Genomic DNA, 142620 nt, shown 5'->3' on the forward strand with positions numbered 1-142620 from the left:
AAGAATACACTTCAGTCCTGGCTCCTGTCAATTAGGCCTCCTGGGCAGCTGAACAAAGGGTGCCTGCTGCAACAGCAAGCACCCACACTGCAAGGCTCCAAGTTGCATTTCTGTTCTATGCTGCCTTTTGCTGCCTGTTTAAATGCATGAGCCTCTCTGACTTCACTTGCTTATCAGTACGTAGCACTAACTTCAACAGTTCAGGCATATTCTTCACCACCAACAGAGTCCAGAGGGCCTAGGGATGTTGTAAAAGGTTTTGAGGGCCATAAACGTGGACCTCAACAAAGCTAACCGTTGAGGGAATCTTGAGCCATCTCACTTCTTTCTTGTGTTTTCTTGTGCCCTCACATTCCTTGCATTTCCCCTCTCCTCACCAATTTTAGATCCATGACAATACTGTTTCCAATCGTGTAACTTTGGGGATTTGCTCTAGAGGAAAATTAGTCCTCTACTCACACACCAAGAATTCTCACAATTGAGATATTACAGAGACTGTGCCCATGAAACTTGCAATCTTCAATTTACTATTACCAATTGATGGTTATCTGTTTTAACAACAACCACAAAGAACTCTGGCACACTGATTCCAAGGGAAATTGCTTTGCCATATTAACAACATAACTGCAGTTAAAATAAATCCATTTTAAAACATACAACAGCTTTTGTTTTATTTTTTCAGGAGAAAACCAGTATTCTGTAGGAAGAAAGAAACAAAGAAGCCTGTAGGTCTTGTCTCTCTTCCAACATAGACAAGAGTTTGCTTGGTTTGGAGCACTGTGTTTTCTGGGGCATTCTGTTCAGTGTAATGAATCCTGAAGACAAGTAGCATGTCTTCTCTCCCTTCAGGTAATGTAATTAAGAAAAACAAAACAGGAAAATAGCAAAATGTTGGTTATTACTAAAAAATCCCCAACCAATAAACAAAAAAAACCTGCCAAAAACCAGTTCTCTTTCTAATAAATTCTTGAATCCAGAAGCACCTTACCCTTTTTCTCTCATCTTTCATGAAGATTTTCCTACTCCATTTCCTTTCCCCAGATGAATTTTTCTCCTTTCAACTTAAGCACAAAAATATTTTTCAATTGTTTAAAATGAGAGAGCAGCAGAAACGCCCCCGGTGCTCCACTGACACAACCCAAAATGGTGCTTCCACTACCGCAGCTGAGTCAGTGGTAATGTACAGGAAGGTCTCCTTCAAAGTTCCTTAGTTCTGACTCCACTGGTGAACTTACTTGCTGGTTTACACGAATCAAAGCTATTGGTGTTTTCTGTTTGTTTGGGGTTTTTTTTTTTTTTTTTTTTTTTTTTTTTTTTTTTTTTTTGGTTGGTTGGTTGGTTGGTTTGGTTTTTTTGGGGTGGGGTGTTGGGGAGTGTTTTGTTTTGTTTTTAACCAGGCAACTCCTTTAGAAGGCAGTTTCCCTGTAATGCTGCATTAATTGTAATTAGTTTATGGAACTGATAGACAGCAGCAGAGCTGTTGATGTCATCTACCAGGACTTGTGCAAAGTATTTGACACTGTCCCACACGACATCCTTGTCTCTAAATTGGAGAGACATCAATTTGATGGATGGATCACTCGGTGGATAAAGAACTGGCTGGATGGCCGCACGCAAAGGGTTGCGGTCAATGGCTCAATGTCCGGCTGGAGACCAGTAACGAGTGGTGTCCCTCAGGGATCGGTGTTGCGACTGGTCTTGTTCAACATCTTTGTCGCTGACATGGACAGTGGGATTGAGTGCGCCCTCAGCAAGTTTGCCGATGACACCAAGCTGTGTGGCTCAGTTGATATGCTGGAGGGAAGGAATGCCATCCAGAGGGACCTCGACACGCTTGTGAGGTGGGCTGATGCCAACCTCATGAAGTTTAACCATGCCAAGTGCAAGGTCCTACACCTGAGTTGGGGCAATCCCAGGCACAGCTACAGGCTGGGCAGAGAAGAGATTCAGAGCAGCCCCATGAAGAAAGACTTAGGGGTGTTGGTTGATGAGAAACTGAACATGAGCCGGCTTCAGTGCGCGCTCACAGCCCAGAAAGCCAACCGTATCCTGGGCTGCATCAAAAGGAGCATGACCAGCAGGTTGAAGGAGGTGATCCCACCCCTCTATTCTGCTCTCGTGAGACCTCACTTGGAGTATTGTGTGCAGTGCTGGTGTCCTCAACATGAAAAGGACATGGAACTGTTGGAACAAGTGCAGAGGAGGGCCACAAGGATGATCAGGGGACTGGAGCACCTCCTGTATGAAGACAGGCTGAGAAAGTTGGGGCTGTTCAGCCTGGAGAAGAGAAGGCTGCAGGGAGACCTCGTAGCAGCCTTCCAGTATCTGAAGGGGGCGTGTAAGGATGCTGGTGAGGGACTCTTCATTAGGGACTGTAGTGACAGGACAAGGGGTAACAGGTTCAAACTTAAACAGGGGAAGTTTAGATTGGATATAAGGAAGAAATTCTTTACTGTAAGGGTGGTGAGGCACTGGAATGGGTTGCCCAGGGAAGCTGTGAATGCTCCATCCCTGGCAGTGTTCAAGGCCAGGTTGGGCAGAGCCTTGGGTGGCACTGTTTAGTGTGAGGTGTCTCTGCCCATGGCAGGGGGCTTGAACGAGATGATCTTAAGGCCCTTTCCAACCCTAACTATTCTACGATTTTCTTTGATTCTATGACTTTTTAAAAAAATACAACTTTGTGCAGAACTTGTAGGACTTTAGCCAGAGCTTGTAGTTAAAATAAGCATAAATCCCTGGAACCTTCTCTGTGATGAAACTAATGCAATGAATGCCTTTATTAGTTGGGCCTTCTATTGAAGTTATGATTGTACTTTGTTAGTGATCTTATTTTTACGAAGTCCACAATGTGCTTCTGGCATCTTTTTATTGCCCCTCCCCTGCCCTAGAAAGTTCCTGTATTATTGCATATCATTATTTTGCTCCTGTGAGACCTTAGGAGAAAAGTCTTTGAATCATACTAGGAGATTGCCTTCTCTTTTGCTGGGAGGGAGGAAGAGAATGTGTTTTTTTCAATACACAACTACTTCAGTGAGCTTCACGGCATTACAATGCACATCAGTTTGCAACCATCCCGACAAAAACACCATTGCCAACTGGAACTACAAAGAACTCCCTAATAGGTCTACTAAGTACAGCACTGAGTATTTCTGCTAATGACTTTTGGAGGTGCCCTTGCATCCTCAGATATTTGCATCAGCCAGGGAGATAAAGTTACAGAAAGTCTTCGGTTAACACACTCTCAACTAAATCCCCAAGCCTTAATTACCATGGAAACTACTTATCCTTAAGGCACCCAGGAGAGCTGAAATATTTTCTCTTGACAAAAGTGGGAGTGAAGCCAGAAAAACGGGGGATTGTGCATAATGAGGCTTTTGATCTTTCATTTACATCTATGTTAAGTAGAAATAACCTGTAGGTAGAGAAGCAACCTACAGAGTTAAATTTGTTTATAGGACAGCAGTAGGTTTCAGACATTGTTTAAGACAATGTCTCAAGTTCTAGATCTTTTTCCACTATCTTCACGCGTTTATATTAACAGAGTTCTTTTTCACTTGTCTGGTAAGAGAAACTTAGTAATACAAAATAGTATTTGTATATAAAATTAGATGTTTTCCAAGCTTTAAGACAATCCTTGGGACACATGGAACTAGTCAATCTCACTCAGGCTCAGAATTTTGCAGTCTGGGATTAAAAATGCCTCTAACAACACAGCTTCCATCACTCTCCCAATCACTGAGTACTCAATTTCTATACACCAGAGTAGCCTTTACTGTGCAGCAACACCTGCACACCTCTAAGCTGGAACATCAGATCAGGAACAGAAAAACTAATTTCTAGCTTTTCTTCAATTAAATCTCTTTCATTAGCTGTAGGGGTTCTTGTATTTTCACCTGAGTTTTAACAGGCTTTAATGGAATAAAAATGATTTTCAGGAGCATCACCACAAACCCCCCCTGGGGTTCCTTTCAAACAGATGCTTCCCACAGCTTAACCCACTGTGAAATGCGAAACGTATGCTCATGGGAAAACACTGCTGGGTCATGATGCTTTTACTATCATTAATGTAAATCCGCCGGTGTGTCATGTTTGTTCAAAGCTTAGTATTGTTACCCCTGATTATAAGTTACACTTTAGTAGTAATTTCTTTTCAATCCCCTCATCTTATCTCCAGGTTTGCTCCCTGCTGAGCAACCAGCTCAGCCATTTAGGGTACCGCAGCGAAGCAACAGGCTGCGCAAGTACCTCAGCCCGCCGCCCCGCGTCGCAGCAGCAAGGGACTGGGCCGGGCCCTTCTCTGACTCGCTGTACGACCGCCGCCGAGGCCCAGCCACACCTCCTGGACGCACCGAGGCCGAAACATGACGGCAATGGGGTAAAAAGGAGCAGTTTCCAAACAGCGTTAAAAGCTCCAGCCCGGCGGCGCCAAAACACCTTCCCCCCGGGCAAAACCACCGCCCCGCCCCTGCTACGCCCACCGGCAGCCAGGTTGTCCCCTCCGCGCGTGCGCAGAAGCAGAAGCGCCCTTTCTGCCAGCGGCCTCAACGCAGGCGCAGATGTGCTCTCCTAGCGGGCGGGGCAGAGGTCAGGGGTGAGAGGTCAACGCCTTTCCGGCGGCAGCATGGCGGGTGATGGCAGCGGCGCGGTGCCCGAGGATGCCGGGTCATCGGCCCCGGCGCGGGTTCTCTTCCCGCCGACCTTCAGCGTGTCCGAGATCAAGAACAAGCAGCGGCGGCACTTCATGTTCCTTCGATGGAAGCAGCAGCAAAGGAAGGTGGGGAGAGGAGGGCCCCTCGCGGCGGCCTGGCGGGAGGGCGGGGGGTGCCCGGCCCTGTCTGGCTAACGGACCGCTCTCCCTCTCTCGGTAGGAGAAACTCGCCGCCAAGAAGAAGCGGAGAAAAGAGCGAGAAGCCCTCGGAGACAAAGTAAGGTCTCCGGGTCCCGCGTCGTGGTGAGGCCGCCCCGCCGCGGGGACGTGGTACTCCGCGCCGGCGGGGGGGCAGCTCGCCTCTGTGATAATTCTTCATCTCAGTCTTGTGCTGGGGTTCTTCAGTGTCGAGTCAGACGGGGCCTGCAGTGGAGAAGTGGTCTCAGTGCCTGCTGGCTGTGGTAGCCTTCAGCGGCACTGTGCTGTGTAGTGGAGGTATCAAACAGCTGAGCTTGGGAATGTCGTTGGTACTGAGCTAAATGATGCTGTGGGCGGGCAGGGTGAGTTTCAGGCTAATGAGGGCATAAAAGCAGGCCCTTCCTGAAAAGTAATTTCTGGCCAATGTAATTGCTATTGTACTGTGTTGATGTTGTTAAGAATTACCCTCTAGTAAGTAATTTTTATCTAAATTAAAACAGTCAGATCTGGCCAAAACCCTGCCCAGACCAGTTGTTGAGTTGTTTCCAAGCCTAGCCACTAACAAGGTGTTTGCTTCTTTTCCTTTCCTTCCAAAAAGTGTTTTGACAGTTGACAGCTGTAAGTTCCTGTATTATCATAATCTCCCAAGAGCAGTGCAAGTAAATGGGGTAAACATAGGCTACTAGTTGTTCAGGTGTAGATGTCAAGGCTAAAATGCATTGCTGTTGAAAAGTAGAGCTTTTTCTTCCACAGAAGTGGATAGAAAGTTCCCCTCTTTTTGTTTTGGAAGCCTGTTTCTTAATAAGACTGAAATCAAGCAGTGTTACTGTGGTAGCAGTACTTCTCTTTGTGATGCTCCCTGGTGTCCCAGTACTAGTGCCTGTTTTTAACCAAGGTGATATTGTAACTTGTTTTTTAAGAGCTGACATGTAACAAATAATACTTCTAGTTCTGTGTAGAAGTGTACACTGTATCATGGCAGTATGGATGTGGTTTTGCAATACACTTAAAAATCACATGGATGTAATAAGTTAATGAACTTACTTATTTTAGGCCCCTCCAAAAGCCATACCAAAGACTATTGAAAATCAGAGAGTGTACGATGAAACAACTGTAGATCCCAATGATGAAGAGGTAACTGCTTAATTTCTGCATGTGCTGTTACGTTAAACGTTGTTTGGGGTGGTGATTTTTTTTTTTTTTTTTTCTCCTTTGTTTTCCAAGAAGTGTCATTAAATAGACTGATGAAACTTAACGTTCACCGCTCTCCCGTTAAGGTTTTCATTACTTTTTACATGTGCTGGGTTCACTTAAGAGGTGATGTCATTCTTTCATTATCTTATGAGATAATTTTAATTTACTGTTATTGATAGTATAACCTGCCAGTGTTCATCACATTAGGTTCTTACAAATGCAAACCCTACATGCCTTGTGATGATTAATTATAGAGTAAATTTCAAGAATTGAAATTTTTCTTAACTAAATCAGAATTTAGATCGTATCAAACAATTGCTCTTCAATTATTTCACATACGGTATATTAATGAGACTTCTGTTCTTCCAGGTTGCTTTTGATGAAGCAACTGATGAATTTGCACCATACTTCAACAGACAGACAGTTCCCAAAATTCTTATTACAACATCAGACAGACCTCGTGGGGTATGTATCTTTTACTTCTATCATTCGAAGCAGTCAGCTGGTTGTAAGATGTCAAGGTTTTCGTCCTATGATTGGGAAATGAAAGTTTTAAAATACTAGCTTTCACATGGACTTTTTTGTGCTGTTTTATGTAGTGACCATCAATAACCTTGTATATGTAGGTAATCTATTAGTTTCTCTAGAACTGCTTGTGCCATCATAACAGAATCCAAACCTCATGCATATGTTTTTGTATGCAAATTACCTGCAATAACTACTTTGGAAGATTACTGACTTTTGTAAGAACCATAAAAGAAGTGGTTTTAAAAATAGGGAAAGTACACCTCAAATAGTTTATCTGGAAAGTCATACAATACTACCTGATGTAATAGTATTTTCAAAATTGTATTTTGAAATGTGAACTTTTTGCTTTTGGGATTTTCCTGGTTTACTGTGATGAAGGGAGGGGAAAAAAAGTCCTTTAAAAATAACCAAAATATCCTTGGTGTGCTGCAGTCTTTATTGCGAGTAATTTTCTTTTCCACTGACTGAACAAAGTAATTTAATAGCTTGTCTTCATATGTTTATAGAGAAGCTGGTAACATACCATCAGCAGCCAGTTGGAACAAGCAACCCTCCATTCTCCTAATACTTGAATTTGTTGCTCTAATTACCACATTGCAATTTAACTCACCTGTTTTGCAGAGAACAGTGAGATTCTGTGAACAACTGTCTACTGTTATACCTAACTCACATGTCTACTATCGAAGAGGACTGGCTTTGAAAAGAATTATTCCACAGTGTATTGCAAGGGACTTCACGGATTTAATAGTCATTAATGAAGATCGCAAAATACCAAGTATCCTTTTGTGCATTTATTAGAATAGATATACTAGCCCTGGGCCTGTTAGGGAAGGAAAGTAATTCTGTGGTGTGCATCAAAGATCTACTTTATTCTGGCTTTTTTTCTCTTCACTGTGCAGCTTACAGTGTAACTACTGTTATAAATCACTGTGCCAACTTGTGTATCTGATGGCTAATGGAATGTGAAATTATTAAAGTGTATTGGCTTTTTTAGTTTAGTTTGTAATGCATGGATAAATTTAACAGCTTAATTAACAAGTTTTTCTGACCAGGAAATTCCCTTTAGTTTTGCTGACTAGATAAAACATTACTAATTGATAAATGAAGAAGCGATAAATGGTAACTGGTTAGCTACAAACAATATTTAATGGACATCCTTCAGAACACCAGCTAGTTTATGAAACTATGTTCAAAAATATAATGAAACCTTGTAAATCAGGCATGGATTATGGATGTACTTTAATACTGCATTTTGCAGTTAATGTTCTTCTATAAACTACATGTTGAATTTTACCAGCCTTCTTTTTTTTTTAACTCGGTGAACAGATGGTCTTGTTTTAAGTCATCTGCCTGATGGCCCAACTGCTCATTTTAGAATGAGTAGTGTCCGGTTGCGTAAAGAAATAAAGGTGAGACTCCAATAAAACTTAAAAAAACCCCAAGGGGTAGTCAGTTGTTTATTAATAAATATGTTCAGTCTATTTGAACTGTCAAACCTGCACTGTTGTACCATTTAGCTGATCTTGTAAACGTTGTTTTTCGTAAGCTGACAGGAGGCCAAGGACTAGTATAGTCTACTTCCATAAGCAAAACACTTCCATTTGCATAGTTATTTGCTGAATTTCTTTAACTGGCTGACAAGTGTTCCTACAGTCATGCAAATAAATAGCAGCTGATAACCTTACATCAATAGGGAGTACCCAATGTATAGTATACACACAAATAGGGGGGGTGTATAAAAGTGTACTAGAAGTATACAAGTACACGCACAATAGGATGTGTATAAAAGTATACAAAGGGATAAAAGATTTCAATAGATGTAGTTCCTAAAGTAAACCTAGTTTTTCTTACTCTTACAGCCTTGTTACCTCTTCTGTAGTAAGTATTGCTTACTTAGCCCTAAATAATTTGCAGTAAAATTTTTTTTTTTTTTTCTCATTTGAAATAAGTAATTTTTAAACTTCACTGTTCTTCTTTAATAAGAATCCTATACACTCTTAGTTGGCGTTAATATAGAGAAGAGTCCTGTGGCAGGTAGAGGACATTATTTGCTGTAACAGATGCTGCCATGAGTGTAAATAGATGCAGGAGAGAGGAAATGTAAGATTATTTGTCATTTTTCATTCAATTTACATTGTTGAACCAAAGATCCTGATGTTACTAGTTGCTCCTTTACTTGTATATGAACTTAAGTTTGTTTGAGGCATATAAAAACATGCCTTAATAATACTAGCCCTGTTGTGAGAGGCTGGCCATGGTTGTCTTCCCCCTTTTATTTCAGATTCCTTTTTGATAATATATTAAAATCCTTTTGTATTAAATCTGTTCTTTGCATTCTTACCTGTTACTTTCATTTCAGCGAAAAGGGAAAGAGCCCACAGAACACGTACCTGAAGTAATCCTGAATAATTTCACAACACGGCTTGGCCATTCTATTGGTCGCATGTTTGCCTCTCTCTTCCCACATGATCCTCAGTTCATTGGAAGACAAGTAGCTACATTTCACAACCAGCGAGACTACATCTTTTTCAGATTCCACAGGTGATGCTTTCCACAAAACTCACAAATGAGAATGTTTGTAGACAGATTCACAGAATGGTTTGGGTTGGAAGGGACCTTAGAGCTTATCCAGTTCCAACAGCCTGCCACAGGCAGGGACACCTTCTACTAGACCAGGTTTGTCCAAGCCCTGTCCAACCTGGCCTTGAACACTGCCAGGGATGGGGCAGCCACAGCTCCTCTGGGCAAATGTTCTTGTAAATTGCTTCTTAAGTTTTTTTTTTTATTTTTTATTTCCCCAAGATATATCTTCAAGAGTGAGAAGAAAGTAGGAATTCAAGAACTTGGGCCACGTTTTACATTAAAGCTGAGGTCTCTTCAAAAAGGAACCTTTGATTCCAAATTTGGTGAATATGAATGGATTCATAAGGTATGTCTAGTGAAGTAGTCCTGCTTGGGGAGGGAGGCTAAATCTGACATGAAGTGTAACCACAAATCTGAGCCTAAAAAAGCAGTATAAATGCAGTTCTCAGTACATGTTTAACTGAAGTATTTAGAGGTATATTTTGAGAAATACGCAAAGTAGAAGCAATATAGCGAGTAAAAAATAAAAATAGCAAAGATGATGAATATCAATGTAGCATGACTACTTACTTGCAGAGTGCAGTTTTTTTAACATACACCATATAAGCAAATGTGAAAAATGCTCTCCTGGTATAAGCTATTACTGGAAGCCTGGTAAACTTGACTAGACCTGGTTTTGTTCAAGGTTGAGTACAAGGATCATAATGTAAAAATGATTAAGCTACTTAGTAAGTATCACTTCTTAATAGTGAGTGGAAATTAACACTGACATCAGTACATCTTCAAAAATGGAAGTATTACTCTAGGCAGTGATAAATTACTTTTCCACTAATTTCTACCATGGCATTACAGTTCATGGGCAAAACTTAGAAGTGAGTGTCCAAGCTATTCCAGAAGTTAATCCTCCTGGTGTAGTCCCTGAAATGGATAAGCTTGTTTGTTTTAAAGACACTTTGTCTACTGTAATGGACAGAGAACTGCTGCATGTTTGTTAGTTCTAAACTATTAATCTCTTAATTCTTTTCCCTTGTTAGTCTTGAAAAGGTGACTATTAAGGATTCGATGAACTATAGTATAGTTGTGACAGATTTCACTGCCTACCCCACTATAAACTGGTCATCCTTGTTTGTATCCTGTTGCATGAATTTGCTCGTTGGTAACTTTTCTTTTGAATTTCAGCGACGAGAAATGGACACAAATAGAAGAAAATTTCACTTGTAAGGGACAGCTATCTGCCAATTGCTGGTGGCCAGAAATACAACAACTGCTTCGAACTACGGATTATCTGAGACTCCTAATGAATGATAATGATACTGAACAGTATCTGTCTGCGGATACAAACATTAAAACTCTACAGGAGCACATCAAGTAGGATGCATCTTTCTTCCTATGTTTGTAGCTAATCCAACATGAGGAGGACAGTGACTGTTTTCCAGTTTAGCAGGAAAAACTATGGCAGTGCCAAAGCAGCCTGTAATTTAGCTATCACTGAAGATGTGCCGTGACTGCTGCTGTGCTGTAGATAGATTACACTTTGTAACATCAGACAGTAAATATTTTGTTTAAAGATATTCTCAAAATAAAATATTTGTTATACAGCTTTTTTTTTTCTCTTCAGCAGCTAAACCCTGATGTCTTTCATTTATGAGGTAAGACAGAAATATTTTAAACCTCTTTCTGACTTACAGTATGGTGATAGGTTTCCAAAAATAGTCTCCTATCTGGAGAACACTGAGAAGGTTGTATGCAATCCAGTATTGACCAAGGAAGTCTTGTGGTATTTTATTTCATGAACATCTTGCATAAGACAGCTGTGTTGCTGAAGTTACAAAAATGCATTCGACTCTTAAAGGTATCTCTTCTGTACATGTCCTGTTTAGAAGAGGTGTATACCCAAAGCAATTGAAAAGAAGTAACACTGGGAAAGAATTCATAAGGCCATAAAGCAGTCTCATCTAAAAATGCTGCTCAGCTGAACAGTCAGGTCTCTGAGCAGGGTTTTCCCCACTAAAACTTTAAATATGGTTCTTCAGCCTCACAGCTATACTTGAGTGGGTATTATCTGCAGAATATTGTTCTGCCTTAGGTTTTACACATTCACTGGCAGCTAAAGATGTTTTCTTTGAATTGCTTTTTCATATGCAGCTATAGTAAGAGCTTTTTCATACTCATCTAAAAGAGTCAGATGGCTGATAGAGTCATCTATTAGGGTAGAACAAGATAAAATTACTCTGTCCCATCTATGATATGGGACAGGCTGTATAGTTGAATTATTTTTTATTTTTCTTTTATGCTTCTGAATATAGTACTGATGAATATTCATTGTTCTGTAAGACCCCAGGAAAACTTGCAGCAGCATGGAATATGTAAGGACAGACTCCTCTGTATACTCCCTAGCTGCTGTAGTGATGCAGTAACTGGTGAGGTGTCAACGTAGCCAGGTGTTAATCAACTTTTTACAGTAATTTCAAGACCAGACTAAGTCAAGACACTTTTATTTTTTGCTTGGCATATAAAACTGATTCCCTTATGAAACAGAAGTATTTTACTAGCATACAGTTCATTTGGAGAGGTAGATGGTAAGAAGTTTGACGACAGTAGCAATTTTACAGTTAGATTTGGCACATGAAAGCTAAGCTTTTGTACAGACTTCAAACCAGGCCACTCCTTGAGGCACTCTGCCCATACACACATCAGCAGCTAGGAAAAGATGCTAAAAGATCTGAAAATAAAAAACAAAATATAGTTAGAAAAGTATCAGTTCTAAATAAAGCAACTCTAAGAACAGGCACCTTCAGAGTATGCCATGTACTGCTATTTAGAAAAAACAAAATCCTCTTTTTTTTCCACAGCTGTCTTAGGAAACTACTATTGGCTTATAGAATAAACTTTTCAAACCATGAAGCCCAAGGGCACAAAACGATAATCAAAGCTGTTGGAAAAGAACTGAAAAGTGGAAGGACAGAAAAAGTTGTTCCAAATCACTTGGCACCTATAGAAATGCCAGGTATCTACTTTGCCTTTGAAAAGCAGGGGAAGTCTGTAACTAACAAGTTACACTTTTCACTCTACAGAGGTGGTACTAACTGTAAACATGAATTCCATGGGTTCATTGTGAAAACACCAGGATTACAACTAAGAAATTGCCTATTTTGAGGATGTGCTTGCAAGAGATAAAAGTCAAAGACATTTTCCGTATAGGTAGTGTAACTTAAGCTGCTGTTACGACTTCTGCCTGTAACTTCAGCAGAAGTAAGTGCTCCGCTCCAAATTCAGAAAGATGGAAGATAAGGCTTGTAGTTGAGAAAGAAAATAATAAGCCTTTTATGCCCTGCGTGTGCAAGATAGAGGATAGTTATTTCCTGACATCCACACCCAGGAATTACTAGACCTTGGCAAACCTCAGTGGGCAAGTATGCGTCACTGATAAAAGTAGAGTTTGTCTTTTTATAGGTTAGCAGTTTATAATGCTTACACATGATCTGATTTCCTTGAATTACTGCTTGGTGTTGATGCTACAGTAGTGTGAACACAAGTTAGTGCCCAAGAATAAAATCTTTTAAATAAGAATAGTTGATAAAATTCACAATAAAAATAACTTTAAAAGCTGCAAGAACTCTAAATCAGACTTCAGTTCACTGCTGTAATTCAATGCTCAAAACAATGGGGGAAGTGTATATAGTTAAGCATCAATCTCTATACTGTTATTATTACTAGCACAAACCACGTTGTTTATACACAAACTTTTTAGAAGTTTTCTACAGTCTGCTTGAGGGGATAACAGTTTTAAAGAACAATTCTAACAACCCAGTCTGACTGTGGTCACTTTTCTATAAAGCTGCCTAAATATCACAATGCAAATCTAGCAAATTACAATTATTTGGGTGATGTAAGTCAGCTACAAAACCAGGATTCTTTAAGGTTAAGGCTCACTACAAGATGTGTAAGGATTGTGCACTATGGTTCACTGCGTATCTGATGCTTTGAAATAATGTATATGCCCTCACCACCAACAGATCCCAATCAAAGGGCAGTGGGGAGGAGGGGACATGGTAAAATTATCATGCGTTTACTGAGGGCAAAATAGCAAACTATTTTGAGTTTCAGTGAGACTACTGTCGATCTACAACTCACCTTTCTAAAAGGTTAGTCTACAATCTAATCAGAATTTCCAAGGAATACCAGGTGAGTAGTCTTCATAGTCATAGCAGTATTGCTACTGAAGTTATAAAAGTTATGGAATGAAAAGTCAAATGAGCATTCAAGTGTTTCCATTTAACTTAAACTTGCTAGCCATGTAGTAGCTTGTGTGAGTGGAGTATGGGCTTTCACAAAATTCTTTTTTCCTTGTGGCTTAGAGGGCATGCCCTGTAAGGGGACAGTGCTCTTGGAGGCTACCACTCATCTTTGATAGTGCTCTTTAAAAGTTTAAGAATGAAAGTTTGCTTTATCTGTCACAGTCAGGATTCACCATGTATGCTGTCAGGCAAGTAATTCTACATGCAAAAAGGGAAGTAACACCCTTACACAGAAGGAAAATACAGCACAACCAGGTTGGTCCTAACAGTAGTAGCTGGCTCCACTACTACTTTGCTGCAGCAACAGACAGATAGAAGGAAGGCCTGCAACATAAATACTGCTCATAATACTTATGAACAGCATGTGTCCAGCACAGAGCTATGACCAGAACAGGGGGGGAGGAGGAGCTCAAAATGGGGATCTAGACCAATACCAGCTGCAGAAGTCAGATGTCTCTTCTGAATACTTTTAATACAGGCAGTCTCATTCAGTTAAAGCCAGCTGTTTTTAATGACAGAACCATTTTTGAATAGTAATTCAATAACTTACCACTGAAAAATACCGAAGTAGTTCATGTAATTACAAAAATGAACAAACTTTCTGGGGTCTGAAGGGGTTTGTACTCGATGATACTCCTGTCAGTAGGGGATCATGCTGTGCATTTTGCAGGCAGAATTGCTTCAAGTCTGCTGCAGCCTGGGAAACCTAGTCATAATAAAAGTTGGCATTAGAATTCACTGACCACTCGTTACTGAGGATGTAACTACATCAAAAGTATAAAGAATACTGCTAATCATTCTGCAGTACAGCTTGTTTAGATTTTATACAGTGCTTCCATTGTCATTTTTTTGGTTTAAGAATTTGCGCAGTAATAGAGTGACAATTTGGAAAATGTTCACATTAATCTTTCAAGCCTGAAGAGTGAAAGATGAGCAACATCTTGGAGATGGGTTTGTTAAATATATGAAGAACCTTGTACTAACATAAATTGTGTAAAAATACAGCTTACAGTGTAAGATGCTCTACTTGACTGAACTGCTAGTTTATCTTCCATTGGAAACCTATACTAATGATGAGAGAGTGGTTTTGGTAGGTAGTACCTAAAGACAAGGCAGTAAGAGCTCTTTGTCATTCTTTTCTCTATTGTAACTCTGAACTTGTAAAAAATACGGATCAAAGTTTCAGAAAGTAGCATCTTCACTGGTATCTTGTACTTGCGGTTTGCCCAGAGTTTCCCTTAATTTGGCAGGGCCCCATCTCAACCCCAAACCGCACGAGTTAAATGTACTCGGTACGTCTTGCAGCAAAGTCTCCATTTTACAGTGCCAGGCTAGCCGGGGCAACCTGTTGTGAACCCTACTCTAGCGGCCCTTTCCCAAGAGAACGATGGAAGAAGACGCTTCTCAGAAAAAGGAAATTAAAGGGAAGGGCACAGCCACCATCCCGGGGAGCGTTTCGGCTGCACACCGGCCTCCGGGTACCCGGGAGGCTGCAGGAAGCGAGGGGGCGACGCGGGCCTCGCACGGGCCGAGCTCCGGGGCGGCGGCAGCGGTAGAAGAGGCGGCTGCGCAGCCACCCCGAACCTCTGCTCGGCCCGACGGAGCCGTGGGCTATAACCTGTGATGGGGTGAGGTAGGTCGGAGCAGGCGGTCCCGACCCTGCCCAGCCCCATCCCCGCCGGGCAGCCTCCGAGGAGCGCCGTGGGGCGCGCCCCAGGGGCGGTGTAATGGCGGCACGTCCGCCCCGTCCCAGCTCCGCTTCTCACCTTAACGCGAGTCACGCTGGCCTCCAGGCGCAGCTGCTGCACCACTTTCTTCATGGCCGCCACGTTGGAGGAACCCGACATGGTGGGAGCTGGAGCGGGAGCGGCAGCGCCTGCACACCCAGCACAACTTCCCGGCGCGTCCCAAACTCTCCGACCAGGCGGCGCCTGCGCAACGGCCGCCGCGCCCAGGGCCGGGGGTGCCGGTGCCGCGGGGGGCGCTGCGGGACCGCTGGCGGGCGGGTGTGATGCCCTGTGGGCAGTGGGTGTTCGGTGCGAGCTCGGTGTGCCCGGGAGGGGGCACCGCCTGGAAGCACAGAAACGAAACGCCTCCTTCCCCATGCGTCTATAAAGTGGGTTTAAAATAAGACTGGTAGGACCAAGGTGGGGAATCTTGGAGAGTTACTAGTTTGGAGCTTATTTTGAGATGCAATGGAGTTACCAACTTTGCTCCTGTCAGCATGTTCGGGTCTTGACAGCAGCCTAGAGGTGAAGGGTGTTCACCACAAAATGTGCCCAGGAGTGACGGTGAAGCCTTGGCTAATGGCATGGGGCAAAGCATGTTGTCATGCAAAGTGCAGTAACCTGCATGTGTACAGGGACTAACGGGAGGAACCTGTGCTGAAACCTGCTGTGTCTTTGGTTGGGAATAACTGGGGAAAAGATGGGATGTTACAGTGAGGTTGGTTGTGAGAGCTTGTGTGGTGTACTTGTGAAGGGGCAAGTAAAGACCTTTGTAAGCAGGTGCTTTCTGCTGACATGGGGAAATCTTATTTCCACCTCATGGAGCCAGAGTGAGACTTGGAAGGTTGTCTGGAAGGTCTGGTCACATGTGCCCAAGAAAAAGTGAATTGGAAATAGCAGGAGTATGAGGGAGAGCTGCAAGATGATCAGGACAACAGTGAGGCATTGAGCAGACTGAAAATCAGGTGGTTTGTAACCTCTGAGGTGCTGGAAGAGCCTCCAAAGAGAGGAAACTCATAAAAAGGTTAAGGCAAAACCATGGTTTATGGAAGGATTTTTCTGGCATGGTCACCCAGAACAGTCAGGTTTGCTTGGAATACTGTGTTTGGCCAGCACAATATGCTGTACATGTGGCTTGGCTGCAGTTCACAATAATTGTCCCTTTATCAGAGATAAACACAGATCCTGCAAGAATCCCATTTTGTGGGGATTTAGGTCTTTGTTTTTAGGAAAGCAGTACAATGTGTAGAAAACCACATGCAATCAAAGAGTCTTTATGAAAGGGGAGAAAATGGTAAGAGAAAATACTCCAGCGCAGATCTGCGGGAGCTTCAGGGCTGTGATTAGCAGTTCCCCGGTTACTTAGGTGATACTCATTGTGTAGAAGGTGTGGTTGAGTCTTGTTTGTCTGCAGTTAGCTGGAACTTTCCGTTTCAGCACAGAAACTACTTTCCCATTTTCATAAATGGAAAGAAGAACAGTAAGTGAAAATAAAGGATATTAATGGAGTAACTGCTCTTGTAACATCATCAATCATGAAACTCATTCTTAAAGACTGATTAACTCAAAAAGAAAATTATAAAGCCCACCTGTCATTTGCTGTGATCAAGTACAGGGAGCAACATGTTGTTCAGTCAAAGGAGACCTCAGACATCCCAGGTGAGAGTTCTTGTACTTTTCCATGAAGTGTTTTTTGATTTCACATTTAAAAATATAAAATATTACGAGAAGCGACACTGCACCATTTCTAGGAGACATGAGAGGGGAAAAAAGTGCTTTTAACATAGCATATATAGAAATTATTGTTTTCTAGTACATTTAGTAACATTTTCTAATTTTCTAGTTAAGTTTAATAACACAACAATTGCTGGAATATGTAATACAGCTTATTTCCATGGCTTCTAGTTATGGGAAATGTTTCATCCTTATCAATACCATCTAATTTTCAGTAAAAGTATCAAGATCTGGACATTAACAGTCCCACACCCGCCACAGGTTTGAACGCAGTCTAAGTGAACCTTGTTCAGAGCGTGCTTAGTTACTGTTTTTGCAGCCATTACCAGGAGCATTTCTGTGCTTCCAAGGTAACTAATATTATTAAGAACTGCCAGAAATATTTTGAATTCTTTTTCTTCTGGCAAGGTCAAGTTATGGTGCTATTTGGATACAGCTTTCAGGACTTTGCATTATTTATAAGAAGAACAAAGGCAGGATTTCAGCTGAAGTATTTATGTAACCAGGACATGCTCCAGAGTATCAAGTGTTTTTGGTAAACTGTCCGTTGCTGTCATAGTGACATAGAGCCGTAGCCCAGGCTCTCTTTTCTCTGATTTCCACTGAGAGCATTTCTAATGTGACTTAGTTTGATGTTGTCAGCTATCATTCAGTCACAAACTGCTCTACTCATTGCTGTTCTCACTATTTAGTCATCACTGTCAGATGGGTGCTCACTCTTCTAGTCCATCGAAGAAACCATTCCTGCCTCCAGAATTTGAAAGTCCACCTAAGCAAAATAAGGGAAAATAAGAGGGTTATAATATATCTACAGTTATGATTATATGTTCTTTATTTAGTTGGTGGAGTTTCATGTTTTTTATGTCCCAGAAGAAGTGTGGAACTTCAAGCTGAATACAGTTCCTGTAGCTCTTACTAGCAAATTCATCTCAGCCGGATTTATAAGGTGGGTATAGTCTTAGGGTTCATGTACATGGTAGGTCCTTTACATTGTCCTTTAATAATTTAGTTGAACTGTTGCTCTGTGAAGCACAATTACATCTGTCAGAAGAGACCTGTTCTTCAATAATTTCTGGAGAGTAAGTGATGCCCATGACTAGTGTTAGGTTTATTTGGATTTGTATCAGGCTTAGCTCCATTGCAGCCCTTGGTGTAAACCACTGAAACATACTTCCAGAGCAATGCTAGTATTTCTGCAGAATAATTCATGTTCTTAAATCACAGTCTTACATTCTTTCTGTCTACTTGAGCCTACTTATCAAAGTCTTGAGTTCTTTTTGCATATGGACCAGCCTGAAGACAGAGTGGCTTGATGAAGATAGGATAGCCTGTTAGTTCCCAGGAACAGGGATATGATGATCTGAGTTCTCTCAGTCCAAATAAAAAGCTTGAACCATGTTTCTCAAGGCAAAGCATCACATCCCGTACAACTACCAGCACATCTTCTTTCTTCTTCAGTAGTATTTCTGAAAGATTGCACACAACACCATGTGCCATGTGTGCTTTCAAGTAGCTGTTTAGAGGAATTAGTGAAAGAATATCCCATGTCCTAGGCCCAAACCTCGTGCAATGAGCTGCAGTTATAATCTTTCACAGCTTTGAAAGTTTTTTTTGTACCCCTAAACACTTTACTCACAAATTCTGTGTGTATCTAGTGTGATAACAAGTTGTAGAAAAATCAAATAACGTAAAGATGAGTGGAGCTTTTACATGCACCTTGTCTGCTTCTGAGCAAAACCTGACAATTTAGCTTAAACTACGGGGAATATGGGTTTTAACTACTTTAAAATAGGGTTGTATTTTCTACTTAATACACTGTGTAGCTGAAAAGATTGACAGCAGTCAGGTATGAGCATGTGGGGCAGAATGTATTCATTCTCACAGCTTCTTTTGTTGAAAGGCTGCTCAAAACCAGAGGAAATAAGTGTATGTATCTGTTTTGTTTGCTGTTCTAGTCTCCAGCAGAGGTGCAAAATGCCTACAGCTGGAGTGGTAACTTCAGATCATTTCATATGATTGCACATCTGTCACTGCCCTCTGTTCTCTAGTGTAAATTTATTTCCCTGAGGCTCAGTTCTGAGGCATCAACTTAGGTGGGTTTATATCTGATGGGGTATTTGTTGCTTTCTAATGAGTTTTAAATAATTGCTAATTAATTATTCTATGGATACTCAGCAATGCTGCAGTACATTGCATTAGCAATAACTAGCACCTGGCCATTGTATCACTGTCTTTAAAAACAAAATTATTTTAAAAAAGCTTACTATGGAGAGGGGGAGAGAACAGCCTTGCTGGTACAAATGCTGTTTGGACATTGTTGATAGCACTGTCCAGTCGGCTTGACAATCCTAGTACTGTCTGAGTCAGTTTAACAAAGGATTCCTAGGACTAAGTACAGGCCACTTCCATTAACTATGAAATTAGAGGAAAGTATTAAGTGTGTAATTGTCTGTGGCCCTGAGCTCTTGTTCCCATGAACTTGATTTCTCAGCCTCTGTGATCTTTTATTTATTCCTCATTCCTCGCCACAGAAGCCATATGTTTGCTGTTTCCAGATGAGATAGCTGCAATGAACTCTAGTTTGCATTATCTTTAAAGGAACACCCTGAAGCAAAGGACTAGTCTTCTGCTAGCCAGTGGCAGAGAATAAGAAATATATCATAATATGCTCCTAGGCATTGCGCAGGCAAATAATTTGCAGATAAATTGCTGTCCTATATCTGAGGTTCTACCTAGATAGTTTTCTCACAGGGTACATTGTAGTTACTTAGATGTTTTCCCTGCTGTTCATAAAAACATAGATAAAGATTTCTAGGCTGTTTTGGACAGGCATTACCAATGAAGGATGTGCCATGATAGAATTTCCTCTGAAAGAGCTTGCATTTATTGGGTTTTGGAAGACAATTGAAGGAGTATGTCTTCTCTGAGACATCAGCTTGAAGAAAGGATAGTGCATGAGAGATACCTGAATTACAGATCATATGTGGTCTCACATAAGACCCTGGAAGGGTGTGTATTGAGTTATGTATCTATCACATATTTCTTTATACATTTGAAATAATTGACATTAGGGCTAATATCTGCAGCAAGTGTGGGCAAATAATGGCTGGGGAAGAAATAAACAGGAGCTAAATGTAAGAGGGAGGCACCAAGCAGTGTGGCCTCAGTGTCTCCTCTCTGCAAACTTTGGTCTCCTCTGCTGCATGCCTGTGCTACAAGGCAGATTTATCCCCTTGGGGAGATGCTCTAAGTCCAAGGTGTTTTAAATCATGCAAGGGAATCATTGTAGCCCATTGAAGTACTGTGTTTATGATATGAAACTGGCGGTGGTTTTACATACATAGGGTGTGAAATGAAAGCAAATAGGTCTGTCTGAAAGTGGAAACAAACCCTAACAGGTTAAAGTTGAAGACCGAAGTTGAAGGGATGGCATGTTCTTGTCCATACTGTTTAGTGAGAATGGCATGTGCTATCCCCCAAGCTATGTCTGTGCATTGCTTGAAGAGAGATAGCTGCCTGAGCCAAAATCATGCCTAGGTATTATACTAACAATCAGCATGGGTGATTGGCAGTCTCAGGCCTGAATTTGTTCCCCAGTTTATGACAAGAGCAATTAGAATTGCTTCTGATATCCTGGAGAGCTTTTGCGTGCCTCTTGCACATTTGGTTTTATTCTGTGGAGCTTTTTATTCTACAGTGACTTTTATACTGAACTCATTACTTTAATATTTGCATGGTTTCCAGTAGTACATTAAATGATGCAATTCATATTTGCATCAGCTCTTTCATCCTCAAATTAGGGTGGAAATGTTCACACTGCAGTGTTTGGTTTTGATTTAAAATGCATTTGCATGTACACATGCACACACCCAACTGTCAATTTGTGTTGGAGAAGACAAAATGAAAGAACTGTGCCTGCTATTTAAAGTGGACAGTAATGTAGTCTTCTCTAGCCCTTAGTGCTTGAAGGGGTATGTTCTACAGTCCTAGACTGGCCCCATGAAACATCATCACCTATATGGAAACACATGATTGTAGTTTCTAATGTTTCTGTTACCCATCTGCAGATGAGCAAGAGCATTCTGAAGGAGCAGTTTTCAAATTTCAGCTATTTCCATATTATCCCTTTTTATGGGGTTCCTAAAATATGAATGTTGCTAGTTAATGTCATGACAGCCTTTGTAATACAGTCTACCATAACCTGATACGATGTTCTGACTCTAGCACACAAGGACTTTCTGGCCTGTATGTAGTTGGACAGTAGTCATTTCCAGGACATAGTTCCCATTTTTGGTCATTCTGTCCATGCAAGCCAGTATGTATATAGCATTATCTTCCCCCTCTTACTAACTAGCCATCATTATTTGATCTTACAGATGTATTAATGAATAACAACATTCTAGGGTATCTCCTCACATCACATTAAGAGTGCTACGGGAGAAGCTTGGAGAGTACCTGGGTGGAGTTTCAGCTGCAGATAAATTCAGATTTTTAAAATGCGTTGGGAAAAGACTAGCAGTGGTAAGTTAATACTTGTTTTCTTTAATGCTCTTTTGTTTTACAATGTCAACCACGTTCCTGCAGATTAGATTAGATAAACAAAATACATAAAAAGGAGATAACCTCAGGAGCACTGTTACCATTTCGGTTTTTTAAACATGCCGGAGCGTAAGTTCCTGTAAGAACACATCTCCAAATACAAAGGCACAGCTGGACAGGTATATTAGAAACGCCCTTTAAACCATCATATGTAATTAGTTGCCATCCAGTGAAAACATGTTAGTTTTGATAAGTCAGTGGATTAAATATGACAAATCTTGTTGCATTAAAAAAAATCCCCTTAAGGTCATTATTACCAGTACATGTTTGGGAAGATGGAAGTTGAAGAATTTACAAGGGTAGCTGAGTAAGTCAGAGTTCCTCTAATGGTTCTTGCTGTGACCTGCCCAAAAGCCTTTAAAAGATGAGTCTCTGGATGTACATGTGTTCCACTAATTAGTCCAGTAGTACAGCCTGAAATGCATGTAATCAACCCCCTAAATTTCTGAATCATAGCTATTCCTCATGTTGATTCTTTGTATATTTATACCTTAGAAACTATAGCTAAAGATTAAATACCCTTGAAAATCAGTCCAACTGAAAGTTTCTTCTTGTAACACGCACAGACTTAAGTCGTATGTGCAAGTATAGAATACTTCTTTCTCCTCTCATTTCACCTGTCTCTCGTGGACCTGTAAATTAATTCCAGGCTGGAAATTTGGTGTCATTCTTTTAGTTACCACTAAAATTACTCACACAGAAGACTAGAGTAGATATAGAGTAATATGCAAAAAAACAGGTGGAAAAACTTAAAGACTGGGACACAATCTGAATCTGAAAATGTGCATATGTCTTCAAAGAATTCAGGTCTTTTAAACTGGATGACCATAAGTAAGATGGTGTATTTTCTTTCCCACTGATAGTTCTGAGATAAATGGAGAAATTTTCCAGCTTCTTTTAGAATGTCAGCGAATTAATAAAATATTTTACTTTAATAGAGAATTAAAGATATTGGTAGATACAAATAAAGATTTTTAGTGATGAGTTAGACATATAATTTTAAGTTGGCGTATTTACTGTTGCTCGATGTTTAACATTATAACAAAGTGGAAAGCAATAAACCAACTAACTGGTTTATTTGTTATTTAGGGTCATGGTAACCTCATTGAATCATATCTCCATGATCAAATATTTGTTGACTGGTTTCTTACCCCCCAGTCTTCTGTTTCACAACAGTAACAATGTAAGCAATGCTAACAGCTGTACCCAACTTGCAAGTAAGGGTCTTTAAGTGGAAAAGAAATGTAAACCAACATAATGTTCATTTGCTCTTATTTTTCTTGCATATAGCCCATGTCTCTAATAGTAGCATTGCCTGGCCATTACTGAGAATAAAATTAGGCACCATGTTTAGTTCAATTTCATTATTTAAATGTAAACACAGATTTTATTTATTGGTTGTTTTTTTTTTTTTTGTTTTTGTTTTCATCTCATCTTACAAATTTACATTGATTATCTTAGACTTTGGTTTTAGGACAAAATTTGTTGAAATCTAAAAGGATGTTTGTATCATATGAAGAGTATAAATAGATAGTATAGATATTTTTTTCTACATACATTAAATATTTTGCACTATTAGGTAAATAGAGAAAATTATGTGAGAGTCAGCATTTCTAGTCAGATTCATCTTGAAGCAACTACTGGTAAAGAAAGTCAGTGACTTTCTTCTGCTGTGACTGTTGGATCAGCTTCCTTGAACCATAAGAGAAAGTGCAAAATATATTGAGTACATCCATGCACTCTTGTGGGTCTGAGATTTTGAAAAACAAACAAAATAAAGTTTCAGTGCTATGTCAGAAAATACAATAGTAGTCTGTGTTCCTTCCTCCCCATGAGGCCATTACAGAAGACAAATAGTGCTGGTTCTGAAAAAATGTACTATGTAAAGAGGATGATAGAATAAAGAAATTAAGTGATATGCAACATTGTTGATAAAAAAGTATTTTATTGGTTACACTTCCATACTTTACCTTCCAAGGTGAAAGCAAAACAAGAAACAGAGCTGGAACTGAAGTCGTTTGCTCCACCTTATGTATGTATTGAATGGCTTTTAAGGTATCATTTTCAGAAATTTTTTACATTGTACATGTCATCTCATGTCTGATGAATATACTGCATATTTTAGGCACTTTATCCTGAATTATATTTATTACCTGAAGTGGAATACTTTGAAGGTGTTTATGCATTATCAGCATCAACTCAACAAAGCCATCACTTTAATGGAGAAGCTAACAGGCCTGATCATAAATCAGGATTATCCAGTCTTCCCCAACAAAAACCTGAAACAAGCAAACAATTTTTAGAAAGCATACAAAGCAGTAATCAGCTAGAAAATAAAGAAGTGCATGGTCCTGTGGAATGGGGAGAGAAAGAACCTGTTCCAGTTTTGCACACAAATAATAAGCAAGACCATAACAACAGGATTCAAGAAAATCATATACAGCTTAGAGAAGAAGGTAAGTTTAACCAATGTAGTGAAGGAGGACGATGAAGGAGAAGCATAAATACTATGGTTAACATTTACAGTAAAATAACATTTCTGTTTTCTAATATCAATTATTATGCAGATCAAAATGGATCCAATGGATCTTTCATCACACCAAATCAGTCAAATCCTGCAGATGATTTGGAGTCTGGAAAGAGTGATATGGTATTACAGACCTCTCAGCAAAATCATCTTAGCCAAGATCAAAAAGAGCATAACACTCCTAAGTGGAATGATGAAGCCAAAGGAACCACTCTTATTCTTCATGTAAACCACAGTGATGAACAATGCCAGAATAATCAAACACCCCAAAATCACATCAAGTACCAAAAGGGTACAACTGTTTATTGTCATCCTTCTGCTAAAGCATGTATTTAGAAAGTGGGCAGAGTAAAGCTTTGTTTTAAGAAATCTATAATTAAAGCATGGGTTGTAATACTGCTATCAGAACAATATTCTGATTTTTAAAATAATAATAATGTCTTTCAAAGAGCTATAGTTTTAAATTGGGTAAGTCATAGAATCATAGAGAAGTTAGGGTTGGAAAGGACCTTAAGATCTTTAAGTTCCAACCCCCCTGCCATGGGCAGGGACACCTCCCACTAAACCAGGTCACCCAAGGCTCTGTCCAACCTGGCCTTGAACACCGCCAGGGATGGAGCATTTACAGCTTCCTTGGGCAACCCATTCCAGTGCCTCACCACCCTAACAGGAAAAAACTACTTCCTTATATCCAATCTAATCTAATCTTCCTCTGTTGAAATTTTAACCTGTTACCCCTTGTCCTGTCACTACAGTCCTTCTTTATCACTGTGTACTGATATAGGGAAACACCACAATAATTGATACATTTGCCTAATTATATTAATATAATATAATAAGTAATATAATAATATTACTTAAATGACATATTCTTTGTGGTGTGTGTGGAGAGTTTATTAGAAAATGTTTTTATGGATGAATTATTAGTAATTTCAGTTTCCAATCATAACCTGTTAAAAATAGCTCTATCCCTTCATCATCATGTTAACTCGTATTATGTATGAAACCACTTAATACACAAATCTATATATGTAAAGGTATAACTGAAAAGTTTTCCATAACTTTATTTTGAATGGTGAAGGATATAGGATTTTGTAGTAGTAAAGGTAAAGTCTGTCAGCAATTTTATTTTGAAATACTTATTGTATATATTTTGAAGCAAAAACCATTTATTCGTTAACATTTAAATTCAAAACATTTTGCTCTCCCTTTCTATGCTGCTCCCTCCTCTGTAGGGGATCTTCAGTCTCTAAAAGGCAGAAAGCATTAGATAAGGAATTAGTGTAGGGAGGGTGAAATAACTGAGTGGTTTCCTTATCTGTCAGAATGTTTCTTGTACTGGTTACCACAACTAATTACATACAAATTCTCCAAATAAAACCACCTTGGTTTTTATTTTTTTTCTTCCCTTTATTTCTTTCTTCTGTTATTCACTCATTTCCAAACCCCAGAGATAACATTATTTATTGGATCAGTTCACTAAATTTCTAATACAGGTTGGAAAGCCCAGGCATTAACAGTCAAAACATCTTGAATTTTATGAGTGTAATCTATATATTTTGATCATCACTATCCTGTCACAGAACTAACAAACATGGGTAGTAATCACCACTTAAAAGATACCAAACTAAGAAAAGACAGAACACAGGATGCTGGAATTCTTAAAATAATGGAAGACCAAGCCACAGAATATGCATGCAAAAAACAAAGGTTAGTAAATAATGATTCTACTAAAACATTTGGATAATATTAATTCATAACCAGACTTCAGATAAATGAAGGAAAATGGGGGGGTGGGGGTGGTGGAATTAATTACACAAATTTTCACTTGCTGCTTTGATTTAATTTTAGCTTGTTGCAGTACAGAACTAGCAAGTCTATAGCTAATCCTGGTAAAAAACTGGATAATCAGGTATGTTTTTCAAGGTAACATATTCTCAGTAATATTGAGCAATAAACATAGTTCTCCACCTAGACATATTTTATAAGAGAGGTAAGTCACTAGAGAGATTAAATTCTCAAATGTAGATTTGAGAGTAATTGAGAAAAGTCAATTCATGCGCTGCTACTTTTTGGTAAAGAAAAATCAACTATATTTCTCAACAATGAAATCATCAGAAGTTATAACTCTAGTCATAATTTAACAGGAACTACATATATAATAACTATCTCAGTCTTATTAATGTTAGCCTGTTATTCCTCGTCTTGCAGAGAGTGTCAATGACTTGTGGGGCTGTAGACATGGACAAGAACAATTAGCCATAGTCTATGCTTTTGTCCACATGTTCTCTGTGATGCAAGTGTTCAGTGTTCTGGTTTTATTTGCAGAGGTCCATCTGTTTGTAATTTAGTAATCATTTGTACTGGTAACAGAATAAAAAAGCTTATATGCAGAATTCAAATTCATCCCTGACATCCCTCATGTTCAGTGAGACCACTTTCAGAGCATATGTCTAATGGAGCTATTCAGGATTATGGGTTATGTACTTACAGTTGTGTCTTTTGACTCTAGGCTGGTGAAAACAAGCAAAATCCTCTTAGTTGTCCAAAAGAATATATTTCACCTCCTAATCTACCTTTCCTGACATTTTCTGTAAATCCAGATCAAGTTCCTGCAATTCAGACAGCAAGTGAGTATATGATTCCAAGAAATTGCATGAAGTGAAAACAGGCTGAGCGAATTGGGGATGTTCAGCCTAAAGAAGAGAAGGACCCAGGGAAACCCTTTCAGGAAACCCTGCTGCCTTTCAGTACCTAAAGGGGTTGACAAGAAAGCTGAAGAGGGACTTTTTACAAGGGCACATAGTAATAGGGAAAGGGGGAATGGCTTTAAACTGATATAAGGTAGATTTATATTAGCTGTTAGGACAAAATTCTTTCCTGTGAGGGTGCTGAGGCACTGGTACAAGTTGTGTAGAAGCTGTGGCTGCCCCATCCCTGGCAGTGTTCAAGGCCAGGTTGGACAGGGCTTGGAGCAACCTGGTCTAGTGGAAGGTGTCTCTGCCCGTGGCCGGGGTTGGAACTGGATGAGCTTTAAGGTCCCTTCTAACCCAAACTGTGCTATGATTCTATGATAACAATCAAGACTGAATAGTTAATGAAGACAGAAATACCTGGTTTGTGAAAGAATTTGTACATTCATTCATTCATAGTGTTGTTACAAATTTTAGTTTGTGGTGGGAAAGTTCCAGCTGTTTTGGGCTGTTCATAAAGCATGGCAGGTTCCCAGCACTACAAAACCCAGTTTGTGGACTTGGGGATGAAAGGAGAAAAGTGGGGAGATCAAATGAAATACTGCTCACTTAAGTGAGAATATAGCTAAGAAAAAACAATAGCAGTATTGCTGAGGATTCTCCACTGTGGTGGTGAAGTAGGAGGATAGTGAGAAGGTAAGTTACTGACCTGTTGTGACTAGTGGAAGTCTGTTCTGCTTATGACAACCTGGAGTTCAAGGCAAGATTTCACTGCAGTTTCTATCACAACATATTTTGAGCAGGTAATAGTCTTTTGGAGGCTTTTTTGGCTTCATATGGTTATGATTGATGCATTACAAAAATCTTCATTGATAGTATCCTGGTGCTTACTAAATATATCTTTAGAAAACAAGATGGTAGAACAATTGCAACAAATGAAGAAAGACAGAATGCACATGGAAAAAAATAGAGAAGAACTGATCAGAAAAGTTAAAGAGCTACTGGAACAACATAAGCTGAAAAGATACCATGGTATGCTTTAATTTATTTTGTAATTTGGAATGATAGAGAAATGACACTGAAACCAATATGAAAATATTTGTCTCCTTATCAGTGAGCTTAATTGCAGAGAGAGTAGTTCGCTAACCAATAGCTCCAACAAGGCTCACTTGTGTAATAGCGTGTTGAAAAGATTGAAGGTTGCAATGTTTCCTTCCACTTTTGTGATAGTCTTATAAACCTAAAAATATCCTGCTTTTATCCCAGGTCATACAGTGACCGGAAAGTTACTGCAGACCCCTTCACTCTTTGAAGCCCAGGGAAGCTGACATACTCTAAACCTGCCTGTAGCTGGTGCTTACAGAGGTTTTTACTGTGCTGATAGAGCTTCTAGTTAAATGGCCAGCATAATACTTTTTGTTCCTCCTATCTCATAGTATTCAGCTTATGGCATGGAAGTTACAAACCTGTCATGGCAAGCTTGACAAACCTTGTTTTTTTTTAATAAGTTAAAATCTCATTTAAATCCCACTCAAATTTTCTTTGTAAAATTATTTTCAAGTTTATACTTAAGTTATCCTCCCTAAGTCACATTCCAGTTAACCAGAAATGAGGTTTAATCACTTGGATGTTTGAGAGCATTCTCTTTGTATTTAAGTACAGCTAAATCACTAGGAGTCTCAGCTATTATTTGTAGTTTTGTTGAAACGAGAAGACAATTCTTCTAGTTATTTTCCAAGGGCATGGTTTTACACTGCACTCTCCAGCATGGTGAGGTTGGAAAAAAAACACAACAAAAACTTGAGTACTTGAAGCAGTGAATCTGTAGTAGCATGGAGCTTCAAGGCAAGGTAATTTACCCCACTGAGGTAAGCCCTAAGTTGCTCCTGTGTTGTCTTAAATTATGTTATACAGTTAGGTAAAATAAAGGTTATTTCACATGCATTCAAACAGCTTCTGCAGGTTTTTTAAGAAATGTCTTTACCTCTGAAATATTTTTATCAGACCTGTAGAGTTTCGTGAGTAAGTGCATTTGCAAACATGCCTCTTCACAAGGTATGAAGAGAAGGGCATGTTCTGTAGGAACAGCTGTCTTGTCTATATTTAATACCCTCCTAAGGCTGCCATGCTGCCATGCCTAGTTACATACTGTATAGTCCTCCAGGAGCTGGGTTCTTTTAGGTAAGTTTCTGAGCAGCAGTTGTCCTGATTTCCTAAACTATGTTTTGAAAGAAGGAATCACTTAAGACACTGCAGACTAGTAGATGTATGCGGCTGTAAGACAACCACACTAAATACAGGGGAAATTGTGTGCCAGCTGTAGACATCACATTATCAACATAGGAGGAATCATAGTGTCCTGGGTTACAGGTTACCTGACTGGGTTTAAACCACGACACATAGTTAAGTGTACAGGTAAATAACTGTTTCCCATAATCTTGGGGCTTTTGTACTGTTCAAATTCTCTGGCCCTGCAGAGCTCAAATTTTGTGTAAGTCTACAGTGATAAATATCCTGCTACAGTAAAGGCATGAACTTCAGGCTGTGGTGGGCATCAGGTCCTCACAGGTCAGGAGCACCTACTGTGCAGCTGAAACCTGCAGAACACCACCCAAGCTGAAATTTTGGGGTTGGACCTTGTGTGGTATCTTGGTGGACAGAGAGAGCCTTTTGTTGCAGGTGATTGTGCAGAAAATCAGTTGCATTTACAGTGAATGTAATTTCAATGAAGATTTTTCACTAAATGCTTTTTTAAAAAGAAACCTACTGCCATCTTTTAATGTGTGCATTGGCCAACTGCATCTTTTTAGGTCAGTTGGTCATTACTGTCTTCAGCAAACCTTATGATAAGATGAACAAGACCAAAAAGTATTACTGTTTTCCTGTGTAGTTTGTGAGGAATGGAAAAAGCAGTATTTTGAAACTAAGAAAGCTACGGTTCCCCTGGAGGATGCTTTAAACAAACTGCAGCAAGATTTAGAGCTTTACCACCAGAAATTACTCTTGCAACAGGAAGCCAGAGATAGCCGAAAACGACCAAATAATATGACAAACTCCAAGGTATTTGCTTGTGTTATTTTAATCTCTCTTTTTACACAGCCTATTTGTTTTTTTTTTTCTATAAAGTAAGAAGTTAATCACCAAACAATGTAAACTAGCTTTAACAGCCAAATATAGTATATAGAATTCCTTCAGCCCACACTTCTTAAAAAGAAGTTCTTGAGTCTGAGCATTTGATTCTTTATGCTTTGTGCTTCCACAATACCTTCTTGTAACTAAATGCATTTCATTCAGTATGATTAATGAATTGTTCAGTTCTATATTGTTTTCATCCCAGATTTCACTTACAGAGGTAGTGAATTCTGTTTGGGAGGACGAGATGTGTCTGAGGCTTGTAGGGTGGTTGCACCTAACTATTGTGCAATCGAGTCTCACATTATCTGGGTGCCAAATCACAGGATGTTCAGAGAGGAATTAAAAAAAGATGAGAGGGGGAAACGCACTTCACAACAGTTGTATCTGTAAATGTGTTAATGAAATCAGGTCTGTTGGCGAATCTGAAGCTAGACTAGGAAAAACCAGTGTCCCTTTCTTGTATCTGAAAAGTTGGAGAGTGTGTATACAATCTAAGAGTATATATTATATACAAATGTGTATTATTTGACCTATGTGAATATAAATACCTACAATATAAAAATATTATTAGGGTTGGTATTACATTATATAATCAGGTATGTTCAGATATTTTATTGCTCCTTTTGGGGGGAGATACCAGGGGTTTTTTTAGGTCTCTCTGGCTAGGCACAAAGAGTCCTTACGCGGAAGATATGCACAGGTTAACATGCCTATAGTGGTTATTTGTTGGCTGGCACACAGAAGATAGATAGCAAGGATTTAATTAGCTATTAGGCTAAGCACAAGTATGCTCTCCACCCCTTGTAAGCTACGTGCTGGGCAGGCATCAGTCAGGTGGGAAGAGTTGGGCTCTGGGGAACAGATCCCACTGTTGCTGGTTTCCCCTCTTCCACCAGCTTTGTCTTCACTGGTGACTCAACCCAACACCACAGTGATTCCTCAGTAGCCCCCAACTAATCTGACAGCCCTGCCTGGTTTCCTCCTGCATGACAGTGTACCTTTCATGCTTTCCTAGTGGTCTGGGCCAGGGTTACACAGCCATGCAGTGTCAGAGCTGGGACTTGGACCCTTGCACTCAGGCAGCTACACCTCTGGGTGGGAAGAAGCTTCCAGCAGGAGCTCACAGATGAGAGGCTGCAGATACCACTTAATGATTCCTTGTATGGCAACTTGATTGCATTATTTGCTTCAGGTGGCACTTTAATAGAATTTTTAATGGCTTGGAACATCAAGAGATTACCACATGCACATCCACACCCACCACTGTGTTACTGACATCAAGGGACCATGGCTGACTTCAGAACCCACATTTGAAAACATGAATTTCAGTTTTACAGGTTAATTCAGTGATAGGCCCACCCACACCTACTGCTGAAATTATGTGCTGTATAAACTGGAGATCACCTGCACTAAACATTACATGAGTGTAGTAATTCCATCAATAAATGTACAGTGACAGAGTGATGCTAAGCCTGAGAAAGAAATTATTTGATGTATGCCTTTTTATTATAAATGGGGAGTAGCCATAAAAGATAATTGCAAAACAGTGTGCTGTTACTCAGGAGAACTGATCTGGATCTTAACTTCCTAAAGCAAAAGGGAGTGGAAAAAACTCTGTACCCAGGTGAAAGGCTGACAGCAGAAGGGAGCTGCCCCCTCTTGGAGAGCTGACTGCTTACAGACCAGAGGCAGCCCAGTACACTTTGACAACTGGAGGAAAGTAGGGGAGCTGGAATGAGTTTAGAGAATTGTTTCTGAGTGGTCAAATGCACTAATGCTGTACTTTTACCTTTTGTTATTTCTGTTCTTTTCAATACAGAATTATACAATCATCCAGATTACTACAGTGCAGCCTGAACTCGTTCTACTGAGGAGGAAGCTGGATGATACAAAAATGAAACTTGTAATAGTAATTAAGGTGCTCTGCCTTTTAATTAAAACAGTCAAAATGTTACTATGTATAAAAAAACCCTTAGATCTTCCCAAACATAAAATGATTTCCTAAAGAGTTTTTGTTTTATGTGTTAGCTTTATGGTGTTAGTTGCCATTGTAACTTTATCACTTGAGCCAAATTTCTCCAGAACACCAGGTTATTAAATGATTTTGAATGTCTAGCATTCAACCAACTTAGACTTTCGAGTTACTATGTAGGCTAAGCTTCACAGTCTTTCATAAAATGCCATTTCACTTAAGAGGTAACTGAAGGAACATATTGATGAGGCACTGGTCAGTATTAAGACTGTGGCTAAGAATAAAAAAGTAAAAAATTAAAAAAGAGAATCTCTCTCAAAGCAGACAGCAGTCCTCTTCATCTGCTTTATTCCATACCAGTGCTGCCTATGGCTCCCTTTGGAAGGAAGATAATGGTATAGACCTTCATACTGGACAGCTTTTCAGCTTTGAGTGCTTGAAATAGGAGGCCTCTACATCACAGGAACTGCCCATGCCCCTGTTTACTGTGTAATGGAGGCTGGATGTACTCATTATGCCTCCTCCATTGTATAACAAGGAGTGGAAAGAACAATGAATTGCACAGTTGTCTCTTAAAAACACCAGACCACTACAGAAGAAAGTATTGCTAGAACTAGGCTACCTAATTAGACATGTAATTTTAAGAATGAAAGATGTATCCTGTATTCAGCCATCCTGTGTAAAATTCAGTCTTAGTTATATAAACCCATATGCATGTCAACTCCAAAAATTTCCTTAAATTGCAATTCCTTAAACTACTGGTTCTTCTGCAGATGAGAAAGCAGGCAGCATCTGATTTACGAGTGCTGAGAGCAGAACTGACACAGAAGAAGATTCATTCAGCTTTAATTCGCCGGTCCAGAAAATGAGGGATTTAAGAGGATGGCATGCTTTAACAGCCATAAAGTCCCCAGAAGCTCTGTAATGTTTATAGAAGATCAGAATTACAGAACATTTGCTTGTATGTTCTTGAAATTATCTTGTAAAAAGACACCAACTATATAAATGTTGTGGAATTTGTATAATAGGGTACTGAGGTACTGCGGCTCACTTTTTACATCTCACTTTTAATATAACATTAGTCAGCTACTTAAATATACAGTTTAACCTAGTAACATGTCTAAAACAAAGTGATTTTAAAAGTGCCAATTAGTGAATTGTGTAACATCACATTGGTATGCTGATGTTCTTTCATTAACAAAATACCTACCAAGAAAATAAACCTATAATCTATAACTTCCTGTTCCTATTTTCAGGCACACACATTTTTGGAAAATGATTAAAATCAATCTTCTGTAGAACTACACCATCAAGAATCCTTTATTTAGCTATTTATTGAAATACATTTTTGTCACTATAAGTATGCTTATCTATAAATTGCCATATTATGAACAAAATCTCAGATGCTCTTACTTTATTTCATATCTAACCATTTTTGTTCCCTAATTAAGAAAGCCACATGGACATTAACCATCTTATGTAGTTAATAGAGGCAGCAAGCTATGTCTTGTACAAGCTATGATGATGATCCTGGTCCAACTTACAGTATTGCATATTCTGCCTTTCTTTAAATTCAAGCTCATGAATGTGCTTAGATAACAATTCTCTTTTTCTAGCTCTCATCTTTGCCTCTTTGCAGTACCCAATGTTATTATCTTAAGCAGAACAAATAATATGCTAGGAATTAATGTCACATAAAAGGCTGTATTTATTGGTGGAAGTGAAACACTAATGGGAAATCAGTAATAAACCAAGAAAATTATGCAACTCTCAAAAGGACTAATTTCAAACATCTTAGACAAACCACCCTTTTTCCAATTTATTTTCTTCAAGATAGGATTTACCAAATATTTTAGTGGGAAAGTATTAAATCTCTAAAGTTATTTGGCCTTCAGTTAGGAATCTGTAGGTCAGATGATCCACTCCAGAAGACCTCTCAGTTTCAAAAGTATCTCTCTCTCAGTATGTTACCATATGAATATAAATAGTAATACAAATTCTGAAGTGTCTGTATGTCAGGTAAATTTAACAGTTTCTCCTAACTAGTTCTAGCAGAGAGCCCTCTGATTTTCCAAGAGATTGCTTTTCCTTATATGAGAGCAGTATGCTTCCTGGTCTGCTTTCCATTTTCAGTAATATCAACTGGTCAGACACTCATATGAAGTCTTCTAGTCTTCTCCTCAGTAGCCATTATGGTAATGCTGCTATTCTGTGGTGTAAATATTCACCAAGGGGAAAAAGCTGAACCCAACCAACCAAAAAAAACCCCAAACCAACCCACAACTGACAACATATATCTAATTAAATAAAATGTTTAATTAATGGAGTCAACTTAAGCAGGGCACTTTAATCTGGTTGTGAAAGAGGCCTGAGAAGCAGAGAAGCAGTGTGGGCTGTAAGCTGTGGAACAAGTAAATCATAAACAGCCAATGCTGTTTACCAATCTTAATGAAGAAAGCATTTTATTTAGCAAAAAAAAATCCTGTAAACACCAATCTTTCTACCACTACATATATTTTAAAAAGTTAGCCAATTTCTCTAGGTTAATTATTTTAAGAAAAATATGAACTAGAAAGAAAATACATCTCATCTCAAAGGCAATACTGCACAAAAAACAAGTAACAACAGGCTACTGAATAAAGTTTAAAGTGTGTGGAAATTAGCAGCTCATTAAATAAGCTTCCGAGTTCTAGTTTTCAGGAAGTAAAGAAGTTTGCAATGGAAGAAGACATCATCCAAGTCCTCTCCCTGTTAATGCTCCTTCTTCATGATAAGGTCCAAGATTTTTGGCTTTTGAAACTAAGGAATTTACTGATACATAAACATGGTGAAACTGGAGTTTACTGAGCATTCTTTTCCAGCAGCAAGCCTGATAGAAACCTTAATGGCAACTACTTCATGTTATATAATTTCTTCAGTCCATAAAATATTTTCATCTCTAGAAAAGCAACCAAGTACAAGCACAAATTTCACCAAGCTGCATATAAGCAACAGCCTGTGTCTCCAGTATTCTGAGTTTAATCTGATCTGCAAGTGACTTACTTATGTAAAATACAAGTTGGGTGGGAAGTCGGAAAGCTGCACCATGCGACCCCAGAATCAATACTTGCTGCACCAGGCAGCCTTAGCAAAGGATCTTTAGGAGATTGCCCCTGTAAATCCACCGCTTGGATTTACTTGTTACCAGGTACACGCTGGGTTCAAGCTTCAACCAACTTACTGTAGTTGTGAAAAATGAAAATGATGAGCAGGCTTTAAAAAAAACACACCGCTAAAGGAACACTGGAACTTTTGGAAGCATGAAAATAAGGCTTTGCTTACAAAATAACAAGATGAACTGGGCTGGTTCTCAATTTTTTTTTTAATCATGGTATTTTTATATAAAGCCAAAATTATGATAGTATAAGCCATAATAAAAAATTACCAATTTTCACCATTTTAAATCAAGGGTTCAAATAGTTCTTATGGTGTCAGGGCCTGCCACATGGCTTCAGTTTGTTGTTCTGCTACAGCTTCCCTGGAATAGTCAAGACTATTTCCGTTCCACATGCCAATGCCTCTTAAACCTTGATTCTTTGCGTATGCTGCTTTTAGAGAGATGCTGCGAGGGTCATCATACCATACTTGGTGGAAGTGACCAAGAGAATCCTAGGAAATATTTAAACACTCGTGTCAGTATCTACTTATCTATATAAACATGATAAATTAAAGTTCATTGAGTTTTGACTGCATTTTCTGTTGAATGCAGTAAAAAGTACAAGTAAAAACAGAGATACACAAGCTGTGTAGATTTCCATAATGACGCTTTCCTGATTTACAAATGATTTTTTACACACAATTTAAAATTTAAAGTCAAATATGTGGCTATTTTTTTTACTTGTAGAATCTAACTTATAAAACAGTGTCACATCTTACTGAATAAATACTTAAATAAAAAGACTGTGCTAATTTGTATTTTAATATGATTTTGAATCAGCTAAAATCCCAGACGCACTATCTAACCTAACAGGTGAATTTAGTTAAGAGATTCAGTGCTTTTTTTCCAGCAATAAGCAGTTTTAGAGAAGGTTATAGAATTTTGTAAAAGTAATGTTGCTTTGACGTGGTCATTGCTTACAACACCTTTTAATCATCTACATGTGAAACTTCAAATTATGTCTACAGACACAAGATGAAATGCATACATTGTGTAGTTCATGTAAGCATAATCATTCGAGAACATGCATTCAAGCCACTGCGTTGGAAAAACTTAAGAGCACCTCAGAATCTGTTCTGAAGTCATCAACTTAATAAAAGTAGCTGTAGCAGTGAAGAACGGAGCTATAGGATTTCTTTATGCCAAAACGTCTTTTTTGACATGATAGAATCTCTTGAGAAAACTGCATGGTAATAAAGATTTTTATTACTCCTGTAGTCTTCAGTCACTGCACCCCTCTTTCAGAACAGAAATTTAAGAGACAGAAATCCAGATAACTTTTACTACACACAAAAAATGTAGAAAACAAACAGGAGAACCTAACCCTTCATAATCAAAGAACTATGGTTCATGAACATTTACTCCACAACATGGTGTCTTACAAAAAGACTCTTACCTTGTATTCATAAAATGGAGACTTCTGTACCTCATTCCATAGGATCCCTGAAAGGGAACTGTTCACCTGCTTCATGATTGCTCTGTAGGGGACCTGACTCCCTGCAGCATCACTGCAAGGAGCCCCACGGAAAGGTACTTTGGAAAGGGAGCAAACATGATCCTGAAAAAAAAGCAGAAGGTATGAGTTTCACCTTACACAGATTTACTGAACTCCAAAATAGCAGTACAGCCAAAAACGAAATCACAAACGGGTCTAAAAAATCCAAACTCTTCAAAAATACCTGTATGTATGGACAGATTTAATTAAAACAGATTTTGTTTATTGTGTAGTAATAGAAGATAGGATGGACATAACTCAGCTTACACAGTTGTCTTATCTTTTCCCCTTTAATACTCTGTTACGTTTGTCCCACATACAATGTTTGAGACTGCATAATTTATCCCTAAACTGCCATACTTTTAACAGTCATATGGTTTTAGCACTCTCTGGTTCGTTGCACCTAGTCTTTAAGCAGTGAGCTTAGTGATTCTGTTGAGAAGGCAGACAGATACAAGCATTGTGGTGCCTTTGGACATCATCTCTTCTACAGATAATGTCTACAGCTCCTTAGTCAAACACGGTGCTTGGGTATCATGGGGTTGAGGTTGCCTACGGAGAGATAAAACGCCTTGTTTGGTACCACACTGCTTATCAGTTACCAGCCCATCAAAAGCCTCTGTCCTGAGCCCCAGCTTTATACTCTCTATTCATCAGACCACAGTTATTTCTTAGTCCAAAAACCGTATCACCAAATTCTAGGCATCTCTTTCCAAAAAAAAGGTAACAGTATGATTGCAAATAAATAATCTTCATCTTACCTTAGATAGGTTTTGGCAGACATAGTCATAGCCATACCAGGGGACACCCATCACAAGCTTCTTAGGATCAATGCCCATAGTAATGTACTCTTCATATCCTAGTTTTGAAGGAAATACAAATTCAGATGCACTATTGCATTTCCACGTTTTTTATTCCTAAAACTAATCTAAAGCCAGAGTCAAGACAGGACTTGGATGCTCCCAGACAGAGGCTGAGGTGCAAGCTCTGCTGTACCTCCCACCTGCATATTCCTAGACCTGTTCGGTTCAGATTTTAGTTACTGCTCTAGCTGTTCACACTTAAAACCAGCTGCCCATAGTAGCAGTTCACAAGGTTGAGAGACATGTTTCCAGTTCTTTGCAAGCCCAGGTAGACACCATTGCTTGGGCTGCCGTTTGTCATTCTAAATGTGTTCCTAACAATTAAAGACCTAGACAATTACAAGTGACAACACACAACTACTAAAGGTCTACCTGTAGTGTCATAAGGGTCTGAGATACTATTTCACATTAGAACAACACATATTTGAGCACACTTGAGAAAGCCTTACACAACCAAAAAAGAAAAGGCAGTCTTTGCCATCTATTCATGTGAACAAATGGAAATGTCCTGACTCCCGGCGAGGTGTTTTGTCCTCACCAGCCAAAGTCTGCAGGTAAGGAGCATTGGCTTTTGCAATACAGTCTGTCCAGATCTGGCTCTGTTCATCATATGACATCACAAATAAAAAGTCACACGCATCTGCAATCCCAGTATAGTTGTAACACCTTCTATCTATGCATGCAGGAGACCAAGCCACATCAAATGTTACCTGCAGGAAAAAGGCACAAGTCAGTACCATGCATGGCACTTGGGTGCTCTTGTTTTCTCTTTAAAAAAACCTGGAACTTCTAAAGGCAGTGTTTCTGCAATGTTGCTAAGTGTTTAACACACCATGATACTAATGAACTACAGAACCAGCTGCTCAGGTGATAAAAAAATAGATCATAAACAGTGAGTGCCCCATCAGTGACTCACAACAGCAAAGAAATTATAACATGAAAACCATCTGATCAAAAATCTGAAGCATGATGCAAATCCTTAAAACTTCAGTGATGGGTTTACCAAAAGATTGTCAAGCTTTCGGACCAGAAGGCTGTACGTGCCCTACTTTCAAAAGATTCATTAAGCCACACTAATAACTGCCAGCTCCACAGGGCAATAACATTCTTATCTACCAATCTCAGTGAAATCCTTACTCAATTTAAATTCATACAGGTCAAAAAGAGCGATTCTTATGACAGAGTATCACAGCTAATTTTCTAATTGAACATTCTTGAGAATATCACACTTTAGATCTGCACAAAATTTTTCATATTCATATACTAAACAGCACTCTAAAACTGCTCACATTTCATGAAGTCAATGCTTGTGGAAAGTAGATTATTATTACCTGTGATCCTGGTATTTCTCTGTGAAAAGCATCTGTAGTTTCTTTAACAAGGTCTGTTAATGCATAATACTCAGGAGAGGTTTCGTTAACTTCTTGCTCTATATCTATGTTAATCCCATCCATATACTGTTTTTTTGCAAGGTCCACCTGTTGGGATATCCATGCTGCTCTTTTAGCAGGATCAACAATTTCCTGAAGAGGTACATCACCTAGACAAGTGACCTTCAAGAGTTAACACGTATTTGCACACAGTAACAGTAAGGAGGAAAGGTTTATCTTTACTAAACCAACAACCAATCACAATTAAAAAAACCCCACACCCATACTGGCAAAATGCAGAGGACTTAACTTCTTTTCCCAAGCATAATTTTGACAATGGTTTGTTACCACTGTTGCAGAAGCCACAGGCCGGTTTTCTTTTTAATACCCTGCATACCAGCACACGCAAAATGTATTATAGCCCTTTGTACATCATGTTCTTATTCATGTATCACATAAAACGTCCACATTTTCACAGCGTAACCAACCTTTCAGCACAATCCTGGAGCCTTTAGAGTGAGCATAGCACATGAGCTCAGGATCATACTTTCCAAACGCTGCCACAGTTGTAATTTTTGACCAGTCATAGGATTTCCAGGTTTCCTTTCCCACATCGAACACGAAGACCTGGAAACGGGTAGAAAGCACCTTCATCGGCTCCTTACACTTCTCAGCAGGACGATTAAACGCCTACTAAAAAGGTACATGACTTGTGTTTCTGGAGACCAGCTTGCCGGAACCGCTTCCCAGGCCAGGGAGCAGTGGCCTAGCAGCCGGGCTGGGAACGGTAAGGGCTCGCAGCCGCTGGATGCAACATTTTACCCTTCAGAGCCAAACCCTGACGCTTCCCTGTGAACCACATGCACCCACCCTTTTAAAACCTCTTCCGCTCTAACGCAGACGATCAAGATCAGGCGGCGCAGCGCGGTGCGTTCAACACGCCGCTAACCGCGCCTCTCCCGGGCCGCCCTCCCCAGCCTCACCGCGACGCGGGGGGGGCAGAGCTGCCGGGGACGCGCACCTCGAAGCCGCCGGTGCCCGTGACGGGGCGGCAGAGCCGCGTGTCCTGGCAGGGGCACGCACCGGCGGCGAGGCGGCCCAGCAGCCGCAGGAGGCCGAGCGCCAGCAGCCACCGACCCCACCGCCCCCCCATGGCTAGGCTCCCGCCTCGGGCCCGCAGCGCCGGCGGGCGGGGCGCGCCAGTACCGCCCGGCCTCGGAGCTCCGCCCCGCGGGGGAGAGCTCAGGGAAGCCCCGCCGAGGGGCGGGGTAAGCCCGCGGCGGCTCCCGGAGTGAGGGGCGGGCAGGAAGCTTCACGCGGGGGTGGTCATGGGTGGGCCAACGTCCTCCGGCAGGGCGCTGGGAGGCGCAGTCCGGGGGAGGTGCTGGTATAGAGAGGAGGCGTCTTGGCGGACCCATTTGTGAGATCAACGTTTTATTAAAGGATGAAGCCCCGCGAAGGGTGTCCAGGTGTACTGTCACGGTCTCTAGAAGAACTAGAGAAGAACGGTCTCCTGAAGAGGACAGGGCCTTGTTCTCGCTGCCCAAACCAGCCGTGCCGCAGGGCCACGGGCGGTTCGGGCTGACACCGACACCCGGAAGCGAGCGGAGCCTGTGGCGCGGAGCCTCACGGCGGGCAGGACTGCTGCTGGCAGGAGCACGCTGTGTGAGCTGGAACCGTGCTCACGGCGTCCTCGGATTTCTGGTCTAGCCTCTTCTGCCCTTCCAGGCTGAGAACGGAGTCTGTAAACGAGAAAAGAAGAAAAAAGAAGTAGTGTGAGGGGAGGGTTGTCCATTGAGGTACTTGTGTGTGGTCAGCCTTCAGGCTTCTTACAGTCGGTCACAGTAGCTGTGCTGTGCACTAGTACCCGTTCTGCACTCACCAGCTGGCACGCAGTGGAAGCCCACGGAGACGGGAAGAGTCTTGGTTGCTGAACAGCCTTCTACGCAGTGTAGAACGGGCTCCATGGAGAAGCATTTTGCTGCCGCCTTCTCAAATGCGACGGGCTTGTCAATTTTGACAAATCTGCGCTGCAGCTTGCAAGCTATAAAACATGAATTCTCTTAAAGCACCTACATAATTTGTATAAGTTTATATAAATTACATTATGGACTTAATCTGTAGAGTTAGCAACAGCCAGGACCAAGGGATGAACCAGCTTGAAAGTAACATGATTGAAGTGAGTCAATTTTCTGTCAGTGGCTTAGGCTGTGAGAAAATCGTGCATATGGGGCACAGTCCCAAGGACAGAGGATTGCCAAATAAGATTTAGGTAGGACACAGGTGTCCGAATCCAACAAGATACATGTGAAAACTTTGTCCAGCTGACACTCAACTTTACCCAAACTGTGACAACACTTCATCTGGGGGCAGTAGTGGCTCCCGGACATCTGTATATCCACTTCTGTGCTGTACCTAGCATCACACCTTTGCCATGGCTGAGTAGCTTAGTCCTTAAGCTTCTGTGATCCAGGCTTTCCTGAACCAGTCCCCCCCGGGAGCTTTATCCAAGAGTATAGGATATATTCCAAAAAGGCCACCACATACCCAGAGGGTTGGGTTCCACATAAAATGCTGTGGACCCTAATGTTACCAAAATGGTCATGTTAGTTTTATATAGGAGCTGGAAGAACAACCATTTGTGGGCTGAAGGTTTCAGATTAAGTTCATCTTCAGACTAAGGAAATAAATCAGGTATTTCCCACCTCAAACGCCCTCAAGTTTGATAGCCAGGGCCAGATACTTGTATTTTTTATTTTTCTGAGAAACTAAAAGTCTGGAAATAGCAGAACGGAAATAAAGTATGAAACTATTAAGGGTGTCACAAAACATCTTTTGTCAAGTCAAACTGTCTGCTTTTTGTACTAATTTATCATTTTAAGGAGTTCTAAGTTTATAATTTTATCTGGAACACACAAACTTCAGGTAACTACGTAGTGCAGAGAAAGTTGATATAAAAATGCAACAAAAGCAGAACTTGCAGTGAACTACCAAACTCGGGAAGAACAGATTTTTGGTCTATGGCCACTAATTACAAAAACAGTAAAACAAAAGATGATTGTGCTACAATTAAGATAAATCATCTATTCATGTGACTAATTAATTAGTCAAAGGCAATGACATTAATATATGTTAGTACCTCCAGCACAGGGGTCTTCTGAGATGATCCAGGACTGACCAAAACTCACTGCATCTTTAGCTAAATATCCACTGGGCATTTGATATTCCCTTTCCTTCTCAGCATCATATTTTCCACAGATACCACATGTTTTTCCAGCCATCCAGAAAGCAACCTGAATCTTTGTGGAAATAAAGAAAAGCTGCATTTAATTGGTTTTCTTCTGAAAATAAACCTACTGAAATTAATAATAATATAAAAAATACCTCAAGTCTATGGCCATCATAATATATTTTATCTATGCCATAATCCGGAGCTGTTAGTGACAGGCCTTCCTTTTCACTGCTAATCAGCATGTTTGCATCTGCAGCGAAAAGCAAAAAGGGATTTCTTTTAAAAGGAAGTTACTGGTTTAGGGTCCAACCTGAACCACTCGTTAAATTCCTGGGAACTTAATGCATGTCTAATGTATCATGAAAGAGATAGGTGAAATGAGAAGGACTGTACTTACTGCCCTTGCCCTGAAGCCCTGTGACAAGAGTGGCCACGGCCAGGGCATGTCTAGGTACTTGTTCTGTGGTTTTTGTGACCAGCACAAGGTACTGTGTATGACCCTGCATGGTTTGGCTTGTGCAGAGATGCACAGGATCAGCATCTTCTTTGCTCACCTTTCTGGCCACCCCTTATGAAAGCTAGCATGAAGGTATATTAAAATCACCTATTTGTTTCTCAAAGTAGGGCAATCTTTATCTTGAGAAGTGTTTGCAGGATCCTGTGCTCTCCTTCAAAAGCTCAGAAAAGATGAAGTGAAATATAAGGATGGGTCTCTTACCAGAATTAGATGTGTATGGAATGTCTGTTGGGGCTTGAACACCATTAATCTTCAGCTGGATGAGTCCATTGGAAACATACATGTCAATCTCACTTTAAGTAAAAGAAATGAATATAAACAAATGCTTCTCCTTTGCCCTACTCAGCTCACAATTTCTAGTTCTGATAGAACCAACACTGAAGGATGCTCATATCATTCTGGCATGAATCACCTGCTACCTATTGGGAGGAAGATGGAGAGAGCCCAGGAAAGCATGCCAAGAATGCTCACAATACACCTTTACTCATCTCTGAGTGTCTGCTTGTGGCCATGGTTCAGGCAGGCCACAGGGACCCTTGCTGTGGAACAGTGTAATTGCTGTTACATTCGCATTAATTGAAGGTGCTTTACATTTCAAAGGAAGATTGGATACCCTACGGCAGTTTTCTTACAGCTTGAATAGTCTGTGCATTATAGTATTTTCTTCAGAGCAGTGTTTGATCTAATGAAGAAATACAAAGCTCAGGCATACCGAAAGCACATCCATAGGGTTGTATGAAACAGTCAGGAATGATGCAGTGACAAGGATAGCGTGAAAGATAGTCTATGAAACAAGCATCCTTCATTCTTCCACAAAACAGGTGCAGAGTATACTAGTTTCTCTCTGTTTCTCCAACATGATGGCACAGTTAGTCACGCAATTTACAGAAATAAATAATTATTTGTAATGAAACCTTACAGATCAAAGCCTATTTATGTGCTTTGAAGAACACTCACTACAATGATTTTGGTATGCATAATCCCATGCAATTTACAGTATCAGATTATAAAGAAGCTATGATGGCAGAGGTGATGGCTCTTAAATTAATTTCAAATAGATTAGAACATTTTGCACCAGCTAAGGGATGACCTAAGAGAGTGCCTCTAATCTGGAATAAGTAATTTCCTTTTTAGGCATGTCCACTTCTCAACATCTCTGCTGACATGATTGTGGGTGCTAATTAGTTCTAATAATTATATTAGTGTAGGAGGCCAGACTAAATGATTACAATAGTCCCTTTTGAATTTATAGTTTGTATGTCTACATAATTACAAAGAACTGAAATGAGATGGTTAAATGCTAGCAAATTAATGATGAATTTTGGGCAGTAAAAACTTCAGATTACTGGTCAATCTCAGATACATTTTAGAAGCACTTTTGAAAGGCAAAGTCCCAGATCCCAGTGGCACTCCTAGAAATCATTCCATTGACATTAGTAGTTTTTGCATGAGTCTTAAGCTAGCACCAATCTGCTCTGACAATCTGGTCTTCACATTTATAGGGTATTCAGCTTGACATCTATTTGTCATTAAGTTTGCAATTACTTACTGGCTGGCAAGCCTGACATTTATTGCTGTAAGGTCAGCAGACTCTTCAGGTCTTTTCATCATCACCAGGAATCTCAGTTCTGGACTACAGTCCTGCGCCAACACATGGTAGCAATTTGCAGGCATTGAATAGTTGAATTTAACACCATTGAAGGTTGTGATGACATTTTGGAAAACTGAACAACGAGCTGAAAAAAAAAAAACCCAACCAGTCAAAAGCAAGCCTTTTATAATTCATATAAGACAGTTATTCTGAGTTGTAATTTAAATAATATTAATAAAAAAGACCCGTTTTCTGGTTTTACCTATTCCCACATAAAAACAGTTTGATTCTTTCAGAAGAAATACTGTATTTGCAGTAATGCAAAAGTAGAACTTTGCTAGCCCCAGACAGCCAGGCAGTCCACTCCTGATTCAAGCATTGCGTGAGATGAGTTGTGCTCACAGCTGGTGCTGGTGCAACTCTCTTTGGGCTTTTGGCTTTTGTAACTTTGTTGTAGTCAAAAGAATTTCTCAAATGTTAACAACTCACGTGTCATTCTTCACTGAGAGGGTGAAGGTGCTGAGGCCCTGGCACAGGTTGCCCAGAGAAGCTGCGGCTGCCCCATCCCTGGAAGTGTTCAAGGCCAGGTTGGATGGGGCTTGGAGCAACCTGGTCTAGAGAAAGATGTCCCTGCTTGTGGCAGGGGGTTGGAACTGGATGAGCTTTAAGGTCCTTTCCAACCCAAAACATTCTGTGATTCTGTGACTAACACTAGAGGAAATTTACTAAAATGCTGCCACCTTTATTGAGTCCTAATAAGGATTAGAAGTAGTTAGAAGATGGGAAAAAAAAAAAAAAGCCACACTAGAGTAAACTTCTCCCTTTTTCGCTGTATGGTATTTTGCTAGAAATCCTACCATCTCTGTTTGGAAATTATTTTACATCAATTTTGATTAATATGAATTTAATTTTGGTGTTTATCAAATAAATATGCATAGGCATGACATTAGCCCACTGATTTCAAGCAAAATGTGACTCCTTATCCCAGGATTACATAAAGCTTTTCCCTAAAGTAAGTATAAAGTAATTAGCTCTTAATACAGCATTAATAAAACAGTAATCCCTTCAAAATCAAGTGCAGGAGGTGAAATTAATGTGTATACTATTGAAGCATCTGCACTATCAGCACTAAGCAAGCAGAGCATCCCAAATCTGGGGTCACTCAGATGTCTCTCTCACAAATTTTGTAACGTTTATTCCTCACAAGCAATCTCTGCCGTGCAGATGAAATGGATGCATTTGGGAATGGATGCATTGGAATCACTGTTAGGCAGGCAAGTGAATATTTAATCTTACTAGTAAAAATTTCCTTTTCCATCTTTGCAGCCTCACAGATTTTCATACAGATTTGTTTATTTCTATCTGAAGTCCAACTCATTTTTCAAGTGAATGTAAAATAATTTCAAGCTATGTCAAAGTATAAATCATGTTTACAAAATGTGCAAAGTCAATCAATGCTTGTGCAGATAGTTAATTGCTGACCTTTAAGGTTTTCAGTGATTAAAAGTGTTGCTTGGATAAAGACATTCTGGTCAGGGGATGGTACTGTTGTAAGCAGTGTACCTGGACTTGAAGGGAATGGCAGGGGAAGCCTGATGGCTCTGTCATAGATTGTGAGCTGAAAATCAGTTAGAAAACAAACATCAATGTAAATGCAAAATATGGTGTAGAGATAAGATAGCATTTTTCTATAATGGTCAAAGAAGACTGTACTGACTGAGATCTAAATTAGAATCTAGATTTAGGTGAGAGCTAAAATTAAATCAAATCAAATCCTCTGTGTACAGCATGAAACAGCAGTTTGACACATCTGTAATCTATAGAATAGCAGTGCTATAAATTACGTTTGATATTCACTATTTTGTTGCTTTCTGTGGAGTTGTGCATCACATTTGCTCACAGTCTGAACAATTTCCTTTCCTTACCTGAGATGCACACCCTCTCCTTGCCTGTACATTGAGGGCTGCTATTTGGCCATCATGCTTCTCTGCAGCCTGGTCTTAATATCTTTTCCAGGACACAGGAAAACCTATCATCTTCCTGAAGATTTGGGGAGAGGTGGTCTTTTTAATAAGTTATTGTTAACATGCTATCAATCGTGATGGTTGTTTTGTAACCTGTTTCTTATTTCATGTGTTTGCATGCTACAAGAGAAAGGGGAATATGTTGTAAGGTATTTTCACAATGGAACCAACTGTGTGAATGTAATATCCTTGTGATGGCACATCTTTATAGCTTAATAAATTAAAAAAAACCAAACAAACAGTGAGTTAAAGAAACTGTTAACCTTTGATTTCGTAACACCTGGATGCCCTGGGAAAGAAGACAGCAGAAATATTTACCTCAGGTAGCTTGAGGATCACACTGCAGGTTCTGGGAGATGTCAGAGCCATAACCAGGGTTGCCTGGTAAGAGGGACTGTACTGTTGCCTTTGAGAGTAACCAAGCAGATATGCAGCTTCTGGAAGAAATGAGTAGAACCTAGAAAAGGAAATAAAGTCATTAAAATGATCTGTCTTTGAAAAAAATTGGTTATTATTTCTTCAGACTAAAATACCCCCGTAAAGCAGTGGTATCTTTAGCAAGGATCCTTTGCCTACTAAGATTGTCAATGAGTTTACAGAGGGATCTCTATAACTGGGTTCCTTTACGTGCATGGACTCAAATAGAGAAATACAGAAAATACTCCTTTAAGAAAAGGCATAGTCTCAGAGCTGAAAAAAAGCTGAGTTCTGTGGCTTCGCTCCAGGATAGTCAGTTGGATGGTTTAATAAGGGCAGATAATAGCACTTCAGGTAATTCAATCTAATATAAAAAATTACCCCTTTGGTAGACATTTGTTAACAAAATCACCTGTATGTCTTTAATGGGAAAGCTTTTCTTGCATGCATATTTAGATAGCCGAGTTGTTGCATCTGTTCGTATTTTGGCAGCGATATGAAAAAAGACCATGCTTTGATATGGATCTATATATTATTGTGGGCAAACGCATCTATGAATACAATGAATGAACGAATACAATTGATACATGCATATGGATAGACAGAACTGAATCCAGCAGTTACAGCTTCCTTATACTACGAGTCACACAATATTTGCTATTTAGTGGGCAGTAAACCTTATGGGAAGTATTTGTATCACCTTCTTCAGAAGCTGAGATAAGGTGCCTACATTAGGAAATTGCTTTTCCTGTACAGTCAGTAAGAGACAGACTCCTTCACAGAACCAAGGTTAGGCTTCTGCTTTGACCCCCCATTAAATAGGAAGCATCAGGAGACCAATTTCCTAATTCAGGCACTTTAAGAGTCTACAATAGATTAGGTGAACCCCATTTTCCCCTTTGTTTCTTGTGGTTTTCTGCAAGCAGAAATGTGTATGCTTTGAGAGAATGAATACACAGAAATCATACTGATTAAGGGGAATTTTTCCAGAACTGAATCTGTAATTATCCAGAGCATTGACACAGGTGATTATTTCAAAAATTAAAGTAAAATCTCACCATCTTGCTGTTGTTCGGACTGTTGAAGGTACTTTAGGCCACTCCAGCTTCATCTGCATAGCTGGGTAAGTAGCAAGTTGTCCTGTTGCAATATGAGTAGCAATCCAGTAGTCCTGGCAATCTTTACCCCATTTAAGAAAACCCTAGTAGAGGAGAATATATATGTACTAGTATAAAAGATAGGAAGATCATTTTATTTCATTTACATTTGAGCTGATTGTTATTTTAAACTTACCAATACTTTATGGGCATTTATTACTGAAGCATCAGCACAGACTTTCCATCTGTTTGATATTGTGATGCTTGAAACGAACATCTGTACCCTCCATCTCCTGCGTTGTGTGTCAGTGTACAGTACAAGCTGTAATCCCGTTGGCTGCTTGTTTCTGTGGATGGCACGAAGGACTGCAGCCAGTATTGGTGGCTTACTGTCTCCCAGGAATTTAGGCTTACGTCAATAGAGAGAAGGTAGAGACCAACGACATAAAGCATTAAAATTACTATATTAAAACCACAGACAAAAAAGTATTTATAAAGGAAAAGTTTCATTCAGAAAGTCATTTTATGTGAAGTATGGGACAGCATCTTAGATCATCACTTGATCTATTCAGTTCATATATAGATTTGCCACAGTCTTTCAAGGGAGAGCTGTCATGACCTGCGTAAGTAAAGCAGTAGTGTTGGGAAGAGTTCAGGAAAATAGTGATGTGGTGAAAAGATGGACAAGAGAGGTGAATTCAAGTTACGTGGAAATGGGACAGGGAGACGAAGGAGGAAAAGGTAGATCTGTTTGCTTTTATTCTGCAAGCTACTTGCACTAACAGCTGTGAGCTGCTGGTGCAAAAGGGGTGCCTCTGCAAAGTAATGCTTACTATTTTGTAGACATGTAGGTCCCTGTCTGAAGTGTGTGAAAATTTTGTTTGATGAAATTTGCTGCAGATTCCATCTGTTCTTACAAAAGTTCTCAAAGAAGGACTAGGTACCGTTAACTTTGTGCCATGCAGTCATTCCTGAATAAATACCTGGATTGCTCTAAAGTCAGAGCCTTACTGCAAAATCAGGGTCTTTTCAAAAGCCTTGTATGGTCCTAGTATCACGCACAGAAGTGCTTGGCAGTGAAAACCTAAAAGAGTGGCAAAGCCAATTCCTGAGCTTTTACAGAGAGATATGCAAAAAAAAAAAGTACATCTGAAAACAGCTTCTGATAAGCAGGTCAGGGCACCTGATGTGTTCTAATTGTTGTAGAGAATTGCTGGCTAACACAGATTTCAACATAAATGGTAATATTTTCCAGTTTTATTAGAAAACGTAGCCTGTTTTGGATGAATATTAAAAAAACATTCCATGGCTATCCAATGTGCTCATCTTTACAAAATAGGAAACAATTTAATTTCTATATATTATCTAATATGCTAAATCATCATATTTTCCCTATTCTGTTATAAACATAGAATAACTGGAAATCCAAAGTAAACATTTTTGTTGTTGTTGTAGGCTAAGACACTCACCTGAGCTCTAAAGATGCTTTCATCACTAGCTGAAGAAGAAGAGGAGCCCATGCTGTTGTTCAGGGCTTCCCTTCCTGGCTCCTACAAAAACAGGGAATCACCTTGAAGCAAGTTGCTTACCATTAGAAGTTGTTGCAGAATTAATTTCTTGTACTTTTATTCTCAGAGAAGTAAGTTCTAATAGCAGGAAAGCTAGTGAGAACAGTTGTAGGCCCTGCTCACGGTATAAACAGTGACTGTACCTGGTCATCTGCTGGTTCGAACCAAAACCGGTAAATAGGTAGACTTGCCTGTGAAAATAGATAGAATGTAAGAACTATGTAAAAGAAGATAAAGAGCTAACTTTTGACAAATGTATTAAAAAGTCCAGTATTGAGTATAGGAGAAAAAAAAAAAGCAAAACAAAATTCTTTTCTTTTTAAATATTTTAAGCTGAAACCTTCTGAAATGTGAAACATGTGAATTGAAATGCTGCAGAGAACCAGACAGGTTAAAAAGGGGGAAAAGCTCTGGTAGGTGGTTACCGCATCCACCCTGCAGCAAGCAGCGACCCTCAATAGTCTGGTCTGGTTTTCTTTGGTCCATATCTATGGGCACAATTTCCTGATGTATAAAACATTCACCACAAGAAATATAAAAAGGTCCAGTCTGTGTGAATTACCTGTTGGTTGGAATATTTACTGTCCCCACTGCAGTGCCTCTCTCCAGAGCTGCCTTCTCTGCTGCTGCTACAGCTTTTACTGCTAGCAGACCTGCCACTGCTGCTGCTGCTTCTCCTGCCACTGCTACTTCTGCTGCTGTTCTTGCTGCTGTTGCCACGCTTCTTCCTAGATTGCCTTGTTTCATCTCTCTTGTGTTCATTTCCAGGCCCTTTACCATCAGCAGAGGAAGCAGTGAAAGAAGAGAATGAACTGGAGAGGGGCGGTGCACTGGGATCTGCCCAGAGGGTTCTATTTGCAGCCTCTTCAGTTCTGTGAACCCGTTTCCTGTGGCGCCGTGTTTTATTTGAGACCTCCAAAAACAGTTCAAAGCATTATGTATTTATAGCTTGTTCTGTAACATTTCTCTGGGTGTCAGACAAGCTGCTCACCGCAGGCTTTCAAAGAAATACAATTTCCTGGCCCTGCACACTGCAGAAGGTGCACCAGAACTCAGCCAACCCCATTCCTCCAAGCTAAAATCCTTGCTTTCCCAGGCCATTCCTCCACACTGGAAACCCTTGACTTCATTTATAGGAAAATATTTCCCCCTCCCATGCTCAGAACCTCTTACCTTAAACACGTTTTCAATGCCTAGAATCTTCTTTAGTTTAGCCTTAATATCTTTGTACGGGGTTGTCTCATCCTCTTCCTTAGACCCTGAGCTTGCTACATCAATTATTTTGGAAGCTGCTTTGGATCCTGCCTGAATTTCCAGCTGAATTTTGTCAATATCAGCATCTGTGTGAACTAAATAAAGTAAAGATACTTACATCCCAGGGTTGTGCTGCTTGAGCAGCATTCACAGAGATTGACAGAAAAGCTTGTTGTGGTGACTGTACCTGGCTTCAAAATTATTTTGGCTTCAAATTCTCCAAGCAGTTTGTGCAGATGGGTGGTTCTTAAGAAAGCAGAATTTTGTGACTTTAGGCTGAGACAAGCAGAACATCCCAAACTCTCAAATTTCCTACAGAGGGTGCGTGTGTAAAATCTTCCTCCTACACTGGGGTGATGCGCCTCTTCTGAGCCTTGCTGGTATCCTTTGGATATCACATTAGGAATATTGCTTTGCTGCATTAAACAAAATATGGCAAATAAAGATATTTTCCACAAAAAAAAAAAAAAAGTCACGCTTCTAAAATACTTCCTCCTATTAATGAAGAGAATGATGACAATCCTGCTTACGTAAGGAAGCAGTGCTTGAAACTGGAGATCCAAGCACTGGAAGCAGTGGGGTTCCTCCAACGTGCTCTGTGGAAGAGGGCTGATCAGCCTTTCCCAGGCAGTGTTTCACAAACACACTTCCCCATGAGATTCTGAGGGCTCTTTGGAGGGGCTATCTCTCTGCATCAGTTTTGGGCTACTAGCCCTCCTGTTGCAAGTCAACCTAGGCTTCTCATGCCAGCCTCAGAAGCTGAAGAACACGTAAGAGAATGGGTTTCTGCAACCCACTGCAGGGATTACCTCTGGGTTTGGGAAGAAAAATGTATATTCTGCTCAAGAGCCATCTTTTCCGTATTGCTCTGGCTCAGAGAAAAAGGGATATTGTACAAAGGTTATGAATTTCACTCACCCTCCCCATGACTGTAAAGAAATATGAAGATCTATTGTCAAAGCAACCCTACCTGCATGATATGATGATAGTGAGCAGAATGCGCATGATCGTGTCCTGAACCCACTGGGACTTGTTAGGCTTGGTATGGGATATGCCAGGCACCAGCTGAATCTCTGTTTCTGTGTTTGTGATCTGGTTAACCAGCTACTATGTTGGGGGTGCCCAATCCCTCTGAGGAGCTGTATGTTCTCTACCTCTCTGCAATACAGATGGTGAGAGGCCTCCTTACCTTCCAGCTGCTAGGTCTTGGAGACCTTTCTGGTGGCTGAAATGGCTGGTTGGAGATACTTGGTAGTTCTCCTTCGGGAAGAATCTGGGATTTCTTTTCAGAATCTTCTTCTATATTCCTTGAAATAGCATAAACTTCACTCCTGTGGAGATGATAAATGGCACACAAGTAACATCATCTGATTTTGCTTACCTGACTTTGCTGGTGCAAAAAAGACAATACTAAGCTTTCTGTGGCTGCCAAGGTGCGGGTAGACCCTAACAAAGAGCTGTATGTTCATGGTTTTATAATTCACAATCAGTAACACATAACAAGCAAAATGCCACAAGCTGTGTACCTCACAGCTGCGAGCTCAACCTTCTGACGGCAGGGAAGGGTTTCAATCTTCAGATTATTCTCTTTCATATTGATCCTGGCATCAAATTTCGTCGTAGTGTTGGCACTGAACTCTGCGTGAAATTCAAGACCACTCTGAAAGTATTGTGTATTAATCCCCATCATCGCAATCATATGAAAATATGTCCTGAAGGAGTGGAAACGAAACCATGAATAATTACAGATTAATATGCACATATTTTACTTTGAAATGCAAAATTTCATTTTCATGCTGTTCTCTTTATTGTAAGAGCCACCACTGATGGATGAAGAGATGTACCATAACAGGGTAAGAAAAAGCTGAAGTGCCACTGGAAGAAGTGAAGGGGTTTATCTGATGAACAAAGCTAGCAGACCCTCTTACCACTTTGTCACTGATATATGGCCTGCAGACAAGTTAATGCCAGAATCTTCTAGCTTCAGATTGTGCCTATTTTACTATTATGATAACTATTATTATTATCATTATCAGCACTGTTGTTTTTGCTTTTGCAGATGAAGAAATACTTTCCTTTTCCTCCAGCTTGTGCCAGGTGGTGATGCGATTCTATGTTGAACATGTAAAAATCTGTTCATGCATAAGAAAATGTATCTATCTTCACAGCTTACTATCTTCAGTCACAGGACAGGTACAGATGTGAGCATTTTTAGCAATGGAAGAACACAACAGCATCCTGTGGGGTATAGTGCACACTGCTGTGTTTGCAGGGTTGTGAAGCATCAGGTGATTGTGCTGCTTTCTCACAACTCCACTGCTCTGGATTAGCACAGCCATCCCAAATCTGGGACAAGCAGGACCCATATATGACAACATATATAGATCACATATCTATTTCAAATATAAATGTAAATGTAAGTAAATAGAAATAAAAACATAAACATAAACATTAATATTAATATTAATGCTTTTGTGTATATGTGAAACTATATGTAATTTTTACTTTGGCTTGATGTCAGCATGAATATCCATGTTGGTTTCCAACAGCTGTGAAGGTCTGAAGTCGTCAGATAATTGTGGTGATATATGTATATCCACTGCAAAAGACAGACAGGAGTTACATGAACAGAGAAAGAGTAAATGCTGGAGATGCAATGTTTTCAATGAGCATAGTAGTTAACACATGAGAGCAGTGCTTTTACCTTTTGAAATACTTTACATGATTATTTAAAGATTGCTATTCCAAACCAGAGTTATACAAATATGTCCCAGGTGAAATATGCTAATTACTTGTCAAACCCTTTGGAGGTAGCTAAACACTAATGTTTCCGCATTACAAGAGTATTTTTCAAGATTATAGAGGGATTCAATTTCAGCAGAGGGATTGGACCCACAATTATTTTGGGGAGACTGCTCAGTTGGGTGTCCCAAGCTCACCATCGGCCACAGCCTGGGCCAGCATGGCACCACACAGACTGAGCTCCAGTGGGACGCCGACCACCGTGGGGACAATGTGCCGCAGCTCGCCTACCATCAGTGGCAGGGTCCATCGGGCTGAAATGCCTCTCTGGACTTCTTCCACCACTTTTTTCACCACCACCTGCCAGTTTGATGATCCAGTTAGACTCTGAAAACAGAGAAATGGGTTGGGTTAGAAAGTAAGAAGAGACAAGGAAGGGGAATTATTGAGCATTGCAGACAGAAAAGACAACAGTCTTGTCAGTACCGTCATGGTCTGCTCAATGGCATTTTTATTGATGTCAACAAACGCGATCTCTTGGCCCAGTATCTTGATGTAAGCAGACACCAGAGGGTTCTCGGGAGGCAGTTCTTTCCATCCCAGAAGCTGTGGTGTTAAGGAGAGATGGGGAGAAAGGGAAGAAGCAGATGATGTCATTTAAAATACAGTAATGTATTAGTGAAGAGTAAATCCCATCTGAAGGATGCTAACCATGGTTCCTTTGCCAAAAAAATATTAGACAACTACAGGTCTGACCCAATGTGGCCTTTCTTAGGTTGCAGATCTGACATCAGTGGGAGTTTCCCTATGTAACATTGAGGTAAGGACTTGGTAATTTCTGCTGCTGTAAGTGGTGGGTGACACCCAAGAACACATGAACAAAAATCTTGTTCAATAGTAATTTTAAAGAAGAGCAAGCACTAACTGGGTTTTAACATATGTTTTAAAACAGATGAATTTTGGCCACCAGCACCGTCATCATCTTTTGTACTGTACGTTAAGGACTGACACATGTTGCCTGAAAAGATGGCATCTCTTGACAGTGTAAGTACAGTGTAAATGTATCTATCCACAACCAAACAGAATGACAGACTCCTTTCTCACTGAAACATCAAAGGAATGGCTTGGTGTGTGGGGTGTGATGCAACTCTGGTGCTGGCAGGAATTCTATGTTGCAAACAGGTCAGAAGGGAGCGCAGAGACATACTGTTTTACCAAGTTCCTTCAACGTCTTGTGCGTATCATACTCGGCAAAGGGAATATTCTGATTGCTGATAAACTTGGTTAGGCTTTGTGACCGGAGAGCCACCTGTAAGAAACAGAGTCAGGTGTCACAGATCAAGTACAAGAGAGCGGAGGAAAACCTTTGTACCTAATATTACACTCACTGAGGCTGCTCTAAATACATACTTCATGAAGCCATTGCACTTATAAGGCTGTGTCTACCTGGCAGATGACTGCGGGCTATGCCTGCAGGTGCTGAGGATGTGCTGAGCCAGCTTTGAGTTAGTCAGCAGAGATAATTTTAGGGCAGCACAAGAGCTCAAGGCTGCAAAGCTTGCTCAAGAAGCTGTGTAAATACCTGCCTGCTGTCACACGGAGCTTCATGCCTCCCTGGCTGCACTTCTGGCTGAAATTTAATTTCAGATGCTATTTTCCTGTACTTACACAAAATACCCCAGATGCCACGTGACTGTAGGTTGGCAGATGAGTGTTCTGCTGCATAAGCTGTCCTCCGCTCTCTTAGATTTTCATGCCTATACTGAATGTGTTCATTGATGAGTGTATGTGTCAAGAAGCCCAAATAAAAGAAACTTAAGTAAAATCATAATAATTATCTAAATTTTCTTTCATGTCCGCCCTCACAGCCAGAGATGGAATTAAACACTACATCACAGTCCAAATGGCTTAACAAGTAATACTGTCTGTGGCTGGCTTTCATCTAGCTGGCTATTTTAATGTAATACTTACCTCAATAATATCCATTGCAGTATTTGCATAATATCCTCTTACTTTTGTGATTATATCAGATGGAAATATGCTGTTGGGACTGTTCATGAGATAGACCCTCCAAATGGCACCAGCCTGATACTTAGCTATGACAGGAATAAAAAGCAGCAGAGATTTTGGTTAGGGTTTCTGAGGTGTCTGGTGCACATAAGCCACCTCAGGTACATGCTGTAGTAGATCACAAGGAGTACGTCAAGAATTCAGTCTCACAGGTCCTCTAGTTTGCAGCCTTAAAAGGAGAACTTTGTTCTAGGGCATAGTCAACTCAACCACAGTGACTGAAGAAGGAGGCCTAAATCTATGCACAGGCACCCCTTTCCACAGCAGATACCCAGAGAGTAGTACAACACCCTCAGGAGATTTTTTTATGTTTGGAGGCTCTTGTGCTTTTTCTATCCCAAGAGTACACTAAACTCACAGATTGTGATTAGATTTTTTATAAAAATCATGGAACACAGTAAGAGGCATTTGGCTGTGTTAGCTGAAGCAGTGAACAAGGCACCTGGTACTCACAGGAATAATCACCAACATGAATGACCTTGCTGTAGCGATAGCTCAACCTGTCAAGTCTGGGACTCAGTAGTTTGATGGCAATGTTGCAAGAAGCAGATCTGAGTAATAAAGAGTTAAGATCATATGAAGTTAGCCAACTGGGTCCAAATTCTTAGAAAACTGCAAGAAAAGAATCATGATTTGCTACTAAAAAATGCATTTCTTCCTCTACTTACAGATTATAGAGCTGTGGGATCCTTCCTGCTGCCAAAGCCTTCATGTGCGAATATGTGAAACTGGCTACTTGTAAACTGGGCTCCGTCAGCAGCGAGCTGGCCATTGCTGTTACAGTTGGAAGAGCAGGCTTAGTTTCAAAGAGGACAATACAAGCCACCATTCGGACATTAGGAGCAAGTGTGTTGTCCATAAAGACCTGGAGAGTGATCTCCCTTACCTAGAGTAGGAAAATACAGCCTGTGAGTACCTTATAACTTCTCATTGATGAGTGGTTCCTGAGCTGTGCCTGTGTGACCTGCAGTGAGTGGAGAACTAAGTCCTAGAAGTTGGAGCATGGGACATATCACAGAAAATGAAGATATTGCTGGGTGCACAGTGAACAGGGCTGGAAGAAACAACAGTTAGTAGTGGGCCTGGTGTTACAGCGAGTAAAGCAACCTCTTTCCCAGAATGTCAGCAAGGATACCAGGAAACTGCAGTGGGGGCAGCTGAGAAATCTGTCCAGGGTTGCTAACATAACCTGATGGCTTTGTTATTCCTGAATCACTAAGTCAATGCAAATCATACCCCATAAGATATTCGCTTAAGTGATAATTTCAGTTACTTTTGCAGGAGCTTTTCTGGCAATTTTCCTCAAGGCCAATATGGCATCAGCATGAATTCGGTTTGGTAATGAAGCTGCAGCCTGGGAAAATGTTGGCAAAAACTTCAGGATGCGTTTGATACTGGCTGGCTCTCCTGCATTGCCGATGGCTTTCAGGGCCAATGCCATGTCTTTGGCATCACCTTTGCTGGTGGCTTCTGTAGCAAGGTCATGGAGTGGCTGCAAACAGAGCAGACTGTGTTAATCTTTCTGGGTAATGACCTTGTAATAACGCATATTATAGTAATATGGCAATACATGCATTGCCATAGCAATCGGAACTACTACAACTGATACAAAGCCCAGAATAAGTTTTTCTCCCAGTAAAAATCTCATTATCATCATCAGGATGCCAAATGCAGAACATACAAGCAAACCTGGTTTTCTCCTTACACAGTGTTGTAATTGACTTTAAATTTTGCCTGAGCCTGAGCATGGGATACAATCCTACGTGGATGCCTGCACCAAAGAGTCTGTTCCCAGCTCAAGAGCAGCCCTGAGCTGCTGCTGGGTTCAGTGGCTCCCTGGGCCACCTCCATGGGCCCTGCCAGACTGCAGACCCCAGGGTCTACGCAATTGCAGGATTACACTTGTGTATTTTTCACTTCCTATAGTGATAGCAAGTTTACTTAAACAGCTTTGCTGTTCTGAGCAGACGAATTACCCTTCTGGTGGCTTGGCTTGGCTTTGTTTCACTCTTTCGGGAGATTTCAACACATCAAACACCAACAGGCCATCTCAGTGCTGTGGTCCTTCTGAGTAGGGAGCCAGAGCACCATAGTCAGAGGACAATGTCCTGAATATTTCTGATAGTGATATGCAATTATGTAGCAGGGCCTCTTTGGAAGCCCTAACCTGTGACATAGCTAGAGCTTTGCTTATATTCACACTGCCTTTTTAATGGATTTTTTAAGTACGCTCTGCTTAATATGAAAGTAGAGGGAAGAATCATAACTATTTTGCTTAACTCCTGAATTTGTCATACCTAAACTCAGTTTCAGGTAGTCTGTAATATCCATTGTCCCCACAGGCTTCTAGCACTTACATTTGAAATTCTGAACTGTTAAGACCAGATCTTTTCAAAGGCACCAGCTTGGGGTTTCATTTTGTCTTTGTAATTTTGCAGGCAATCACAGCTAAGAGTGAGGAGAGTTACCTCCCTGTAAACAGTGAGTTTCCTAATTGCCAGCATAGTGAGACCTAAATTAGAGTCATTTTAACAATTTCTTCACCCCTTGTGAAAAAGAAATGAGAGTCACCTACCTGAAGGAGTTCATCTGGACAAACTGATGTTTGAGCACAGTATTTATTTACCATGCTACCATATCCCAGGTAAACAATTACTCGATGCATTGGTAATTTCCGGATTTGGGGACAGGTCAGAAAAGTCTGCAGGAGAAAGAAGTAGTAGTCTTTAGTGTCTCTAGTAATTAGAGTGGTATTTAGTGAAAATTGCATTTGAGAAATTGTCATGGTTTAAGCCCAGCTGATAACTCAGAACCATGCCATCAAAATGACTGGAGAATAGATAGAATTTCTTCGGATTTTTCCTAAACATTTTCAGAAGTTAAATCAAACTTTAGTCATTTAGGTGCAATAAAAGTAAATGGACTCACTCCAGTTATACTGTATGTATTCAGATTTTGGTTACGTGACGTGATTTTCTTGACTGTGAGGGTGGTGAGGCACTGGCGCAGGTTGCCCAAAGAGCTGGTAAATGCTCCATCCCTGGCAGTGTTCAAGGCCAGGCTGGACAGGACCTTGGGCGACATGGTCTAGTGTGAGGCATCCCTGCCCATGGTGGGGGTTGGAGCTGGATGATCCCGAGGTCTTTTCCAGCCTTAGCCATTGTCTGATTCTATGAGTTTGTCTATTAAATATATATATATTTCTCAATAGCAACTTCATTAGGATTTTAGGGTTTTAATTTCAAACATCAAAGCCATGAAAAATTTTGGCAACAAGTGTTTGGAAACATTTTCTACAGCATTCCCTATTTTTGTTACTACCTTGCATTTTAAAAATTGAGAAGGAAATATGTTGTGTCTTTCACTTATAATCCTGTGAATTCACAGGAGTAAGAGGGAAATAGGAAGAATGATGTGTACTCACTGAGGCAATTTCTAGGGTTTGCTTGTTGATTGAAACAAAATGGAAGGCAAGAGGGAGTGTAACAGCTGCTTCCCAGATGTTCAGCTTCTCATCATGGATTTTTTGCTTCAGGAATCTGAATGTGTCAGTAGCTCCAGCAGCACAAGTGGCGCTCAGGAACCAGTGCCTGCCACAGAGAGATGGATTCATTATCTCCATTGCCCAGTGTGCCTATGATTGGAAATCCTGGCTGAAGGCAATACAGTTACCTGTAGGGAGGGTTGCTGCCAAACAGCATCCACAAAGACTCAATTTGATCAAAGGTCACTATACGAAAAAGCTGGATCGTTTGTAAGAATTTGGCTGAAGCTTCTGTAGTGGCTCCTTCCTCATTATTCTGAACTAATTGTCGCAGTGTTTCTGTTAACTATGGGAAAAACAGACAGTTGGAAGGAACCATATCTAAAATAATTATGTGCTGACCTGTTAGCCTTAGAAATAATGAAAGAGTATGAAAAGTAAGTCTCTAATACCTGTAAATCTGGATTTTTAATCCTTATTAGAGGAATTGGCATCTGGAGTAGCTCTTCTGAGAAATGATAACGAAGACTCCCCTGGTTTTGCAGCTGAATTTTTGGGGCACTGAGAGGAGTCCTTTTAATGCTGACCAGAGACAGTTCTTGTCTTCAAGGGAAAGAAGGAAATTCATCAGTAGCCTTTAATCACGTTGTGTATATGGAGGACATGTACAGCAGTTGTAGCAGACTGAGGGGCGCACAGCAGGACCATTGCATTGACCGCAAATGGATTGTGGACTTCTCTGTTTATGCATTGCTCAGGATTATCAGTCATAGGACTGGTGAGAGCTTTTGTTAGAGTTTGTCAGGGTCTCTGGGAGGTTGGGTAAATGTTTCAGGTGGCCCAGCAAACCGCTCAAACAGCAGGGCATGGGATCTGGCTCAGCATTCCAAGGGATGTATGCTGCCTTGGCTTTTTGCAGCCTACAGGCCAGATGCTTCTTGTTAACTCACAGATCAACAGTAAATATGTTTTAGGCATCTCCTGGTTCTGATAATCACAGCTAACATAAAGACACGCACAGTGCTTACCTTGCCTCCATAGCTGTTGCCCCATTGCGTTCATTGAAGGGAGAGATCTGGTACACCTGCTGAGACGCAGCAGATGTCAGTGATGTCCCACTGTCATCATACTTCATCGTGTAGGTGAACATCACCGTGCCCTTCATGTTTCTGATTTTCTAGAAGTGCAAAGAGACCCACTCAGAAATACGAATAGGCAGTAGTTAACTATCACTGAGTTAACTACTCACACATCACAAATGAGTCAAACTCCCTACTAGCATGCACCATGATGCATGGTGTTTAGCAGTGCCTTATGCTCAAGCATGGCAGCAGAGCTGTGTACTGCTCGTACCAGGGGGCAGGTGGGGCAGGGGCGGATGTATGACATTCCTATGTTCTTCACCGCTTTCTCCTGGCAGTCTGTCAGGTCCTTGCTTTTGTAAATGGTGGCACGGTTATTCTTGCTGTCATCCTGGATAATGTATCTGGTTCGGCAGATGCCTTCAATCCCAGCCTGTGAGTATTGATTAAACACAATGAACTTTCCACTTGAAACAGCAGTAAATACGTTAAAGAAAATTGCCTGGGAGGTGTATGTACAGGCAAGTTACTATTTAACAGTAAAATAAGAATTAAAGTAAAATTAGAATGGAAAAAAACAAACCTCCTGTAGTTCATACACATTTTGTGACTTTTTAATGGTTATCTGCACCATGTTCAGAATCCCTCTCACTAGGTTAGTGCACAGGATGGGACAGTCCTCAGGAGCAAAAATACTTCCAACCCTTCCTTCAGTGTATTCAAACTTAAAGGCTTGGCTGAAGCATGCAGCAAGGATCTCTGAGAGCCTTGAAGACGGGGTGAAGGAGTCTGTGGGCCAGAAGCCATTGTATTCCTCCAGCTTCGGTGACTGAATCTGTAAACAAAATTAGGAAAACATTTATCACCATCAGTTTGAAACAGTGCAATAATAAGAGGGAAACTGGACATTTCCAGTCCATAGCCAGGCACAAGCCACTTGTCCAGTACCACAGGAAATGTTTTCCTCCTCAGACTCCTGTGCTGGGCCTAGGAAGTTTCCTTGAAAACACAGTTTCCATGAAGGATCTCTGCCAGAAGAATAGGATTATGCAAACAGCATTCAGCACTTCAGCAAGTCTGGTGAAGCTTGCTGGGTGAGTGAACCACCAGCTGCCAGCAGTCTGTACGGAAAGGATACTCACCCATTTTCCCCACATGTCCAGTGAGATCTCCCTTCAGTCTGCAAGGCAACCAAGCCGTTGCTCAAGCTGCTTACTTAAACACATGGGGACTATTTTGGTTGCTGCTTTAGGTCTGGCAGGTCCCAGAGCTCCAGAGCTGTGGCACAGTGGATGAAGAAGCAGAGTTGACCACAGATCTCGCATGGGAGATGGGCCAGCAGGAGCTGAGTCTCTTACTTTGAATGCAGCTGTCATCATTTTAAGCTTACCAAGCTGTAAAAGCTTGCATACAAGTCCTTGACTGCTACCTAGTGGGAAACACATGCCTGCATGCACGTACGTATCTAGTCACATACATATCTAGTCACATACACACACATCACCCACCCCTGTACATAAAAGTACATGTTCCTGCATAGAGGGAAATGGTGTAGGTTTAGTGCTCTGATTTATTCTAGGCGTTTATAGTCAGTGCTGCAAGGGTGGCTTGCCTCTTGACACCTTTCTCAAATTAAATCCTACTCAAGACTATTGTCTGCAATTGCTAAAGTTATAGCAACTCTAGCAAGGTACATGGAGCCTGCAATTGCAGCAGTGTGTTAGGTTTGATAACAGGTATTCCTTCAAGCTGTTTCAATAATATATGCAAGGAGTACAGATAGAGTAAACTCCAAGGATGAACGCTAAGGGCATCTCTTACAGCTTTCTCCCCACGTGGTGTCTTCTGGATCCCTTTTTCTGTTGCCTTTCATTCTGTGCCAGTATTTTAAACTGTTTGGTTTAATCTTTTTGATGAGTAACAGTGCTTCCAGATCTGATATCATTATGCCAAACACAAGCATTACCATTACAATCCTTCACATTTGAATTAATGCCTATGTGAAGAACATCAAAAGGAAGATAATGGAGACAGATGGGACTTCCTCATGTGATATCTGAATTCCAGCACCGAGCTTTTCTCAGGCTATAGACCAGGTTGAAAATCATGGATATTTCAAGCATGAATTCTCATTTTCATACTCAAGCTTCATATTGCCTTAATGAAACTATATTAATATATATACTGTATATTAAGGACATTTCTTCAAAGCAGCTGCCTGCTGTCATTCTGCATAGAGATGAACCTAAGGCAGCTTTTGTCAAGGAAAAGTGCGAATGGCCACAGAGTTGGAGCAGCTCTGGCTCCCGCCACCCAGAAGTGGGGGCTGCAAGGAAGCCTGTGGTACTGTCTGTAGGTCACTACCTGTAACCAAAAGCAGTTTGGCTGCACCTTGTAGACACTCCAGTGATGCCCTCGCCTCTCCCCCAGTGTGACTTGGGGATATGGATACAAAGCTCAGTGCCCATGCCCACACCTCTCCTTGTGCTGGGGATATCATAACTGCCTGGGCAAAGCTGCTTGGTCTGACATTCTGCTTATGGAGTCTTCTTGGCACTGAGCAGGGCTCTAAGTTTTCATGTGAGCTCTACGTCCTTTGTTGGTTATTTTACCAGCCCAGAGGTAAGATCCACCACCTGACGCAGGTGGGTGAGTGGGTTCCCATGTCCATGGTGGTTTACCTGGAGAAGGTGGTCAGTGTGAGGCACATGGCTGATCTCCACCCTGCAGGTCAGCTTCACTCCAGCCATTGCCATGCCTCTGTTGGGCAGCCCATGCAGGATGAAGCTTTCATAGCTATACAGGTAAGTCTTGCCAGTATGAAAAATGGGCTCTATTCAAAAACAAAAGATATGACAGAAACATCTCCTTTGCTATGGCTGTTGTGATGTAAGTTGCAAGAACCATCCCAGCAAAGAAGGGTGAGGCTGCTACTGCCAAAAAATAGATGAGAGCAGTGGGCAAGGCATGGCCGCAGGGGAGGGCAGAGTGGGAGCTGCTCACTGGTGGTGGGAGTGCACTTACCAAGGTCCTGCTTCTGGGCCCCTGTGTGGAAGGAAAGAGAAGGATGCATGAGAAAAAAAAACACCATCTCTGTAGATCCTTCAATTTATGATTCATTTACTCAGTATGCTAATGGTTGGCAAACAACCAGTAATGGGCTCCCGAGGTGCCCCCACACCCCAGGGACACAAAGCCCATGGCAGCCTCACTCACTAGCTGCTCCTTGCTTGGCTTTTCCCCTGCTGTTAATCTTAGGCACAGAAATCTAGTAGGTTGCAGCAAAGTCATAAAAGGGCCTCAGCAAATTGAGCTGTAAATATCTCTAAAAGGCCCCGAGGAGATGCAGTTTGCTAAGGATTGCAGTGGCTATCATCAGTGCTGGGAAAGCTTCAACTTACCCACGAGGGTGAACACCAGGGCCAGGATGAGTCCCTTCATGCTAAAAGCAACTGAAGACTGCAGAAGAAAATGTGTGGCTTTTATAGAAGAATTATTAACAGGCACAGTGAATTTTGTCGAGTTATCAACTTTTTATCAACCACTCAAGTCCTTTGAGGGCAGGGGGTCGGGGACAAGGTGCCAGCTGTTTTTATGAACCAAAACCATCACAGGCACTTTTGTTCTTACTTCACCAACTGAATTCACTGAAAGTACCTTTAGAAACAAGGGCTTGAAAGTATTAAGGTATGGTTAAAGTCAAAATATTTATCATGCAAGAAAAACTACTGATTATCCTTATTCACTGGAAGAAGCCAGTGCTATTGCAGTCTGTGCTGACTTTGCCCAGGTTACCCTGACCTGACCATAAGGCACACAGCTTATCTAACTGATAGTGCCCCAGCAGGATTGTGCAAAATGCCCCAGGCAGCCCTCCTGTGACACCGGGCCGAGCAGGACAGGCTGTCACCACAGTGCTGCTCTCGGGGGACAGTGGCCTCACCCTGTAACACAAACCTCCCGTCATTGTCACAAGGCCATGGCTAAACACCACTGAAGCTCGTGCTTCCTTCACCTGCCTTCTCTTACAGGGCTGAGGCATCAGCCCCTTTCACTGTTGGGATTAGCCGTGGGAGGTGGGACAGGGGAGGCTGAATGGGCCTTACAGACACAAGCCTCTTGGTTTACAAAGGTGCTCGAAGTGCAGCTCACCCAAACTCATTTCACATCGCGCAGCAAAGGGCGGCATCTTCACCGCATGGTGGAGCTCCCCTCTCCCATGGGTAGGCCTTTCCCCTGTCCCTTTGGAGCAGACCCACAGGTCCCTCAGGCTGCTCCTGGCTCTAGGGTTTGGCCTAGTCCCTGGATCCCCTACAGCAGGGGCATGGAGATGGGGTCAGCCAGAGCCTCCTGGACCATTCCCATCAGGAACCTGCAGGAGGAGCGTTCTGGCTGAGGGGTTCATGTTGCTCACCAGCCTTCCCCTCGGTGGCTGGGGAACCGAAGCTGCTGCCCAGGTCACGGTGGGAAGGGACTGGATGCAGGTTCTCAGCAGCAGATCAGTGGCTGCTATCCAAGGCAGCTTAGTTTTCACAATGCTCTTTAGCTGATGGGGGCTTTTATAACTGGTGGTTGGGGTATAATTTATGTCTGACAAACTGTGGGTTTGGTTCCTAGAAAAAAGATTACATCTATAGGGTAAAAAAAAATAATTTTCAAGCATGGCAAATATTTCACCGTGTTTTTACCAGCACTATAATCTGGTCCCACTTGGTTTAGCCCTTCTCATGTGAAACTGATGGCCCAAGTTAGAAAAGCCAAGCCATTCACTAACGAGTTGCGTCATGTCTTTGCAGATTTGGCATATGGTAAATGTAGCTAAAGGATTTGAGTACACAGCTAGTGGTGACTGGTAATTAAGGCTCAAAAGCTAATGTATTATGGTGTAACTACGAGCAGCTGCAGGTTTTATTATAAACCAAAACCCCACCTTGCTCAGGGAGGATTTGAGGTCAGGCTCAGCACAAGCAGAGGAGCTTGATACGGATCTGCTGTGATGGCAGATTTAATGCAACAATGCTTGTATTCAGTGTCTCAAAATTATAACACTTATCACTGAAACACCATGCTACAACAGTGACACTGAGAAGTGTGCATGAAATAAGGGTCCTCCCCAGGGACTGTACAGGCTGTGCCTGGCTGCAAGGGCAGGCTCTTCCCACAATCCCCACTTCCCCCAGCCCAGGGCTTGCGGAGTCTCGCCCCATCCCACCCATCCCACGCTCTGGGCAGCAAATGTTGCATCCCTGGCCATGCTGCTGCCATGGCATGGCATCATCTATGCTTCTCCAGGTGTAAGCAAAAACCCGTCTGTGAGGGTTTCGTCTTCTGGTGTTTCTTCATAGAACTGGAAGTCAAGTTTTATAAAAACATTTTGAACATCGATAACTTCAGCACCCAGGCTCTCTGCCCATACACTCACAGCCCTTTCATGCTTCGCATTTCTCCAAAGGATATAGCCTGAATTAAAAAAAGAAAGAGAAAAAAAAGAAATCCTAAGAAAATCCCGAGGGTAATGAACCACTTTGCTGTGCCCAGGAGCTGCCCTGGATAGCATTTCCTTTGAGCTGTACTCAACTCTTTCTGCAATGGCAGTGGAGGAGAGGGGCAGAGGCTGACTGGGGCCTCCCCACAGCTCTTCACAAGGTGGACACCCGTAGTCTGCATTCCCCCACAGCCCCATGGGTGCTCTGACTGCCATGGTGGCTGAGCGATGCTCACTCACAGATCTCCTGCCAAGCTCATTGCACCCCTCACACCTGAGCACAGGGGGAGGAAGATACCCAAAACTATGCTCCAGCCTCGGCAGACTGGGAGGAGGGGAACAGTGTGGGCTGGCCCCACTGGAGCCTGGAGCTCATGCCAGAGACCCCTAGAGCCCATCCTCCGGGGGTCATGCAAAGCCTTGGCTTCCTCTGGATTAAGCCTCGGGGGTTACCTGGAATGTCTGTGCTCCATGTGACTTTCCATCACTGTACTGCACTTCCCATCACTGATCGGTACCCCATCACTGTGACTTCCAGGCAACCAGCAAACCCACCAACTCATCACTATACTGCTGCCAGGTAGTGCCCAAACACTGCCTGTCTTTAGCTCCCCATCACTTTGCAGTGCAAGGCACCATGACAGCAATTAAACTTTATGTCAATGTGTATTTATGCCTGTCTCTCAAAAATACTTCTTTTGGTACAAACAACATTAACTTCCAAACTATAAAACTCACATCCACTGAAGGTACCAAAGGTGCTGGGGAAAGCAGAATGACACAATTTTTACAGAATGCTCTCAAGTCCTTTCAAGAACTGGCCAGTGACTACCTCTTCACCCCACATGGTCATAGGCAAGTGCCACTTTTCTTCATTGCTTTCTACTGGTTTTAAGAATTGAATAACTTGCTTCAATTTTTTCTTTCTTTTCTTTTCCCCAGTAATATATTGAAGAGCTACATTTTTACCTATTTTGTAGGATCACATTCAGCTTTGCATTAACAGACTTCTACATAAGAAATGTATGTGTGTCCAGTCAGTAACTAAAATGGCTGGACTGGATGTATATTAATTGGAAGAATGAGGATGAATTAAGTTAGATAAACTTAAGAAAGTACAATGCCATTTCTATTGAAAATTGTGCAAAAATGGTGACTTCAGCAAGCAGAAAATACCTTCCAAATCCACTAGAATCCTTTGGGCTCCAGCGCTCACAGCAGATGAGCATGTCCCTCACCGGTACCCAGAGATCCCTGCAGCAGGTGTGCAGGAGGCTGATGGCGGCCACAGCGATGGCTTGTGCTGGGCACAGGGGCTGGGGCATCTCACCCAAAACACAAAGGTCTGGCTCTGCTTTGGACCCTTTGGCAGGTGGTATATTTGGGTAGCTCCACCATGTCCTATCCAAAGTCCCCTAATTTGCACTAGCTTCTGCATGTGGTGCATCAGAAGCATAATATGTTCTTGAGTCTCAGAGCAGCCTTGTTCAGTGGTATGACATTCAGGCTTAGTTCCTGATCTTGATCCCACTGGCAGCACTGGCACACATGTAGTTATTGCAGACTACCACAGCTGTGTGGCTGCTGCACCACACAGATGTGAGCAGTTGCTTCTCTGAGTGCACAGGATCCCGGCACCAGGGAGGCAAGCACTGGGAGACACAAGCAGCAAACTGCTATGACAGCTACCCAACCCGTATCTGTGATGGGGCCCGACACGGACACGTGCCTGGTGCACAGAAGACAGTCACAGACTCAAGAAGTCTATGAAATTGGGGATGAAAAGAAGCAACACAGACCTCTGCTTCCATAACCAGCGAAATAAGGAAGCCTTCATCATTTTTCCATGCATGGATTTATTACCAAATCAGATATTTATAGGAAATCATAACAGTTTCTACAATAATAAAGTTTAATACTTTAAATTACTTGAGAAGATTCCACATATCCTTAACACTTAATATAATATCTCTGTTATTCCTTAGGATGAGTTTTCTTACACCACACAATAAAAATACTAAAGTGTTTCTGTTTTTTTCCTGTGTTGCAATGTACAGCTTCACGCACTGCAGTCTTCGTTCTCACAAGAACATGCTATGTGTGCATCAACAGTGTCCTGAATATCCTCTGACTTCTGGTCGAACTTCATCTGTTTGTCTGTCAGACTGGTAGCAGAATCTGATGGGCAACAAGAAATGCAAATAAACAGTCTACCTCAGAAGTCATTTTGCAAGGTACAGTATTTACCATACACTAGTCATTAATTACAGCAGGCTTGGCTTCTCCTGGCTGGCTCACATATTTGCCTAAGAAGTCACACAGAGATGTTCCAGGAAACCTGCTTAATTAATAAGCCAGTTCTACATTTAAAACTACTACTTCCATGTAGAGTTTTATTAATAATACATTTAGGGAAGGATATTATGAACTTAAAGGAAGCCTGGGACACAGACACGAACCTATCATCTATATAAACTGTATCTACCTTATCTAATATCTTATAATCTACCACATACCTAAAAAAAGGACATCCTCCTGTATTGCTGCACCTGTATGCAGGAATCTTGTCCACACCTGCCCTTCTACTGCCTAAATCAGTTCAGTGAAATAGGATCACACCTGAAGTGTGATATGTAAAAATATACAAGGCGACAATCCCTGTTTCAGGGTGCTGCACATGATCAGATGTGGCTGAATCCTCACAGGCTGTAACACACAGCTGTGCTGTTACCCTGACCCTACCTTGGTAGCTCAAAGCACCATGAAGGGGAGTTCAGTTTGGATTTTAAATTTTGGTATAATGAAAAACACAGTAAAATTACAACAAGAAAAACCATATCTCTCACTAAAGGAAGTTTTACATATTAATGAAACAGGAAAAGGTCTTCAATCAATATTGCAGAAAGTCTCTAGCTGTGAATGTATTAGATTATTCATACATTTACAGTGGAATAACTAAGTCAAGGCACAATCTATTAACTATTTTGTGCAGCTCCTATTCAGTAAGATTTCTGTTGATTTACCTGCTGGGAGACAGTGGAAACCAACAGTGACAGGAGTAGTCTTGGTGGCAGAGCATCCTTTCATACAGCGCAGCACAGGCTCTGTAGAATAGCACTTGGACTCTACACCCGCAAGCTGAACGGTCTTCTCAAGCTTCACAAATGAGCGCCTCAGTTTGCAGACTGTAACACAATCATTGGTGATAGTTTATGAGCTTACATTCAAAATCTTCAGATCTCCCCAGAAGGACCCATCTGCCAACACCGGCGATTTCCAAACAACTTGCCTCTCTGAAAACTGTATTTTGATCAGAAGTGAAGCAGCATAGCTGACTTTGGAAAATGTTTATTATAAAATACATTGGACTTTGTTCCTACACGCTAACCTAGAAATAAACCAGTTGCATTTGAAATTAACTTTTTGTAGCTCCCTATTGAATTAGCTGATTTAAAAAGCTACATAAACTTAATTTCAAATGCAACTGGTTTATTTCTAGATTAGCATGTAGAAACAAAGTAATGTACTTTATAATAAACATATTTCAAAGTAAACTGGCTTACTGAATAGCTGCAAAAGAATTTGAAAATGTTGAATACTCAGCAGTTTAAATAAAGGGGGGGATTTCTGCCCAAATAAAAGTAATCACTAAAGAATTATGCTATTACCACTGTCATTCAGACACAGAATTGCTGCTGAGAGAGATCAAAAGTCATTGCTCCCAGCCAGTAATATTGACCACATTTTGGATTCCCAAGACAAGCAGTTACATGTGTGTGAGAAACTAAATGGACCACAATTTATTCCTGATCATAAGCTTTAGTCTCTAAAATTCCATCCATTTCCACCATATGTTAAAAGGAAACACAATATGTGGTCACTACCAACCATGGGATTGTTATTGTGTACTTGCATGTGGACTCCATAGCCATCTATAGCAAGTTTGATGCCCAGTATAAGTGACAAAGACATAGAAGGATAAGAGTTAATGCACAGCTAAACATATAGAAGCCATCTCCAGGCATCAAGGAAGTCCTTCCGACCAGGACAAATCTTCTTCACAAAGGGAACATGCTGGTTCTCCTTGCAGCACTGTGGAATGCTGTTGCATCAGAACCTCAGCTGACAGCAGCAGCACACCGTAAGATCCTAATCTACTGAAACACTTAAAAGACAGCTTTTTTTATTTCAGCAGTGTAATTAATTCCCTGGAACTGTTCATGCACTTGAATGCTTTGCTTGACAGGTTGCACTAGTCCAAAAATCAGATGGTCAGACATGGTAATCATTACTAATCTCCACCTGATTTTTTGATGAGTCAAATGCTGGAAATTGATGTCTGGAAAATGCTGTTATGCCTAAATCAAAGCATTCCATGTGAGTTTATCCCCTTATATTTCTTTTCCTGATCATCTAAAATACTTCAAAACTGAAACAAAGATGTCAACTGACTGGTGTATTTTGCCTCATTTATTTAACTTGAGACTTCTTAATTCCTTCTAAACTGGCAAGTAATTTTAATACTTAATATATTAGTTAATAATGAATTCTTATAATTTTTTTTATTTCCAAAATGTTTACAGATTTAATATTTTATAAACAGATTCTATATTTTCTAAACAACTGCAATAATATATTAAATTTTTTAGAGGTTGCATACCTCCTGTACATGGCTTTTCCTCCAAAATCCAAGAATGTGCAAAGCTCACTGCATCTTTAGCTAGATATCCATTGGGCATCCGATATTCTTCTTCACATTCTGCATCATATTTTCCACATATCCCACATGTTTTCCCTGCCATCCATAAAGCAACTTGAATCTGTGAGAAAAATAGTGAGAACCATTTCAAGTTAGAAAAAAGTGACACCTATGGAGCAGATTTTTGCTATCAGGTCTCTTCCAGTATAAGCGATTACACGAACATTTAAAATCTCTTTGGTAAGAATTCAAAACATCTGTCTGTCAGATGGCAAAGCCCTGTGGTGCTGCAGTGTCTTTAACTGCTCCAGCCTTTAAAACCTACTGTGCCAGTCTGGTATGTTAAGTTATTAATAATCTAGACTATTAATAGGCTGAAGCTTTTGCTTGGTAGATGTTTTCATAGTACAGACGATAGATATAGTCTGGTTTACTGATTTCTTACATTCCATTTTCACATTATTTTTAGTGCAGCCTTTAAAGCATTCATTCGTCTTTAAGAAGGGCTTCATTTTTGCTGATCTGAAGATCTAAACAGCTGTAAGAACAGTGGGCAGGAGCTGAAACTCATCTTTATTGCAAATGCAGTGCCGACTCAGTGTGCGTGCACTCACAAGCCCATTTCTCAACATACACCTGTACTGCAAGAATAAGGTATTTTTGTTGGTGAAAGATTCTTACTTCTGCTCAGAAATAAAGAGCAGGACTGTGCAGACCTGTAGTGTCATCTTCCCTTTGGGTCTTTTTTTGGGCCCTGCCCGTATTTGGCTTTGCCACTGTATACTCTTGCACTCATACATACAGATTTAAGGGAATCTATGGAAATTTCTCAACACACAAGCTTATGAATAGGTAGAAAGATACCTTGAATGTGTATCCATCAAAGTACAATTTGTCAATGCCATAGGCTGGGGCAACAAGTACAAGCCATTGATTTTCACTGTAGATCCACAGAGGAGCACCTGGAAGAAAACAGTATTAAACAAAGCAAAACCAAATCCGGAACAGACCCAACTTAACTTCTTTAAGAAAAAAAGAAAGCAACTGTCATGTTTCTAAAATGTTATTTTCCTTGAAATTCCTCATTTTTTTCTATTCAAGAAACGAAACATACAGCAAAACAATGTAGAAAAGTGTAAAAAAAACACTTACAAAGATTAGGTGTTTGTAAATGGTGGAAAACAATTTTAGTGATCAGGGGTTTATTCATTTTTCTTTGGATTAGTAACATACGCATATCTATTTCTAGAAATTATTAGATCTGCCTATATTACCTGTACAGTTGTACAGATGTACAAGGCCCTGAGTATATTATATAGGAGTAAGAAAATATGAAGAACACCATGACTGTCACTGGAGCCATTTCTACCACAATTATAACTTCCCTAGGACATAAGAAATAGGACGGAGCTCAGCACTGGCAGTTGCTAACACAATCAGTAAGATGTCGCCCAGTTCGAATACTACAGCTCTACAGGAAATACCTGCACTGTATATAGTCACTGACTGCATAGCACAAGATGAAACAAGGTCCTCCTGTACCTTTTTTTCCTAGAACATGTGAAAATGAAACAACAGGTGCTGCTTCACTTACCAGCAGATGCATATGAAACATTCGTTGTGGGGCTTTCAACCCCATCTACCAGCAGTTTCACTTGTCCTCTCACAGGGCGCATGTCAATTTCACTGTTAAGAAGAAGAGTGTTCATACCTTGTTTGTATGACATTTACATGCATACAGTGACAAAGATATTTTCCTGCCCACTGAGTATCACTGGTCACAGTATAACCTCATTTCAACTACTTAAATTACATCAGGGGTATTCCTTACATAAGATGCAGGATAACATCATCAGCCTCACATGGAAAGTAAATAAGGGAAATGCTGAAATCCCATAGGCTGCTAACCATAACAGTGAAGCTCAGATGTAAGCTCCTCTGATATTAAGTATGGACAACGTAGTCCCTCATGCTCCCAGCATCTGGCAGGAGTTACTTACTGATTGCCAAGCTTGATGTTGATTGCTTTCAAGTCCACAGCTTCTTCAACATTCCTCATCATCACCAGGAACTTAAGGTCAGAGCTGCAGTCCTGAGCCAAGATGTGGTAGCAGTTTGCTGGCATTGTGTAGTTAAACTGAACTTCGTTAAAGGTTGTTATCTTGTTGTGGGAAACTGAGCAGCGAGCTGGTTAAATAAAATGCCAGTGAGTATTTGCTTTTCCATGAAAAGAAAGTCATTAAATGGAATATTTTATTTTTAGTGCTATATTATTTTAGCTTTATATTTTTTTTCCAATCTGTGATATTTTTGCATGGATTACAGGGGCTTTTGGCTACTAAGCACCCATAAATTCTAAAAAAGGCATGGAAAATATACTCCTTTGTCAGAAAATAATTCCAGAAAGTTTATTGTACCTTGATCCCTGAAATGTTTATGATTTCTGTACTATATGCATAATATTCTCTCCCAGTAGAGCCATCCTCACATTATTATATCACATGTTTTAATTCACTGGAGACAAATAATCCCAGAAAAATTCAGAAGATGCTCATTTAATTCAGGAGACAGAGGATGTCATGCTTCTGAAACCAGTTAGACCCTGACCTTTCAAATTCTCGAGCACTGCAGAGGGGGCTTCAGCAAAGAAGTCCCATATGGGAGGCTGCAGCTCTGAAGCTGGTATCCTCGGACCTACAGGGAGTGGCAGGGGAAGCCTCATGGCTTTTTCATAGAGGATCATCTGAAAAAGAATTCAAAAACACACTCAAAAATTGTGCCAGGTATTCACAATTCATATTCAGCAAACAGCTGAGATGAGCTTTTTCTCCTACTTGGAATTTTATTTCAATTTCTTCTACTTTGGCTGACAAAGACTTTATGTAAACATAAGTCATCTGACCATGAGCTCTTCTGCTTCTGCTTACAGTTTTCTCTCATAGTGTGGGTTGTCAGTCAGATATTATTAGGGAAAGAATTATTCAGAGGTGACACTTCAGAGGTGGTTAGGTGAACACTTATGGAGCTACTACAGATGGAAACGTGTCATTATAAGTACCCACAACACTCTCCCTTTCCATGAACAAAATCATTCTATAAATATTCTTGGATGTAATATAAAAAGGTTGAAAATAACCAAAAGTTGTTTTAATCATTTGCACCCAACCTGATGCTTACTTAATTTTTCATTCTTAGAATTGACCCACTGTAATAAAAATGCAACAGCCTCACTTTTCTAATAGGAAAAAATAGGAAAGTGATAATAATATTTTGCAATTACATCAGGAAGCTTGACAACAACATCACACGTCCTTGGAGAAGTTAGAGCCACAATCACCCTGGCTTGTCGAGAAGGATTCTTGTCTGCTTTTTCAGAGAAGCCCAACATAAATGCAGCCCCAGGAACAAACTTGTAAAACCTTCAAATCAGAAAGATCTGGTGAAATAGAGAAGCAAAAACCAGCACACATCCCAAACAGATTGCTTCACATCTGTAAGTAGCACAGGGAGTCTTCAGGGTAACTGATGAGGTCCCCATGACGACTCTCTGCTTTACTTACCAAGTCTTCAGTGAAAGGAAGGATCTGTTCCTCAGTTTTCAGCAATTATGCCCAGTATAAAAATTAGTGTACATTACGGTAGCATGGCTATGATCTCCCAACTCAGCTTTTATGTCCAAGTGCAGTATTCAGACAGATCAAAGAATAAAATAATAGCCAGTACTTTAACCACTCACTTTAATCCTCATGAGTGGATGCTGATTTTTCCCAGCTGACCGATACAACAGATGAGTGTCATTAAAGACTAAAACCTCACCATTCTGCTATGGATCTGACCCTTGAAGGAACTTTAGGCCACTCCACTTTCACTTGTGCAGCCGGGTGGGCGGCAAACCGCCCAGTTACCAGCTCAGTTGAAATCTTGTAGTCCTGGCAATTCCGGCCCCATTTCAGATAAGCCTATAATGGAGAGAGAAACAGTCCATTTCTAAATGCATGGAACATGGTTTTCCTATGATGCATACAGCTGTATGTAACTATTTTTGAGCCTTACCACTGCCTTGTGAGCATTGAGGACTGAAGCATCAGCACAGAGTTTCCACTTGCTTGAATCTGTGAGGTTTGACACAAATACTTGCATCCGGGGCCTGACGGAGTCAATATCAGCATATACCACAAGCTGGAGGCCTCCTATCTTTTCACCGTTACGAATGCCATGAAGAAAAACAGCTAATACTGGTGTTTTAACATCTCCCAAAAACTTAGGCTAAGAAGGGAGAGAAAGTATGCAAAGAATAGAATTATAAAAGGGTTAACATTTTAGATGCAAGATCTAGATGGATAAATGAAAAATAAGCAACTGAATTGCAAATATGCACCAGCATATGTGCCACACACAAATACATGCCTATAACATGTATGTCTTTAATGTGCATGGCTCATTCTATATGGGCTAAAATTTTTGCCATTTCCCGAGCTACAGTTCATGCTATGGAAATATTCATATTATTAGGTTACAGTAATGACTATGGTTTGGGCTTCATATATTCACCTGCTTTTTGCCTGTCCTCCTTTTTGTCTGCCTGCCTGGTCTGTTGGCTTTCACCTCCCACTTCAGCTGTGAGTTCAGTGGGGCAGGCAGTACCCTGGCACAAAATATAATCCTCCAGGACGCTGTCTTCATCAAGAACCTCCCCCCTTGAGAGCAGGGCCTTAAGCATGTTGTGACCTGTAATTCCTTCACTCTATTGTTAGACTTCACTTTGCCCAGTAAGGAAGCCGGCATGCATCAGGCTGAGTGGTGGTGAGAAGCTAAAGTGCTACATGTCGCTTCTGGAGCATGCCTTCCACTGAGGCTCTTTTTAGCCTCGGCCTCCACCACCATCCTTGCACTGGCACTGCAGCACCTCAACTTCCCTCCTTGTTGCAGAGGTCACAGGATCAGTCTCTGCAGCTTCTGTTGGCTAGCAGTACCATGAGGGAAGGATTGTGGTGCAAGTAAGAAGGATCCTCACCTCACTGCTGAGGAAAGTGCATATGGGAACTAAGATGCGTGTCTCACTCTTAACTGATAGGTGAGACTTGAGAGGTAGGTGAGACTTGAGAGGTTGTTATGTCTCTCTTCCCATTATCCTAGCTGTACAATTACTGCAAGCACAAGGCCACTCTGCCATTCTTCCAAGCTGACAAAACCCCCTAGAAATGATGCAACTAACCCGGGAAGCAGCTCGAGATGAGGCATGAATGGATCTGGTAGAGGCATACGTGCTGCTAAGTCGGTCAGCTGGGAGTTTCTTTTTTGGGAACTGCAAGAAGAAAACACGTCATGCTGTAGAGGGTAACTTAAAAGCATGCTTGTACAAATTGCACAAGGCAGTGCTGCAGAATTCTCTCTGTCCTGGCACTTGGTGTTGGTAAGCTTGCATTCCAACTCTGAACAGCTCAATGACTTGCAGTATGCTTTGTCCTGCTTAGACATGTGATCTAACTCTGAAAAATCTTCTTTACCCAAATATATCTCACCCCTCAGAAGAGACATATAAGAAAGTGTCTAGATAAGAATTCCCTGTGTCAAAAAATGATGACCAGAGGGAGTCAAATTGAAGCAGCCTCTGGATTCAACATGAAAGACAAGAACTTTTTGCTTATGGAAGGGCCTGATCAACTGGAAGACACACTGAATGGACCAACTGAATGGACACACAGCTGAACTTCCTACTTTTTAAGAAACACTAATATCAAGCATACAGCTCCTGGCTGGCCCACACCCTAGGAAGAAACTTCTGCTATACTAAAGTACCCTAAAATACGGTATCCTCCCATGTTTGTCAAAACCACTATCCTGGTGTGAATTGACAGTGATTCCAGCCCAAGAAACAAAGTGATCAAAGCCAGTCGAATGACCCGAGGTCTGATGGTAGAATCTTTGCTCCTCTAAAGTGTGCATCCCCAGTCCCTTGTACTGCTTTGATAGAACTTTGCATCTAGTTTGCAGAGCCATAAATTGCATCATGTGGAGAACATAAAGGAGAACACAGCTCTTTGTCTTTATGCAGCTTAGAAGAACCACCACGGTTGATTTGGTGTTCTAAATGTTATCAGTACTGTAATTTTCCTCAAAAAAGACAACAAGTTGCCTTTAAGCTTTCCATTTGACTCACAACAAATTCCATACTTAATTTACTGAGGAAAGAAAATCTCACCTCTTGTCTATGCGCTGATTTAAAGCGGTACAGATAAATCTCATCATCTTCCTTTGAAAATAAAAAAAAAAAACACACAAAAAAAAACCCAAAAGAAGATGAAAATTCTCAGAAGAAAAGAAATGCTGTAATTACATTGAAATCTGAGCACTGGGAATTAAGTAAGGATTTTACTAATTATCATTCATATGTAGCTCTGTATGCTTAGTCACAAGCACATAATGCACGACATGAAGTAGCTTATATAAAACATGTTCCTGCTGCAAAATTAAGACAGAAACCTGCAATATATACTCACAGAAAGCAATAAATTAGCAAAAAAATGGTTCCATGCCTATAGCAAAAGTTTCACATATTTGAGGTGTTCTGAACTAGACATCTGAGCAAGTGATTGCAGGTCTGCTTGCAGAATTAATATTGAAATTTTATGTTGCTAAAATTTACTGTGTCAATTCATAATTTCAGGATTTATGCAAAGCCAACTGCCATCAGGAATATGATTCACAAACATTAGCAGCATCAGTCAATTTACTGGCAAAGTTACCCATATTTTGGAATATCTGCTGCTGCTGCCACCTTCCAGATGTCCTGAATGATGCCTATGGCTATGGTGACTTGATGACTTGCTGCTGCTGCTGCTGCTACTGCTACTGCTGCTGCTGCTGCTGCTGCTGTGGCTACTGCTGCTGCTGTCATTCAGATACCTTGAGTGATGCCTGTGGCTATGGTGACTCGATGACTTGCTGCTGCTGCCACTGCTCTTACTACTACTACTACTACTACTACTGCTCCTCCTCCTCCTACTGCTGCTGCTCCTACTACTACTGCTGCTACTACTGCTGCTGCTACTGCTCCTACTACTACTACTGCTGCTGCTACTGCTGCTACTGCTGCTACTACTACTCTTCCTGTTGCTGCTCCTGCTGCTGCTGCTCTTGCTACTACTGCTCTTGCTGCTGCTGCTACTGCTCTTGCTGCTGCTGCTACTGCTACTGCTCTTGCTGCTACTGCTCTTGCTGCTACTGCTCTTGCTGCTACTGCTCTTGCTACTACTCTTACTGCTTGCATCTTTGTTTCTTGCTTGCTTTACTTCATCATTCTCATCTTCATCCACAGCCTTTTTACGATCAGGAGAAGCAGCAGATGATGAGGAAGAGGAGACAGTTGAGGAGGCAGAAGATGAACTGGAGGGATTTTTTGCCTTGGGGTCTATCTCAAGCTCTGTTAGCATAGTGTTTCCTTTCTTAGAAGGTTGCTTCTTCTGATGTCGTGTTTTATTTGCAGCCTGCAAAAACAGTTCAAATTAAAATGCAAGAGATGTGATACATCTGGTTCTGTATTTACAAAGTAGGACTTCTCTGGGCATCAGACAAGCTGCTCACATCAGCCTTTCAAGGAACAACTTCCCTGCTTCACTCACTGCAGAAGCTGCAGAACTCCCTTATATCCACTCTGCCCAGCTGAAATCTAGCTCAGCACAGAGGATCAGCCCAAGCTGGATGCCCTCCGTAGCATCAATCCCTCCAGATGTGGCTTTGGCTTACAGGCCTGGCACTGGCACCTTTCAAACTAACTCCATCCTTGCTTTCACACATCAGCTTTCCACATGGAACTTCAAATTCTTGGCTTCATCTATGGGAAAATACTCCCTTTTCCCATGCTCAAAGCCTCTTACCTTGAACACCTTTTCAATGCCTAGAATCTTTTTCAGCTTAGCTTTAATGTCCTCATATGGAGATGATTCATCCTCTTCCTCAGAATCCGAGTTTACCTCATGAATTATTTTGGAAGCTGCTCTGGATCCTGCCTGAATCTCCAGCTGAATTTTGTCGATATCAGCATCTGTTCGAACTACACACCAATTGCACACATTAGAAGGTTGTACTGCTTCAAACAGCACTGACAAACCTAAGATGACAAGGCTTGTGCTCAGTATTGTACCTGGCAGCAAGACTATTTTAGCTTCGTGTTCTCCAATTAATCTGTGCAAATATGTGTTTTTTAGGAAGCTGGCATCTCGTGACCTTCTGGAAAAGCAGAGCTGACACCCAAGGCGATACAGTTTGATGCAAATATCTTGTTTATGAATTTTTCTTCCTATGCCATGGCGAAGATCCTCTTGAGAGCTATAGGCATGTTTCCTTGGCATGCTGTCAGCTTCTTGCTGCATTGGAGATGAGTATGTGAATACCATTGGGAGCATACCATAGGCAAGAGTAAAACTGCACATATGTGCATCATGGAGAGGGTAAATATTACCATATAAGCAAAAAAAATCAATAGGTTACCATTGTGAAACCTTCTCTGGAAGCTCTCTCTGCTGGTTTGAAAGGTTCTTCCACAATATCTGATGAAGCATCTTCTGGAAGAATTGAGGTCCTCTTTTCAACACCTAGTTCTCCTATATTTCTTGATACAGCAAAAGCTTTATGTCTGTTGAGATATGTGCAAAAAATGCTGAATTACTCTGACCCCTTGTCTTTAGATTACATGAAATACATCCTTGTCAGTATCATGTGACAGCACAGAGATATGATGTTTGAACATAGAGATTTTATATGCAACTATAAACAGAAATATTAAAGACGTAAGAGTTCATGACAAGTATCAGTTTCTTGTATCACAGGAAATTTTTCAAAATCAGGATGAATTTAAACAAATTTCCAAAATATGAAAGGCATTCATTTAAAAACAAAAATTTAACCCCCCTTGAAAGTCAATAAAATAATAATAATAAAAAATTAAACCCACACAATAACAGGCAAATTAAAATAAAAATTAAATTTCTAAATAATTTAGGTAGCTTTTGACTTTTAACTCCTCTATTTCTCTTCCTTGCTCTTTATCCCAAAAGTTCTGCTACGCACTGCAAAGTCACTCTATCTAGAAACCTCTGTAAGACATCAGCAAATTGCAAACTTGGTAAGGTTTCAGCAACAGAAATTATTCTGAAATAAGACTACCATACCTTCCAGCCACTATCTCAGTTTCCTCATGGCATGGATTTGTTTCAATCTTGATGTTCTTCTGTTTCACATCTATCTTGGCATCAAACTTGATTGGCAGTCTTGCCAGGACCTTGCCTTGAATTTCAACAGCATGTTGAAAGTATTCCGTGTTGACACCCATTGTTGCGACTGTATGTACATACAAGCTGAAACAGAGTGAAGCAGTCAGGTGTAAGAAAGGTGCTCCTTTTCAACACGTGGTTGTGCCTTTTCATAGAACTCCATCAAGTGTAAAGCCTTAAAAACCTGCCATACCTTGGGCTTATGTCTGCTCGAATCTGCACGGTGGATTCAAGCAACTGGGAAGGTCTAAAGTCTCCAGTTACAGGGGGGGTTATCTTTCCATCAACTGCAAATGACAGGACAACATTTGAACATGGTAAAAGGTTATGATGCAACTGAAAGTGGAAATAAAAATATAGGAAGAAAGAAAGAGCTGTCCCAAATTGAAAGTTTGTTAATCAGTGTAACATTAAAATTCCAGAAATGCAAGGAGCCAGAAGACAGAGTGAATGGTGAGCAAACCCTGCTCTCCAATCTTTACTCATATCAAGTGTGAATATCTTTCTTGTACTGCAGACACAAAACTGGATATTGAAATCCAGATGCAGCCTCAGATGCGCTAAATAGAGGGAAAGAGTAATTTTCATGCTAGCTCTGCTCTCACTGTTGCAGCCAATAGTGCAGTTGGCCTTCATCACCACAAGAGCACACTGCTGATTCATTATACTAGCTTGTCCTCCAGGCCTCTCCAGCCCTTTTCTGCAAAGCTGCTTTGTCTGGGTGATGCCCAGCCTATACACTTGCATGGGTTACTTCATCCCAGGTGAAGAACTTTGCATTGCCTTTGCTGAATTTCATCATACATTCGTCAGGCCATCCCCTCCAGCCTGTCAGGGACCCCTAGGATGACAGCCTGACCCCCCAGTGCAGTGACTGCTCCCACCAATTCAGTGTCATCATTGACACAGATTTGTTGAGGGAGCCTACTTTTCCAAAGTTCAGATTGCTAGAAGAGACAATGAACAAATGCTGAGAAGCTTGTCATGAGTAACTCACAATGAGCCACCAATTAGACTTTCATCTGTTGACTACTGTTGGAGGATCAGCAATCCAGACAGCCTTACTTTGTAACCCATCCGTTCAATCCATACCTGCCCAGCTTGGCTACAAGGATGTTATTTAAACAAAAATAGATAAATAAAAATATCCACAAAACAAGAGGCGGGTATTCAAAGTTGTTATTAAAACAAACTAATAAACCAAACACTAAGAGCAGTGAAGAGTGGGCATATACAAGACTTCTGTGTAAAGAGACTCCTCATGTGGTGTCAGCAGAAGCAAGGGTCAGCTTTGCCTAAACTAAAAGTCTGCTGCACAACACAGTACGATCACTGAATTAATTTCTTGATAAGTATTTGTACTTGCATATTTACTGTTTTAAAACAGAGCTCTCTGTCTCTTTTCACAAGCCTTCTTCTCTTCATGCCTTCTCTAACATTACTGGTAGTTCCCCTTTGATTGTCTTCTATTTTTTCCTCTGCTTAAATCACCATTGAATCCTGCTTAGCCTGTGTGTGCATCTCTTGGGAGCCACCCCCTTCTGCCCATGTTTATCTCAGCTCTCCATGTTTATCTCTGCCCTTGAACACTATGATCTTTCTCTCTGGTTTCCTAGATTTCCACCTCAACTTCTCTGTCTCCAATCCATCCAAAGATGAGTCAGAAATCAGGTGTGTCCAGCCTCTCTTCAAGCATCTTCACTACTTCCTCTCCACTAAAAAAACTAGTTCTTTTTCTAACTTCCTGGTTTTCCACTTCTTTCTCCAGCCCACCTTGGCCTGTCCCTCTCAGCCTCCTGCTCAGAGCTCACATGGCTGATCCTGTACTTCCCACTCACCGCTGGCTGCCGCTCGTGCCAGAGCACTCGTGTATGACCCGTACTCCAGCGGCAGGCCAGTGCAGGTAGGAACGACGTAGCGCAGCTCTCCAAGCCACACCGGCTGCGTCCATTGTCCTGCAATGCCATTGCGGATTTGGCTGGCAACTTTCTTTATCGTCGTGCTCCTGTCAGCTGGTTCTAGCACAGCCTGCAATAAAACGGAGATCCAAGAGGTTGAGATATAAAAGTACAATGCTGTCAGATCTTGCAAAGAGAAGCAGGGGTCCCTGGTACCTTCACAATCTGATGCAGGACTTCCTTATTGATGCTGACATAGGCCAGCTCTTGGCCAAATAGTTTCAAGTAGGCTGATATCAATGGGGTTTCTGTCGGCAGCTCTTTCCATCCCAGCAGCTAGGGAGCAGATAAAGAAATAAGCAAAGTTCCTCAATGCAACACTTCACAAATGGTAATTCAGCAAGGTGATCAAAGCCATCACTGACCAAGTTGCAATCTTCCACTGCTGCTGGTGTTTCTTTGCTGTTTCGTAGGTAGCACAGTGTCACTAATTCAGACTTCCCCTCTCATCATGGTGCCCATGAGTATCCTCATGTGTTTAGTATTCTGATTCAATAACATTTACACAGAAGGCCTGGGCCACTAGTACCACCAAACCCAGTTTGAAAGCACAGCAACAAATCACCTTTTCTCCGAAGACAAAGGTATGTTCTTGTAAACTAAGTGAGGTAGATGAAGGGAAGGATGGGGAAGCCTGCCAGCCATGAAACACACGTGATGCCTGCCTCCCCTGTCTCCTCCCAATGCTCATTGTGCAGCCATACATGAAGTTGGGCAGAGGCTGGGCCAGAGCGAGAATTTGCAGAAGCTATTGCAAACATCATGGGAGTGATGTCCCCAGCAGTTCCACTGCAGATCTTGCTTTCACAGAAATACTTGAGTTGACTGCTAGGCAGGTATTTACCTTCTGAGACAGGGCCTAACTAATATGAGAAACCTCACTAAATACCCCTTCATATAATGCATACATTGCATTACTAAAAATACCTACAGCTTTTCCAATCTCCTTTATCTTTTTGTATGCAGGATATTCAGCAAACGGGATATTCCGTTTTGTGATAACATCTGTGAGGCCTTCCACACGGACACCAGCCTACCAAAACAACACAAGAAAGAGCAGTCTGAAACATACTTACAGAGATGAAACTTTGTGGTCAATTTTAATTTCAATTTGCCCGATTAATAATTCAGGTAAATATTTACCTCCACCAAATCAGCCACTGACCCTGCAGAATATGCCATCAGCTTGGAAATTATTGCTGATGGGAACATCGTTCCTGGGCTGTTCATAACAAAGACATCTCCAGCAGCACCAACTTTATAGTTATCTATAGCAGAAGTAAAGAAAAGACATCTTTTTTTAATAACCATTCCGTTTATGACTCAAGATCATATTTCTGCAGCTTTTTCCATTGCCAACACTGATGTATCATTATGTAAATCTTTTTAGGCACAAATTAATAAATGGCTATTCATGTGTTTTCAAATATATGACTGTCATATTTAATTCAGTATCTTATTGAAATGCAGAATGATATATTTCTCCAAGGACTTAATGTCTGTTAAGAATGGGTTTCTGAAATGTAAATTTCCTGGTCAATGAAATGCTTTTACTCACCAAAGTAACCACCAATACGCACGACCTTGCTATACCGATAGCTGAGCCTGTCCAGTTTGGGGGCCAGCAGCTTAAGGGCAATATTGCAAGCTGAAGATCTAAACAAAATGGGAAAGGTAATAATATTCAAAAATAAGATGCACCCCCATCAGAATATGAACTGAATTCAGTTTGTCAGCACATGCAGTGCTCACCAACAAGAACATAACAGAACTTACTATCTGCAGATTGCCAGCTTCGCTCCTGTCTCTACTTACATGTTGTACAAGTATGGCAGTCTACTCTTCGACAAAGCCTTCATGTGGGAATACACAAAACTGGCCACTTGCAAATTGCTCTCTTTCATTGCCACATTAGCTATTGTTGTTATCAAAGGAAGGGCAGGCCTTGTCTCAAAGATAATAGCACAAGCCATCATTCGCACTTCCGGAGGAAGCGACTTGTCTGCAAGGATCTGGATGAGATGTCCCTGCACCTTCAGAGAGAAAACAGTGACTGAAATTACCAGCAATTGAAACTTTTTTTTTACAGACTGGATCCACACATAACCCACAAGAAATATGGGAAAGGGGGTCATTATCCCTGCAGAAAGGTTTCCTAATCTTTTTTACTGCATGGTTCCACATAATTTTACTAAGAAGAGGCCATGGAGGAACAGCCCCATGGAGAACGGCTGGCACTGAATCTGAAATAAACATCCATGTATGAATATATTAGGTCAACTCACCACAACCAAAAAAACATCAGCATAGATTTTTGCATTGTGTTCAAAGAGCAGTGAATAACTTCGGAAGAAACAACAGTAAATGGTAAGGCAGATTCATTTTTTGGAGTAGCTCCACTGATTTGGTGAGCATGCTTCACTATTTTTTAGATCATTTTTAAAAGGGGAGCTTCAGCAGCTCACTGAAGACTGAGTGGATGCTATCTGCTGTCTCACACATCTCCTATATCTAAACCATCTGAAAGGCAGAAGTCTTGCTCATGCTCAACACAGGAGCAACCTCCACAGGTGGTCAGTGGGAAAGGTCTAGAAGAGGCAGAGCCATGTCAACATTTTGCCCAGGAGTTCAATAGGAAGTGTCTCTCTCCTCCTAACTATCAAGGCAGTTTAAATTAAATGTCTGACTTTTAGGTGGCTAAATTTCCACCACAGCATAGGCTATGTCCGTTATGACAGATGACTAAAGAAACACTGCTGATATCTTACTGACTAATAACTATTACAGCTCAGCAGAAAACATCAGCTTAAATATAAAACTGTACTGTGTTGGTCTTAAAAATAATATATATATATATATATATATTTATTTTTTGTAACCATGCTGAATCAATGCACATGATACCATTAAGCTCATTACCCTTACAGTATATATTCTCTAATTCACTTCCCTGGCAGATCTTACTTACTGTTTTGGAGTCTTTCCAAGCTATTTTTCTCAAAGCCATTATGGCATCAATCTGAATGTGGATGGGGATGTCAGAAGCACTTGATGCAGATATGGGAAGGAACTTCTGGATGCGCTTGATGCTGGCTGGTTCTCCCATGTTGCCAATGCATTTCAGAGCTAATTTCATTTTGTCTTCGCGGCCCCTGCTGATTGCTTCATCTGCCAGATCATGGATGGGCTATAGACAGAGCAGTTCAGTCTTCCTAACATACAGATTATCCACAGTGTTCCCCTTCCCCACTGAAAAGCCTATCACAATAAAGCCACCTGATTTAATAACATCACTCAGTGATGGCTTTTCTCAGGATTTTATCTTACAATGTGAAAACTGTTTTCAGTGAAAAAGCAAATTAATTAATTAATTGCCTTTCTATTAAGAACAACTTGACAAAAAGACACCTACCTGAAGAACTTCTTTAGGACAAGATGAGGCCTGAGAGCAGTATTTATTGACCACAGAACTGTATCCCAAGCAGGCAACTTGCTGAAGCATGGGACTTTTCTGGATTCGAGAACTGGTTACTAAATCCTATGGGGGAAAAAAAGGAGGGAAAAAAAATTGCTATTTAATATGGTGCTTCATATAGCTTTCAGAGCAGGAAAATCATCAGAGCTTATCTAAGGGGAGCAATTTCAATTATTGTTCATATCCAAATAAATTAAATCAGCGTGTAGACATCATATTTGCTTAGGAGTTTAATTCTCCATTATTCTCAATGTATATATAGGTTTGTAAAGTGTCATCTTGATTTTCCTCAACTAAGCCTATCTCTGAAAATACAAAGATTATGGGTGAACATCAGTGTATAAATGGAACATGCTTAGAAAAATGTGCAACTCCATTATATTAATGGAGATTATAATGGAGATTGATAGGTTACATTAATGATGCATTCTCACATCATATCATTTTTCCCTATTTAAGAAGAATAATATTGACTAGAGGTGGCAAAATCCTGTTCAGAATACATGATTCATTATTGTATCAAAGTAGTTGATGTTTGCACTTGCACTTCTGGTTCATAGGAATAGTTTGCAGTTAAAAGAGCTATTCTTTTTAAATGACATTACACGCAAATCACCATTTGTTTCAGAAGTAAGTGATTGAAGTGGACAAAACGTAGTCTGCAGAAAGCATGATGTGATCCCAGCAAACTAAAATGGGAGTTATTCTCTGACACTGTTATGGGAAAAAGACTTGCGTATCCGTGTAGCAAAGTGAAGACACAAAACTGAACTCCCCTCTCATATGTAATGCCAAAAGAAATCCATGGCTCAACATTTGCATAAAAGTAGTGTACATGAGAGGAGTATCCAGTCTCTGATGAACTGAACAATCAAAGGCTGTCGTCAGTTTTCATTCCTTTTATAATCAGATAGTGAAGATTCACACAGGTTTACTCACTGCTGCTATTGGAACGGTGTTTTCATCAGCTTTCATTAAATGAAGAGCAAAAGAAACACTTAGAAGAGTCTGAATGTAGTTAAGGTCATCGTTACGAATTCTGGTCTTAATGAATTTGAGTGCTTCTGCAGTGCCTGTTGCAGAAACTGCACTCAGCAGCCATCGCCTGCAAGCAGGTTAAAAAAAAACACACCTTAGTGTTAGCTCTTGATTCTCCAAAAATGGAAAAGGTTCTTGTAAGTTAATACAATGAAATACCTGTAGCGGGGTTTATCTGAAAATTGCTTCCAGGTGGATTCAAGAGTATCAGTGCTTGCTATCCGGCAGAGCTGGACAAGCTCCAAGAATCTGTATGGAACATCATCGTGGAAATCTTGTTGGTTATTCTGGACTATGTGTTGCAGCGTTTCTACTATCTGTTACAAAACATGAAAGAGAGAGGGCATATGTCATTAAATCCTTTAGAATTTATGATCATCACTCTTCTATTATTTTTTTTTAATTAGGAAAGCAATTTGAAGACCTAAAAATACAATACCCGTTGCTCAGGGTTCTTCATCTTGATCAGCTGCAGTGGCATTTGTGGCAGTGCTGAGAAGTCATAACGAAGGCCTCCATAGCCCTGCATGGAAATGTCTGGGGCACTCCCCCGTTCACTTCTCACTTCAAGCAAGGCGAGTTGTTGTCTGTCAAGAGACAAGTGTCACCAGAGGAATGAATTAGCTCTCTTCCTCCATCTGCCTTGGCTGTTTGTTGATTCAGCAATACTGTGACAGTATTAGTTTTACTCTTTAATAATTCTTATCACAGTAAAATATTACAGTTTGCTAATGGACAAAGCCTCTTAATTGGAACAAAATAGTTCTGTAATCAATGATCTTATTTCTACATGCAACATCTTCCTCGTAACACTATAAATTAGACCTTTTTTAGGACAGAGCAGTAAAGTTGCATTCTTACAGTATAAGCAAGCAAAAGAGTTTTTCTCCTTTTCTTCCATATACCCATAGTGCCAAGTTCACCAGGGCACAAATAAAGAACTGTTCACTAAATTTTTAGGAGTGTGGAAACCCCAAGTATGAGTACTCGCAGCTTTACAGAACTGCTGTGGAACTCAATTCTCATTTCACTTCCACTGGGGGTGAAAGGGACTGCCAGAATCCTTACTCTGCCTACCTTGCTTCCATGACAGCAACACCAGTAGGTTCACTGAATGGCGAGATCTGATAGACTTGCCGTGACACTACTTCTGTGATCAGAGTGCCGCTGTCTGACTGCTTCAGTTTGTAGGAGAAAGCTGCAGTCCCCTTTATGAGCCTTGCTTTCTGGAGGAGGAGGACAGAGAGATCCAAATAGTGAACAGGAGCAGAATGGCCAGGCTTGTAATTAAGATTTTCTTCATGTCTCACATACCATCACGTCAACTGGACAAGGATAGATGTAAGCCATTCCAACACTCTTGGTGACTTTTTCCTGGCAATTATTTTGGTCCACGGTTTTGGTAACAGAGACTCGGTCATTCTTCCTGTCTTCCTGGATGATGTACCTTGTATGGCAAACACCTCCAATTCCAGCCTAGCAGATCAATAGATAATGAGACTTCCCAATTATGCCAGTATTTCACTGTGTGAGAAGTTTTACTGAACAAAGATTCTGAAGGAGCAGCATGAGGGTAAGGACCTACTGAAATGTCTTAATTATGTTTTGAAACCTTTAACCATTACACATATTTAATCCTGTTGAACTAAACAATAAACATATGAAAAATAGTCAGGGGATAAGAGTTAAAAATGAAAAAGTAATCAATTAACTAATATCAACAATAAGCAAGTAAAATGGATCAAGTAGCTGACTCAGGGAAGCCATATAACAGATACTTCCATAGCTAATTATTCATTTTTCTTGAAAGAACTGTATGTTAAGTCTTAAAAAGAATCCAGCCCCGATACTTCGTTCAACACATATGCACACATTTTCTTCTGCGTGAATGAAAATTATCCTTTTTTTGATGAGGAACATTCGAAAGTAGATGCAAACAAACAGAAACTTCTAGGAAGAGCACCTAAAGAGAATACATTCAGTAAAGTAGTTTTAGAATGGAAAAACAAACCTCTTGCAATTCATACACATTCTGTGACTTTTTAATGGTTATCTGTATCAAGTTCAGTATTCCTCTCACTATGTTAATACACATATTGGGGCAGTCTTCTGGGCCATAAATGTTTCCGACCCGTCCACTATCGTATTCAAACTTGAAGGGCCGGCTAAAACATGAAGAAACTATCTGGGTGATTTTGGATGACTGAGTAAATGGGTCCCTTGGCCAGACGCCATTGTATTCCTGGAATTGTGGAGAGCGGATCTGGGAGGAAATAAAGAAAAGATATGTAAGTGAATAAAATTACTTTGATACTATATATGCAAATAGATTGGAAGAAATTAACATAATCACTAGTTATACACTCTTTCTTTCCAGATGTAGGCTTAGGAATTCATTCAGCAGTTTATTCTTTTGTCTCTTGCTTACACTATTGTAAAACCAGTACAAACCCTGTAGGATCAGCACTGGTATTTCATCTTACAGATGCAGTTGACGTATTGCTATTACCTCATATGGACCTTTTAAACATTTTACTTGCATTAACTGTATACAGAGAAAGGCTGATTCAAGAAGTAATTTAAAAATTTCAATTCAGCCTCAAAATGAGTATTTTGCTCTAGGTGAAATTCTGTATTTAAAAGATCAATGGCATTCTAAATGTAAAAAAAAAAAAAAAAACAAAACAACAACTTTAGAAAGTTCTGTTTTCCAATATTATTTTTTTTTTTTTACTAAACTGGTTGCAATGCCTAGCCCATAATTTTGACACCTTGCTCTCATCACTGAAAGATCTACCAGATCTACCACTCGGCTACAACCAGCAAGAGCTCTGCCACTGAACTCAGTGCCCAGAAAAGAAAAAGAAACTCTGATTTGTAACTAAATTAAACAGAGAAATAAAGGATTTTTTTCTGAAACAAACATATTTATTTCAGATGGGTCAGGTCCTATCTCTATTGATGCTGTCAGAGGCATGATTGCACATGTACAGATCTCTCACTGCATTATCCAAACACTACATGTTCTTACATGCTCCTTTTTGATGCCTTTCATTTTTAAATCTTTCATCACGTATCACTTTTTATTTTTAGCTTGTATCATTTTTTAAGTCTACATTTAGTAATTTCCAGTATGACAATAACTCTGCATACCCAAGTCTGGCTTCCCACAGAGACTGGAAATGTGTGTTGAGACTAGAAGCAAATCTTAAACACAGAGGAGGCTTGAATGCTTTGAGTTAGAAACAGCGATTTTCTAGCAGAACCCCTGATTTTGGCACCTCTATTTCCCTCATAAAGTCTTGAGGAACATCTGCTACAAACAAACAATTTCCACAACAAACACTGGTGACTGGATGCTAAATCACTTGTCACTTCCAAGACTTTAGCTTGAGATCATTCCCTGACATCGAGGGTGTCACGAGGATGATCAGGGGACTGGAGCACCTCCCATATGAAGACAGGCTGAGAGAGCTGGGGCTGTTCAGCCTGGAGAAGAGAAGGCTGTGTGGAGACCTCATAGCAGCCTTCCAGTATCTGAAGGGGGCCTATAGGGATGCTGGGGAGGGACTCTTCATTAGGGACTGTAGTGACAGGACAAGGGGTAATGGGTTCAAACTTAAACAGGGGAAGTTTCATTGGATATAAGGAAGAAATTCTTTACTGTGAGGGTGGTGAGGCACTGGAATGGGTTGCCCAGGGAAGCTGTGAATGCTCCATCCCCGGCAGTGTTCAAGGCCAGGTTGGACAGAGCCTTGGATGACACAGTTTAGTGTGAGGTGTCCCTGCCCATGGCAGGGGGGTTGGAATTAGATGATCTTAAGGTCCTTTCCAACCCTAACTATTCTATGATTTTATCTACAGCACTAAGGCTCTAGTTGTATTTCCAATAGCTTTCCTAAACCACAGATTCGCCAGATGCAGTTATAACTGTGATTTATAGTCTACTGTTGCATAGTACATTTGGTAGTAGACACAGTACCTTGAGGAGGTAAGTGCTCTCTGACAGCCCACTGATCTCTACTTTGCTGCTCAAGCGCACGCCAACTTTGGCTAAACCTTTTTCTGGAAGCCCATTCAACACCCAGCCTTCATAGCTGTACAAGTGGCTCTTTCTGCTACTGAATCCAGGGTCTGTGGGGAAACAAGAACAATTTTTCACAATACTTGCAAGCACATTCCGGGAAGTAGAAATTACAACAAAGTCATCAAAGGAAGGCCATAAAAGGAAATTTACTTACCAATATCAACCTTTTGGCTACCTGCAAAAAGAGACAGAAAACAGATGAGTAACTGTCAGTCTAGATCAAATTGTTGCCATTGGCCTTAAGGAAATTTTGGGAAAAAGAGATTAAGGGATATGTAGGCTTACCTACAAAGGCGAGCGCTAGTGCAAGTATGATTCCCTTCATAGTGAAGGTGAATGGGGCTCTGCTTGTCATGGTGAGACTTTTATGGAAGAAAGCTCAGGAACACGTGGCCAGGTTCTGCTGAATTCTCAAGTTTTTTATCAGTTTATGTAAACACTTCTCTTCTTGCAATCATACTTTCTCTTCAGATGGAATAATGGAAATCAAGTCATACCTTGGCATCTCACGGATTTTTTCATATAAGCCCTTCACTAGATTGTTCAAAGGTTTCTGTTTATCCCAGTAAAACAATTTTACCAGGTTGTTTACAATAAATTTATAATAAACACATTACTTAATTTCCTAGATTGTGTCACCAGCTGGCTGCTGGTATTCAGTCACAGATCAGCTTGTTTGTGCCCTGGTTATGCTGACCTGGCATCTGACCCAAACTGTTATCTCACTGATAGTGGCCCAATTAACAAAGTAGCATCAGTGTCACATGCATTAAGAATGCCCTTTCTCTTCACTCAGCATTGGTTTAGTTACCACTGTAGGCAGGAGACAAGGGCAGCTAAACCTTTGCTAGTCTTACATATTATAATCTGACCTAACATCCTACTGAAAACCTGTATATATGGAAAATATACAGGTGTATTCAAAATAACAAACCCAGGGATCAGCATGCCCTTTCAGCTCTGGTCACACTGACCATGAATATTTTTTAAATGAACAAAGATTTCATAAGCAATCTGTAAATATTTTATCTTCTAAGGTAAATGACAGCTAAACATGAACAATGAAAAGCTGCAGAGAGCGGCAGCAGGGAAGCAGGGGGAACAGGAGTGCAGGTCAGCTAGATCTTTTACATTTGCTAAGGAGCAAAATTCAAAATGTAGCCAAGCGCCTGACATAGGCAGGCATCACTGATTTACAGTGACAGGCCAGGAACAGATTCACATAAGCGTTCTCTTTTAGAAATGTCAGGGGCATGGAGGCAAGCGGAGATGCACAAAACACATTTGCCCTTTTTGAGTATGGTAATACACTGATAATCAAAAAAAAAAAAAAGGAAAAGTTAGTTTTGGTGTGTCCCAGAAAAGTTACAGTCTTCCAAAGGGGGCCATCCAACCACATTTTTGGGGGGACATTATCAAGAAATACCTTCATGATTATGAATTTATTATACATCACAGGTGACAAACTTTTCTTTATTATGTTGTCAAGCTCTTCCATACAACTGTAACTTTTTTTATTGGATGTTTCATTAAAACAAGCTTACCTGTTACACATTCCATTTAGCTGTATGTCTTGTACAAGTCAAAACTTGCACAAAAAGGAACATGGATACTGCATCAGGCTGAAAATGGCAACAAAATGCAGACTGTGGGATTTTCATTATTTTAATTACAGTGCAACTGTGAACAAGAGAGGTCACAGATAGTGCCTGAATGCAAAAAATAAATCATCTGACGGTCTGAAGTTTTCTTTGGGCATCAGTTTTTGTATGTAACTAGATCAGCCTTTCATGTTTTGCTGCCTACTTCTCTCACAAGTCACATGGAGGGTAGAGGAAGGGATGAAAGTAGATGTCTTCAATGTCTTCACAGACAAAACCCGCAAATTACAAAAAATAAACAAAAACAAAAAGCAGCAGCACAAGGAGCAGCTAAGCTAATTCAACATACACAGCATTGCCATTACTCTGCATATATATTTATTTTCCTTTTAAGAATTACCTGCTTAAATTGATAGGCCTGTATAAAGTGTACATACAATAAACCCTAAGGAAAAGCTAGGTTACGGGGGGTGGTTTTGCCATACACATGGGAATAGTTTTGTCCTCCTCTAACTGCAACTTTTGCCCTTCTGTAGATCTGCAGAAGCTGGTGGAAGCAGTTCTTCAAGTCAGGAGGAGGGTGGCTGTTTTGGAGGAAGAAAGCATTAAGCATGGTATTTATGGTAAAAGAACTCTCTCATCATGTAGACTGAAAAAGCAGCAATGCATATTATTTTTAAAGATTCTGTGACATGAAATATGGTGGTTTAAGAGAACCACTCATCTTTCCAATGTCCTGCATAGGTAGCTAACAGTAGCTGCATGCCTATCAGTCACTGGTAGTCAGTACTTCTTGTTCCTTCTGAAGTAGGCCATATGCACCTGTGTGTAGTAACACACCTATACTACATTCTTGCAAGCAATTAATTCCCTTTGCTCTTCCACATTCTACAAGTTAAGAAAAATGCCAAAGTCATTTCCACCCCAGTGAAGTGTTGCAGTGTCACCGCACTAACCAACCAGACCATCTGTAGTGTTCTTACCATTATGAGCAGTAGCTTCAGATTTAAAAAGCTTCCTCATTACTGCATAGAGAACAATCCAAAAACTCAGGCATCATTTTCTTTCTTTATAGGGACAGGGCTATGAACAGAACCTATGCCTCAGGCTTCCAGACCAGGTCTGAGGAGGCAGCTCAGGGCTCAACTGCATGCACAGACCTAGCACTGTTGATTCTTTCATGGAGGCATTTAAACAATTTTCCACTTCTATCAGAGGTGATACATTAAAAAATAGCAATTAACAAACATTTTGTACTAACAATAGGCACAAAAGATTAAATAGGTAAATTTAGTTCTTCAAATGCATTATTATCCTAAAACTTACTATCATGAAGAAAAACTGTCTAGTAAGAGTCCCACTAAACTGAATGCCTCTTAAGTGACCATAATCACAGCCCCAGCGAGCACACGGTAATACTTCAGAGCAGTAGCAGCCCCTAGTGGCATGCTGATACCGCCTCAACTATGGATTCACATGTCAACTTGAAAGTAAGAATTCTACATGTAAAGTACTGTCAATATATTAAGTTTTCCACATTACATCTTTAAATACACCTTCTGAATATGTATATTTATTCTTCCATGGGTAAAATTCAGTCAAGAGCTGTCCAGCACATTGTGGGGAAGGTGTAAGCCTAACAGTAACTACTTGCTACTAAATGCTTTCAGCAGATGACATTGCTATGATCACCCATTTATTGACAAAGAACTGTAGAAGAACTAAAAAATAAGAAATATGATATTTGTATTTCCAACCTGACTACCTCTGCAGCAGAAAGCTGACCAAGAACATTATATACATCTCTGCTTCCTTAAGGGTGCTCTGCAAGAACCATACAAGTATCCTATGCAGATTGCATTGGCCACTACTTCATCTCACTCAATATGCAGAGCTAATCAGCAGAAACTGCAGTTGTCTTAGCTTCCTGGAGATCCCCCCTTTCTTCTCTTTCCTATGATACTCAATTCCTATTTCTCTAGGTGGCCCAATCACTCCATTACATCCAATTCTGAAAATAATAGGCAGAGCAGCAGTGTGTTTTCAGTAAAGGATTCTAAGCTTCACAGTTAATTTCCTTCCTATGAACGTAAGAAAGGCATAAGTTTCTTAGGCATCTTCCAAAAGCATCAGAGCTATGCACATGCTAGGGATCAGAGCTATGCACATGCTATGCACATCAGAGCTAGGCACATGAAAACCCAACAAAGACAAGATTGATTTGTAATGGGCAAGGAAAAACTGCATGCATGGAGTCAGGTGAAGGAGACTGAAGCATCTTACCTCCACTTGGCTATTTTTATTACATTATAAACAAAACAGATTTCCCAAAAGCTACAAGAAAAAATAAATCTGGAATTGATTTCGAGGTGAAACTAACAAAATTCCAAAGCAGCATCGGATTTGTTGTCAGTAGACAGCCTGACATCCATGATAGCTTAGTGCATACAAAAGAGAGAACCAAGGTTTCTTAGAATAAAATTACACATTTATTGTTCACATTTGAAATAATCTGGTTCCTCACTGAACCACTGAAAGCCCTAATGCATCTGTAAACTCAGTATCACTATAAAATAAATTTAAAATGCCATGTAAAATAATACTATGTATGCATGTGTTTCATTTCATGGTTTCTCAGCATAACCACTTTGTCTATTTACAAATATATAAAGATTCTGCACTTTAAGTCATCTGAAATATCAAAGAGGTATTTTCAAATCACACAATAAATATAGAACCTGTTTTTTTAAAAATCTACAGTATGCTGTACATTCAAGTTGAGGCAAAAGAAGTTTAATGCCAGTTACACTTGAGACATAACTGAAGGTTTCCAATAATTAAACAACTTCTAAAAGTGCTATCTCTGCCTGTGATGAAAAGGAACACAAGGATCCAATATTTTGTTACAGTCAAAGTGTCAGACTATTGCTTCATTCACAGAATCAGAGCTTTGTTACTAAAAAAATATCAAAGCTTTTATATATTTTAAATTATCTTCTTTCACAGTTGCAAGAAAATGAAGCAAAAATGGTCTAAAAAATAAAAGCCATGTGCACACACATACATACACACCACAATTCAGATCACCACATAATCCTCTAGAAGAACATCAAACTCATGGCATTGTTTCATTTTATAATGAAAAGTTTATGAACCAATCTCCAACCAAAAAAAACCCAGCTGGCAACCCCAGAAGTCTAAGGCAGTTGTTCTATGTGCAAGTTTTCTACATAGCAGAGTGCCAACTCCAGAGTCTTCCCATGACTTTGTGTATTACTCTGTTTGTTTGTCACTTTCCACCCACTGATTTGGTATGCTATCTCCAGCAGGTCTTCTTAACGCAGCACTGGAACTGGGGAAAAAAAAAGGAGAATGTTATAATGCAAATAAATTATGCTTAGGATAGATGTTTTTATTTAACGTATTTTGCAATGTAACAATCATAAACTTCAGATTAGGCTTTCCATAAGTTATCACAACTCAGTCTCTGCGTAGAGTTTAGCACTATAAAACCAACCTCATTTCAGATACCTGTTACGTGCAATATACTGAGATATCTGGCAAGGTTCTGCTGAAACAGGACCACCCAACATGCAGTGAGGTTTTCTTTGCCGAGATGTAGATTTTGGTAATCGATTGTCTTGGTCAGAACCTAAGAGAGATACATATCAACAGTTAAACTACAGTGCAATCGAAAACATCTGAAGGACTCACTTCTTTGTATGTTCTACTTCATATAAAACACCAAATATCTTGCAGGATGCCTATAATAATAAATCTTATTGTTACAGATCTCTATAAAATTTTATGAGCACATGTAATGCTACTGAATGAAGTTACGTTCAGATTAGGATTCGACACTTGAAAGTGAAGCATTTACATATACAGTCATCACTGCACATAGTCATATTAAAGTCAAGTTTAAAGCCACTCAGTAAAGTAAAAGTTTCTTCCAGCATATGGTGGATACAGTAATCAATACCAACCTGAAAAAATGCAAACTTGTCAGAGTACAGAGAAAAAGTAAAAGCACCAAGTTAAATGCTTTAGCATTTATATGAACTTAACTATCACTAAAGTTGATGGAAAGACAATGGCCAAACTTGCCAGGGCCAGATCAATCCTTCCTAACTCTTCCTCACACTTAGATTCCAAAGCTTTCATATGAAGTGGAAAAACAGAATGGTTCTGTATTCTGCAGCATCCATCACAGCACTACAGAATTAAGAGCTTTTGGACAAGTGTTGTGAAAACCAAAAATTTATCATGAAAACAACTCTAATAAACTGTGGAACAATATCCAAATGGTGCTTTGACTCTGTGTGGCAGACATTTTTGTTTTTATGACTATTATTGAGTAGCTTACAATTAGGATATATAAAAGATCAAAGAATGCCATTTAGAAGAGAAAATGACATTAAATACATCCAGAAACAATAGGGTTTGGAAAAAGGCAATTAAAAATCAAAACTTTCATCATACAATGAATGTTAAACAGATCTCAAGTTGCTCACAAATCACTAAATCAAGTCATTCTTCATGAGCAACAGCCGAACAATTTTAGCTCTATTCCTAAAAGCTCTCTTACCGTGGAAGATCATTTCATGCTTACAGAAAGAACTGCACAAAGAAGAAACAAGGAAATCCCAGAACATGAGGCTGGCTAGTTTACCCAACAAGAAAACAAATTCAAGCCATCTTCACTTGATAGATGTTTCACACATTTTTTAATTGTTGGCTGCCATAACAAGAATCTTTTTAACAGATTGTTACTTTTTCCTCCCCCATTGCTTCACTTTTGATCTCAACCCCACCACACAGCCCTTAGAAAGTATCGAAGACTCAGTGATGAAGACCAAAACACTGTATGTGCATATTCAGGAATGAGGGCATGGGAAATGAGCTTACCAGTTTGAAATAAAAAAAGAAATGCTTTCAGTAAGTATTCTAAACCATACATAACATAGCCATTTTGTCATTTTTTTTCCTGACATTACTCCTTTATCGAGATACAAATCTTAAAATTATTTATTGCTCAAATTTGTAATCATTACACTTTTCACTTTTTCTTTCCAAAGGATTCTTTTCTTATTGAATATGTATGTATGCATGTTTCATATTACTTCATCTCAAACAATTAACGCTGCCACCTCCACCTTATGATGTTCTTGTTCCCAAAACTTGTTGCTTATCTATATAGATCTTTATAGGTCATGATTTCTTCAACTGCCTTGGCAATTAATATGCTTACATTTAATTTATGTTCATAACTCTAGAAACTCCCTGTTCATAACAGCTGTACTGTCAGGTACTTGACATTTAACACATCACCTCACAAATATAAAATCATTACATAAATAATTATCATCAGGGAAGGCGTTATAACAATTCCCTTTTTAAAAGGAGATGTGCCCTGACAGGCAGAGGCACAGATACCTGGTAAAATTTGCCTTGGGAAGTGTTAGGTTGGGGGATTTTGGGGTTTGGGTGTTCTTTTTTGTTGTTTTTATCTGTTGTTTTTGGTGGTTTTTTTTTGGTTTGTTTTTTTTTTGGAGGGTGGGTGTTGGGTTTTGGGGGGGTGTTTTTTTTCCTTATTGTTTTGTTTATATTTGCATCTTCTAATTGAAAGAAAAGGGGGAAGGGAGGAGGAAGGGAGAGAAAAAGCACATTACAAGAACATAGTTTGAACCAAATACTTGCTTCCTAAGAAGGCACTTGGAGTTGTCACATTTTCAGAGTGCTTGTAATCAGTAGAAATACTTAAGAACTGTTGCTTCAGCCATGCTCCTCTATCTTCTTCAAATGCCTTTCTCTAAGAAAAGAAATGACAGTTTACATTTACAACCACAGGAACAAAGTTACTCCACGTTCATGCTATTCCAGCTAAGAAAAAGTTGTAACATGTCCATGTAATTCAGGAGAGACAGCCGTTTAACACAGAATTACAGTCATGTGAACAAGCTTTTGAATCCAACAAGGATTAGCTGAGAAAGTATTTATTTTCAAGCCAACTCCCATGGTTTGTTTCACTGAAGTCTGACTAATCCTTTCATTTTACTGTTCTCCACTCCAGTGACACCATCTCCTATCACTACCTCCTATGCTCCCCTTCCCCTTCAGTGTAGCACTACCTCTTGGAGGTAGCCCCTATTTCTGCACAGCTGCCAGTAAGGATTACTGCTTAAACCTCAACCCTGAGCCTTTTCCTTGACAAAAGTGATACTGAAAATAACACTGATTAATTCCATCTGAAACTGTGTCAGAAAGCGGTTGTTTTATTTCTGTCATTGAGCACAAAAAACCCAAGGAAAATAATGGCAAAAGACAAACTCCAAGAAGATCCAATGGCTCTGGAATCAAGCAACAAGCTATTTCATCTCAAAAATCCATCAGTAAAACAGGTTCTACAAGTTCATTCTAGTCCTAACCTTAAGAGATTAGGTGAACAGTACTGCTTTTATCTGACCAACTGAATCCACAGTTCTATCAATTTTAAACATATCCCACTCCAACTTTTTGCTCTGCATATCAAAGCAAGCAGTTCTCTAAATAATAAATCTAAGGTCCATTTCTTTTTTCCTTCAATATTTTCCTGCCATGACTGTACAATCATAGTTTCATGACCACACACATCATCGCGGCCTCCTTTCCCTGCTAAACTTGTAAGCCTCTTCATGCACTCAACCATAACTGCTGGCTGGACCAAAGAACACACATGCTCAAGCTCATTTAGAAACACATCTACCCCAACCATGTTCCAGTATGTGTGCTTACTGGCCAACTTCACTACAAGAAAAGAACAGATAACCTTAAGGAAAAGGCAGCAATTACTTTGCATTTCTGAAATAGTCACTGGTTTAGTCAACAGTTTAGGAATCTAGTACCTTTGAGAACTCAGAGAATGCAGCCAAATCTGACCAAAACTTGCATAAACCTTGCTTTTGTAGGAAACCAAGCTTAAGAATTATCTACTAAAGGATTTTGTGATTAAGTGGACTGATTTTTGGAAGTACTTACATATTGCTGAAACAAAAAATTAGTCATTCCAATTGCAGCAACTGTATTTTCTATTACACAAAAAAATCCTACTTTTTTGGTTTAGTTTTTTGTTTGTTTGGTTGGTTTTGTTTTTTTTTTTTTATGCCAACAGAATGATCTCCTACAATGACCAAAGATATGTTTCATATAGTATGGGAATGATCTTTCTCTATAGATGTTAGCAAACAGATATTGTTGGATGGCTGCACTTCGGTGTGTATAGCAGTAAAATTACTTAATCATGACTCATCTTCCATAGCAGTTTCCTTTTCTAACACCTTCCCACTTTTTTAATACCTCAAGTCCTAATCTAATAGCAGCTTCTGTAAAACTCCTTCGTTCCTTCTCAAAATTCTTTCTTTGTTCTCGAAATAGTCTCCATTCTTCCTGAAGACGTTCTCTTTCTTCCAGTAAATAGCAGTCCTGTAGTAACACAGTGGTGTCATCATCACATGGACACATGAGCTGCTGCTGCAGATATAAAGCAAAGAGATACAAACATTGATTTGGGAGTGACTGTTAAGAGAAGAAGAATTTCCATGGATTTTCAGTTTTATAAAGAAAAATGACTGAAGTTTATAATAGAAGCAACGTAGTGAGTATCAAGTTAGTGGCTGGTAGGGGAAGAGTTCCAGACAGCAAGCAGAATGTCAGTCAGCTGATGCCATCAGTCTTCTTCACCTTTATCCCCCCAAATTATTCCTACCAGGATTACCAGCTCTTTCAACTACTAACCAGCCCACTAGCACACCTATACTCAGACTAGCCATTGAGATGTTTTATTTCAAAAGCATTATTTAAAATAAATGAGAAAGGCTCAGAGGCGAGAAAAGTGACAAGTTAAAAAAAACAGCTTAGATTCAGATGAGAAAAAGTAAGAAAAATTAAAGTCTACTACCTGTAAAAGCTGTTGCTGAGTTTTGATCATTTCTCTACATTGCTGGATCTCCAGCTCTAGCTTTTCAGTTTCCATCTCATGGTCTTCTCTTGAAATGACATCTTTCTCATTCAAAGCTCCTGAATGTACACGTGATACTAAGGAGAAGGAAGAAAGCTGCTTAAAAGAAAAAATACAAAACCAAAACAACAAAAATCCCTCATATCAGGGACTTATAGCAATACCAAAAGATTTTAGACTGTTTCATCCTGAAAGATATACACAGTGTTCAAAAGCACTACTGGAGATGAGATCTAGAATTGGTGCTACACACATAGCTATGCACTAAATCCAGCTCAGGAAAAAAATAGCAATGAAAACAGCCATTTCACACCCCTAAAGGGAAACCAAGCATCTGCACTGCAATAACTGTCATATAAAACCCCCCACTTGTTTCAGCAGTTATTTAAAAGAAAACAAGTGAAGAATTTCTTTTCAGTAAGGTGCTGTTAGTGTATTCTTCCAAGCCCACTTCTGAAGGGCTTGTGTGTTCATAAAAATGACAGCAACTATATTTATCGCAGATATAAAAAGATAGATTTTTCCTTCAAATCCTGTGAAGGAGGAAAGGAGCTAACAAATATCACAAGCACATTCTCATCCCAGTAAGAGAATGAATTAGAGAAGAATAAGATCTATTTTGTGTAATTACATACTGCTTTAATTTCACGCATAGCTATCACAGTGATTGTAATAAGCCAAACTTCAATCCCCTGATGTCAGTGTTTGAATATTAATTGAAACCTGGTGGACTACATTATGGCCATTTCTATAAATCAGAAAAAACCCAAAAGGTGACTCCAAGAAAACAGCAAATGCTCAAAACATTTTTCCTGCTGCTTACAATTATTTTTCCAGTTAGCTACACCAGATCAAGTATTACTTAAAACAAATCCTTCCTATGACATAAATGTATTCTCACATAGACCATCTGCTCTTATTTGCAATTGCATGCATGACCTTCTCAGTCTTATTCTTGACTGCAGATATCCCTGTGATAGCAGCAGCATTTGCTTGCATGGGAAAATAATACTAGGAAAGAATTTTATATATTTTTAGCTGTCTTTTAATGCTGTTTAACAGCTGGAAACAAGGAGGGTTCATCACCACACCAGCAGCCAGTTCACTTTAGAATGCCAGAAGAAGCCTCAGAGGTATTGTTATGGCAAGCCTAGACTCCCAAGATGGATTTATGTATTTTGCCTCCAATCACTTCAAATTACATCTGCGTTACTTGAACATTCCAAAAAGCTGGGGAAAGGCAACAAATTGTAGTATGTATGCTCAAAAGAAAAACAATTATGTCTTTGTAAAGTTGATGTTTACTGTGTCAAAATATAATCATGTCCTTTCTCGTAACAACAGGCTTGGTATGCAATCACTCCCTACAAATGAAATTCACACAGAAAAACTATAAAAATCACAAGCCCTTTCAGAAAGGCTACCAGGTACTTCCTTCCATTTTAGCTTAGACAATAAGTCTTCAGGGCATGATACCAAATGGAATTATTAGTAGTGCTTTACATGGAAATGTAATACAAATAAACTTCACCTTGGTTATCTAGCTTTTCAACATGATTTTTCAACATTCTCCACTGTTTTCTAATGCTGTTGGTAAGCTGTTCTCGCACAGTTTCACAAGACAGTTCCCACATATTCTCTTTATTTAACTCTCCAATATCTTCTTCCAAGTCTGACAGCACCTGTAGAAGCAGAAACAAGAAGGTGTAAACCACTCCACTATTTCAAATACATGCATTCATTGATTTAAATATGTATATGGATTTAATTTACTGAGGGGAAGAAAACCCTTCTATACAGGACTGATTTTTCCAACCAGGGAAATATGACTGTCAGGGAGTTTAGCTCCTTACCAGCATGTTGAAGAGACAGAAGTGACCTGGCAGTCCCCAGAATCCCACCACAGACGGAGTATATCAGCTAGCAAGACTTACTCTCACACATCTTCAAGCCAGGAGTTCAGACTGCTGAGTTATGCTATCAAATTTAAGCTGTAGCTGCCCATAAACTCACTATGCAGCATGAACAGGATTTAAAGACAAAGATTTTCTCCTGTTGAGAATTAAGTAATTTGTTTCTGCCTCATTTTTCTCCATGATGATAAAACAAACCCCAACCAACCAAACTACCACACTGACAGTAGTGGAGCTAGCACCTCCTTCTTCCACTTCCATTTTTTGCTACAGTTCAAGCATCAAACCTGAATGCTATAGTGAACAGCTAGCATATAGAAATCTAAATAGCAAAGACAAAACTAGCCCAGGACAGTTCAGTAGGTTTAATTTGAAAAGCTATAGTCATTTGAATAACTGGCATGAATATTCCACTCTTAAGCATCTAAAGCATTCTACACTAATCCCCTTGATCTACAAGTAGGCAAGAAATATTGGATGGGAAGTACAAAACCATAGTAGCCCATTAATGCTACAACAGTTAACAGATGCTCGTCTAATCAGTGGTTAATTTCAGAGCACTAAGCCTGTTGTTCCCAAGTTTGTTTCAATGCACAAGTTCATAAGGACCCCATTCCCACAGCTGGATTTTCACCAGCGTACTCAAGACTGTTCCAAAATCTCTTGGCCTCACAGCTGGACCATTTAAAGAACTGATATCCAATTATGCTTTATACTACAAATTATACCAGATACCCACTACAGAAGATCAACTTCTCATTGCTGAGCTATAGTAATAATTATATCTACATAATCAACTTCTAAAGTAAAGGTTAACACACAGCACATTACAGACTACTGTACTAAATACACATGGGAGTCATTCTGTGTGGTATACAGGACAAGTCATCCAGTGAAGTTAAAGAGTTTATTCACACCTTACAGAGGTGTGGCCAGAGTCTCTAGTGCTTTTCCTACACAGTGCATTCTAAGGCTGAACAAATGCACCTTAGATAGCTCAGAAATAAAGGAATAGTACAGCAACTTGAACAGGTGTCCTGGGTTCAGCAGTAGCAGTCATTTTTCTCCTTCTTGGCAGCTGGCGCAGTGCAGTGTTTTGACTTTCGGCTTGGGAACAGAGCTGATAACAAGGATGTTTTGGTTTGGCCAAGGACTTTGTGAGCCTCATGCTCTGCCAGGGAGGAGGGGAAGCCAGGAGGAAGCAGAGACAGGACACCTGACCCAAACTGACCAAAGAGGTATTCCATACCACAGCACCTCATGCCCAGGAGGTAACTGGGAGTTAGCCGGAAGGGCTGGGAGTCTGCAGGGTTGGAGGAGGTATTGGTTGGTGCTTGGTCGGGCTGGGGAAGGGGGGGGGCAAGTTATCGGTTGGCTGGTGCTGAGGTGTTGTATTCTCTTCCCTTGTTATTTCCTTTATCATTGTTATTATTGGTGGTAGCAGTAGTGATTTGTGTTATACCTTAGTTACTGAACTGTTCTTATCTCAACCCGTGGGAGTTGCATTCTTTTCGATTCTCCTCTCCGTCCCTCCGGGAGTAGGGGGAGGGAAAGAAGAGGGGGGAGTGAGTGAACGAGCTGCCTCACTGGGTTTAAACCACGACAACAGGACAGCCGATCTTCTCAAATAGCAAGCACTAGAGCCCACAAAAAGAGTACACTCTGACAGGCTCTATCTACACATACTCTTTCTTATGAACATGTACTATTTGTAATATAAAATGCCTAATACTTTGTTCTGTAGAGTATCTGTATTCTCTTAATACCCTACTACCAGTACATCAATCTTGAGTGATTCTTAGAATCTAGCTTTTATGCATGTTTGCTGTATTTCAACTCTATTTTTATGCTCAGGGACTTGGCTAAGCAAAAGCTCAGTTAACTTTCTAGATTATTCCCTAATTCACTCTGACATCAAGACATAACTGCAACTTCTAGCAGGGAATCAGCAAACTGAATGATAAACAATGAATGTGCCCCGTACTGTTCCATAAAATAAATATATACATATGCACACACTCCGTAAACAAAGAAATACTTAAAGCCTGAAAACAAACAAGAAACCCCACAGAACATTTTCCTTGAAATTACCAGCAGCTCTGTAAAAGGAACCAACAACTACTCTAATCCATATAGGAGCACATCCTAATTATATATCCTTCACCCCCAAGGATCCTATGGGAAGCCTGGTTTCTTTGCATAAGCACCTTGAAAGCTAGCATCAACATTTTCTAAGGAAGGCAAACAAAATCCCAAATGCATCAATACATAGAACTACATACAGGTAGCTACTGCATTTACAATTTGCTTGGAGTATACTTTCAAGCTTTCCATTGACTGGCTGAAAAGAATACACTGGGTATTGTTAACAGTTAGTAGGTTAGTTGTTTAAGTGATTTGTTTAAACTGATGTGCAAGCCACAATAAACATGAAAGTTTACTTTTACTTCATCTTTTTATAATTGTGAAAAGACTCCAGCACTAAACCACCACACAGATTTAATTTTAACTGAAGAATACTTACCGGCCCATCTTCAGGCCGTTCTTTAAGTTTCTGTTTCTGCGGTGGGAGAAGGGAAATAATCTCTTTCTTCATTTGCTGAAGAACTTTTTTCAGCTCAGCATTTTCCACTAAAAGTTGTTTTTGGCGTTGTTCGTAATCACTTAACAGAACTTTGTACATTTCTTCTTCATTTCTGGAGGAAGAAATCTTACAGTAACAACATAACAGCCATAACATAAACTTCAATTAATGTTGTTCTAAGACAACTACCTGGCTTCTGTCTTATCAGTCCTCCATGCACCTCTCTTCCCATCAGCTCTACCAACATAATTTAGAACTTCCATAGCTACAAATGAAAAGGATATTTCAAAGCGTGAACAACATGCAAATACATAACATTCACACGACATTGCATTTACATGTAGTTATTGTCAAGAGACCACATTACCCAAATATTCCCCTCAATCCTCCAACCCGTATGAAACCACACTGCCCTGCTTAAAGTAACTGAACAAGATAGCCAAGGAAAGAAAATAAATTTTTGTGTTTGGAAATTCATGGAGGGATGTATTCTCATCCTGGTTTATACTTTCTTATGCATTTCCTAATGACATCTTCATCCCTATTTCAACCTCTGAGGTTTATCAACTCTAACCTCTCTTCTGCCAGTAATGCCAATTATACCTGCAGTTTAGAGTAAGCAACTTCCTAATGTGCCACAAGACGTTCCTTAAAACAAAGGGGCCTCTCTTTCCACATTTAAAGAAAGAAAATCTAACCAAAACACACACAAAACACAACAACCCCAAAAACACATGAAAAACAAAACCCCAGACCCATCACTACAGATGAGTGGTCCAAGCACAATTCTAGTTTGCTATCAAGCAAAGAATAACTAGATTTAAACCCCTGCTATTTTGACTTCACTGATAGTTGAGCTAGTACTAGCCAACCACAGTCAAGAACATGCCACAGGTAAATTTTGCTGACCATAGGGTGAGGCTTCTAAAGATTACAGAGCTGCCACCTGAAGATTTTCTGAAGCCAGAACAGGTGTTCCTGCTAGAGTCCTAATCTGGTTTAGCTTACCCTCAAGCACTTTCAGCAGACTAAACCAGCAGAAAAACAGCTTGGCAACAATATGAATAGTTTTCTTCTGGCTTAGTGAATTAAACCAGCTTACTAAAACACAACATGCACTACAGATAGAAAACAGCGAAGTATTTTGGAGCTGGCAGGAAGGATAAGAAAAGAAGAGCAGGACTTCCACTGGAGATAAATGACACAAATATGCTAAGGTAAGATATATGAACCAAATCATGCAGATATTTTTCTTAATACATAACACTGATACCCATTTTCAGCAGCACACCACAAAAACCATACTCATGTTAAACAGCACTGATGCTTTGAATTTTTAGGCAGCATTAACATCTGAGTGCTCATATGATAAAGGAGATTTCATTTCACAAAACACTAGGTGCTACATATGTCATGTAGCTTCCTCTCCAAAATTTCTCAAGGCTTGTCCCTAACACAAGTAGACTGTAGTATCTTAAGGGTGGAAAAAAATGCCATGCAGTGTTCCTTCCTGATTGCAACTGGTGAGCATAATACAATATTTACGACACTAAGGTCTTGTGATGGCAGCAGTAATTCTAAAGTAGAGGAGAGACAGCTCTATCTCAGGAATAGATTCCAGATAATTCCCCCTAGTAAAAAAAACCTCTCATTTTGGAAAGATCTCCATTTGGTTTGTGCTTGGTAAAAAAACCTTATAGAACAATGTAAGTTAGCCTTACAGAGTCAGCTGACTTGAAATATTACATCCTTTTCATAATGTTCTAACATCTAAAGACCTACAAGGGGCCATACTGACTTTAAAGATACCCAGAACATAAAAGCATTGTTAACATATTGAATATGCTGGTTTGCTGTAGTAAAATTCAGACCTACTTACCTATCTTTTTGTCCTTTTTGTTCATGACTAATTGATGTAAGCGCTCCTTTAATTTGTTATATTCTCTTTCTTTCCTCTTCATATCATGATTGTACTGTGTAGCTCTGCTTGAGATTATGTTCTGCAACTTCTGTACCTAAAAGCAACCCCACAAAAACTGTATTTTCTTCAACTAAAGCATAACTACAACAGATTTATCAGAAAACCAAAACACAAGAAGCAAAATCATAACTTCTAATTAAAACTGTCTTTCTGGTGAAAGGAAGTGACAAAAGGAATCAGAAAAGCCCTCCTAGCCCATGGATTCTGACCTCAGACTTCTCAGGGCATTTGGTGTCTTTTCTGCAGAAACCAGTATCACAAGCAACATATTATAATATTTGTTAGGTTCACACTAAAAATAATAAAGTACTAATCTTCTGGGCAGCAGGATGCTGGAAGACAGATTATTCCATCTGGTTTAAAAGAACATTAAAACATATCATAAAACAAATTTTTTGGCCAGTACTACCAATACCTGGGCTTGGGTTTTGATTTTGTTTTGTTTCTTGGGTTTTTATTTTTTTCTCCCCTCCCCTCAATTGTCAGTTTTAAGCTTACAAACAAACATACATCACATTGAATATTTAAAGCTGCAAATTCAGAATGTTCGCTATATATAGATAGTGCTGTGATCACTAGCTGCATGAATAGCTTTATGGTCACAGAGAACCCTCACAGAAACTTAGGAGCCATATAAACAAGGGGGAGGTGCTAGAGGTGGTACAGAAAAGGGGATGGGAGGGAGGGAAGCACACTGGACACAAATCCTAAACTAAACAGCACCTTGAATTTCAAAGTGTCTTCTGATCTTGGTTCTTCTTTTAAACCTCTAAGATAAAGCTATGCTCAGAAGTACAGAAAGCCTCAGAAAATGGCACATATGCATTTCTGCACTACTGTCTGCTATTATTATAACTTGGACCTATCCCTAACAGAACTTATGTATCCATATGCAACATGCCAATTTCACTTTGGTGAAAGGCAACATTTACCAAGAAAGTCAGAATTCAATGTGAACAATTACAAGACTCACTAAAATAAAAATATGTTACTGAATATCTAGGTAATGACTTGTGTTAATGTACATGACAACTCACTTCATCCTTTTCATTTTTAAGTAACTGGTGCAAATTTCTGTTCTTGTTTTGCAGTTGTCTGTCTCTTTCCTGAAGTCCAACTATCTCCCTTTTAGATAATTCCAACTGTTCCTAGGAAAGAGTGTTGATAGCTCAGTATCAGTAAGAAATAACAGCAAAAGATTAACAAAAAAACAAAAAACAAAAAATCAAAAAAACCCCACAAACTAAACATACAAACCCACAACAGAACATACAGACCAGAGTGCCAAACCACCTCACTTGAAGTAAGTTTTCCTATATATTTCTCCAATGTTTTGGGGATGATCTTGCATTCTCAATGACAACTTAGTTCTATTTTCTGGAGCAAGAAATATGATTCCCCAGTACAAGTAACACTCCTGCTCACAGGTAACCAAAATTTGCCTTGGTCTTCAACAGGAATTACCTCAAATTGAATAATAATCTTAAAATTACTTAATGAAAACTTTTCATTAAGTTGGGATTCTGTAAGCATTTCTTTACTGGGAGAGTGAGGCAGATACTGAACAACCTGTATGAACTTGGGGCTATGGTCTCACTGGAGTATTTCTGTTAAATAATCAAGAGAACAATTAACACAGATATGTAGCCTGTGACCGCAGCAAAACAAACAAGCTATTTCACATACATAGAGTAAGGCTAAAGAGGCGATCTCATTATAACACATTATGCAAAACTAGAATTTTAGACTTTTTTTTCACAAATGCGGAACTCAAACCCAAAAATGCCAACTTAATTGACAGAGCCAAACACTACATACAAGCTCTTTTTCTTTGTATATATAGTATTGAGCTATGAATGTGCAGAGATATTTAAGTAACAAGAATTTCTAAGCAAACCACACTGGAACACAGGCACAAAATAGTGTAAGTCAAGAGGTTTGCTGCATGGTATTTGAAAGAATTTACACAAGAAACTTCGCAAGCTGACAGCTAAATTAAATGCCCTGGGATTGAAGTTGTACTAACAAGGTACCCATCCCAACACCATCACCTTAATGCCATTTGTCTAGGGAAAGTAACTGGAGTGGTTACCCGGAAGCTAGCATTGTATAGTATTGGTATAAAAACTGAGTGCAGTTACACACAATTTTTAACACCCTATAGAAATGCTTCTATGTGGATGACCTACTATACTGAGAATCTACAGCAGTATTTGTGAAGGAGAGAGTGCTGGCCAGCTCCAGTGAAAAACTAGCCTGAAAGGCTCTGAAACACACTGATGGTTTTTATTTTCCTGACAGAATCAAGGGAAAGACAACACTAACACGACTGCACATGCAAGCGCCCATGAATTAGCATATGAACTTCCAATTTATCAGCTACTCCACAGGGATTTGCCTTGTGTATGTGTTTATCTTGTGATAAAATGAAGCTTAGTAACTTCAGGCTTGACAAGAGTTTGAGCAATTCGTATGAAGAGAACTTGTAGTTGGCTATCCAGGGAATACAATAGAAACAGAAACACCCATCCACACAACACAAAAAGCTACAGATAGGGTAAAGACTGATAACCCTGTGACACAGTACAGAAAAGCTAACTACAGTTTTACTAGTTACAGTTATATCAGGAAATCAACTTTTAGAGGTGGGCATAATTCTTTTAAGTGGTACTGAATGGTGACCTGAACTATTTAACATTTTCACCCACAGTATGCATTAACAGTCTCTCCTCTTCCTTGATTAAAGAGGCCATAATTCTAAATATGAATTAGAACTGAAAACTTACTAACTTTACACATCTTTCAACTGGAAATATACTTCCCAAAGCCAACCCAAATTGCACATTAAAATACAACTCCCCGTTAGTACTGGGGAAAAAAAAACGAAAATAACATTCACTGTTAAAAATGTTACAATCTGTTAAACAGAAGCACTGAATAATAATTGTGGAACTATCTTGGGTTTACCTTTAATTTCGCATAGCAGTTCTGTAAGTGATCCATATCACTACCCAGTTTTAGATGCTGCATTTCTACTTCTTCCTGAGCTCGAAGGTTCCTGTGCTGCAGTACAAGCAATTCATTCATGCAATTTATGATAGATATTAAGTTTAATTCCTTTCCTTTGGACTCAGCATAAATAGAGGGAAAACCCAGTGTTGTCAGTTCCTGGTAAAAGGCAAGGGGGGTGGAGAATAAATAACTAACAATCTTCGACAATTTTCCAAAAGTGAGAAACAGTATCATGTGCAATTCTATATTAATCTTTTCCTATATTCCCACACCATCTCCCCAGAAAAACCTATTTCTCATCAACTTCAGCTTCTGAGCATCGAGAAAAAAAGCCTTCTTAATCCAGTGAATCTGTACGACCACAACTGATGTAATGTCACCTTCACACAATCACCAATAAACAGCAAGAACTCACCCTATCAAGATAGGATACACTCTCTTCAATATTCTCTTCTGTGCAGAAGGCACTGAAAAAGCCATGCATACTTTTGGATGAAGGCAGTGACAAACGCAGCACTTGTGAGTTCATACTTGGGGAAGAAATACTTTTATCTGAGGTATACTGAAAAGTATTTTTGCTATCTAAAAGTTAAAAACATTAAGAAACAAGTCAGGGCTAATAGTTTAGGACACACAAAAAGGCAAATCCCTTACCACCCAAATTATTCTTTACAGAAATTTACACTTCTAGAGCTTAGAATGTTACTTGGAACTACATACTGAACAATTCACAATAAAAAAAAAAATAATAAAAAAATAAAAGGCATAAGCTTCCACCAAAGATTGAAAGACTTAGTATCTTAAGATACTAAATCCTTTCAAATTTTACTCATCTGCCAAGATCCACAAATTTCACTATTCCGCTATATAGAAGTAAAAGAAACCATTTACTCCTTTGATACTTCTGTAATCAATTTATGAGGCAAAAAGAACATAGAGTAAGTAAAGAAACCTCTGAAAATACAACATATCCTGAAAGGTGTGACCATATGTTAAGGACAGTATTTTACAGCAGCATATCTGTACAGACACAATCCAAAACGAAAAAAACAAAGCACTGCAAGTACTATATATTATTTAAATAGTCTGCTTAACTAGTCAAATGTCATGCATGAAACTCCAATCACTCTCTTAAGTGCTATAACATCACCAGTAAAGATACCAAACCCAAAAAATTCAAAAATATTACCAGTTTACCTGATGACAGCACTGGCACAGTAATAGTCTTCCAGTCTCCCATAGCAACAAAGACAGGCAGGGTACCTGAGCAACGGGTTCAGCAGTGAAGTATTTAGTACAATTGCTGGCAATGTGCGTTACGTAGGCATCTCCTAAAATAGCAAGAGCATTTTAGATTAACAATAGCAGCTAATACAGCTAGAAGATTAAAGTAGGCGTAAGGAGTGATTATTGGACTTGAGCCACATGAAATTTTTCTACTTCTTTACACAACATTTGGAACACAGTAAGTACAGTAAATATTACGCCATAAAACTGATGCATATATCTATATTTAGCCTTAAACTTAACTAAGTCTTGTAAGCCATTAACCAAAGCTAGAATGCCATGAACACATGAAAATAAAGACTCACATTATACATAACTCAGTTTCTTCTGTTGGTGTACATCAGAGGAAACACAGCAAACCAAATATTAAATATTTTCCTGCCATATGGCTAGGAAGCAATTTTATTAAGGTAAACTTATGCGAAGTTTTAACATAAATTTGTGTGAGTGGGATTATTACTTAAACAGAAGGATAATAAAGAGAAGATATATTGACAGAGCACAAATGAACTTCTAATAGGTATTTAGCCATTTAAATTTAACTTAGCTTATACATTTGGTTTATTCTAGGATTCCATATTGCTTTTCCCTGGCTTTCTTTTTTGCAGAATATCCAAAACTGTTAAAGAACACAAATAGGAGAAGCCTTACCCTAAACGAAAGCCACAGTCATGAGAAAGAACAGATTGCCCCCTCACCCTACCTCCACTGCACAGTAGGGTGGCATGTAATAGCATTAGAGTTACTACACTGCTGGAAACTTAAAATCCAGCTTGGATGTTTAAGATTCAGACAGCACAACTCATCACCTCATGAACAATGATACTTAGGGGAAACAAACTCTTCACCTAGCAGGAAAAAAGTACCCCTTTTTTTCAATTAGCACTTCGGAACAAATTCTCACATCACTTTTAGACGGACTCTGTAGACTTCTAGAGCACAGGGATCTTTTCCCTGCCCTCCCAATAATGTTCCAATAAATACACTCTGGATAAGCAACTTCTAAGTTTCTGACACCAAAAAAAACTTGTATGTTTATCACTGTGGAAAAAGCTATTACTTGTGGAAGGGAGCAGAAAGGAAAGGAAGAGGGAAAAAAGACCTCTTGAAAACAGAGACAGTGAGAATCCTTATCAACATTTTAAAGTGAAGAACACAGTGCCCAAAGTAGCATCAATTTTTTAAGAGATCATACCGGTGTACAGAATGCTCAGCACTATAAAATAAAATGACCAGCTGGATATTCTTCCAGATTCATAAGTTTACTTGGAAAAAAAGGTAAACATCTGTTCCTTAGATGAGTTGAAAGCTTGCAGGAACTGCCAAACCACATATCAGAAAGTACAGGTTAAAGCACCAAGAAAACATAGTCAATGTGAGAATCTAATGGCTGTTCTTTAGAAACAGATTTTTCTGCTTTCTCTCTGCCCATATTCATTTATGCACATTTCTCAGGTTCCCCCCCCCCTCGTAAAACCAAGATGCCCAATGTTGATTTGTTTTGTTGTTTGTGGCAGTGGTGTTGTTTGGGTTGGTTTGGTCTGGGGGGAGGGAGACAAGGTGGGATGGGGTAGCAGTAGGCTGGTGGTGGTTGGGTTTTTTTACACCCATCCAAAACAACTATGCTTTTAAAAATGGAATTCAAAGTCAATCTATGAATTAAGAGAACACACATCTTACATGTCAGTTTCATTTCTGTTAGATCTATTAGAGAAACCTGCAAATGCAAGGGGAAAAGGCAGCAAATTAAACTACAAGTATATTCTTATTACTGACATTACAATCCTGCATTCTAATAAGGTTTTTCAAAAGATTGTGGAGAAACTCAAGACATAAATTCCATTAAGGACTGCTGGAAAGTCCACAAAAATACTACTCACATTTCAGATATGCTGTAACTTTCAAACCAACTGGCTATTATTCTTTAATAGACTGCATGCCCATTATGAGATCTTATCACCCAGATTCCCTCAACATATGGTATTACCAACCCACAGGCCTCTCTACATTGACAACAGTATTCTGACACAGCATCTATCACACCAAACAATGTTTGACTGGAAGCAGAAACAGAACTAAAGGATGATTGTGTTCCCACACAGGGACTAAATTTGAACCCTACAAGCCACATGCAGATTCATTCAGATGCTTTATCAAGATTCCTCTCAAGTGACATGCTGCTTCTAGGTACACCAACAAAAGGACAAAGAAAATTAACACACAAACGCAGGTTCAGAAACACGTCTAGTGAAGACAGAGTAAGCAAGAATACATAGGCAGTACAATAAAATCCAGATAATGCAACTATATTCTTCCCACATTAATCAGTCTTGAAAGTTCTAGAGCCTTTTGTCTTGAAAAGGCCACCTGCAGTACACTGCACAGTGTTTTAAAATACATCAGATTAAAAATCACCCTCAACAATTTCTTTTTTTTTTTATTTGGAAGTGCCAAACTCAAACTTCCTTCAACTGTTAAACCACTACCTTAAATACCCCAAGTTGTTCTGTGTCAAATAAAGCAGTAGCTTTGAAGCAGTAATTCAGCACTCTGTACTTGAAGCATCTTTATATACTGTATTTAAAATTAAACTCAGATGTGCAGAACAAGATAATCCCATGTCAGACACAAAAGGGAATGCTACAAGCATTTAGTCCCATGCCAAGATCATTTTATCAGTTCCACATGGCTTCTACTGCCAGTTCAGGACCTTCACAATGACCTCTAAAGCTGTCTAGTGATTAAGATCTACTAGCTGTATTTCCTTACCAGCTTAGGCAGTTCCTCTGTAGCAACACAGCTCAATATAGCCTCACTGAAGTATGCAAGAGCCGAAGACAAGCATTCCTGATGAAGACAGCGTGGATGCAAAATTAATTTAGATACACTGTATTCAGAAGGGACCCTGAACCTTTGGTACACTACAGCACTCTCTTTAACCACCATAACGTACCAGGGAACATATTCATGTAGAAGAGGAAAACGTGTTACTCTGAAGCACTATTTTGCAAAATTATGGAAGAATAATAAAATGCATAAAATTGAGAAGTACTTTAGGGATCTCCAAGGTTATCTTAGTTAACACAGAAAAACTTAAATCAAACAAAATCAGTAAAGCTTTGTGGGGGGGTTGTGGGGTGGTTTTGGTGGAGGGGTTTTGTGTTGTTTTGTTTGTATTTTTCCCTCCTCAAATCCTGGTTGGGAAAACATGCAGCAGGAAGCACTTTCCCAGCATCTCACACTAATGTCAAAAAAATAAAATCTAACAGAAATCTAAAAACAAAGGAAACAAAAAAACGTTAACACAGGCCTCCCCAAAGCACAGCCAGTTAAAAACAGAGAGCTTGATTCACACCAAGGAAGCAGTAATCAAACCAAGGCATTCAAATGCTTGTTGGAACAAGTAAAGTACAAAAAAACAAAAAAAAAAAAAAAAAAGCCCAAAACAACAAAAACCACAAAACACACAAAACTCTCATGGTAACAGCATAGCAGAACTTGATTCTTAGAAAGACACCTGGGGAATTTTTTGACACAAGCCTACAGGAATAATTCCAAACTCCTACATGATTCACTAACAGATACATCTTTCTTTTCAAGAGCAAACGTAGATTAAACTTCAAAAATAGTACATTTCACAAACCCAGAGAGCTGAAAGGAGCTGTTCTTAAAATTACTGGTTTGTGGTTTGGGGGACAGGGGAGGGGTTGACAATGAATGTACCAAGATTCCAGACAGAAATATGATTAAGTAAGCCTGAGTTTAGACCATATCACAATTCAAGTATCACTAGCAGTAAGAAGTAGGATTATACACTTTACACAATGCAGCATACTTAAGAGTTTCTCAGTATCACGCTTGAACTTGAAAAGGAGTAGCTGTAACTGGGTTTGTAAAAAACTCATTCAGACAATCAGAAGAGAATCCCTTGTCACAGCACTGTGCTGTGATCATGTTACACCATCTGGTCATCTGGAACCTACACAGGGTGTGACACAAATGGGAAATGCAGTATCTGGTAACCCAGAAAACTTTTCACCCCCCAACACAGAGAAGATAGGGAAAAATAATTTTTAGAGAGCTGTTTTCTACCTGCCCCCAACACTGCAATGCCTTGGAAAAAAATGTAAAAAGTCAGTACCAATCAGAAATTGTCAAACATTCCTTCTCTGCATATTTCAAATACTACTACAAGCTGGCACATATATACATCTCAACTTGGAAAACTTGGGGGTGGGAGGTGGCGTAGTTAGCATTTATTTAAAAGGCGATATGATTCCTTCGACTAAAAATTATATCCCAAAAGGAGTTGTGAATCTGCTTAAAGCTTTTACATTTTTCTAGTAATCCAGATGCCTTTTACAGATGGCTTTTATCTGGGTAGACACAAAGGCACATCAGGCTGTGTAAATTTAGGGTACACTCCAGTCATGACATTGTGGGTTTACAGATATATCCCTGACACAGACATAAGACATATACTTGTTTTAATTCATGAGAGCACCATAAAAGTCCATGCAGTTCCTCCCTAGAGTTTTGACATTCACTCTCTCTACAGCTGTTTTAATAACACAATTTACATTTGGCACTAAAAAAGGCTTATATCCAGTGATAAATTCTTAGAGGAAGGTAATCTTTCAACTATAGTTATTACACTTTTAGTGACCTTTATTTAACACTGTAATTTTAATGATGGGTGTTGGAATCGAAGGAAGACCCTGGATCTTTCCTCCCACATTTATGAGACTCTGGCAATTTCATTGTTATTCTATTAACTGCAAAATGAGGGTGGGGAAATTCCCTTCACTTACCCACATTCAATGGGAACTTTCAGTAATCTCAAATTTCCAGCTAAACTTCTCATGCTGCCAGAAGTAATGTGAAAAGGCAAGTCAACCACCCAGCCTATGGTTATTGAGTCTCTGCTGGATTCTGAGCATATCATACTCAGAAAATCCCAACTATATTTTTGTTTTACTTATAAAGCAAAACAAAAAATAAAGAGCAAGAAGAATATAAAGTCTTATTTGATCGTCTCAACATATATAACCACACAAGAATATACTCTCACATCTGATAAAAGCCAATGCTCAATGACTGTCCTGTCATTGCCTCAAATACTCAGGTTACAAGGCACATAATCTGATCTACTACCTCAAGATTCAGCTCTACCTTTTAAAAACACAGACAACTGAAATCCTGTTAACACAATCACTGAAAAAGTTGAAACACATGAAAATGTTTCATGTTCCCAAATTCCTACCCCATTTTGAACTAACACTCAGCATTTCCTTATTACTAAACAATAGCACTATTTTTGTTAATATTCAGAACTCCATTTCCCTGTTTGCATTCACAAATGATTTACTACATGTAGCTGGACCAGAACATTTTGCTACCCATGAGAAAAACCTCAGGGAACTGTCTTCTGTGGTTCCTCTTCGTTCCCCCTGCACCAAGATTAACTCTGGACAAACTTTAAAGATTGGATGTCTCTGCAAGCAGACAAGGTTTTTAAAAGGGGAAAAAACCCAAAACAAACAAAAGAGCCCCACAAACAATAACCAACAAAACAAACCACAACCTTAGTTCCTAAAGTTTGTAACAGTTACTGGGCAGAGCCCTAAACTACTATTCCAGATCTGAGAAACTGTAAAACTCACATTTCAGTAGCGTAGAACCTGTAGGTTAGACCAGGCATACAATGGAAGATGGCAGCTGCAATTAATTTCTCTAAAGATTGCCAGGGAATTCAAGGAAAGGCTTTCATGTAAATTCTAGGTTTCTACTGAGCAAAACAGAAGTGTCACAGAACAGACTTGGAACTGGAAACAAATAGGACTGGTGGTCAGCATACCTTCTCTGGAAGGAACACACACTAGCACATCCACCACAGTGCTCTGGAAATAAAAAAATAAGCAGACATACCTAGGCAAAACAGCATAAAGGAATTTCCAAAAAGCTTTTCATAGTGTTTCCTTCCAAAACCTCTTAAACTGAGATGTCAGGGGATTTACTAATGACCAGTTATGGATAGGGAAGGGTGAAGTGTAGGAATAAGTTAAAGAATGGCAAGGAAAGGGTATGACATTATATCATCTGCAAATCCCAAAGAGACAGAGGGGCCTTTGCAGGCATCTCTGTTGTTCAGTAAATTTAAAAAGGTGATGAGCAGGTAAGTGAGAAAGCTCATGTACTGTACAGAGCTATTCAGAAAAATAAAAACCAGACTGAGCGATGAGAACTGGAGAAGGTTGTCCTCATACTAAGCAAATACACAATAAAATCAGCAGCTGAAATTCCATGTTCATAAGAACAAACACAATGAAAAAGACAACTCCGTTAGCTGCTTAAACCAACAGCCCCAGTTAGGTATTATCATGCAGGAAGAGATCCCAGGGTCACTATGATTAGTCCTCTGGAAATAACAGCTAACAGAACATTGAAGCAGAGAACAGAGATCACCATGATGTCTCTAAGAATACTAAGCTTCCCCAGCTGAAACACCACATGCTGGTATACCTTCCCTGTACAAAAGATAGAACAGACCTGAAAACGGTGCAAGAAGGTCAACCAATGCTTTCATGCAAGAAACTAAGCTACAACTTTTCAGCTACAAGAGAAAGCAGCTAGATAAACAGGCCAAACATATAGAAAATAAATACCCATTGCTTCTTATAACACAACTGTTAAGCAGAATGAAATGAAACATTCAGCGCAACAGCTGGAAAATAAGAGCTTTTTTCCATACAAAACAGTTAAACAGTGGACTTACATCACCATGAGGTGCTGTGAATGCTAAATATAAACTGGCTCCAACTCATTAAAAAACACCTATCAGCAGCTATTAAAGAGATGCAACCTCTGCTCAGAACTCCTGTAGCTCCGAACTGCAGTATACTAAAAGGATATATGGATAAAAGCATCACTGTACAACAAACCTGTACTTACAATCTTTTTCTTTACATCTGCTGCCATACCTTCCAGGTAAAGATGTTGACCCCAATGAGCCTATTACTCTCTCCTATGCTCTCTCAAGTCCAAATGATAACCACTCCATGATTCTATATTAGTACCACTGCTTTCTCACAAGAATACATGAACCATCTCCCCCCCCCCCCCCCCCCCAATACTTACACTCTCAAATCTCCATCAATGTTATTAAATCATGCCTCCCGGTTTCCTACTTTCATTATCAAAATTTACCTAATACACTCCCATTTTACTTTGCATGCTTCTTATTTTAAATCACTGCCCTAAAATTCTTACCATACCTCTGTAGCATATGGAGCCCCATGTAACTATTTCATTGACAGCATAGAAAGCAGTAGTGCTTTACATAAAGAGGGAGTGCAGTAATACTACGAACAGACCTTGTACTGTGATTTGTCAAACTGAAATGGGCTTTGATGTAATTAAGAAAAAATATTTTTAAACAGACAGAGACACAAAATTCTTTACAGAACCTCTACTCTTACATCACGTGAAACTACCAGCTCAACCCGAGCAGTCGTACATTCACTGACTCAGTAGAAACCTTTATAGCTCTCACCTCTTAGAGCATCTGACGCTTGTAGCTTCACAGAGATCAACAAATCGCTAGGCCTTTCAGCGGGGGCACAGCCGGCAAACCCAAGCCGCTAACCTAGCTCTCCCTCGTCCCTGCGATCAGTCGGAGCCTAGTAAGAAGGAGCACACGTTAAGATCCACCGCCTCGCCGCGGCCAGAAAGGCTCCCCAGCCGCACGCAGCCCTTCCCCGGCCCGGCCGAGCGCAGACCGCGGAACCGGCGTTTCCCTCTCCGGGCTCCCACGGCCGGGCGAGCAGAGCCCAGCGCAGCGCCGGTACCTCCCGCTCCCGCCGCTCGTGCCGCGCCGCAGAGCGCCCGTTACCCGCCACGCCTCGCGGGTGGGACGCAGCCCCGCGGAACCCTCCTCCCGACGCGCCGGTGAGGGGAGATCCGCGCACCCATCCCCGTAGCACCACCTGCTGCGGTTGCTGCCGGCGCGACGGCGGAGGAGCACAGATGCGGCTCGGCGCCGGTGCGACTTTGCCTTGCTCAGCTCAGCTCCTCTCCGCTCCACACGCCGCAGCTGCCGCGACCACCACTCCAGCCCTTCCCCGGGCCCCGCGGGGTGACCCCCCTGCCCCAGCGTGACCCCGCCCCAGCCCTGCTCCCATTGGCCGAGCCGTTGCTAGGAGACCATCAACAAGGGCCTGCCCCGCCCCGGCGGGCTGTGGCGCCGCTATGGCCGCACCTGCCTCGCCATCAGCCGGCGGTGAGGGGAGGAGAAGGTGGGGAGCTGCAGGGGCTGGCGGCGAGAAGTCCCCGTGGGGCCTGGGCCCTCCGCTGCGCTGCGAGTACACGGAGTGGTGTTTTCTCCCCGCAGGGAGTTTCAGTGCCTGGAGATGAAAGCTTAAGAAGTCCTTCTCTGTGTCACGTCGTTATTCGAAAACAACATTTCTGTGAAACGCTTTAAAGAAGACACCTTCATAGCTGATGGCGAGGGTTGTTCAGTGCTGTTGGAAATGAAGGCATTGCTGATTTGAGCAATTAGCTCACACCAGGAATCCCTGGCACTCACACAGAGCAAGCTGTGCCCAGACATCATAAAAATGGCTCCGTGTGGGAGACCTCATGTGTCCGACAGGTGGAGGAGCACCCAGACACCCTGTCTGGCACATGCCTTATTGCCCCGGTAACATCCGTTAAACTGTTTAGCATTATGTCATTTAATATGTGAGGCTCCTAATAAAATTACCCAATAGAACTCAGTAAAATCAACTGAGTAATCGTGACCCATAGGATTTGGCTACTCTCACTACTGGGGTTTGCAAGACTGCAGCCTTCACTGAGTCAGTGACATCCTCATTGGTTGTTGTTGACACCTGCCATCTTCATAGCCATGTACACCAAATTCTGCAGTCATATGTAATGTATGTGTACCTGCAGTATGTAATTCACAGTCCTCTGTGTTGCTGTAAGTTTGTTGACAACTCACATGTATCTATCATTGTATTTTGGTGCAGAAGAGGTCAGTTTTTAAGTTGCCTTTCCTAATCTGAAATTTTAATCCTAATTTCTTTCCATGTTAATAATAATTTTCAATAAGATCAGCCTTATTCTGTTTGGTTTGGGGTGATTTTTTTTTTTTGTTGGGTTTTTTGTTGTTGTTGGTGGTGGTTTGGTTTGGTTTGTTTTTAAGATGAGGTCACCAGAACAGGTTCTGCTAAAATAATATTTTTAGTACATTTTAATTTCTAATGACTAATGAGTCTTTAAAGAATATTCAGATCCATTCTTTTTATATTTCTTTATATTTTCTCTAATAACTTACCTTTATTGGTCCAGTGTTCTCTTTACATCTAGCTTTGAGGAAAGTATCCTTTTGGAGGACCCAGTGCAAATAACCACAAACATCTAACCACAGGTGAAGTGAAGAGATTGAGGAATATTTTTGTCAATATGTCAAAAGCTAGGATGTTACAGGTCAAGAAATAACAAAACAATTACTGAGAAAAGAGGCTGAAAATGCAGTAGACAAGTTGGCTGTTATGACTGGAAAGCCACCATCACAGCAACTGGAATATTACATACTTATTTTTCATGGATTATATATTTATATACACTTTCATAAATTCAGTTATTCACCCAAGTCAGCAAATTTTGATTATTTTTCTGTATTTTCAGTGGAAGAAGATGGTAACACAGGATGCAGGCCATATGTTAGTATTTTCACTGTTACTGTCACCAAGTGAACAGTGATGCTCTGTGGTGTGCAAGAAGGGATTGAATAGTGAAAGAAAATGAGTCTTGTAGGTCTTCCTGCCACTAACATAGCTGTGATAAACCTCTTATATCTCTTACATGCTGCTTGCTCTGCTTCTTGATTCTTTTTAATTCATCATTCCTGGTTTTCAAAGGTCAGCCAGAGAATGGAAAAACACTGAACAAGGTCAAAAACAGCCTTTCAAAATTCTCACAAAATTTACCTCGCGGGAATGAAATATACTCTTGACATCAAGATTGGAAGTAAAGCTATTTCTCTTGTTTATGGGCAGACATCTCCCAAAAAGACTTATATATGGTTAGTAAACTGTCTGGCACTTGCTGTGTAGGAAGCAGACTTCAGCAGCTTGCAGAAATAGTGATTATTGTTTGGGCTTTTAGTACCTTTGCAAGATCAGTAATAAATATTTTTGATAACTACATTCTTTTTAGAGTTGTTTAGGTCACAGGAAATAAGTCCTCGTAGCACGGATGTTTCATTTTATGACTCAGGTTAATTGCAGAGGCTTTGGCCCTTTATACTCTGGCTTTGTTGCAGGTGCACTCTGCAAGAGGAAGCAGACTCACACAGAATACGTTAGTGGCAATGGCAAGAGGGACAACAGACTTTGTTCATGGGAAGGATTAAGGTCCTGGGGCTTTAAAAGATAATACATGGAGCGGGTGGTGCTGAATTTGCTTTGTCCATTTGATCTTAGCAGCTGTTCCTGAAGTTGATGCTATTCAAAAGAGAACTCCCCAAGCACTTTGCTGTGCATCATGGATTGTGTTTTCTTTATGGTTTTTTTTTTTTTAAGGGCTGGCCAGGAAAGGAGAAGTCTTTGTGGGATACATTCAGGCAAGTGACGGGAAATTTTACCTCACGAAAAACTGTAGCCCAAGACAGTTATTTATTGATAATGCACAAATTTGGTATAACAGTCTTCCACAAAGCACAGTGAGAATTAAAACGCACTTTTCTGAAGTGGTTCATAACAGGATGACATATAGGTAGGATTTTTGGTGCTGGGAAAGGGTAGTGTCGTTGGAAGTTTTGGTTCCTAAGGGATACAGTAGAGGATAACATCTTGTGCTCTCTTGAGTAATGTCATACACATTCTGTAATGAATATCAGGTCTTTGACACTAACCCAGCCTTAAAAGTACAACTCTTTGAACAGTGTTTTTCTTCTTTACCTGTTTTTGCTTAAATCTAATTGATGGAACTATCTGGAGACTCACTTTATTTTGCTTTAGGATTCAGCATTATAGGAGGAAAAAAAAAAGGGGGGGGGGGGTGTGTTATTTCATAGCCTTTCCTCTATGCGATATAGATCATTATCCTTAAAATTAATTTTAGCCCCATTTCCTTTATAAGCTATTGAATAAATTACTAGAGAGTTTTTGAAGAAGTGTTTATAATCTCTTCTTTGCAATTCTTTGCTAAAAAGTGGGATTAACTATTACAAAGGGAAAAATATTAAAGAACCAGAGGAAATGCGATGCTTTGGGAAGTGAAATATACAGAATACCTCTTAAAACTTACATTCAGGCTGGATTAAAATGTAACATGGACAGGAGGGCAAACAGGCTCCTACAATTTAGGAAGAGGTGGACTGATCCACAGTTTGTTTGCATTTCAATTCAAACTCATCTTCTTAAGTACTTTCAAAAATGCTTTTTGTTGGCACAGTTTCTATAGCAGTGTCCTGTTTCATTACAAATCAGCAGGGCTGATGAACCATGGACTAGCAGAAGCTCATTAAAATGTCTGATCCTGTTATGCAGTAGGCCAGTGGCAGCCGGTGACTCCTTTATTGTCTCTTGATGTAAGAACTGCATCTCAGCAAAGCCCAGCTCATAGGGCTTTCACATCTCTTTGTGGAGATGCATAAATATAATCTCATAAACCAGTCTGTGGGTTGTGCTGAGCACTGGTAAAGTCTGTTCTTTAAGGTCTGATCTCAGTTCCAGCTCACACATTAGAAGCTCCAGTTGCGTGGTGATCTTAACAGATACCTCCAGAGCCCATTGGAGAGTCCAAAGATGAGGAATCTACAGCAGGATTTAGGTAGGCTTTACATATTTGAGCCCACCTGAGTGGTCAAGTCCTTCCTTTCCCCAGTCTGTATTACTACATGGGAGTCACTTGGATCAGTATCTAAAAGAAATTCAACTTTTGTCTGAAAGTTCCCTCTGCTTTTACACTTGGACTGTGAGATTTCAGGCTAATTCCTGTTAGATTACAAAAATGTAGAGAAAAGGTGGCTATCTTTCCCCAGAGGTTTGACCAAGCACATCAACAGTCACAGAAATATCCCTGGGATGAGATGGTTTTGCTGTCTGGTGAGAGCATCCCCCACCCAAGGCTTTGTCCCAAACCAGTGCCAGAGAAAGCAAACAAAGCACTGGGGACCCAAGGCAATGTAACACAAAAAGGATGCTGACTCTGCAGCAAAGAAACTACAGACAGAACTTTTGAACAAGAGTGCCTCAGGGTGAGTGACAGGATGCCAACTAAACCACGGGCTATCACTGTTTCACTGCTCCTCCCCATACATGTCTACATGTTTTTGCACAGGCACTGGTTTTTATTGCCCTCCTCTGATTCAGTTCAGCTCACTATTTCTTTTATTTTTTTTGTTGGGCTAGTGTTTTAACAGCTTAGCAAGTGAATTGTGTGAATAAAAGTCCTTACGATCTGAAAAAGTGAGTAAGTCCAACATATGCTAGAGTCAGTAAAAGACAATCCAGGGTAGGAGAGAGGGAAAAGAAAGAAAGGGTGTAGGAACGGGACTTCCCAATTTTAGTATCAGTGAAGTAAGTGTTAGATCACTTGTCTCTTTCATGGAGCTACACCCTCACATTTGTGTCTCTGCAACTTTATTTCTGGTTAAACATGGGAGCAGATAACTCATTTAACTATTTCCACACAATATAGCATCCAGATTTTCCTTTCCATTCTGGGAGGCAGGCACCAGGTAAGCTTTTATTGGATTTACCCAAAGACCTTTGGAGAAGGATATCAGGTGGCTACAATGCCTGCAGCAATTCTGGTTCACTGCTGAACCATTTTCACACTGTTACTAGTTCAAGGGAAAACTTCCATGAAGCAACGTAGACAATGACATTTAATTCAACTGCGTTGAAGGGTTTCAGTGATGCAGATAGTTCATGAAAAATTTTGATCTTAGTAGCTATAGCAACTTGTGCCATGAAACAGTTGTTCTTCTTCCCACCCTGTCCTGTGCTACACATACACCGTCATCAGAGAATATGTGCAATATTTTGCATGTCTGCTTCAATCTCCATCTGAAAAAACTTCACAAAAATCTGTTCAACATCTCACATGCATGAAATATCACTACAAGCAGAGCTAAACATCACTTAATCTCTTGCATTTAACTGTTCCTCATTCTGACAGCTGCTGAGATAGTTGGGTAAGTGTCATTACCAAACACTAAGGCACTCAAAAGTGTCTGAAATTGTTGTAGTGTGTTTTTAAAGGAGGGAAGAGCAAAAAGTAGCATCAGGAAAGTAAAGAAAGGTCCCACAGCTTGTGAAAAGCAGCAAAATAGCATTTCAGGTGAAAGTGGTGAATGAAGAATGTTAGTATGGTGTCCACAGAAACAGTCTCTGGTTTACCTGACCTCTTCCCAGTCATGAAAATAAGACCTTTTTCATTGTCAGCAAATAAACACATCTGTGCCATTGTTCAGCACCTCAAAATAACACAGAAAATCCCAAACTCTGAAGGGTTATCACATAAAAAGGGGCAGGAGTGGTGTTATAATTTTAAACATGGGAACTGAGGCATCAAAGTGTTAAGTATGTTTTCAGGAAAGTACATTCCACAGCCAAGGACTGTAAGGACTGTAATTTATTTTTTAGCTCAAATTTCAGATCATTAGGACATTGAATTTCAATAGAAATATGCCCCTGACACTCTCATAGGAATTTGCCATACATTTTGCACTCCTATGGACCAGCACAGGCCTTGGAGTTACTAACAGTGATGCTGTGTGCAAGTACAGTCTTCTTCCATGAGAAAATTTACTGCAGTATCATTTATTGACTGTAAAAAGAATTATACACGTCAGAAGAGAAGAATTAAAGCTTTCATGTAGTGCCATTCTCAACCATACAGTAAAATATTTAGGAAAATAAAATTTCTAGAATAATAGTTTACCACAGCACAGTCCTTTCAGTCTGAGACTTGCAAAGTGTCCTGGGTTCAGCAGTAGCAGTCATCTGGCTAGGGTTTAAACCACAACCCAAAGTAACACTGAATGTCAGAAAAGGAAGAGAACCTCACCATTTCAATCCTGTCTCTCTTTAGCTTGTCTGTAACTAGCTTGCAGAGCTATTAAGATACAGTTATCCGTGGTGAACACAGCTGATACTCTGGGTTTTAAGCATCCCCAGCTGTAACTAGTTTCAAACAATGTCTCTCCCAACAGAGGTGCTTCATGTCATGCCGCTTGAGTATAGCCTGAGCTAGGGTGAGTTTACTGCTTAAAGACACATTGAAATCCTTTATTTTCTTGGTTAAGGACTAGCTCACCAAAAGCGTAAGGAAGCAATTGTGTATGTGATTCTACATCACTCCCCACTGGAGCTCATGATGCATGAGTGCCAACGTACAATTTAAACTTCACGTGCTCAAGTACCATAACCTGATAGAGGAAAAGTAAGTGTCAAGACAGATTACCAGCCGAAAGGAAATCATTTTGCAAAAATTCAATATTCACATTAGTATCTTAAAAATAAAATCCCTGTTTAAAAAAAATTTAAGGGCAACAATATGGAAGTGAGCAGTATTTCAGCTCTGCCAAGACATGCTGTCTCTGCAAATAGCTGGCATGCCTCCTGCACGCTATGCCTCCAAGAAAAAAGAAAAGACAAAACAAACAAAAAAAAAGAAAATATTTTAAAACCTACATGTTTAAAGATAATAAGAAGATCTTGGTAATGTGAGCTGCTTTCTCCTTAGTTCTTAATCTGAAACCTGCACAAAGAAACTTCTCATTTAGTCGCACACACAGTTTAAACATGAGAAATACAGCTAGCATAATAGCTCTCTGTCCAGAACAGGAAAGACCACGATGAGTAACTTGTTCTTACTGGTCTCTTGGGTAATAGTTTAAGAAAGGTTTTCCATTACTTGAAGAAATAAAGTGAGCTGCTTTAAACAGAGACTGACACCAGCAAATGGATCTTCAAAAATATCCTTATGTGAAATAATTTTTGCATAGTATTATCAGGGGTTGCATTCCAGCAAACGCCTGAATGTCCCATTCTGTTAGCTTAGGTTATTCTTTTGAATGTCTGTAGAAACAACACCTAATGTGTGCATGTCTTCAGTAACTGTACAGGCTGTGACTTGTACTACTAGGACACTTAGATTACTATTATATCAGGTCCTTTTTAAACAAAAACTGGTATTCTACATTGTACACTTGGATATACAAGATCTTAGAGTGCTTTTTTGAAATGAAGCCAAAGAAATCTTTTCAGAAACTGGGGTGGAGCATAAAGGAACCCATAGTAAAAAATAAAATCACTTCAACTGCTGAAAATTGCAAAAGAAAAAATATGAGCCACAGAGAAAAGTTGATTTAGGTATGATAATAAATTATGCTGTCATTTTTGTTTCTATATCCACATAAATGACAGCCACATTTCCCTGGTGATTTTGAAAGGCAGTTACAAAATGAGGTTAGGGATTCCCCAGCTAGAATAAAGCAATCTTGTTTTTAATTGGTAACATCCAGTATTTTGTGTGTGTGTGCAAAATTGCCAATAGAAGGTGGAATATGTGTGTTTTATAGGAAAAAAGTGCCTATATTTCCCATTGATACAGCCTATAGAAAAGGGAAAAACTTTTTAGTGCTACAGTTAGGTGCCAGTATGTAACATAATTATAAGACGGAGCGTGAAGTTTTAGATCAGAGGATTTAAGACATTACTACCCGTAGTTTTTGTCTTCACCTCTTGTTGGAGGTGACTGCCTCTGGAATATCAACTAGTGCAGCTAAGAGGGGAACATCTATTCCTTCCTAACAGAGTTGTCTCCTGGAAAGGAAAAAAACACTGTGTGGCTGCATGGCACAAACAGCAAGCATGAATAGTGTTGGTGTGTAGAGAGCTCACACAGAAGAACGCCTGAAGAAAAGCTGAGAGAGACTCATAAGCATCATTGTTGATCACACTTTCTATTAACTAGAGCAGGGCTCAGTGCCAGTGCCAAGTGGGAATTTAATCACAGAAAGCACCACCATGAAATAATACCAGATCATGTGTCACAGGATGTGTGTGGAGGCACTGGGACAGTGCTGCACAAAGGTGAATGGAAAGCCCTTTCCTTACAGGAGGGAAGGCTACAAAACCATGGTGCAATCCTGGGAACACCTCAGCACTGCACCATGTACTGAGCACCACAGGGTTTTCCTGTGGGCTTCAAGAGAACATAGATCTTGAGGAGCTGCACAGGCAGACCTGAAGATGGTGAGAAATACTGCAATCCATGTCCCATGATTGAGCAGAAGCAGAACTGGTCTGTTTTCAGACCAGACCACGTTAAAAACAGTAAAACCTTTTAAAGGCAAGATAAAAACACTTATTTGTATTAAATTTTGCTTTTTCAAATCACTTTCTTCCAGTCTTAAGGTCATCCTGACATTCAGCTCCAAGGTTATTACTGAAAGAGGCTCTGAGCTCCACTGCAACCTCCGTCAGCTGGGGACCACAGTACCTTGGGCCAGAGGGAGAATGAGCCACTCACTAGCAGTTTGCCCAATCAGCTGCCCAGATCTTGTCTCGATTTGTTGGGAGCCAGTGTTATGTCATTAATGTCTTCTCTTTCCCTGAGTAATGCCTAAATATTCTGCATGACCAGAATGTGGATTTGAAATTGCTTCTCTTGAGACAAAAGATGGGGGTATCCAGCTAAAGCCTTTGAAGGGAGAGACTGGTGCTGTGATTCCTGCTGAGAAGAGGCTCTGATCAAGGAGGAAAGTCAAATGTCTAAACACAGTAAAAGCCATTCATCATTTTAAATCTAAACGCTTATTTTCTGCAGAAAATTGCGTGTACTGGTGCCATTTACGCTCCTGTCTTCAGGGCTAGTAAACGAATCGGAATATGGTAAAGCTATACTTAATTTCAGTGGAACAATAGTGGCATCCAGTGGTCAGTCAGCAAAATTCAAAGCACTGCTTCCCCAAAGTTTGAGGGGGATAGTACGGTCTGCTCGGGCACCTCGTGCTATGTTCTTTATTGCCTTTTTTTTGGAGGGGTGGCGGGAAATAATACTTTTTGAAAATGGGGAGTATTTTCACTTCAGTGGAGAGAGTAAAATACATTTTCTAACGTCCAATAATTAAAAAGTTAGTTCTCTGAGGCCCTACTGCAGTTGGTGAGTAATTCTATGGAGGGCATAGTTGGCCTTGGTGCAAACACATTTGATCTAAAGGTCCCTTTCTTGTGATGAAAGAGGTCAAAAAACCTGTAATACATCATTGCAGCTATGCTGTTTTGTTTTGTAATACATCCTTTCAGCTATGTTCTGCTTGGTTTCTCTGATTGTCTGGAGGAAGATCTGTGTGTGGCTTTATATATCACCAGAAGTAATACTTTGGTTGCTATAAATCCTTGGAAGCTTATTTTACCCATGTCACTGAAGTGAGCTGCATCATGTCTCCCTACTAGCCATTATTTATATTTTGAAAATATCATTGCATTTTGAGAGGAGAATATGATTTGAAATATTTCAGTTTAGAGTTTCACCTTTATATTGTAGATGGAGAGCTTCCATTCACACATTCACACCAGGCTGGTGGTCTTAATGTCCGCTGCCTCTCCTCCTGCACTGAAAAGAAAGAGGGTGTTTACTCCACTACTCTGAGGAGTTCATTTGCATCCATATTCTGCTATTCCATTTAGATTTTAGCTAAAGCAATGAACCTAACCCTGACGTGATAATGACAAAAGTATCTGCTGCAATCTCATTTCTGCAGGAAACAAAATACTGTAAATGAGATGCTGCGATACCTCAGGGGAAAAATTAATGCAGTAAAATTACACTGTAATCTTGTAACAAGAATAGTAGTTTTCCCCTTCAGACATACTATAGTCTTGACAACTTAAAACTTTAAAGATTCATCCAGGGCACTTGGTTTTGAATTGTACATCTTCACAGTCCTTATGCATTTGCACATCAACCAAGGGGGAAACTAAATACTTATAATCTTGAATTCAGATCTCTGCAGTGTGAATAAATACACCATCCATGATTCTCACAAGTAATTGGAAATGTTCTGACTAGTTTCTCTTTCCAAATTCCACCTGAAAAAAATAAATACAGCTTTTACTTTCAATCAAAGTGACATCATAAAATATATATCAAAGTTTTCCATCTGCCTGCTCTAATAGTTGTGGTTAGTAGGTGCTTTCTGCCTAGCAAAAGATGTCTGCCATGTAAAATGTTTTGTGCATGTTATATAGACTTATGGAATTCCCAATTCTGATTTTGTACAATTTTGCTCCGCCCTTCTTTTTCCTTACCTTTCTTCAAATGTGTAAGATTCCAACTCAGTCCCCATTGATATAAATGTAAAGACTCCCACTGACTGCAGTGGGAATTGGCTTAAATCACTAAAACAACAATTACATGCCTAATTGCTTTTTACTGCTCACTTAAAAATGCATTCTTTGAAACACTACCAATATTTGCAAAGGCTGAGAGTTTAATGTGCCAAACTATTTAGGTTATTTGGAGACCTATTTTCCACCAGTGCCCAGGGATTTAAATAAATGCTATAAAAGAGTGTTATTTACATTTGCATTCATAACAGGAGTGTTTATATTGCATTGTTATTCTTCATGGTGATTTTCCTCTAAATACCAAAACTTTGCTGCTTTGAAGTCAGTGGGGGATATCCCATTGACTTCATTCAAACTGAAACTGGGAGATAATGTGAAGAAAAGGATGTAGGTTTCCAATAATTCTGAAAAAGAGACAAGTCCTGTGAAAGACTCTTCCCAGAGCTCTGTAGTGACTCTCTTTTCTGGAGATCACTCTTTCCACTGTATTCCTCAATGTCTCCTGAGCATCCAAAGACCATGTGTTAGTTTGGCGGTGCCTGTAAATAGTACCTAAAGTGACTGTGCTGATTTGGCACTGACTTGGAGAACTCTAACCCTACTCTGCAAGTGGAAATCTGCACCAGCTCAGCTCTCTAAATTGCAATCCTGACTCTAAAATACAATCCCCATACAAAAGTGGCTGTGAGAAGATTCTTCAGAAACGAGCTAATCATCAGATCCTTTACTTAGCCTCTGAGATTGAAAAGAGTTGTCACTGAAAGAGAGCAGTGCAATCCTCTTCCTTTCAAATCTACTGGAAAGAAACAATGTAATTAAAATAACCCTGAGTCTCACAAGCATGGCCTGAAGGAAGACTGTAAGATCTGAATTTGGCTGCATGCCTAACGACTTTTACTACCGAAGCACTAGCTTCCTTCATTACCAGCACCTTTTCTGAATGAGCAAACCTGATCTCTTCCACCGAGCTCCTTTTAACTATAATGGACAAAGTTTAGGCATCTTTTAAAACAAATATAGCAGGACACTCTGCATAGGCCTGGAAATAATTCAGTGCTGCTAGGCACCATAAGGAGACAAGCCAGGTTTTGGGAAACAGATTAAAATGGTTACTAAATTTTCTCTTTAATTTGACAGAGGATTGACGAAGAACATTTTGAAAGCAAATAGCCTCAAAACCCATTTATCTATCTACAAAACAGCTGATCAGTAAAGAAAAATAAGCACACAGCAAGTATACAAATTAAGGTGGAGAGTCTGAATGAACACACTGTTCGTTTCAGCATTATTTCAGCCTAAGATGTTTGCACATCCTCTAAGAGTAACAGGTTTTCCCAGGAATTAAAAGCATACATCTCATTTTCCTATAGCGTATCGATATGACTGCTGCTCAGATTTAAAAGCATTTCAAGATCATATTTTAATATGCCGCAGTAATAAAAAATCACAATAGTTTCTGGTGTACAATACTGTTTCTCAACAGCTGATATTACAGTAAAAAAACTACTCTCCTGCTAATTTGATGAAGGTAAATAATTAAAGAGCAACCTATTAAAATATCTCAAGGTGAAGACTGGCATATTGTTTTTGCAGGATTCTTGATAAGCGTAGGTTTTTCCACAAAACCATAGGCTGAGAAGATGACTTCTATCTTTTCTTTTCTTTGTTTGCAGCCCTGCATTCACCCTTTTGACTACAGCCACAGTTATTCCCTAAAATCCTTATTTTTTTTACAGTATAAATTTTCATGGTCAAGTTTATCTGCATAGCATAATTTTCTTTGCCAGTATTGTTTGATTAGCAAGATGTTACTGTGAAGCTAGAGGCAAACATTTTAAGTACAACTAAGAACTCTGTGAAACTAAGGCAAAGCTGGAGATTGCTGAACACAGCAAAATGAAAGGACGTTAATGTGGGACATAATTATATTGAACTTTAACATATATTCTAATGGCAGTGGATCAAGCAAACACTTCAGGACTAATGGAAAATGGTTGTGCAACAAGACACTGATGATAAAAGAAATGGTCAGTTGTGTCCATCCACCTGGTTAGTTAAAACAAACAATTGTGTTCCTCAAATCCATTTTCTTAGTGATGCTCTCCCTGTTGCTGGGTTTGGGTGGTATCTAACAGCTGCAACACTGTGGTCAGTAAGTACAAAATAAATGGGAGGGTTATATTTCACCAGATAATTCACATACAAACATGAACATAACACTACTGTAAAACAAACCCAGCAAAGACTATATTCCACAAGCTGAGATGTTATTATTATTAGTAGTAGTACTACTACTACTAACTGATATCACCCCAACATATTTTCAATATAAGGAGTGATGACTTTAGAGCCCATTACCCAGCTTTCAGTGAGCTCAGGTCCATTTCCATGGCAACAGGAGATGCATCCATTTGCAAAGTTGTCAGAAGGCTGTGATGTTCAGTTCCTGTGCTGAGCAAGGCTGATGGCAATCCAACAGCAGCAATCCACACTTTTTTAGGAACTGGTCTCCACCACAGTGCTTTTAGCTAAATGAAACAAAAATAAATAAGCTATTAATGAACCGTGGGCCATTTTCTGTTGCATGATTTCTCTTTTGAAAGATTTTATAAAATAAGTCTTTTTAAGGAATGTTTATTGAAATGTGTATTTGAGTGTTTATAGGAAATTCCAATACTTGCATTTTAATTATACGAGAAGCCTTTGCAGTCAGAAACTTCACCAGATTTTTATTTTTTCTAATGAAGGGCTTTATCCCTTTCTCCTCAGCTCTGATTTGCTCCCAGCCTTTGGCAGGGGGGCAACAGCCCATATAACACTGTGCATACACAGTGCAAGGCGAAGTTGTTAGGCCGGGTTTATGCACTGGGATGTGGTGACTTGACAGTAGTTTGGATAGACTGAGGATGTGATGGGTGAGATGGTCTAAGGAAGAATTTGTTCCATTTAATAAAGTTTGTCTGAGAAAAATACTGAAAACTCTGGAATATTTGTAGGTGTTCAACTAATTGAAGAGTCAGTACCGCCCTGTGAAGGTGCATACTCTGCACACACTGGTTACAGAATGAAGAGCAGCTGGATGTAACTGGGGTCCTTGGAGCCATGGCTGCCGCAGAGGTATGTCCTGTCCCTTCGCCAACAGGCAAACAGCTGCCATAGCTTATGCTCCTGCATATTAACCCAAGCAGAAACCCTTCAAGGTCTAGGTTAACACACCAGGCTGTAAAATGTAGTGGCCAGGGTGGCCTGTACATCCCCTTCAGCCTCATCTCCCGCAAAGGCATTTATCCATGGTGTGGGCGAGGCAGCTGCCCAGGGGCTGTGATTTCACCACTGCAGTAAACCCCCTCCTCCAAACTGTGCCCACGAGCCCTGATGGCATTGCTCCTTGCCAAAACACGTCTGGCACGCTTGCACCTTGCCCAGCTGCTGCGGCATGGCAGTGATTGATGGTGCTGAGCATGTAAAAAGCAGTTGATGGGTTAGGCAGCTTTATGCTCCTAACAGGATTTTCTGCTTGCACAAGTGCCAGAAACACATCACAGCCTGCCTCTACTTTGAGCATATTGAATTATAAGGAACTAACTAGAAAAGTACTTAGGGAGGGTGTATAATGCTTTGCAGCATATGGATGTTCTGGTTTGCCATGCCCAAATTCTGTCTGGCATAAATAGGCTCATTTCCCACTGATATCAAGAGATGCTGTCTTATATTATTCCATATTGAAATCTAAAAGTGGATCATGATCATCTCCCACATTATCAAACAAAAACTACTTGTCCAAAGGAAGGCAACATTCCCATAACAACTGTAGCATATGCTATCAATCTTTCCCAGAAAAGTTATTTTCCTCTCATTGCACCGATTCAGCAGAAGTTTATTAGTGGGACAACATGGAGAATGTGCCTCTCCCAAATCCATGCAGCAATAACTCAATCCTGGCTTGCAGCTTGGTCCAGACAATGCCAGCACTGCCCCATGACCTGACCAGTTCCCTTCCAGATGAGAGAAGAAAACTGGTGCTTATGTAAGGCTGAAACTTGCCTCCCACATCACTCCCAGGCACCCTGCTCTCCAAGAGCAGCCATAGCAGGATTTGGTTCATGGTACACATCCACCACCTCCAGCAGACAGCTGTGTGTTATGCTACTAACCCACAAACATAGTCTGGAGATGTGGGGCCGTGCTGACCACCAATTGGCAGTGCCGCTGTTCCTCCATTATTCATGTTCTACCTCCAGACAAGAGACCATGTTTGCTCCTCTGGGGTGGATGATCTTCCCAGGGTGTGAGGGCTGAGCCTGAGGTGGCAGGGAGACACTCAGGATGCTCTGCCACAGAGCCCACCTGTAATGCAGAGCCTTGCAAGCTCTGCTTTGCCATCAGACCACGGTACCACATCAAGACTCACGTTTTTTCATGGGAGAACAAAATGCCACACTCCCACACTCAGGCATTCATATTTGTGCATGCAGCTTTTCCCGTGTAATAGGAGCAAAGTCACAAAGTCACATCAGCTGCCAGTGAAACACCCTTTGGACTGATGTTTTTTAAGTGCTCTGCTGTGTTGAATCCCTGATTGCACTAATGGACCTAATGAACCAAGACTTCTGGGGGAAACAGGGAAAGCCATAGTGAGAGTAATTCAAAATTAAACTGAAGTGCTTGGGAATATGCTTTTGGGAACAGTTCTGCCTCAGAGGCAGCAGGGGTCCATAGGTCCTCTTCACCTTCTGCTCGCTTTAATCTTCAAAAGAGCTTGTGTCCCCCTTGGTGGAAAAACCCAGACACACCTCACCTGGGACTGCAGAAAGCAGTAGGAGACAGCTCTGCACCATCAAAGGCACAGTGCCCATGCTCTCCCAGGTTGCAGGAAGGGTTTCCTGCACTAGCACCCTCTTCTTCCAGGATGCTCCTCATAGCTTTATCCCATTTCACCCCAGCTATAAGGTACTGGTGAAAGACCAGGACATTCCAGGTCTTGCTACTCCCAGGCCTTGTTCTGAGGAGATGACTCTTTACAAGTCTGCCTTTGCTGTTTCTACAGGATTTGCTACTGGCAGTCATGAATCTCTGCAGATTTCCCAACACAGCTTTGCACTGGCAGTGATCTCAGCCCCAGAGAAGTTTGTGAACTGTGCCATTTCTTCATATCAAAAACTGCAAACAAACAGGAAAATCTCTGATTTCCTAATATACCAAGCCTGATGGTTATTAACCTGCTATTTTTAGTATCTGTTTTAAGATGTTTTCTATAATCGTTCTGCCTGAAATGGGAGTGTATAGTGCACTGCTTGGTTCATGGTCCTGAGGTGATTTTTAATTGATGAGTGGCCTAGCACTTCTTGGGTGCTCAGAGCTATCTTTTAATAATAAAACAGATTATGTCTGTATCTCCCTTGCTGTAACTGCCTGGCATTCATTTCCATAACTTTTTCATTTTGGTCTGTTTTGGTTTTTAACTTAGTCAAAGAAAGAAGCAGAACCAACTCACGCAGATGTGTGCTTTGGCTAAAACACTGGCAGCCACTGAGACTCAATGACTAATCAGCATTTTGGAGCTTGTCAAAGTATCAGAGTGGAAGCGGATGTGGGGTTTGTAGTGCTGTGGTTGCTGTAGAAATGTTTAAAAAGTATTTCATCCCAGGAAAGCAAACTTTAAAAGACAACATAAAGTCACAAGTCTTTCACATTTTCTCCAGTTACTCTTGTTCTTGTTTATAACAGCAAATATTTATATGTGAGCCAGAATAGTTTATTCCTCATGGTCCCACTCACACAGAGACTTTAGCCCACTTAAGGAAAGAGAGCTGTTAACCCCTCAAGAAGGACAGGAAATGTAACCTTATTACCTGCAGATAACACTGCTCAGAGCTGGCAGTGGAACCAGAAGTGGAGCTTGAGAGCAGTGGTTGTGAGGGCTTGTTCTGTGGCTGCCAGCCTGCCTTCCTCCCACCTCATCCTGCAAAACAAGAAGGATGAAAATTTCACAGCCTTAACTGGGTATCTGCAATAACACAGGAAAGCCTCATAACACAGCACTGGAAAAGAACTAAGATTATTCTGTCTAAATCGATATACCTAACCATACCTGGAGGCTCCACGTACACACTCATCTCTTCTCTTCTAAAAACACTCAGTAATGGTGTTTATCCTCCCTTGAGGGGGGACAGGTCTAGTGTCCAGCTCAAGTCCTTCAGCCTTTCCTCATTGGTCCTATTTTCTACAGCTGCCAGGTGTGTTGCTGTCCTCTGGGCACCTCTCAGTTTACCCAGAAAGTTCAACCCAGTGTCCTGGATGTGGCCTCCCGCTGTCAAGCAAAACAAGATACCCCATGCTGTGGGTGCAATTGTCCCATTAATGTAATTTCTTTTCTCTCCTTGCAAGAGCCCAACATTAGTGTTTTATATTCAGTTTGTGACCCATTTTTCACTGCCTGGTTTTTTGTTTGGGCTGGTTTTGGTTTTTTGAGTGTTTTTTGCTTTGTGATAGCCTTTTCTATTTTTGCACTTGATTCTTCTTCAAAATGCAAGGCTTCCCTCATCTTTTCACTATCCGCACCTGGACCAGATGCCCAAAGCCACTGGGGATTCACAGACAGGAATCTGAGGCAGGCAAGGAGATGTGTGTTGGGGAAAGAAAGGACTGCATGAAAATATGGTGATGGGAACAGAAAAATCAGAGTCTGATGAAAAAAAATTAGAAAGAGGAAAAGAAAGCCTATAAGCTTATAGAAGAAATTAAAAACTTGTCATGGGAAAGAAAACAAGAGAAGGAAATGAATAAAAGAAAGGTACAGAGAGTGACACTGAAGATAATGTAGAAAAATTACACAGAGATCTTTGAGAGAACAATGCAGATAAAAAGGGAAACATGAAGTCTTACAGAACAAGAACTTTGTCTAATTTTAAGTTGTCATTAATCAACTCCAAACCAAATGAATGCTTATATCCCATAAACAGCTGCTACCTAGGTGGGACCTGCCCTGGGTAGTAGAATGAGTCCTAACCATAAGATGTATTGAACGCTTTTCAAACCTGCATGACAAAGCTGTGAATCTTAGCTCAGTATGCAATATTTTAATCCTGCAAAGAGAGGACAGCAAATGGCCTGGCAATGTGCTTTACCATCAGTTTTGTTCTTTGGCTCTGGACATCCCCTCCATGCACTAGTTGGTCTTCCCCACTAATCTGGAATTGCTCTTCATAGGAGGCAATTTGCCTGCCTGGGTAGTTTATGCAGCCTTTGAGGATGCTGTGTACTGGGTGGACTTGCTTTGAGCTATTGGTTGCTGCATCCCTCACCTCTCCACCTGCTGCAGACAAAAGAAGCTACAGAGACATCAGCCTTTCCCGGGTCTGGGGCAATGCACTCCTTGACTTGGAAATGATGCTCCATTAGGCAGCATTTTCTCCCCCCATAATTTAGCAACCTTATGCCTTGCTCACCATCCCAGACTTCACCTCTTCCCCAGGCTTACCAGTGCTGAAGGTCTATGCAACATCACTTGTTGCTGTAAAAGATTAGCTGGGGAGGCACCGCTGCAAGCTTTGCAGCAAAGGCACATTAAAAGCATGCACAAAGGCAGTGGGAGGTTTGCAAAGCATTGCTCAGTGAAATGGAAAAAAAAATAATAATTAGGAAGACAAAAGAAAATCATTCATTTTCCTGGCCAATGATGCTGCAGCTCTGAGAAGATCCAGCAGACATTTAGACTCCAATAGGGAAGGAATCAAAAGACCTTCAGTAGTCAGAGGAAAGGAGCATTTAGCAAACACTGGTGATTTCATAGAATCATAGAATGGTTAGGGTTGGAAAGGACCTTAAGATCACCTAGTTCCAACCCCCCTGCCGTGGGCAGGGACACCTTACGCTAAATCATATCGCCCAAGGCCTTGTCCAACCTCTGTTTTATCTTCATCCTCCTTCCTACAGGATTCATGCATTGAGGTGCCACATTAATCATACCAAAGCATTGTCCCTGCCGACTGACAGCAAGACTCTGCACACCCTTAGCTCAAACAGACAGCAGCAGTCCCAAAGTCAACATTTCTACACTTACTAGCAATATCCCTGGAATTTCCTATTCAGTCCAAGCCCTCTGCAATAATTTGCAGCAGCTACTGTTTCTTTTTCAAGGACACATTCACTTGTAGGAACATGTGGCACCTCACAATTACTGAAATTAGATAAGACAATCCTGATAAGATACAGTTTTATATAGGTTACAGTTTTCTAATTGGAAACCAGCCCTTTTATTTTTACTTTCCCCTTCACTAGCATTATAAAAACTCCGTGCTCCCAGCATTTAGGTGTTTCATTTTAGTTAAACATACCTGTTATTTTCAAGTACAGAACTAAAGGCAGGTCCATTAGCCCACAAACCCCTCTAAAGCTCTGGCCCCAAGGCCTGGGAAGTGACTCAAGGCAGCAGCATAGCAGAAAGCCAGCCTGCACATGCCTGTCTTAAGCCAAAGTTTGATGTTCTCCCTTCCTGCCCCTTTGGTTACCATCTCCTTGAGGCAGGCACAAGTGGTTGTGACTTACCCCACATTGCAGCTTTACATCCCCTCTGCCAATTCAGGTGGAGAAATGAGCAGCAGGAGAAGGAGGACCCTTGGTATTCATGTTGTGCACCTATCCCCTCCAAAACCCACCAGCAGGAGTGGGCACAGTGAGGCCACCCTGGAGTGGCCCTGCTCTGGGCGAAGGGGGCTGCTGGAGGAGACGTCCTGCCAGACATCAGTGCTGCGTTAGCCATTGCCAGGGGGACAAAGGCAGCCCAAACCTGCAGCTGCCTGCCCTCACCCAGAGCTTAATCACTTTTAAATAGGGAGGGTGAATGCCATGACCTGCAATTATTCACCTTTTGTGTTGTTAGCTACAGCTCCTTGTGCTGTGCCAAATCACATGGTTCCAGACCGGTTTGGTGGTTGAAGCTTTATCAACGGCCCCCATCTTCCCACTGCTCTGCCTGCCCTCCCCCTCAACCACCCCATCACCCCGCTACCCAGTGCCCAGGGAGGGGTTTGAAGCACTGGGCAGGATCAGCACTGCATGGGGAAGCCCCCAGGATGGAGAGGGAGCCCTTGGGATGGCACATGGCCAGTGGGCACCAAACCATGACACTGCTGAGGCACTGGGCCATCCCAGCAGGCCCTGGACGAGGGGTGGCCCAGGAGCGCTGTGTACTGCACAGGGAACATGCTGTGCCACCCCTCCAGTGTGGCTCCTGCCGCCCGCCCCATGGCAGCAGCAAGAGTGCTAGTGCTATTGGGGAAAAGGAAAGAAGAAACAAACCCCACACCACAAAAGTGCCTTACCTGGCAGCGGGTTGCAGTTGTTGCCACCGGGAAGAGCCCACACCCAAGCTCAACTTCTTCCCATGTTTTAGGGGTTTAGCCCTAAAACCTGTATTTCTTCTACACAGTGTTTATACATCCCTGATTTTGAGGAGGGAGATGCCCGTGCTGTGCCAGGAGAACTGCTGGTGTTGCCGATGTGTCTTCCAGCTGCTGTAAGGCACCGCTCACCTCCGTGCCTCCATGTGGGCACCACAGCATCACCCCTGCTCCTGCTGGGCTGTGCTCAGGACTGCGCTTTTCAGTAGTTTTCCAGGCAGGTTGAAGGACCAGCAGGTGCTGAGCTCATGGGGAGAGAGGTGTAAGAGCAGTCACGAGCATGGAGGGGGTGCCCTACCCTCCTACAGACATACGGCTTGTCTGTGTGCAGCACTGTGGAGCTGCAATGTTGTAGAACCTCTTTGGTTGTTTCCTTTGTCAGGCTGAGGCTGGGAGGCTCCCCAGGGAAATACAGTCCATTAGATGATGCTTATTAATGGGACCCCTGACATCAGTAAGTCTTCAGAACTACTCAATTAATATAAACAATGCTCCATTTAATTTGTTGTCCCAATTATCACTCACTATTCACTATGGAACTGTAATTTTCACTTCTAAGTGGTACATAGGACTTGGTTAAGGGTATCTCCTGCTTCATGAGTTATGCTTATAAGTTTTGCATTGTTGTGAAGTCATTTGGGTTACACGGATGGTGGAAGATGGGTTTGACTCAAACAACATTTCTTTATCCTGTGTGAAGCAGCCTGGTCATAGGTGCCATCATTCAGATTTAGGGAACAACCATGCAGAATGCCGAGGCCAGATTTACACACAGGGCTATATATTTGTACACAGGTTATAAACAATAATGTGACAGTGTTTAAACCAGGAATAAGCAAATAATTTTACTTAAAATTATAGATGTGTACTATCTCCCTCCTATTCAGCAATAAAAAGCCAGGGTGACTATAAATAGTAACATTCCTAACATCACATCCAAAGAAAGTTTTATCGTAACAAAACTTGGCTTATCTTTGGTGGTATCGGGTTTTACTACTTCTTGAAGATGACTAAATAAGACCTTTGACAGCTGCCACAGTCAGACAGTGGTATTTTTGCTGCTGGAACCATGGCATTTAACAGATGGAAAAGCAGATAATGTAATAACATAGCATTCACAAGTAACATTTCAGAAGTGGTAGTCATGGTCTTTAAATAAAACTGGGCAAAACAGATCTGAGTCGACTTCGCCCCTGGATCAAAGAAAGCTCCAGTTGCCTCAACTTTGACAATGTTAAAAATGTTCCTTAAAAACGAGAGGCACAAAACCCCTCTAATTGGAAAGATGTGTTCGTGCCTGTGGGCTCTCCAGGAGAGTGCTGGTATGGAACCTGTGAAGACCCCACATGTGGGTGGGAACCGAACACTGAACGCTGGCTGACCAGGACCATAAGTACCCCATCAGCACCCCATCAGCAATGCCACCCACCAGCTCTCCTTGTCACTTCCAAAACACTGCAGGAATTGTGTGGAGCTCCTAGCTGCACTTGACGGGCAGGCATCCCAATCACTGCGGCATCCCCAGAAGCCTGCGGTCCTCATCCTCACAGCTACATCTCCCACTTTAACCTATGCAGAAGAGAGCACACAGAAACCAAGTGAGCAGAACACATCAGTGCCACCCCCTCGCAGAATGTTTTTAGTTTACTGTTCATAAAGATAACACACGACAAGAGCATTGCCTGTCTCCCAGCCAAACACGGAGACCAAATAAAGCATTAGCAAAACCCCACTTTGCTGGGCTGGGTGAGGCACTAGTTGTGTCATCTTTGGCGTGTTAATACAAATACATGCTGGATCCAGCTTGCCTTTTGAAATAATAGCTCGCTCAATCTTCATTGTGGGACTAAATGAATCAACAACCCTTCAGGGCAGCTCCTGATGGAGCCTGTTTCTACTATTTGTATCAAACCAGTGCATACCAGCACACAGGAAATTACTGTAGCAAGTCAAAATATGTGGTGTGACTGCCACAAGGAAGGACGAACTGCTCCTACCAAATCCAAGTGTTATCTCATCCCTGGCACCTCTTCTAATCAACGTTTGGCTTTACTTGCTGAAAGCTTTTTGCATTTCAACTTTGCAGCTTTTGCTGCTGCTGCAAAGGGTGAGAAGGGACGGAGGGCAAAAGGAGATGGAACAGAGAAAAATGAATTGTCATCCATAAAAGACTCCGGTCTGGCAACCTTCAGCAAGTCATTTGGGCTTAATCCCTAAGGATATTGAGGTGTCACCTCTTATTATTCCTATAAGTTTCCTACCCTTGTGTCTGGGTGCTGAATGACAGTACCTGGTCCAGCTGCCCCTGAACATGGCAGCTGAGGCTGTGAGCACCCACAGCACCACTGGGATGGCCCATTCCCATTCAGACAAAAAAGGGCTTTCAACTATAGCCCTTTTGTTAGTTGAACAGCCAATGAAGAGGCGATAGCATCAGGTTTAGTTAATAAGAGTAGCCCTCTGCACTGACAATCTCATACTTCACCTCAATAAGTCCTTCACAATTTTACTGGCTATAAAATGGTGTAAAGATGGCATATTTTGGTATTTTCCTGGCACTGACTGGGTGAGAAGATGAGTAGAGGTACAGAAGTCGTGGGATATCTTGGTGCTGAAGATTTGCTGTGAAGCAGCTTTTGGGATTGCCTTCATCCTCCCACAGGGAGCCCTCACCTATGCAGAGTCAAGCACAAAATTGCATCCACAACTTACATAGCTTGAACCAGAAAACAGTTTTATCCCAATTTCTGAATGGAATAAGACATGTGCAACTGCACTGCTTTTCACATGACTAGTCGCTCATCATTTCTGAAATCAGTCACTTTCAATAAAACTTGGCTGAGAGGAAGAGATCTAAAGGTATTGCCTCACCAACAGGCTTTGGGAAAATAGGTAGTTGGGTAGAGGAGAGCCTGCTTCTGCCTCCAAGGAAGGAAGGATTGTGGTGCAGCCTCAGCTGCTGTGGGGAAAGGGGATACACACACTTGCCAGAATGTCTCCAGCCAGAGCTGATGCCATGTTCAGCAGTTCCTCCATCCTTGGGCTTGGTTTTGTTTCCATGAACTGGTAAAGCTCCTGGTGCCCATGAAGACGGAAATGTGGGCTGGAGCTCTGCTGAGGGGAAGGGGCTCAGGAGATCACCTGCCTGCCTGGATGCCCTAATGTGCTTTGCTCCAGTTCAGAGAAGAAGTCAGATTTCTTCAATTCTGCTGTTCAGAAAACTCACCAGTTCACAGTCTAGGACTCCCAACTCCCATTTTAACTGCAAAAATCAGTCACAAGCTTAGGGTTACTTTTCTTTTGCCAAAGTATTATTCTCCAATGTTTTAACTAATTCATGCAAACATAACTTTTTTGTTGTTATTGTTGGTATTCTGACCTTGCAAAAACCCAAAAATCTCTGCTCAACCGTATTTATTTCTTTTTGTGGCTCTCTGGTCTGTGAAATTGGAGGGTTGCTCTAGGACCCAATACTGCTGGAATTTATCTGTTTCAAGAGAAGTATGGTTTAATCTGTGCTTTGAAGAACAAAGCAGAACACACAAAAATTACATAGACTGTGTGAAAAGATTATAAAGGAGAAAATAGGACAAAACAACGTGGGTCGAATTTGGGACATAATCCAACATTGTAAGTATGTGCTTATGGGCCTGAATGTTTCCTCTTTAAGATCAACAATTGTGTCTGTGAGGGAAGCCAGTCTGCTGCAGCTGGGCCTCTTGGTAAAGGGACAGCTTCCCATATAGCAGAAACTTACAGTCTAAAATGTGACATCAAGTGTCTTCATCTCACAAATGCCAGCATACACAGGACTCCTTTCACAGAAGGGGGTCTACTGAAAGCAATGCAACTGTGCAGAAAGTTAAAGCTAAGCACGTGGCGTAAGCAACTGCGAGCTCAGCGTCTGCAGGCCCTTTATTCCTATGGCACCAAACCTTATGCTTCTAATTAAATTAACACTTTCATACCTGTGGGAAAATCCCAGGTCAGTATCACAGAGTGCACTGCACTAACAAATACACTGGCATGCCTAACAACTGATGCGTTAACTGGATTTGAATAGAATCATTTAAGCATTAATAACAGTTCCATCTCTGGAAGGCAAGCCTTTTCACTCCTATGCATTTTGACATCCATTAGTAACTGAACATATTCCTAATAGAAACATAATTATTGCCAATACACCAAACATTTGTTTGCATAAATACAAAAGGAAGCTGGAGATAAAATTAACCCTGCGGTACTGTGAGAGTCTAGCATATGCAGGAGAATCTTAACATTAAGGGTCAAAACATTAGATATATATTCCTAACTATTACACATATGGAATGCAATAATGGGCAAGAACAACAACGATGGTTCCGAGCCAGTATTCTATCTCCTTCCACAGCAGCTTTAGAGGAAAGCTAAAGAACCTCTCTAGAAAAGAAGCACATCCCCAGGAGATCATCTACTGAAACCCCAAACAATTACTTGTGCTCAGAAACACGATTCTCTTACTTTTATATATATCAAAGCAAGTCAGGTAAACTAGAGGTTAGGGAAGATAAGCATGCTTACTTACTCCTTGCCTACAGGTATGCACAATTGTTTTGGGGTTGGGTTTTTTTGCTGTTTTTTAG

At 40.5% G+C, this 142620-nt stretch overlaps 7 protein-coding genes across 9 annotated transcripts; 2 read left to right on the forward strand and 5 right to left on the reverse strand.

The window, feature by feature from the left end:
• The first annotated feature begins 4619 nt into the window (after positions 1–4619).
• RPF1 (ribosome production factor 1 homolog) lies at positions 4620–10515 on the forward strand. Its single transcript, XM_057408334.1, has 9 exons — positions 4620–4774; positions 4869–4925; positions 5900–5980; positions 6410–6505; positions 7190–7343; positions 7895–7977; positions 8928–9109; positions 9371–9497; positions 10331–10515. Exons 1-9 carry the CDS (start codon positions 4622–4624, stop codon positions 10370–10372), a joined length of 975 nt encoding a protein of 324 aa, XP_057264317.1. The 5' UTR covers positions 4620–4621; the 3' UTR covers positions 10373–10515.
• Positions 10516–11630: 1115 nt separating this feature from the next.
• Positions 11631–15384, reverse strand: GNG5 (G protein subunit gamma 5). Its single transcript, XM_057408339.1, has 3 exons — positions 15216–15384; positions 14000–14155; positions 11631–11873 (listed from the first exon to the last, which is right to left on the reverse strand). The coding sequence occupies exons 1-2, from the start codon at positions 15294–15296 to the stop codon at positions 14030–14032; spliced, it is 207 nt and encodes a 68-aa protein (XP_057264322.1). The 5' UTR covers positions 15297–15384; the 3' UTR covers positions 11631–11873; positions 14000–14029.
• Positions 15385–16072: 688 nt separating this feature from the next.
• On the forward strand, positions 16073–33142 carry SPATA1 (spermatogenesis associated 1). 3 transcript variants are annotated; one of them, XM_057408340.1, is made up of 13 exons: positions 16073–16835; positions 17750–17856; positions 21314–21431; positions 23488–23541; positions 23635–23965; positions 24077–24328; positions 25620–25746; positions 25888–25948; positions 26549–26666; positions 27636–27761; positions 29620–29789; positions 31684–31782; positions 32610–33142. In XM_057408340.1, exons 1-13 carry the CDS (start codon positions 16800–16802, stop codon positions 32703–32705), a joined length of 1695 nt encoding a protein of 564 aa, XP_057264323.1. In that variant the 5' UTR covers positions 16073–16799; the 3' UTR covers positions 32706–33142. The 3 variants fall into 3 exon arrangements, with proteins under 3 accessions (XP_057264323.1, XP_057264326.1, XP_057264324.1); XM_057408343.1 differs by lacking the exon at positions 27636–27761; XM_057408341.1 differs by lacking the exon at positions 23488–23541.
• Positions 33143–35181: 2039 nt separating this feature from the next.
• CTBS (chitobiase) lies at positions 35182–39932 on the reverse strand. Its single transcript, XM_057408344.1, has 7 exons — positions 39782–39932; positions 39249–39387; positions 38722–38930; positions 37929–38100; positions 37289–37386; positions 36429–36590; positions 35182–35484 (listed from the first exon to the last, which is right to left on the reverse strand). Exons 1-7 carry the CDS (start codon positions 39911–39913, stop codon positions 35299–35301), a joined length of 1098 nt encoding a protein of 365 aa, XP_057264327.1. The 5' UTR covers positions 39914–39932; the 3' UTR covers positions 35182–35298.
• A 250-nt stretch (positions 39933–40182) lies between these two features.
• LOC130598677 (vitellogenin-2-like) lies at positions 40183–63294 on the reverse strand. The gene is made up of 35 exons (XM_057408345.1): positions 63240–63294; positions 62863–62883; positions 62520–62671; positions 60422–60673; positions 60110–60271; positions 59785–59933; positions 59209–59359; positions 58945–59102; positions 58697–58862; positions 57848–57973; positions 56546–56764; positions 55941–56158; positions 55726–55823; positions 55174–55298; positions 54410–54511; positions 53689–53808; positions 53400–53589; positions 52966–53059; positions 51987–52172; positions 51650–51791; positions 50648–50876; positions 50380–50555; positions 49769–50119; positions 49350–49397; positions 49108–49188; positions 47835–48047; positions 47600–47742; positions 46443–46581; positions 45583–45718; positions 44059–44245; positions 42711–42802; positions 42145–42242; positions 41900–42059; positions 40643–40804; positions 40183–40502 (listed from the first exon to the last, which is right to left on the reverse strand). Exons 1-35 carry the CDS (start codon positions 63277–63279, stop codon positions 40387–40389), a joined length of 5202 nt encoding a protein of 1733 aa, XP_057264328.1. The 5' UTR covers positions 63280–63294; the 3' UTR covers positions 40183–40386.
• Positions 63295–67159: 3865 nt separating this feature from the next.
• On the reverse strand, positions 67160–90207 carry LOC130598718 (vitellogenin-2-like). Its single transcript, XM_057408434.1, has 34 exons — positions 90138–90207; positions 89748–90001; positions 87777–88028; positions 87080–87241; positions 86843–86991; positions 86205–86352; positions 85925–86082; positions 85667–85832; positions 84665–84790; positions 84221–84439; positions 83068–83285; positions 82811–82908; positions 82396–82520; positions 82184–82285; positions 81409–81528; positions 81133–81322; positions 79488–79581; positions 79193–79378; positions 78513–78657; positions 78166–78388; positions 77900–78075; positions 76769–77509; positions 76225–76275; positions 75238–75327; positions 74076–74288; positions 73839–73981; positions 73303–73441; positions 72630–72765; positions 72023–72209; positions 71617–71708; positions 70887–70984; positions 69984–70143; positions 68347–68508; positions 67160–67501 (listed from the first exon to the last, which is right to left on the reverse strand). Exons 1-34 carry the CDS (start codon positions 90205–90207, stop codon positions 67383–67385), a joined length of 5712 nt encoding a protein of 1903 aa, XP_057264417.1. The 3' UTR covers positions 67160–67382.
• Positions 90208–94642: 4435 nt separating this feature from the next.
• Positions 94643–118135, reverse strand: SSX2IP (SSX family member 2 interacting protein). The gene is made up of 15 exons (XM_057408347.1): positions 118118–118135; positions 117779–117905; positions 110137–110270; positions 109355–109521; positions 108895–109095; positions 106965–107075; positions 105826–105961; positions 104136–104211; positions 103887–104058; positions 100981–101131; positions 99390–99526; positions 98789–98962; positions 97154–97265; positions 94985–95105; positions 94643–94805 (listed from the first exon to the last, which is right to left on the reverse strand). Exons 3-15 carry the CDS (start codon positions 110177–110179, stop codon positions 94727–94729), a joined length of 1680 nt encoding a protein of 559 aa, XP_057264330.1. The 5' UTR covers positions 110180–110270; positions 117779–117905; positions 118118–118135; the 3' UTR covers positions 94643–94726.
• Positions 118136–142620: the final 24485 nt, after the last annotated feature.

Source organism: Pezoporus wallicus, unplaced genomic scaffold (assembly GCF_028554395.1).
Source record: "Pezoporus wallicus isolate ANWC-B61680 ecotype Strahan unplaced genomic scaffold, APGP_CSIRO_Pwel_v1 contig_4238, whole genome shotgun sequence".
NCBI classification, from domain to species: Eukaryota; Metazoa; Chordata; class Aves; order Psittaciformes; family Psittacidae; genus Pezoporus; species Pezoporus wallicus.

What these genes read in the sequence shown, in the direction of transcription:
- RPF1 (XM_057408334.1), top strand. Translation starts at nt 4,622, where the DNA reads ATGGCGGGTGATGGCAGCGGCGCGGTGCCCGAGGATGCCGGGTCATCG. An exon ending in GAGAAGCCCTCGGAGACAAA is followed by an intron (nt 4,926 to 5,899) that starts GTAAGGTCTCCG and finishes TACTTATTTTAG; the next exon opens with GCCCCTCCAAAAGCCATACC. An exon ending in AATATGAATGGATTCATAAG is followed by an intron (nt 9,498 to 10,330) that starts GTATGTCTAGTG and finishes TTTGAATTTCAG; the next exon opens with CGACGAGAAATGGACACAAA.
- GNG5 (XM_057408339.1), bottom strand. Translation starts at nt 15,296, where the DNA reads ATGTCGGGTTCCTCCAACGTGGCGGCCATGAAGAAAGTGGTGCAGCAG. An exon ending in CCAGCGTGACTCGCGTTAAG is followed by an intron (nt 14,156 to 15,215) that starts GTGAGAAGCGGA and finishes TATTATGACTAG; the next exon opens with GTTTCCCAGGCTGCAGCAGA.
- SPATA1 (XM_057408340.1), top strand. Translation starts at nt 16,800, where the DNA reads ATGTTGTTCAGTCAAAGGAGACCTCAGACATCCCAG. An exon ending in AGTCGTTTGCTCCACCTTAT is followed by an intron (nt 23,542 to 23,634) that starts GTATGTATTGAA and finishes TGCATATTTTAG; the next exon opens with GCACTTTATCCTGAATTATA. An exon ending in TCCTGCAATTCAGACAGCAA is followed by an intron (nt 26,667 to 27,635) that starts GTGAGTATATGA and finishes ATATATCTTTAG; the next exon opens with AAAACAAGATGGTAGAACAA.
- CTBS (XM_057408344.1), bottom strand. Translation starts at nt 39,913, where the DNA reads ATGGGGGGGCGGTGGGGTCGGTGGCTGCTGGCGCTCGGCCTCCTGCGG. An exon ending in CTCCAGGATTGTGCTGAAAG is followed by an intron (nt 38,931 to 39,248) that starts GTTGGTTACGCT and finishes TCACTTGTCTAG; the next exon opens with GTGATGTACCTCTTCAGGAA. An exon ending in GAGAAATACCAGGATCACAG is followed by an intron (nt 38,101 to 38,721) that starts GTAATAATAATC and finishes TTTTTCCTGCAG; the next exon opens with GTAACATTTGATGTGGCTTG.
- LOC130598677 (XM_057408345.1), bottom strand. Translation starts at nt 63,279, where the DNA reads ATGAAGGGACTCATCCTGGCCCTGGTGTTCACCCTCGTGG. An exon ending in TTAAAAATCCAGATTTACAG is followed by an intron (nt 59,103 to 59,208) that starts GTATTAGAGACT and finishes TTTTTCCCATAG; the next exon opens with TTAACAGAAACACTGCGACA. An exon ending in AGAAGACCCCTGTGCTGGAG is followed by an intron (nt 40,805 to 41,899) that starts GTACTAACATAT and finishes CATGTTTTATAG; the next exon opens with CTTGCAAGCTGCAGCGCAGA.
- LOC130598718 (XM_057408434.1), bottom strand. Translation starts at nt 90,207, where the DNA reads ATGACAAGCAGAGCCCCATTCACCTTCACTATGAAGGGAATCATACTT. An exon ending in ACACCGTTCCAATAGCAGCA is followed by an intron (nt 84,791 to 85,666) that starts GTGAGTAAACCT and finishes TTTCCCCCATAG; the next exon opens with GATTTAGTAACCAGTTCTCG. An exon ending in GTCAGATCCATAGCAGAATG is followed by an intron (nt 73,442 to 73,838) that starts GTGAGGTTTTAG and finishes TCTGATTTGAAG; the next exon opens with GTTTTACAAGTTTGTTCCTG.
- SSX2IP (XM_057408347.1), bottom strand. Translation starts at nt 110,179, where the DNA reads ATGGGAGACTGGAAGACTATTACTGTGCCAGTGCTGTCATCAG. An exon ending in GTGTATCCTATCTTGATAGG is followed by an intron (nt 109,096 to 109,354) that starts GTGAGTTCTTGC and finishes GCCTTTTACCAG; the next exon opens with GAACTGACAACACTGGGTTT. An exon ending in TGAAAAGCTAGATAACCAAG is followed by an intron (nt 99,527 to 100,980) that starts GTGAAGTTTATT and finishes CCTTCTCCTTAG; the next exon opens with TATCACGTGTACATTCAGGA.